We start from the raw sequence: 143,501 nt of genomic DNA, 5'->3' as shown, positions 1-143,501 counted from the left end.
AGTTACGTATATAGTGTACATTGGAGCATAACGTATGAGTTGGTTTGAATTCCGTTTGAGAATGAAAGTCTCCAGTATGGCGATATAACGTGAGTGTGTGTTTTAGTGGTTAAGTCGAACATGAAGTTCATGGGCAAGAGATTCATTGGACCGATTAAATTGACATGTAGCATTTCGTAAGGTTTTGGATTTCGGGTAATAAAACGTTTTAAAGTATGGTTAAGAATCTCGTGTATATGAGTTGAGTGAAAATAGGATATAGGATAAGAAGTACGTTTGATAAGACAATGTATTTTAAAATCGGTATAAGTAGGTATTTTGAATAATGATACGTGAATTTAGGTATAAAACATGATCGAGTTTGCATAATAAAATATTCTGAAAGAAAGTTTTGGTAACGATCACCTAGGTAAGGGAATCACCCCTAACCCGATGGTGAGGTCGCTTTACGTAAAGAAGGAGTGGAGGTAATCGTCAAGGTAAGGAAATCACTCCTATCTGGATGATATGTCTCCATTTTGGTTAGAAGAAATATGAATAGAATTATATGAAATCATGCATATATATATAAATGTATGAAAAAAATTAATATGTTGTGTGTGTGAAAAGAAAATATCGAAAGTAAATTTGAATTTGAAAGGTTGCATCGTATAAGATAAATAATAGAAACACATGCTTGATTAAAAGTTGGATGGTTCCAAAACGGAACTTTGACTAACCAAAGTGGTCGAAAAGTCTTTTGAATTTGAGGAGCATGCTTTGGCCTAATAGGTGGAATACTCTCGCCGACAAGTCGGTTAACGGTATTTACCCTTCCAGTTACTACATGTCCCAAATCAATCGAAATTTCGAGACTTGGCGGGATTTATAAAAATTCAAGGAGTGGAACTAGTCGACAAGGTGCGGGTTTCACCCCTAACTTGGCGGTTTCGTATCCTAAGTGTGGTTGGTACTCGTTGGGTCAAAAATTTAATTTCAACACTTTGACGAGGGTCCACTAGAATTTTGAAATTTGAATTTCTCCGTCAAGGTGAGGATTTCACTCCTAACTTGATGGTGAATTTCATGTAAAAAGGAAAAGTAGATGGATTGAGAGTTGTTCACCAAATTGTGGGTTTCACGCCTATTTTGGTGAAGTCGTCTCATTTGTGTGTTACAAGTGGTTTCGATTTTGGTATAAATGAGTAAAAAGGCGTATGATCAAAATAATAATAAGTATAAGCACAATAAGCATCTCAAGAAAATAACACGTAAAAGACATTTCAGGAATCGCACTTAAAGAATGGGACAATACAACAAGTATTAACAAATAATAAGGCAAGTATTAACAAAAAAATGACATATATGTTTAAAAAGATCAAAAGAAAACAATTAAAGAGCAAATAAAGTATAATGCAAGTGGTTTAAGCAAAACATAAAAATAAAGCTCTAGAACTATAGACTAGGTAAAAAGCATGGCAACTTTTCCTAATTCCCTATAGTTATGGCTCTGATACCAATCTGTCACACCCCAACCGATGGCGGAAACATCGGAGTGAGACGAAGAAAGATTGCTCATCACACATAACGCTAAATGTGACAATAGAATTAAAGATAAATTGATTTCATTCATAAATAAATGTTACAATACATGAAAAATACAAGAAAACAATACAACAACAAATATGGAATTTATACGACGTATTTGACCTAAGACGTCTAAATGTGTATCTAAGCATCAACACTACTTCATTTCATAGCAATCGTCATCCTCAACCTGTAACATGTTTAAAATAAAGTTCAATGCAAAAGCAAAGGCGAGTATACAGGTTTTTCATACGTAGCATAAAAAGATATGTTTCAAACAATTCCATGTGGCAAGCTCTTGATACAAGATAAACAATAAAATCGGCATGTGTTCAACATATCAAACCAATGATGAAACGCAATATGCTCATGACATAACCACAAGTCTACGGGCGGTGCGTTAATCCTATAGCGCTATATATGTCACGGATAGGCTCGTACGAAGTTAATGATAAGTCTAACACAAGATGTCCTCAACCCAAGTTTAAAGTACCAAGTAATCAAATAAGCATGCGTGTAATAGGAATGTTTATGTATTATGATAAAGTTTTGTGTGTAAGTTATAAATAACATGTTACACCCCAAAAAGTGGTAAACGAAAAAGGGGTTCAAGTATACTCACCGTGATTACGTATGGAGATTCCTTGAAATAACGCGCGAGTAAAGATTGGAGAATTTCCAAAATAACGAAACGGTTACCCTATATTTTGGGATATCACATAACGATCTCGTTAAAATTTGTAGATTAAATATAATCCCTAATGCTTAAGATCTACAATTTATTTAATTAATTATTATAATTTATCTCATTAATTAAAAGAAATTAATTATTAAGTCATTATGTTGTTAATAAATTTAGAGGTTTGATTGTATAGAGAATGAACTAAAAAAAATGAAAATTTATAATTATCTATTTTATTAGTAGGTTTTATTATGTAAAAGAAAGGGGTAAAACTAAATAAAATCTATGGATTTAAGGGATTTGAAAACTGTTTAAAATAAAAAAAACTGATGTTTTCCTTATAACAAGGAAAATGAATTAATATGTATATATATAGAAAATATCCCAAAATTTTTATGTGTAGTGACTTTGTAGGGGACACGGGTCGAACCCGTAACCACTGTTATATGCAAACCAACTTCAACAAAGGAAGAAACACATGGATCCACTATTATGTTTTAAAAGTATGAACGTAAATAAGAACAAATGAAATCTGTATATCAATTTCTTCATTTAAAACCAACAATAGTGGCTTATATACATATTATTTTCTTTCAACTATCAATCCTTGTGCTATTAAGTAGATGTTTAAATAACAAGGACAAAAGGACGATAAGATTTATACCGAAAGTCCGAAATGATGTGGATTCGAGTTCCGTCGCAGAACTCCGACGTGATCTTCGTTTCCGGAAAGGTTGCGGTATTCCCCGGTGAACGAGACGTAACGAAAGGAGTCCCGAAGCTTCCGTACGGTTCCGACGAAACTCCGATCACCGGCGAAAGTGTAGTGAACCAGAGAGAGTTGGAGAGTGTGGGTGAAATATCGAGACAGATGTTTTGGGGTTGGGAGAATCGAGTGGGAGTAGAGAGAGGAGTGGTGATCGAGATGTGCGAGATACGTATCGAAACCTAAGTATATATAGGTCGTATGAGCCATGATTATCGATTAAATTTCTTGATTGGTTTCGCAAAAACGGAAATGCGGAATTAATTACGATATATCAGCGTGTAACCGAGATGAAATGATTTGCGGAATGAATAAAATCCGTAAACTCAGCGACGGTTACAAGCTGGAGATGAAGGCCATGATGTTTCTGTTTGGCGGCAAGTTTGAAATGGAATTCAAACGTAGGTTGTCAATAAATATCATACGTTAACAAGGAAATCCGATGTCAAGACTTAGCACAGTTGGTTTATGTATGCGTGTTTGTTCGTTGAACCGGTAGACACCCGAGTTCAAGTCTGGGCATGGCCCATTTTTGTTCTTTTTTTTTTAGTATTTACACTTTCATTATTGGCACCAATAGCCCCTGTTAGTTACTGTTTCTATTAAATACACAAATGGTCCCTGTTTGTTATATATACTAACTAAGTTTTTAACACTAGTTTAAAGTAACATAAAAGAATATTAACTTTGCAAATGTTTAGAATAAATTAGTTAATTAAGTAACCGAAAACCTCTTAATGGTTATTTAATTTGTTTAAACTCTCATTATGTCACCTATAAATTAATTAAATTAATTAAATAACTATGATGATGATTAAATCAAAGAATAAAATTTTTAAACGGTTATTTATTCGCGAAAGATTTTGAGGTTTCAAAGGTTAGGATTCAAGATTCAAAACGGGTAAGATTTTGGATATCCGTTTTTTTACGGATGTTACAGTTAGGATTGGGGTATTTGTTAATTTATGCTTTAAGATCCTAAAGGCTTCTTCTTGTTTAGGTCCTCATTCAAACTTAACTGTTTTACAGGTTAGCTTAGTTAATGATATAGCTATCTTGGAAAAATCCTTAATAAACCGTCTATAGTATCCGGCTAAACCTACAAAACTCCTAATTTCCATTGCGTATTGCGGAACCTTTCATTTGGTAATTGCTGCTATCTTATCAGGATCTACGTGAATACCTTCATGATTCACCATATGACCTAGAAATTGCACTTCTGGCAGCCAAAATTCACATTTTGAGAATTTGGCGAAAAGCTTCTCTTTTCTTAACAAAGTTAAGAGTGCATGCAAGTGCTGATAATGTTTTTCCTGACTTTTGGCATAAATAAGTATATCGTCGATGAAGATAATTACAAATTTATCCAATTATGGTTTACAGATCCTATTCATTTTGTCCATGAATGCTGCAAGTGCATTCGTTAATCCGAAGGGCATGACTGTAAACTTGTAATGACCATACCTAGTTCTGAAAGCAGTTTTAGGTATGTCTTCCACTTGTACTTTCAATTGATGATATCCGGAACATAGGTATATCTTAGAAAAATATCTAGCTCCTTGAAGTTGATCGAAAAGATCATGGGTATCGATTCTTAATTGTAACCTTATTCAATTCTCTATACTCAATACACATTCTCATCGGACCATCCTTTTTCTTAATAAACAACACTGGTGCCCCCTCCCACGGGGATAAACTAGGTTGTATGAAACCTTTACTTAATAATTCATCTAATTGATTCTTCAGTTTTAATATTTCTGTGGGTGCTAACCGATAAGGTGCCTTGGCTATCGGTATAGTTTCTGGAATTAGATGAATCTTAAATTCTACCTCCCTATCTGGTGGTAACCCTGGTAATTCTTCTGGGAATACATCTGGGTATTCTGAAACTACAGAAATTTCCTTAAATTCTTTATATTTGGTATTAATGATTACTGAAATCATTTATACTATTCCTTGCTTTTGTTCATAATTGGCAACTTTTATTACTGATATAAACTTTATGGGTTTACCTGGCTTATCTCCTGTAATCATTATTACTTCTCCAGTGGGTGCACAAATTTCTATGGAATTCTTATCACAGATAATTTAAGCATGTTTGTTTACTAACCAATCCATTCCTAACACATCATCAAATTCAACTAATTTCATAGATAATGGGGTTGCAGAAATTTATGACTTAAAGTTCTATTTCTACGTTTTGCAGAACCTTATTTATTTTAACTGAATTCCCATCTGTCGTTTCTACTGTAGAAATTTGCCTAATGCTGGTTAAAGGTAAGTTAAGAGTTTGGCAGAATGAAATATTTATAAAACTTTGGTTTGCACCAGAGTCAAATAATACTTTTGTGTAAACGTTGTAAACTAAGAACGTACCAGCTATCACATCTGGAATGAGCTCTGCTTCCTGAGCAGTCAGTTGGAAGGCTCTTACATTCCTTTTTGCTTCTTCTGCAGGTTTAGCTTTATTGTTAGATAGTTTGTTCAGTTTTGGACAATCTGGCCTAAGATGTCCAGCTTCTCCACAGTTGTAGCAGACTGAAAATCTCTTCCTCCTGCAGTCTTCTTCTTGATGCCCTGGAATTTTGCAAAAATTGCAATACCCTTTGCATCTTCCAAAATGCTTTCTTTTGCAAGAATTGCAAAATGGGCTAGTGAAAGATTGCCCATTCCCTCCTTTCTTGAAATTGTTATGGTTACCCGGACGGAATCCTTGGGTAATCTTTTGGGCTATTTCCTTCCTTCTATTTTCTTCTCTTGTCCGTACTAGTTCGTCAGTCAGAGTATTGGCTAAATCCACCGCATCATCAATCGTGCGAGGTTTCGCAGCCTTGACGATATTACGGATTTCAGCAATCAATCCCCAAATATAACGAGAAATAAGTACCGGCTCTGGCGAAGCCAGGGTTGGTACTACTCGAGCATACTCGAAGAATGTCTTAGTATACCTTCGACAATCTACATCCACCATCCGGTGGGTTAAAAACTTATTTGTCATTTGTTCCTTTTCATATTCGGGACATAATTTTCTTTCTACAAAGCTCTTAAATTCTTCCCAGTTCATAGCATACGCCATCCTTCTTCCTTTTTCTTGTAACACCGTATTCCACCATTCTAGCGCCCCTTCTTTGAAAAGGTTTGACGCGTACATGACCTGATCATCCTGAGCACATTTACTTATGGCAATTACTGCCTCGGTTTTCTCTAACCAACGCAGTGCCGCAGTCGCTCCTTCATTGCCTGCAAACTCAGTGGGTTTACAAGCAAAAAATTCTTTGTAAGTGCAACCAGGCGTTGCAGCTTTCATTTTCTTAGGGGGGAGCTTGTCGTGGTTCATTCTCATGATTAGTATGATTATTGCCTCCGTTTACGCTATTACTGAAGTTATCTTCAGAAATACGTTTACTAGGAACGATTTGTTGCGGTTCTATTGGATTTTTAACAGCAGCAACGATTGCTGGAATAGCGTTGGCTATCCCTTGAGCAACTATTGCTGGAATAGCGTTGGCTATCCCTTGAGCAACAATATTTTCTATATCCTGCCTAGTCATATATTGATCCCCCGGTTGTTGCTCAGATTGATTAACCTCATTAACTGGTTCATTATTAGCATTTTCCATCTGATAATATATTTGTTAGTATTAATAATAACAATTAAAAATAATTATACTAATTTCACAGTACGCATATAGCCAAACTTATTGATTTCTTGATTTCCATTTATATTTAATAGTATGCATCAATACACACCATTATCTTACAAAGTTTTATTTTAGGTTATTTTACAGACTAATTTTGACTATTACTATTATACAACCACAGTTCCATAACTCCCCTATCCTTTGTCAGATGATATTCTAGTAATGGCGTTCCCTCTCCTTGTATTTCCAGGAGATCTGTCCCCCAATCTCGTGGATCCTATTCCCAGTATCCATTAGTTCTTTGCCAAAGTGGCGGAGTTCAGCCATATTCTTGTTACTCATTGGTGGATTTGGTAAAGGTTCTGGATTGAACTGAGGAAAAAGCTTATAGGGATTGTCTTGGAACTGTATTTCATTAGTTAACCATTCGCCTATTTGCGAGTGGATCGAAGGATTTGGAATAGCTGGTTCTAAGCTCATTGGTAGTTGTGTTTCAAGAAAGTGAATAAAAACATTTTCATTAACAGGCTTAATAGTATTATAGCTTGTCAATATAAAATCTAGCTCTTCCTGAGATGGTAACCTTTCAATTTGCCTAAAACTTTCCCCAATTTCCATTTTCTTAGGCTTGGGTTTCTTGAGAGGTAAAGCGTTGAATTCTATAGGTTCTTCCATGTCTGGTATATACCTATTGAAATCTCTGGAAACCTCTATTCTTACTGGGTGGAGATTTAAATTCTGAAGGGCGTCAGACAAGTCACTCATGCTGTTTAGAAAAATACACACAATTACTAAGTTAAAATTTATAACAAAATTTTATAGAAAAACTTTTAAATATTATTTCATACTGGGTAACTACCAAAACAACTGAAATTTAAAACACAATAGGTTTTATTTGTAAATTTATTTATTTACTGAATAAGGTTTCTAGATGGTAGATAATAAAGGTGCTAAAACTTGGGTCAAACTATTTAAGGATTTGCATTAATCGCTACCTTGGCTAGCATATAAAGATCTGCCCATACTGTACACAATTAGTCAGATAATAAAACACATAATCACAGAATAGCAATTAATAAAAATTAAGTATTTTCTAAATACTTAATTGGCTTAAATTAGTGGCTTGATCAGTGGCTCTGATACCACCTTTTTCTGTCACGGCCCCCGACCCGGTTTGACCCGTTTCAGGAGCCGCGGGACAGAAATCCCGTGGTATTTAATTTAGGCGACAGAGGAAGTCTTTTAAAACAGGATCTTTCAATATTTAAAACTGCCTGTTTACATAATTTAGGGATAAAACCCCGGTAATTTACAATCATTTGATTTCACTGGGAAATCTTTTATTTTACAAAACATGTTTCTTTATTTTATCATGAGCCACTTTCTTAAGCTTGTAGTGCTTCACGGCACTTTTCCTGGATCATAACAGATCACCTGAAACATGTTTGAAAAAGGTTTTGTCAGCGGGAAATACTGAGTGAGTTCATTCAGGTTTTATAAAATGACCCTTAGTTATAAAATTACAGCATAAGAGCGATTACAATGGTTTATATCTTGTTTTTTTTATCTGGCGTCGTGTCACAATGTGACGATGGTCATACCACTATTAGGTCAATGAACCCAAATAGTGATGATTATCCCTAGTAGGTCAATGAACCTAACTGGGATAAAATTAGTAATGTGCACAATACCCCACTAGCCAGTGATTCAAGATATCCACGACTTAGTCCCTGTAATTATAACTTTTGAAAATAATTTGGAGTATTGTAAAACAGTTGATAAAAAGAGAATGACTCACATTGCAGATTTAACGAGAAGTGTATAAGCCTACTGATTTAGCCTTGTTTAACCTAATTTTAATAACAGTGCACACAAACTGGGTTAGTAACTAATACAGCAGTTATGACAATTCACGAGATTAAACCCTCACAATGATTATCAAAGTGCAATACTTAACAACTCAGCGGATTCACAACGGATGACAGAGTATAGTCCGAGTTCGGACAACACTCAAACATTCAAGTTGAAATCACGACGAATGACAAAGTATAAACTCAATTTGAGCAGCACTCAAACAATCGTTGGATAGTTACAATCGATCGGACGTTGAATCGTAATAGCGATCGAGTTATTACCCTGATTGCGGCAGCGATTCGTGAATCGTGTGTGTTGTTGGACTGTTCCTACGATAACTCAGCGTACGTTTGGAATTTTTACGTCGTTTCAGTGTCAGAATTCAAGTCCCAAGGCCCTATATTTATACCCGAAATTTGCACCTCCCGCGTGTCGCGGAAGAATCCGTGGCACTTGCCGCGTATCGCCTGGGGTGTCCATTTAGGGTAGGTTAGTCACTGGTATAGGCCTGATGAGTCGACAGTTTAAGAATTCTCAATTTAGACAACGTATTCGGAGGATAATTATCAATTAGGGTTTAACCCCCCTTGAGTTTTAGGGGCCCTGATCCTAATTCTGATTATTATGAAAATTTTAGGGTTTATGCAGAATTACTTGGGTTTTTCAATTAGGGTTTCCTTACTAGACAATTAGCATAATAAGTATTGATTTTTAGTGAGAGTTGTTACAGTTTTCTTGTGAAGGATTACAAGACCCGGATCCCTATCCTCCGGTGCAACAGCAGCGGTGATCTCTACCCTCTCACGCTTGGATCCGGGACTACAAGCACACCATCAACCTTTGCAGCTATTTCTTCCCAACTGTGGCACCAACGTCTTGATCATCCAGGACGCCCATCCTTGAATTATCTAAAACATTCTACTTTTATTGATTTTAGTAAACATAATAAAGACATTTGTGAATCTTGTGTGCTTGGTAAAAGTATTCGATTACCTTTTGCTACTTCTTATACTCGTGTTTTTCAACCGTTTGATATTATCCATAGTGACCTTTGGACGTCACCAATTCTTAGTTCACAAGGACATCGGTATTATATTTTATTCCTTGATGATCTGACCGATTTTTTATGGACTTACCCCATATCCAAAAAGTCACAAGTCTTCCCCATTTTTTGTCAATTTCACAAACCGATTGGCACTCAATTTGAAAAACCAATAAAAATGTTTCAATGCGATAATGGCAAAGAATACGTCAACTCGGCCTTCCAACAATATTTTTCTCAACACGGAATGGTTTTCCGTCTTTCATGCCCTTACACCTCTTCCCAAAATGGAAAGGCCGAGCGCAAAATACGAACGATAAACAACATGATTCGCACCCTACTCACCCACGCTTCCCTACCGAACACTTTTTGGCATTACGCCCTTGCCACAGCCACCTACCTTTTAAATATTCTCTCAACCAAAAAACACCATAAAACCCCCACCGAACTTCTTTACTCTCGCACACCCGCATACCACCACTTAAGAGTTTTCGGGTGTTTGTGCTACCCTCTTCTCCCCTCAACCTCCATACATAAACTCGAACCTCGCTCTTTTCCTTGTGTTTTCCTCGGTTACCCATCCAATCATCGAGGTTACACATGTTTCAACCTTCAAACTCGTCAAATCCTCATCTCTCGTCATGTCGCATTTGACGAAACCACCTTTCCGTTTTCACACACTATCAACCCTCCTCCGTCATACGAATTCTTGACGGACCCCTTTCCACCTCACCTTTGGCCACTAGTTGGCACACCCACAGCCAACAGCAACACACCTTCAGCCCAAACCTCCCCACCAGCCCACACCCCTACGGCCCCTACACCTTCAGCCCAAACCTCCTCCTCAGCCCACACACCTACACCACCAGCCCCTTCATCATTCCAAACGACTCCGGCCCAACCATCATCAGCCCACACCTCTCCCTCGGCCCACCCTTCCTCACACCCCTCGGCCCACAACCCTCGGCCCAACCTTCACCACACTTACCCAGCCCTATTGCCGACCCCTCAGATCCACTGTCTTCTACTCAAGCACCACCTAGCCCACCTACCTCGGTTCATACCCCTTCTCCACCCACTCCACCCGCTCGAACTATGCGCACAAGAGCAATGGACGGCATAACTAAGCCGGTTCATAAACTTAATCTCCACGCCTCATCCATCATCCCCATACCTAAACAACCCACTGATGCCTTGTCCATTCCCGAATGGTATGACGCCATGAAAACAGAATTTCACGCTCTTATTAAAAATGAGACCTGGGAATTAGTTCCTAGACATCCGACCATGAATGTTATTCGAAGTATGTGGCTGTTTAAGCACAAGTTTAAATCGGATGGTAGTTTGGAGCGATACAAGGCACGGTTAATATGTGATGGTCGTCTTCAACAAGTGGGTATTGATTGTGGTGATACGTTTAGTCCAGTGGTTAAGCCGGCTACCATCCGTATAGTACTGTCGCTGGCTCTTTCCAACTCATGGTCTGTGCATCAATTAGATGTTACCAATGCGTTTTTACACAGTAACCTTAATGAAACGGTATACATGTATCAACCAATGGGCTTCCGGCATCGGGATTTTCGTAACCATGTTTGTCGTCTCAAAAAGTTGCTATATGGGTTAAGCAAGCACCGCGGGCGTGGTATCAACGTTTTACTGACTATGTTCTCATTGTGGGATTTATTCAAAGCAGGTGTGACGCATCCTTATTTATTTTTCATCACGGGACAGACATTGCCTTCTTACTTCTCTATGTTGATGACATTGTCCTCGTCACCTCTTCTGATCAACTTCGGCAACATCTTATGGCACATCTTGCTAACGAGTTCGCAATGAAAGACCTTGGCCCTCTAAGTTTCTTCCTCGGCATCTCGGTTTCAAGAACCAAAGATTCCATGTTCTTGTCACAACAAGCTTATGCACTTGATATTATCAAACGAGCCAACATGACACAGTGCAATCCGGTATCTACTCCCGTCGACACTAATTCCAAGCTCAGTGCCTCGTCCGGTGATGATTTTTCCGACCCAACTCTTTACCGAAGCTTGGCAGGCGCGTTACAATATCTCACCCTTACACGTCCCGACATCAGTTACGCGGTCCAACAAATATGCATGCATATGCACGCCCCTAAAACGGGCCATTGGCTAGCTTTGAAACGGATCATCCGGTACATTAAAGGTACAACCTCATTCGGCTTAACACTCGGCCCCACTGGCTCCAAGTCCCTCGTTGCCTACACGGACGCTGACTGGGCCGGGTGCCCTGACACTCGTCGGTCGACTAGTGGCTATTGTGTCTATTATGGTGACAACCTTATTTCGTGGTCCTCGAAACGGCAACCGACTATATCTCGCTCGAGTGCTGAAGCCGAATACCGGGCAGTTGCTAACGTAGTATCAGAAATATGTTGGCTTCGTAATCTTCTATTGGAGCTTCGCCGACCACCGTTACTAGCCACTCTCGTCTATTGTGACAACATTAGTGCGATTTATTTAACGGGAAATCCCGTTCAGCATCAACGCACGAAACATATCGAACTTGATATACACTTTGTTCGCGAACAAGTTCAACGCGGACAAGTGCGTGTGTTACATGTTCCATCTAGATACCAGGTTGCTGACATCTTCACCAAAGGACTTCCGCGGATTCTCTTTGAAGATTTTAGGTCCAGTCTCAGCATCCGCTCCCCTCCCGCTTCGACTGCGGGGGTGTAATAGCTCATGTCATTATTATTTGTAAATATAGATATGATAGCAATCGCATGTATTATGGAAATTAGTTATATCACTCCCAAAATAGAGGAGATCTGTAACTTTATAATGGAATGAGAATTGAGGGAAAGGATCATCGATCCTGTTACAAACTATCGTCTCTTACACAAATAAAAAAAATTAAAAATAAAATAGGTTAAACTATATAATTTTCAACAATATTTAGCACTATTATTTATATAAGATTAGAACAAAAGACGCTTTGGGTCCAACCCAATCAGGTCGACTCGTCCATGCCCATTTACTTTACCACAAACTATGAAATTTTAGATAAAATCCAACCCAGATATATAAAGAGACTAACCTACAACAAGAATTGTACTTCTCTTGTCCTCAAATGCAACAAAAACAAAGCCTTTCCAATTTCTCACACTTAACATCATTGTACTTGCATTTATTAACGTTACTTTAGATTAAAACTCCATGATTTTCTTAAAAACAATATTTTTTAGTTACTTAAGTGCATCTGACATGGTATTATCCGCACAAACGTGTCATAAGATCATTGCTTAAAAAGTTATAAACCGAACCTTGGTGAGTTCAATATGGCCTCGAGAATTCTTGTGCAAGCCCAAATATGGAAATGGAATAATGGAACCGCTTACCCATTTCATTATTTTCTTTACATTGACTTCTTTAGTTGGCTCACAAACAATACCAGTCCAAATCTCCAATATTCAACAACTCACACTCTACAACTTGTGTTGAGTCTTCTGCTACGAATTTTGTTTTATGTGGCATGAAGTATAATTAACTGATACATATATGTTGATAGTCATATATAATCACCATATGTTTGATAATATTTTTGACTTTGTATTTTAGAAATGGCCTTTATTGCATGGAGATTAAAGATTTGTTATTTGTATAATTACAAGTAAACAATAAAAATAGAGTAAATTACAAGTTTTGTCCTTTATGTTTACATCAAATTTCAGGCGCTGTTCTTTAGCGCAAAAATTGACAGGCGGTGTCCTTTATGTTGCCAAATCTTGCAAGTTTTGTCCTTTTAGCCAAACCAGGTTAGATTTTTTGGTTAAATCTAGTCATGTGCGGCAAGACACATGAGGGTACTATTGTAATTTTACCATTTAAAGGGCTATTGTGTAAGTATTATATAGATTGGGACTATTTTGTAAAATTAGAAAAGATATTAACTTTCTCTCTCTCTTAACTTCTGCACACTTACTCTCTACGTTTCTTCTCTCTCTCTCTAACACAAGCTCTCGCACTCACTCTCTCTCTCTCTAAAAAAACTACTGCACTCACTCTCTCTCTCTAAAAATCTCTGTACGATGGTGGATTGTGGTGGGGTGTGATGGTGATGGTGGGTTTAGCGGTGGTGGGTGCGATGGTGATGATGGGTGGCGGTGGTGGGAGGTGTATGGTGGCGGGTTTTGGATGGTGAAGATGGATGTGATGGTGGGTTGTGGTATGTGGATGCTGAAGTTGGGTTGTGGTGAAGGTGCGTTTGCGGTGGTGGAGGTGGTTTTAGGGGCGGTTGCAGGTGGTGGCGGCCGGAGTGCTGGTGGCTTGTGGATGGTGACCGATGATGGGGATTGAAGGTAAAAAATTTAATTTTGGAAATGATGGTTCATGATACAGATTTAAACAATTTAATTTTGACGAGAATAATTCAAGTTATAAAGTTGAATTAAATATTTAATTGGGTAAAGTTTGAATTTTGGGAAATGGAATGTAACACATTCAAACACAACAATCCGACTTCGCCCGCAACGTTAATTCTAGAAAAACTCTCGCCATTACCCCTAATTTTGTAGCACATTTTCAAAGCAAGATGATGAGGTGGGAGAAATTGGAGACACGAAATGGAGCACCGGAGAAGAGATGGGGCCACATGTTTACGGTGGTGGAGACAAGAAATGGAGCACAGTAGGTTTTCATTTTCCTCCTTTTTCATATTTATTGTTTATATTTTATGTTTGTTGCAGTGAAAATTAATCACATTTAGTGAGAAACATATTTATATGTTACTAAAGTTCAATTGTTCAATTGTGCTTATAATTGATTTAGTAGCTCATATAATTACAATTGATTCAGTAGCTCATATAATTATTGTTTATTAGTTAATTGTGCTTATAATTGTGCTTACAATGGAGGCGGTGGTGGCTTGGTGTTGGTGACGGTGGTGGGAGATGGGATGTGGTGGTGGTGGGTGTTGGTGGTGGGAGGTGGAGGTGGTGGTGGTAGTTGGTGAAGAGAGAGAGAGAAAAGAGAGGAAATTGTGTTAGAGAGAGAGAGATGAGAGAGGGAGAGAGAGTGAGAGAGAGAGGGATTTCATGTTTTTCAATATTTATATTTTATTTTTTATTTTGTACACAATTAGTCCCTTGAATATCAAGTTATTTACTCAATAGTCCCTACGGAGATAAAATGACAATAATGCCCTCATGTGCAAGGCACATGACCAGATTTAACTAAAAAATTTAACTGAGTTTGGCCTAAAGGATATAACTTGCAAGATTTTGAAACATTAAAGATAAAATTTGTCAACTTTTGCGCTAAAGGACCGCCTGCAATTTGGTGTAAATGTAAATGACAAAACTTGTAATTTACTCATAAAAATATATGGAACCCTAATGCCATTGAGTCAACTGATCTATATATAATATACATTATTATATCTTAGGTGTTTCAGTTTTTTATACGATATCGAATCAAACTTGGTATAAGTTTATTGTAATTTTACGAATAATTATCTTGAGAACTTAAATTACAATAAAAAATTGTGTCCTATCTATTATCTATATTAAAACAAAACACTTTGGTGCCACTTGGCATTATTTTAATCCTATAATTGCCACCTGGCAACTTAATAATCCTCACAATTGTGATTTGAGCGGCAATATACATCGATTGCGTTCCCATATTCCTATTTGGTTGAAACGCTTTTCTCTTTGGTTCACACCGAAACCCTAGCCTCTGTCTTCCTTTCGCTTGAAGCTTCTACCATCTGAGAGGTTCTACAATCTTTTCTTTGCTAAAACCCTAGATATCTCTACTACTGCCTCAGATCATATTGGATATTCACAAAAATTTCAAATCAGTTCTCTCTCGAATCTCTCACTTGGATCTTCACAAAAATCTCCTTTTCTCTCGATTATCGCAGCTTTATCTTCAAATAATCTCATATCATCGGCGATATAAACAAATAATATACCCATTCGATTAAAACTTTCAAGGTATTTAAGTTACAATGATCTGTATTATAATCGATTTTCCTTTTGATTGAAGGTTCTTCCTTAATTTTGTTGTTTTTCATGTAACTTATTCATCTTTGTTAAATCCATGTTTTTCCCCGTTTCGTTTAATAACAAAAATCATGTTATAGATGCGTATAATAGCACCAGATTTACTTTGAATAATAAGTCTGTTATGTTATAATATATAATGATTTATTGTTTTTTTATTTTGATCTTTGTGTTCTTTGTTTCATGATTTCATTAGAACAAGTTATAATTCTGATATTTTGTCCGTTTAGTATCCTTCATTTTTATGGTTTCTAGATTTGAGGCATTCTTTGCGTTTTGATCATTTAGGGTTTTTATACATCTGTTAAATCGTTGATAATTGATCCTATTAAGGAATTGATTTTAGGGTTTTTATGCTTAACAAATTTGTAACGCCCCTAATTTAGTTTCTTTGTTTTTAGCGTTTTTTTAGTTGTTAACAGAATAACATTTTGAGTTGGGTTTTCTGGATCTGAGATTATTATACTGTAAACTTATGTTTGATCTTATTGTGAATGATATGGTCTTGCATGCTGAAATTAGTTTGAATTTCGACTTTCAAGAACGTGTGTTTGATCAATTTCACACTCAGTCACATGATTAGTTTTGTTTTATGTGATGTTGGGGGTTCTATAATTTTAATATGGGATTATGGGTTTGGTTGGGATTGTGTGATTTTGTTGCGAGATTAGTGTAGCCACAGTGTTTGATGAAATGACTCTGTGAAGGAAGACATGTTATTGATGGCAAGGTACAACTCCACTCTTGCTCTCTCTCTATATATTTATTTCTCATAATCTTCTCATTCATTTTCCTTCCATTTTATGTATTCAGGCCGCCGGTGAATACATATGGTTAACTTACAAGCAAGTCTATGACACAGTATTGAAGCTTGGAGATTCCATCTACACTAGAGGAGGAATTAACAAAGTACGCACTTACTTACTTGCCTTTCTTTATTTTTTTGTGGGAAATTTACAACCTCTCGTGTTTAGGGGGCAAGATGTGGAATATATGGGACGAATTGCCCAAAATGGGTTGTAAGCATGCAGGTAACTTTAATTATTTATATCAGATGACGACATTCACTCTTTGTAATAATAATAATCCATCATTTTATTTCTGTAACTGACTGCAATACATCTTCTGTAGGCCTGCAATGCTCACAGTCTTCATTGTGTCCCTTTATATGAGACTCTAGGTATGTATCACCCTTTTGGTGCTTAGATATAACTCCAGATTATGTTTATCAATGGTCTTTCGCACACTGACAATTCTGCTTGTGTGCAGCAGCAACTGACTTGAATCTTTGGTAATGGTTTTTTAAGGTGCTGGTGCAGTGAAATACATTATATGTCACACAGAGATCTCAATTATATTTGCAGAAGAGACTAAAATTTCTGAGGTAGTTGGAAAAAGTCTCAGTTTTGTTTTACATTGTCATTAACAAGATTTATGATTCTTGCCTTTGTAACCTTTTAGGGTTGTCTATACACTATCTTGCTTCTTTGTTTTTTAGTTTCTGAGAAAAAAATCTCATTGAGCTTTAGCACAATCACAAATGAGCAGAAGCAAAAGCAGAAGCAAATGGCTGAAACATGTGGCTTGGAACTTTATTCTTGGGAAACTTTTCTGCATCTTGGAACTTTATTCTAAAGATGAGGAGTGATGTCTGTACAATCATGTACACAAGTGGAACCACTGGGGAACCAAAAGGAGTTATGATCAATGATTGTACGGGAGGCGATGGTGTCATTTTCGTCAAGGACAGTCGTAGCTCCAATAATACTATGTTCACATAACTCATTCTTCATGCTGCATTGTAGATTTCTGCTTTTGATTTATGATATCTTAATGATTTTTTTTTTACGTTTATACCCTTTAGGATGTATTGGAAATTCTCCGCCTGTGCTTGCTAAGGCATAAACTTTCATGCATGCTAGCGGTGAGTCTTACGGTAAGCACACATTTGATAAAAGATTTCTTATTGTTTTTCTTTTTTTTTATATTGTGTAATCTATTGGATTCTTGGTTTCTTTTAAAAAGGTTGGAGCAATTGTTTCATGGTAAAGTCTCTAAAATGTTTTTGCTTTTTAACCTTACCTCTTTGTATACGTTGAAGTCATGAGTCATAATATATCAAATGCAGATTTAGGATGACAGAGATTTGCTTTTTGGACAGTTTCGACTATTGCCAAAAGGTGGGCTTGGGGGCACAATGGGTAAATGTCATGCTGTTATCGCTTGCTTTTCTAGGTAGCGTGTTTTGAATATATCTCATAGTTTTGTAGTATAAATGAGTTCAGAAGCTACAATGTGTTGATTGCTGCTATTGATGCAGTCTGAGTGACAAGAGATTCTGTTGGATGTATTGTTACGTGTATTGAGATAAACCTCCCACGTGTAACCACAACTCTGTTTTACCATATGTGTCTATGACTCTTATGTATGGTCACGTGTGATTAATACTTAGATATCTGCATGATAGGAGCTTGGTTCACCAGCTTTTTACAAACTTGAAGCTGAGTTGGATGAAGCAACTATGTCTTTACCTGCAACCAAGGGATTTGAGTTTGACAGTTGATTTGTATCTGTGTCGGGCGTGTTCTGTAACGGGTTAAATACAGGTAAATTTTGTGATGTTTGAAATATGTAGCTCTTTCTTGGGGTGATATAAGCTGTTTTGTTCTTTTCATTCTTGAATACCCAAAATTGACTAAACCCTAAATTTCCTTTCAACTATTAGGGTATAGCAGGACTTGATTTCAACGTTCGCAGAAAAGAAATGATGGAGGACTAGGCCACTAATACAAATGGAGTAAGTACATTTGGTGCTTGCTTCATCATCCTAATATGATGAATCTTATTGGCCTACCGTTCAAAGAATCATTAGAGGCTATTGGTTATGAGTACATGCCTAAAGGATGCTTGAAGAATCATCTTTTTAGAAGTAAGATTTCAAGCGGTTATATCTTCTTATATATTTATAACTTGGTCTGGAAATAACTGAACATTCGGTGAACTGTTATCGGGGGAAGTTCATTCATGAACACAATTTTTTTTAAGGTTAATGATTCGTAGTCATTGTGTTTTTTAAGTTACTCACGAATGAAGAAACTCAAATCCCATTAATCGACACTAAAGAGGTTCAAGAGTATGATTCAGATAGTCATTCGGGTAAATCTGATCTTGCAAATTTTAACCACATTTATCCAAGTTATAATCAAATTCTATGTTTTCTTTCGACACGTATATATGTTAACAAATGTAGGATATACTGATTTTTAACCACATTTATCCAAGTTATAATGATTTTTGATGTGTTTTTTATTATCTTTGACAATTTCTATTAATTTTACTTGGTTTTTTAGGTGTTTCTTTTGTGACGTGACCAATTGCTTTCTTGATTGATGTTTGGGTTGGATCAGTGCCTTTGCCAGAAGTGTTTCCCAATTTGCTTGCTTTAGAAAAGAAAAAGCTGTGTTTGGTGGCGCCAAGGGTGCGGGTAGTGGTGCAGTAAATTGGAGCTGGAAACGGCCCGAGCGGTGCCTCTATAGGCAGCAGAACTGCAGCATCTAGAAGTGTTGTTGTGCACGATAAACCTGTCTACCGAGCCTAACTGTTGGACTTGGCTATGTGACTCGACGGGCGAATTTTCTGTTAGAAGCGTGAAGAAGATCATCCAAGAGTTCGATCGTGTGGTCCCGAATTGTGTCTTTTAACGGATCACCTGGGTACCGAGTAAAGTCGGCATTGTTGCGTGGCGTGCCGAAGGAGACAGGTTGCCAACTAGAGTTGCTCTTGCGAAAAGAGGTATTCCAGTTTTGAGGACTTGAATGTGTTCTATGTGCGGAATTCAAGGAAACGTGTGAGCATATTTTTGTGTCGTGCCAGTTCTCACATGTGGTATGGCAACTTATTGGTCAATGGTGCAAAACTAATTCACTGTATGTTTTCAGTTTTGGACCTGCACAAATGGGTCCTATTAGGTAAAAGGAGGCAAAACTCTTTTCATGTTATTTCCTTAGTTACGATTTAGAGCATATAGAGGCATAGAAATTAATTGGCCTTTTGACAAAAGCCGGTGTTCGTTTCAAATGTAATTGATGAGATTAATTTAATGAGTTTTCTTTGGGTCAGGAATCGTGCAAAAGAGTGTGATTACGTGGGAGAGGTGGAAGTCATTTGATGTGTTTTGGTTACTTCTATTTATTTATTTATTTTTTTGCTTGGGTGTATCAGCTCTGTTTTGGCTTGCATTTTGTGGACCTTTTATATGTATGTTTTGTCTTGTAAGTGTAGCACTAGCGCCTTGCTAGATATCAATAAAATTTTATGCTGGTCGTTAAAAAATTCATTTATTTCATTTAACATCAATAAAAAGAGTTTTGATTTATTATAGGATGCTAAATTAATCATTTGTTGTTTAGCTCACAGTATACTCATGATTCATGACATTTTATCCCTTTCTTCTGAGTTTTTGAAGTTACATATTTAGGCAATTTCACACGAATCAATTGGTTATGAAGCTCATTATGCATCTTGGCAATAGAAGTTGAAATGAACTATATAAGTTCTCCACTTGAAGCATGTCACAAATAAATCTATCTTTCAGAGTCTTCAAAGTATGAAAAATTATGTTGTCTTACACAACATTTGTTGTCATATTTGTAGGTGTGTATTTTACCTGTGGGTCGGATCAGGTTATATCTAGCGGGTTAGAAAACGAATATGAAATGGGTCAAATTAGTTGGACAGATCAAAACTTGCCCAAATGATGTTTAAAAGCATAAACACTTTTAAAATATCTTAGTAAAATAGTATTATGAGTTCCAAATGATATTACATAATTTGTCTCATTGTAGTTTACTAATTTATTATTACTTGAACGGTTATTTAATTCAAACGATTACTTCAATAAATTAAACTTAATCATTTGTGTTTTAGTCCACCCGCGAACCTCGCGGGTTCTTAAACTAGTACTTACTAAAAGAATTCTAGAAACAAGTGGTTGATAGAACATCAAGTTTTAATTCCCTACCGACCCATCCCGCAATAAAAGGGAGAAACACTACATGCAATGATTAGGAGTTGGAAGTGGCTTTATTGTACCATGTTAACTAGAGGGTTCTATTGGTTCTTCTAAATAACACTTATGGTATGAGATGGAGCCTCTTATTCCTATTCTCTGTCAATGGCACACCCTTTGTTTAAGACATCACACACACATCTCGCTATTGGGATGGCTAGCATTCAATAGCGCCCCCTTTCCCCCAATAGCTAGCATGGTATGGGGGAGGGACGCTATTGTTGGAAAATGCTGAGGTGGATGAACAATCACGCCTCATACGCTGCAACCTTAAGACTGCAGAATATGGTTTGGAGATGGTAGGGGCTCCATTGCGCCACGTCAACTAGGGGGCTCTTGCCTCTTCTAAAAACACCCATAGTATGTGAAGGGGTATGGTCCCAGATCTCGCGTCAGCATCGACCGCGAGTGACCATTACCCTTATCAAAACCCCCACCAGCCAACAACTTGTGCCCATGCGAGAACGCGTCGACACAAGGGTTGAATCCAATCTATCTAGTGATGAAGGAGGACTTACCTGGAACATGAGAACGGTAGAGTGATGCGACATAGCATCACATCTGATGTATGAAAACGGAAGTATTCACAGCGATGCGGCCTCGCACCGCGTCCAGTGAACACTTCTATCAATACAAGGAAGCTGGATAACAGCAACAGTCACCACAGGCGACGATGCGGCCAGCACCGCATCTCGCGTATTTCTTGATCACAAGCAAGAGACGCGATAACATCAGATGTTACCGCAGGCAGCGATGCGGCTCGCACCGCATCCTATACGAGTGGGACTGACACCACAGTGCAAGTGGAACCAATGGCAGTCACCTCTCAGGTCTACGTAAGCGACAGACTGACGTGGCGTCGTCTCCCCGGCCGACATGTCTGACACACCTGCAAAGGTGCAGCATGCCGTCAGTCTATCCATCCACCTCCTCCTTCACTCCTCGGCTATAAATACCAACCCCAAACCAGGTTTGAGGTATCTTTTGACAACTCTCTCACTATTACTACTATCTTACTTTGCTTCCCAAGCAAACTACTGATTCTCACGCCGGAGAGTGGTAACAAGGAGCACCCCCCACCCCATCCTCCTTGTTACGAGTCACGGTTTGTTTCCTTGTGCAGGAGATCAACCCACCGGTGATCCAGCCAGCGATCCTCGAGAGGAAGGGATTAACCCTTCTTGACGAGACCAGTGAGTTAACCCTGCCCGGTTAACCATTGTTTCATCAGTATGGGATGGAGCTCCTTATTCTCCATCAATGACGCCCCCTTTGTTTAAGACCTCACACACACATGACATCTCGCTATTGCTTGCTAATGGGATGGCTAGTATTCAATAACGCCCCCAATAGCTAGCATGGTATAGGGGAGGCGAGCTATTGATGAAAAAAATGTTGAGGTAAATGGACAATCACGCCTCATACCCTACAGCCTAATAGTACTTTCTTAAAATTTGCTGAAATCAATCACATTTGCTACACCTATACCTGAGATTACTCTTGGCGAAGAAGGAAGTGTTAAAGACAATCATATGATTTTTTTACATTGATTTAACAAGAGGTGTCAACAAGCCTCTTAATTTAAGCTTAATTAATTTTGCTTTTAACTCGAATTCGGCTCATAATAAATCATTTAAACCCGAGCTTAACTAGTTTATCATTTATTTATTAACTTATATACATTCTGAATTATACTTTGTATACATAATTATATATGAGTGTGTGTGACTTTTTAATATTTATTATGAAATATGTACTTTCTATATTAAATAAAAATTATTATATTATATGCAGTGGCAGAACTAGCCTATTAAATTAGGGGTATCCTTAAAAATTTTTTTACCGTGCAATCAACAATATTAAAAAAAAAGATAATAAATAAATTATTAAAAAAGAACAATAAATAAATAAAGTAAAATAAGTGCCTAATAAATTTGTCTTTTTTTTTCATAGCTTGAAATCGTTTAATCACATCGTCGTCTTTTATTTTAAAAAACAAATACCTAAGCAGGGGCGGAACGACCGGAACCAATGTTATCATAGCAGCAAACAACAGGATTGTGGATTCTTTTATCGAACCAGTGTTATTGGCAGCAGCAAAACAGGAGACCAGTGCGTAAAGGATGACCAGCGACGTTTGGTTTTCTTCCAGAACCTAAGCGACGATAAGAAAGAATGTCGCCATACGTATTTTTGTGTTTTTTTGGGCTAATCTAATCAGTTGGGCTTATCTAATCAATTGAGTCATTGTTTCAATCGGGCTCCCTTATTTTATAAGTTTGGATTAGTTAGGGGTATCCTTGTAATATTTTAGGGGTATCTTTTGAATAAAACCAAAAAAATATATATATATAAAATACACTACGCATACGGACTTCAGCCGTAGCCCATGCTACGGCTCACATACCTTTAGTTCCGCCCCTGATTATATGCATGATAGGTTGGTCCTTGCGAAGTAACAAAGTAAGGGGTAGCCGCCCCCTTAAAAAATAATAGTGTTATTTTTACGTAAAATCTCAATCAACTCTTTAAAAGTTTGGTAGTCCCTTGATCACCCTCATAAAAAAAGAATCTTGGGTCCACCAGTGTTTACAAGCATAATCAAACTTGTAAAAACTTTTTAATCAGACAAACTTCAATTTAGGCTCGAGCTCATGCTTAATAAACTCGGTTTGATTTAAACTTTTAACAAGTAAATCTCTACCGGACACAAGCAACTTTTACCTCATAGCTTTTAGGGTTTGGGCCAAATCAAATTACGATTTTGTCAATAGTTTAGAAATACGTCTTTACCTCCATTTCAAAATAAAGTTATGCTTTTGCCCCAGTTAAAAATTACAATTTTGCCCTCGTTTCAAAATTACGATTTTGCCACGTTTAAATTTACAGTTTCGCCATTAGTTTCGTTTTGTTCCACCTAGCTAAATTACGATTTTGCACTCAATTTAAATTTACATTTTTGTCATCATTTTTGTTTGCTTTCCCAATAAAATTACGATTTTGCCCCCAGTGTATAACTACAGACACAAGATGGGGGAATAGTGTCAAGAAGCTGTCTGGCACTCCCCCAATGACCCAACCAATTTACGATTTTATCCTCGCTTTAAAATTACAATTCTGCCATCAATTCAAAATTACGTTTTTACACACAGTTGAAAAAAATTATGCTTTTGCCCCAACTAAAAATTACCATTTTGCCCTTGATTCAAAATTACGATTTTGATCCGTTTAAATTTGCATTTTTGTCATTAGTTGTGGTTTTCCCCCACCCAGCCAAATTACAATTTTGCCCTCCGTCTAAATTTACATTTTTGCCGTCGTTTTCCTTTGCTTTCCCAGTCAAATTACGATTTTGCCCCCAATGTAAAATTACAGTCATGCCATCGTTTTAGTTTTTTTTTGACAAAACTATAGTAGCGATTTGTTTTAATTGTTTGACTCGGTATAATTTTTATTTGTGTTAGGCGCCTGCTTGGCACACGCTCATCTATCCTGAAAAATTACGATTTTCCCCCAGTTTAAAATTATTGTTTTCCTATCGTTTTTGTTTTCCTTAAGCAAAAATATTATAGTGTTTTAATTTAATTGGTTGACTCAATGTAATTTTTTTGTTAGTATGTACAAGTAACTGAAACATATACGTACATGTTATGAGAGAGAAATATTCAACTTAATGTTCCGTTAACGTGTGTGGGGCAAAATCTAGTTTAATAAACAAAAAGCATTGCATTTACCTTCGGTGACGTATACTAATAGAAAAATAAAATAAAATAATAGCCATTAATTCAAGTTTGAAATTTGAGGTATGGTGAGGTGGAGAGAGGTCTTGTCGTGTGGGGCAAGAAGTCATTATTTTTCACTTTTGTGATGTACATGGGTAATTTCGTACTTTTACGTTTTTCTTTAAAGATAAATTTAAATCGCTAACAGATTAGTACACTATCACCGTAGTGAAATCATCTGATTATATTCATCTCTAGTAGTAATCATGTTTATACACAAATTCAGAAAGAAACCCAATAACTTTAAAAAAACCCTGTGAAAATCGAACGCAGGACCTAATCGTAATTTCACTTATTGAAGAGTAAACTGTCAAAATGGTCCATAAGGTTTGATTATTTTTACCACTTTAGTCCAAAACTTAAATTTTTTGAATCTGGATCCCTGTGGTTCAATTTTGTTGTCATTTTCATCCAAACGCAAATTCTGTTAACATTCAGTTTTTTTGTCTTTTTCCTCCGTTTTAATAAAGGGCAAAATGGTCATATTTTTTTAAATTGTTATAATAAAACATTAAAAGACCATTTTGTCCTTCATTCAAAGGAAGAAAAAAGACAAAAAAACTGAATGTTAACTGAAAATCTTATCAAATTTTGATTTTGAATGAAAATGATAACAAAATTTAAACATAAAAACTCATATTCAAAACGTTTGAGTTTTGGAATAAAGTGACAAAAATAACTAAAACTCAGGGACCATTTTTAGCAGGTTACTCTTTATTGAAATATCTTGAATCTAGAAATATGGAGTCGTTACCATCTTCGACACACTTAAAACACCTTTACACACACACTTTCCCTTTATCTTTCACACAGAAACACGCATATACATATACATATACATGTGCTATGTGAGATGGATCATCAGGTTTAATGATACGTATTTGGTATTCAGTGGATACAAGAACCTGATGCTTCATTAAATTTATTATTATCATCATTAAGTTTTCCAGTATTTTCTTCACAGTTTCCCCTTATTTTCCGAATTCACCCGACAACCGTTCGTGTTTTCCGCACCATTTCTTCGATCTGAAGTTTCCTTGAAACTTCGTCGTTTTAATTACTTTCTGGTGGGTGGTTTTTCTTTTTTTTTTTCTTCATATTTATTTTAATTAACGTGACCTCATCTTGCATACTAAATCGCTTATAAAGTTTGAGTTTTGAAGTTTCTGATTTCATAATGAATTTGAAGTGATTTCATTATTTTCAGTATGTGTTTAATCATTACAGTACAAGGCAAGTGGATTTCAAAGGTTTTTTTTTTTTTTTGAATTTTTTTTACTTTCTTCATTGGAACTGTTTCCTTATTTTCATCCACCAAGATTTCCAATTTATATTCAATAAAAGAGTAAAATCTTTATTTTTATATGTTTATATTTGCTAATTAATGAAGCTAATGTTATGTGCTGGAGTTAAATTCTATCTGGTTGCTTAATCTGCCTGCTATGTTTCTTCACTACCCACATAAAATAACACTTGTTGAAGTTATTTTTCATCTTTATTTTCAACTTCTGCTTGTGGGTTTTGTTCTTGGGCAACATTTATGCTTCTTTTCTTGTTAAAAATTGTTTCTTTATGTTTACAAAAATATCATCTTGATCTTTGCTTTTCTCTTGCTATGATAAAACCAAAGTGTATACTTAACTTATTATGAGTTTATGTAATCTTCAACTCAGACAAAGTGTGACTTTACTTTCAACTTGTTAAATCTTTTGTTATATATGTTTCTTCAATACCCACAATCCACTTTCTCTATAAGGCACAATTTTTTTTTTATTAAATAGAATATTTTTGTTTATTGTAGTAGATTATTTTATTTGATTAGGTTAATTGCCTTTGTAGTTAGTTATATACTATATTCATTGTATTGTTATTATTGTATCATTGTATGTGTAGATGATGAATAATACACAATACCTAGGGGTTTTCGTTAGGGCTGCAAACGAACCAAACGTTCGGCGAACCGTTCGTGAACCGTTCAGCGGGAAGTTTGTTTGCGTTTGTTCGTTTATTAAACACACGAATTGAACACGAACAAGAAATTTCGTTCGTTTAGTTAAATGAACAAACATGAACAGAGGCCGTGTTCGTTCGTTTATGTTCGTGAACGTTCGGTAACGTGTTCGTTTGTGATCGATAATTCATTAGTGTTTTTAATTATTGTATTTATTTAAATACTTCAAAATTCCGACAAACTAAATATCTAATAAGTGTCAGTGTATTATATATTCTGTTTATGAACGATTGTTTGTGTTCGTCTATTTCTATTTCTATTTGTGTTCGTTAAAATTATTTTGTGCTCGTTTGTGTTCGTCAACTTCGTTTTTGTCCGTTGTCTAAGATTAACAAACAAACACAAACGAACACGAACAAGTTAATTTCCTTAACAAACGAACACGAACATAAAATATCGTTCGATAAGTGTTTGTGAACAGTTCGCAAACACATATATTTCTTAACAAGCAAACACGAACAAGGTCTTGTTCGTGTTCGTTTAGTTCGTTTGCAGCCCTAGTTTTCGTTATTAAAGAAAAATCATAGCATTTTAGTCAAATTTTGTAGGAGAAAAATGTTGAAATGTAAGCTAATTATAAGCAAGTTTGAATCTTTTGTGTTGTAGAGACTATGCATTCGATTCGCGTAGCAAGAACATCGCTCATAATTGGCCATTTTCGCACAAAACGTTACAAACTTGCTTGCAACACGACGTGAAGAACATGTTACCGCCTTTCCAGTCTCTTGAATCACTTAGAAATAACTCATCTAATGAAGAAATCATCAGCCATTGTAACGGGAATTCGAAGTCAAATCCAGAGCTGACTTTAGAATCCAGAAAGTCAAAGAAATCCCACACACATATTCAACTAGGCTTGGGTCAAACAAAGTCAAAGAAACCGAAACCGACCTGATGAAACAATGGTTAACCGGGCAGGGTTAACACACTGGTCTCGTCAAGAAGGGTTAATCCCTTCCTCTCGAGGATCGCTGGCTGGATCACCGGTGGTTGATCTCCTGCACAAGGAAACAAGCCGTGACTCGTAACAAGGAGGATGGGGTGGGGGGTGCTCCATGTTACCACTCTCCGGCGTGAGAATCAGTAGTTTGCTTGAGAAGCAAAGTAAGATAGTAGTAGTAGTGAGAGAGTTATGAAGAGATACCTCAAACCTGGTTTGGGGTTGGTATTTATAACCGAGGAGTGAAGGAGGATGATGATGGATGGACTGACGACGTGCTGCACCTTTGCAGGTGTGTCAGGCTTGTCGGTTGTGGAGGTTACGCCACGTCAGTCCATTGCTTACGTAGCTCTGACAGGTAACTGCCATTGGTGCCACTTGCACTGTGGTGTCAGTCCCACTTGTTGAGTGCATAGGACGCGGTGCAAGCCGCATCGCTACATGCGGTAACGTCTGAAGTTACCGCATCTCCTACTTGCGATCAAGGAATACGCGAGATGCGGTGCTAGCCGCATCGTCGTCCGCGGAGACTATTTGCCTGCATCCCTTGTCTTGACGAAAATGCCCATATGGTGCGGTGCCAGCCGCATCGTTATGTTCATCTTCTTCTATGCCCAAGGTAAGGCTTTCTTGTATTGATAGAAGTGTTCACTGGATGCGGTGCGAGGCCGCATCGCTGTGAATACTTCCGTTTTCATACACCAGATGTGATGCTATGTCGCATCACTCTACCGTTCTTATGTTCCATGTAAGTCCTCCTTCGTTACTAGATAGATTGGATTCAACCTTTGTGCCGACGCGTACTCGCATGGGCACAAGCAGGTTGCTAGCTAGTGGGGGTTTTGATAAGGGTAATGGTCACTCGCGGTCGATGCTGACGCGAGATCTGGGACCATACCCCTTCAAGTCCCCCCAGTCTAGTGTTGCTGCCACATACAAGTTGTATGTGGGAGGAGTAATGGACTATGGTGTTTGGAAGGTAGTTTGGAGTCTGGAGAAGATCCTAGACCATGTGTGGTCTTTTCTGTATGTAAATCAAGCTGGAGGTCTGGAAGGGTCATCTGACGCCTCTTCCGTATCGGTGAAGGAATTTCGTCTGATGCGAAATTCTCAGCCGATTTATGTCACCAGGTGGCTTGCCACCTGTTGTTGTGCCGAAGGTCTCTTGGAGACTTTGTTAGTAATGCTGCACAAACTTCGAACCAACCTCTGAGATGGTGGTTTGAAGGTGTGCACAGGCTTTCAACCTCTGAGAGGTGGTCTTGTCTTCAAACCAATTGTTGAATTGGTGCATGAAGAAGAAAAGAAACTTTTGGATCAATCTCTGAGATTGGGATCAAAAGTAGTTGATGCTTGTAAGTGCTTTGCTCAAGCTCTATGTTCAGCATCTAGTCACGAGATGACGATCCCTTTTTTGTTGGGTTTTCGTGTTCGTCGTCATAGCTCTCTAGTAACCGCACGTCCTTTGCGGTTACCTCGTTGCGTCATTGTTGGCCATGTTTGGTCGAACAATGTAGATTTGTACTATGGGTAAATAAACATGGTCATAGGCAAGGGTATGCCCACCATTGTTTATTCTATGCGGCCCATAGGCGGGCAAACAAAGTCATAAGCAGACTTGTTACCGCTGTTCGGACGCTTGTTGTTCGACAAGGGCTCGTTTAGAGCGCTTATCTGCGTTCGTTTTGGAGCCACTTACCTTCCCGCTCCAATACCGAGTTTGCCTTGAAGTTGCTTTGCTCGGTGATGTGGAGTGAGCTTTGCTCTTCCATAGCAACCACTCTGCGGAAGCTATGGTTATGTCCGTAGCTCCTCGTGAGTGTCTGTGGTTTTGCATTACCATATTCGCTCGAAGCGGGTGTGTTGCTCGGATGTAGCTCTTGAAGGTTCAGGAGACAGGGTTGCTGATGTGCGTTCGGGTACATTCCCTTCCTTCTTTATGTTAAAGAAGGTGTTCATGTACCCTCTGCGGTTGTGAACCGGACAGAAGGGATTTGAAGCTTGAAGAGAATGAAGGCGATGCGGTTTACCTGTGTCTGAGATGCGGTTCAGTCCAACGAACAACGTTGGTTCTGAGCATCTGACACACCTGAACGGGCTCGTGTGTGTCATGTCCGCATATTCCACGTGTGCTCGTGGGTAGTGCGGATAGGTATTATACCCCCTTATAGTGTAGAGATATATTTTTACCTATTTTTAGGGGTATGTTAAAAAACGACATGCGGTATGGGTTATGGTGCGGTATACCAGAGAAACCGCATGCCGCTTATAATTGGATAATGTAGTCGCTTTTGTTTGCCTACGTGGCTGATCTCACGTGTGAGTTGGTGGAAGTTGGTGAGATCTTCCTGGCATGTGCTGAAATGAAAGGACGTTTGCACTGCCCGAGGCATTAAATGCACTGTAGCAAAGAGTGTAAGCGTCTCTTATGTCAGGCGCGTGGGCGGCCACGCGCGCGTGATAACCGTCAGCGAAAACGGCGCTTGACACGTGGTGTCACGCGATTCGCTCTTTTTGAACGTGATGATTCGTTTTCTCCCTCCGCATTAATTGCGATGGGTATATAAGGGGAAACCGTTCGTGGTTTCCCCTCACTTGTTCAAAATTTCAAAAATTTGCCGGTGAGAGAAAACTGTTTCTTTGTCTTCTCCGACGATATTTCTTGAAGTTCCGGTGAGGTTTTTGGTTGTTCCACTCACTGTCTTCTGTTTCTTCGATATTTTCTGATGGCTGAACCATCAAATCCACACAATGTGGAGGGTGAAAACCCAGAGCCATCCTCGCCGGTGGCGGCGGAGGAGGAGGAGGGAGCCGCCGGTGGTGGTTTACCGGCGTTAAAGTGGACCAGGAAAAGCTTTGATCGTCTAATGCTTGACGTTCAAATGCCCTCTGAATATGGGGCAGTCTACCCATCGGAAGGTGACACCGGTGCCGATGCTCCGGCCGGTTACGTGACCATGTGGTCAGACTTTTTTGGTGACTGCAATCTCCGGTTACCTTTGACCGTTTTTGTTGTCGAGGTGTTGGAGTGGTACAAGGTCCACATTTCTCAAATGAGTCCGTTTGGTATGATTCGGATTCGAAATTTCGAGTTCACCTTTCGTGCTCTTGGCATAGAGCCCACCGTTGGAGATTTCCGACGGTTTTATCAAATGACGGTGTCCTTGGGGTTCTTTTCTTTCCGTCAGCGAGATGGTAGTCCCAAGCTGATGACTCCTCCCAAGGGGATGACGATGTGGAAGAAGAAGTTCTTTTACATCAAGGCTGCTGCCATTGTTGCAAAGATGACGTTTCGGAATGTGACCGAGACGATCATAGCAGAGACTATTGCGGTCCCAAGTGTGAAGACGGTGGAGTGGTTTCCGCAGTTGCAGACCATTGAGTCTGTGAAGTTGACCAACACCCAGTTGTGGGTGTTGCGCATGATGTTGACAAGGAGGAACAAGAAGTCGAAGCCCGTGGTGCGGGAGAAAAGTGGTGGTACGTACTTTTCATTTGTTTAACTTTCTTATCCTCGTATGCGTTACTGACTTGTGCGTTTGTTATCAGAGGACGCTCCCGTATGGAGGATGTTTGCCCCGGATTTCCAGGGTCAGGTGGAAAAAGTTGTTTGTGCGGATGGCGAGGAGGAGTTTAATGTTATCATTCGAGATAACTTCCGGTTGCCTACTGAAGCCGCATTAGCAGTTGAGTTGCCGCGGGCCAAAGGTATGTTTAGGAATCCTTTATTTTTGTGATAACAATAAGGGTTGCACTGACTCACGTCTTGCATGGTTTTCATGCAGGTGATCTTGGGTCCTTAGGGGACCCTGATGCAAAGGGTGTGCCTAAGAGGCAGACGGTGAAAGGCGTGCGCTTTCGCCAAAAGAAAATATCGGAGGTCCCTGTTGTGCCTCATTTGGTACCGCAGGCGGCAGGTATCTCTCACTCTTCTTTTCGTAGATACTTGGATTATGTGATAGTATCTGATACCCTTGAGGGTTTGGGTACAGCTGCGGGCCCGCAGTCTGGTGCGGGGAAAAGGCAAGTAGAAGAGACGGCTGCTGGTGCCGGTGGACCGAAACGTCGGAGGCTGCAGTCTAAGAGGACTGTTCCGACATCGAAGAAACCTGCGGTTACTGTTGGTAAGTGTTGCATAGCTTGTCTGAAATGTTATGTATAACTTGTTTTGACAGCTATTTGACTTTGTTTTTGCAGAGCCTCAAGATGAAGATTTTTCTATCTTTGATGCTCCGGAGTCACCCCCGCGTGCCACGGGTGCGGGTGCAACGGAGGTGTCACGGCCCCCGACCCGGTTTGACCCGTTTCGGGAGCCGCGGGACAGAAAATCCCGTGGTATTTATTTTTATAGCGGAAGTCTTAGCAGGATCATTTTAAACTTAGAAAATTTGCCCGAGTATTATTTATTTACATTTCGGGATAATCCCGTAAATATCATAATTTCATTATTTTACAAACATGTTTATTTATTTTAGTTGAGCCACCACTTCAAGCTTGATAGTGCTCCGTAGCACATGTACTTAATTCAGTAGGTCACCTGAAACATGTTGTAAAAAGGTTTTGTCAGCGGGGAAATACTGAGTGAATCATTCATTTTGATAAAAATGACACATAGTTATAAATTACAGCATAAGAGCGATTACTATGGCAGTATCTTAATTAATATCTGGTCTTGCCACCCGTGTGACGATGGTCATACTACTATTGGGTCCAGTCACCCAATTAGTGACGTTTTGTCACTGTTAGGTCTTATTAGCCTAACCCAAGTCAGGGCTTATTGCCTGTAACAACCCGCACCTTCGTGCGTTGTTACTACTCGACACACTCGTTACGCCTAGCACCGGAGATTCGGATCATAATGTAATCATACCAATTTTATCGCTAAATCGAAGTATAATCGAATAATTACGCATATTCTATCGCTATTACAAACCTATTTTTTGCATAACACTCACGATGATGTCGAATATGGGCCTAAACTACCCTTCTCGATGAGCGTGAGGTGTCAAAATGTGAGTAATCAACGCTAACGAGGGTTATCGGGTGAGTACTATGACTCTAACCGTCATGACGATGATGGCAATATGAGTAAGTGGTGCCCCGATAATCATTGTGGCACATCACATCGAAGAACGCACTCGAAGGCACGCGTAACTCGATCACCGCACTGAGAATTGGATACATAAATACGTATATACGGCCCTTTTGTGATTAATAATAATAAATAATTTAATAATTATATAAATATATGAAAATATGGCTCAAACCGTCGAAATCGCACCAAAAACGGGATCAAAAGGCTTCCGAACGGATCAATTCGATCAGGCTAGTCAAATCAATCATCGAACTCAAGTGTGGAGATTCTAGTACTTTTATACGTGTGTGTGTGCCTTATGTGTTACTTGTGCATGTTTACTTTTATGTTAAAGTGTGTGGTGAATCAATCAAATCAATCAAGACTCAAAGGTGAATCAAACTCAATGGAAATCGAACCCGAAATGGTTGTAAGGATGCTCGTATGTTAGATATAGTATTTGGGACTAAAAGTAATTTGATTAGGAAATCCTACCATCCTCAAATCATCGTTCTAAGTCGAAATATCAAAAATCATCGCGAAACACTCAAAACCAGGCAAGCCGATCGAACAGGGCAACCTGATCGAACAGGCTAGCCGATCGAACAGGGCAACCTGATCGAACAGGCTAGCCGATCGAACAGGGCAACCTGATCGAACAGGCTAGCCGATCGAACAGGCTGTTCGATCGGGCAGCTGCTCGATCAGGGATGCTGTTCGATCAGCTGACCCTCTCCTCTTTTGGAAGCCTATAAATAGGGCTGTCTTTGTCAAACTTTCCACTTTTGGAAAAGCTCTGACCGACCAGCCTCTTCTTCTCACTAAATCTCAGATTTCTCTCAAACCGGTAAGTATTTCGCTCTAATCCTTGTACGTTTTTGTTCATTAATCGATTCTACATCTTTCTATCTTTCAAAACTTGGATTTCATCCATGAAATCACCAAGATCTAGGTGTTCTTGGGTGATGTCATCATGTGTTCTTCAAGAACACTAAGTTTTGGCATCATTCCACCATGAATAGCTTAGATCTAACCGATTTCCACATAAATAACCTAAAATCTACCAAAGATCTTAACATTTCACGGTGGGAAAGGATTGGAAGATGGGTTTTCATCTATCTTTCAACTCTTTTACACTCAAACCGGTGAAAACGAAGCTTGAACCGATTTATAAACCATTCTAAACAAACACATGGTTCAAGATTCGGGTTCTACCGAGAGATATACCGATTTCGGGTTAAACGTTAAACTTAGGTTCCAAACCGTCTCTGACCGAGTTTGGGTGATTCCTGCTCGAGTCAGTGGGCTAAGTGGGGACTTCAGTTTTGTGGTTCAACTCGTAGTCAAAATATCTCTAAAACATCAACAATTAACGGGAATAACCAAGTGTTAAGTGATAGGTTAACCAAATCGAGAAGCTGGCCGAACGGCTAGGCTGTTCGATCGAACAGCCCAACCGAACGACTACGCCAGCCGATCGGCTAGGCTAACCGATCGACTAGCACCTGGGCCCTCAAACTCAAAGGTGTGGTATTGACGAGGTACTGTTCGATCGACTACGCCACTCGATTGTGATCATTACTACTCGAATCATGAGATACTACACTTCAAAACACTTAGACTTTTCAAAACATTGGAATGTCACCCGATCGAGCATGCCAACCGATCGAGTGACATATTTGAAAACAATAAAGTGCTAGCCGATCGGTTGGGCTAACCGATCGAACAGCTGTTCGATCGGCCGACTTGAAAGGTAGTACAAATCATCATACACAAACACATCCTTCTCATCAAAGAAAGAAACAATCCACTTGAAGGAACCAGCCGATCGAGCCAGCCAGCCGATCGAATGGATGTTCGAACGAACTTTCGAACCAATCGAACAGCCCACTCGATCGAACTGCTGTCCGATCGAATGGCCTACTCGATCCAAGTACATTGTTTACTTTTTCCGCATTACTCATCGTTGTGTTATCGAACTATTCAGGCTAACCTATTCTCAGTGTTCCTTTCAATCCACAACCAACCACTGTGAGTATACTTGACCCCTTTTATCGAATTTTGGGTGTAACATACGTTCCATAAAAACCAAACTTATCAAACGAATGATTTAATTGGACTATTTATCACTTGCGAATAACTGTTTGCATAGATATACGTGATGCTAGTACATGTATGCTAGGACTTATACTCGTGACGTCCCACCAAGACTAGTATAGTACTATTTCGCCCGACGGGGTCTAGTTATGCCATCAAGAGTCGAGCATCGAGGACTTAGCTGGTAGTATCAGTTTTGTGAGTATATATGTCGTGTATTACGTTTATGCATGTGGAAATTCGCAGCACTTTCAATCTATCACACTACACATATCAAACCTGTATACTCGCCAATACTTTTGTATTGACAAAGTTTTAACGTATGTTGCAGGTTTAGCCGAAGTTTACATCAAATCAAGCTAGGAAGTCTAGATACTCATCTAAATTATAGGTTGTCGGATTTGAATTGTTCGAGAGGACAAGAAATCTGTGATAACTTATGTGATTGTATTGTTTGTTAGTATGGGATGACAAATGTAATAAATATTATCGCAATATAGTCGTTATGGATTCTCTTGAGCAATCTGATTCGCCTAGTGCCGCGCCCCGATGATTCCGCCATCGGTTGGGGTGTGACAGATTGGTATCAGAGCCATAACTATAGGGAATTAGGCAAAGTTTGAGACTCGACCTAGTCCGGGTCGATGTCTTATGAAAGTGACCTAGTCTATAGTCTAAGTACCAACAGGCCGACTCTTACGAACTCGTTAGGGTTTGTTTGGGCCAACTTGCTACTCTCGATCGAATTTGTTGAAAAGTTACAACTATTGTGTGAACACCGCATACTACAGCTTCACACAAAGAGCCTTTCCTAAGGCTAGAAGGTTACTTAGCCTTTCCTAAGGCTGACACAATACACATGTTTTCAAAACTACTCGCATAACAAAACCGAGTGATCTAGTCGAGACCAGGTGTGAAAACCAATAACTCTCGATAGGATCACTCACTCAGCGTATTTTTCTAGCACGAGAACTCTTTGTTGAGCTAGGAGTGACATCCACATCTCGACAAAAGGTCTCCATTTCGAAATTCTGATGGAACTCTCGGATTTATTCGATGAGCACAACCACAAATGGGAACGAAGTTGTTAAGCCAGGGGTGAAACCCATACCTTAATCAACTGTTCCACTCTATAAAATGGTTTACAAAAGCTCTCACCAAGGACACGACCATAACAACGACTCAGGCTGCACGAAGACTAGAGAGACGAATGTTAGGAGCTGCATCCCAGTGGAAGCGTGAGTCCTCTAGGTCAACGCGTATGCCCGAACCTGTTGGTTATAGTCGGGTTACTTGGGTAGTCAACGCCTAAACACCCAAGGCATTCCATCTAAATTTTACGTGTATGGTTTACGTCTATGAGTTTTCAAATTTAAGCTTTATGATTTACCGATTTCTCGATTTATCGAACCTCGATTTACAAAGCGCACAACTTGCACAGCCATCGCAATCTAAAACAAAGACCGAATGATCGCAACAAAACAAACGCCTAAGTACTCGAATTCGCTTACGCTACTTCTCTTATCGCGTCCTCGCGAATTCTGGACCAATATCTATGTGTAACCTACAACTATATCTATACGTATTAAATACAAAACAAATCAATTATGTGAGAGTTTAGGAACCTAGAAATTTCCTATGTGGCTCCTATGTGTTTAATTAAATTCTATAACAAGTTTTGATCGAATCAAATCGCATCAAAAGCTCAAAAATCATTATGATCGAATCTCATTCCGAATCCTTCTGTCTAGATGCCTTCCAACAACTCGATCTCGAGACGAGTAGCTAGGAGAAGAGCCCAACGACGCGCCGATGAGAGGATTGCCTCAATTGTGACCAAGGAAGTGGTCAGGCTCATTCCTCAAATTGTCGCGCAAGTGCACTCTCAAAGCCACTCTCGAGCCCCGGAAGACGTCAAGACGGAATCTGCATTCCTCTACAAACACTTCAAAGCCTGTGATCCAATACCTTTCACGGGTGAAGGAGATGTTTCTCAATTACTCCAGTGGTTCGATGCCATCGAGGTTACCCTACGTCAGAGTGGGTGCCCCGAGGACCTTCAAACTACTTGCGCCACCGGAGTATTTCAATCACGAGCACTCGATTGGTGGACCGCCGAACGCAACAAACGTGGGATCTCCGCAGCTTACGCCCTCTCATGGGACGAGCTGAAGGAAATCATGAAGGAAGAATATTGTCCTCCTCACGAAGTCCAGAAGCTAGAGAACGAATTTTGGGAAATCAAGCAAACCGAAGGTGACAATGCGAGCTATACAGCAAGGTTCAAACAGCTTAGCATAATCTGCCCAAGTCAAGTCGACACTTCAAGGAAAGCTATCGCGAAGTATATTCGTGGCTTGCCAGAGTGTGTGGGTGATTTTGTCAAAGCTGCAAAACCTACTACCATCGAAGAAGCCTACCGCCTAGCCGCAGAGCTCAACAGCAAACGAGTCGTGGACGGATTCTTCTCCAAGAAGCCTGTCACACGAGCTCATCAAGCAATCATCATCAACTCATCCGACGATTCCTTTGGAGAATCGGTCGATGGTTCATCTGACCGCGCCTCGGAGGATTCTTCCAAGAATCGCTCCGACAATGCCTCCGTTAAATCGTCAGGCGAATCCGAAGACGACACTGCATCAACTCAAGAAGCTCAACCAAGCCGCAAACGAAAGACCGTAAGCCCAGACTCTTCAACAACTGGACTGCCGCAACCCGAACCTCTCCGATCAGTCCCAGTTCAGTCACAACGTGCTTACAATGGATCTCATCCCCTGTGTTTCACATGCACGTATCATCACCCGCTAGAAGCAAGATGCCGCTATTGCGCAAATTGCAACTGGTATGGGCATTATACGTCGCAGTGCCGTACAAGACCGTAACCTGGAAGGAAGTCATCAGCAACCGCCGTCTCCGCAAGTATCCACAACAACGTTATTTTGATCCTAATGTTGTTGTAATAAATCCGACTTATCGCTATCATTTCTGGAACTTATTTCATATATCATCGTGTGTGGATTCTCTATCTCTTACAATCGAGCACTATCTAGACGCTAGCACTATGTACTATATTACGTATTTTATCCCTATAACACTCTTAGAACGAGGTACGGTATACGTGCAAGGGACAACTAATCACGGGTGCACACGGGATTATCTTGGTCAGTGCACGGAGATCGTAGTGAAGTTCTAATGGTGCCATAACGTTTAAAAGCACGGTCAAGGCCGTGTCAACAAAGTGTGACACCAAAGCACGGGGCATAAGTAGTAGGGGTGACGCGGGGGTACGCTTTACCATACTACCGAAACTTCGTGAAGAAAGTGCCATGTGGAGTTGGACGTTATTAGACCTATTATACTATTATGGTTAATTTGACACTCTACCATCAATCACAAGGCGTAACAAAACTAAACCGCATTACTGCGAGGCTTTTCGTAAGTCCGCGTACACAAATTGCCACATCGATGAACTTGGGTAAGTTCACCCCGAAGAGCAATTGGAGCAACGCGAGACTGGTCGTAAAGTCTAGAACGCAACTTAATCGCAGTTTTGCCGGATCAATCTCGCAATCAAATCATTCGATAAGTGGCTCGAAATCGCAATCGCATCATGTGTTGTCTAGAAATCTCTAACGCTAGTTGTTGTCAATTGTGTGAACTTCTATCAGCTGGTGTGGATCGTCTATTGTGGATTCGCTAGACGAGTATCGAGAATCACTCGCCGCCTTCCACTCTTAACGCGCCTCGCACCTAATCCACCAACTCGATACTCTTATCATGGTTCGCTATTACTTATCAATGCACGCATTCTACGTGTCATGTTAGCGCACAAGACCTCGCTTCACGAGACGAAACTAACAAGGTTGAAACATGGTGATGTTTTGACCATATTAGTTGACCTAGTGGAAAAAGGCCGTGTGGGCTAGCCTTAGTACTATTCGTGGTGTAATCAGTTCAATCAATCGTCTATCACTCGCAACGCAACAATCGTCGCTTATCAATCTGTTGAAATCTATTGTCTATCGATGTTCGAATGTTACTTGGAAGTCATCACAGGTGGTGTAATGTTAGGGTGCATGACATTGCTTCACAAGATAAAACTAATATGGAAACATGGTGTTTGTCATATTAGCAAGTCTTGTGGAAACGTGCCATGCGAACTTCGTGTGGAATCAAATCGAAATCTCATTTACCCGAATCAAAATCGTGTCATTCGTTGCCCAACCAAGCATACCATATCAGCGTTGTGCGACCGGACTACTCGCACCCGCTGCCTACGCTTGGTTTGCATCCAACTTATTTCTATTCAAAACTCGGTCTAGCACCTCATCGCTAGGATCAAGGGAATCGAAATTCTATCTGTGTCTTATCGGCACGCATGACACTGCCTCATGAAACAGAGTTAATATGGGTAAAGCATGGTGGATACGCCGCTGGTACTTCCTATATATAAGTGTTTTAACCATATTAACGAACTTTTGTGGGAAGGTGCCACGTGGGGCCCGATGTAAGTTATTTTTCCATAGTATTAAGGAAAACCTATTTTTATAAAATTTTTACTAAAACCGTTGGACAAATGAAATTCCTTACAACATGGAGAAAACATTGAATCAGTTTGGCTCCGCGCCCAATGAAAATTTCATAAGTCCAATTCTTTTCTTAAAAACCTTTGCAATGACCGACAGGAATCTTCCCGAGAACGAGGGTTCGGCAGTCGAGTTCCGCTCGAACCCACGTTGTAGGAAAGTTTTCTTAAAACTTATTTTGCCACCTGATTCTTTTAAAAATGTAAAAAAAACTCAAAACCTATTATCAACTAACAAAAACCCTCCCCATAGCGCTGGGGTGGACATCGATACAGTCAACGCCGCGCCATGAGGAGATTTTCCTAAATAACTTCGAAGATTAATCGAGTATTGGTAAGTTTAAAACGCTATGGAATTACTTTTGTGTGTGTTATCACTTTTAACTAATCGAATCGTATCTTCTCTCCGTTCTCACTCGTCAAATCGTAATCAATCGCTCGTTGTCTAGACGCTATTAATCCCTTCCATCAATCGCATCAACTCTTACGACCCTACTATTGGATTAATTTCGGGACGAAATTTCCTAAAGGAGGGGATACTGTAACAACCCGCACCTTCGTGCGTTGTTACTACTCGACACACTCGTTACGCCTAGCACCGGAGATTCGGATCATAATGTAATCATACCAATTTTATCGCTAAATCGAAGTATAATCGAATAATTACGCATATTCTATCGCTATTACAAACCTATTTTTTGCATAACACTCACGATGATGTCGAATATGGGCCTAAACTACCCTTCTCGATGAGCGTGAGGTGTCAAAATGTGAGTAATCAACGCTAACGAGGGTTATCGGGTGAGTACTATGACTCTAACCGTCATGACGATGATGGCAATATGAGTAAGTGGTGCCCCGATAATCATTGTGGCACATCACATCGAAGAACGCACTCGAAGGCACGCGTAACTCGATCACCGCACTGAGAATTGGATACATAAATACGTATATACGGCCCTTTTGTGATTAATAATAATAAATAATTTAATAATTATATAAATATATGAAAATATGGCTCAAACCGTCGAAATCGCACCAAAAACGGGATCAAAAGGCTTCCGAACGGATCAATTCGATCAGGCTAGTCAAATCAATCATCGAACTCAAGTGTGGAGATTCTAGTACTTTTATACGTGTGTGTGTGCCTTATGTGTTACTTGTTGATGTGCGTGAAGTGTGTTATATTTTTAGATATATTTTTAAGCCCTTTTTACACTTTTAGCCAAGTTTTAAATTTATAAAACACGATATTTACTAACACTAAACACACATATGGGCAAGTGCACCCATCGTGGACGTAGTATAGTGTTGGTAAGATACCGAGGTCGTCCAAGGACACAAGAGCTTTTAATACCGGTTTATCCTCAACGTCTAATCAAATCAAAAAGTTAGAAAAATGTTTTAAACTAAAAAAAATAAAAACTAACTAAATGCTGAAAAATAAAATAAAATAAAAACAGATAGACAAGATGAATCACTTGGATCCGACACGTGTATTAGTATAACCTTTGATTATTTTCGCACTTTTGCACTTGTTTAAGAGATTATCTTAGTTATTGTAGTAGGCCCCTTTTTCGGAGGTGACGTTACCCTCAACCCAGTAGTTTGAGTCAGCAAGGATACAATCCTAAAGGGTTGGATTATTGAAAGATAATGAATTAAGTTATTAATGCAAATTATGGTAGGCCCCGCTTTTGGCGGTGACGTTACCCTCGGCTAAGTAGTCTGAGTCAGCAGGGATACAGTCCTAAATAGCCGGGTTATAGTATTAATAGTAGTTAGCTTATGAGGGGGTCAAAGAGTTTGGATCCCCGCCATCCAATACCTATGGGCATTGAAGGAGATCCTACTAAATTTGACCCAGGTCCCAAGCAGGACCTCTAAACGCTGAACAAGGGCAAGACCCTTACCAAACCGTTCCCTTAACCCCCGACCAGGTAGCCAACATACCTCCATATAGACCGTGGAGATATGAATGGTGAAAATCTTTTATTTTATATAGACAGTAAAATAATGCCAAGACACCACGGACAAACGATAAGGAAAGATCACCTTCAACATAAGTAACTAGTTATTAAAGTCATTAATACAAAACCAAATAAAAAGTGCAAAAGATTAAAAATAAAAAGTATTATACTAAACACTTGTCTTCACCAAGTGATGTAAGAGACTTAGGCAAACATGGCCTTGATTGTCAAGAACTCTTACGATCAATCTTGGATCCCGAGACGACTCACACACTCTATGATGGACAATGGATGATGGTGGTGGATGATGGTGTTATGGTGGTGGTGGGTGGTGGATGAAGTGTGAGAGAGGTGGTGTGCCAAGGGATGAGAGAGAATGAAGCCAAGCTCCTCTATTTATAGGCTGAACAGAACGCTGGACACGGCCCCGTGTTCGCTGAACACGGCCCCGTGCCCGTCTGACATTCTCTCTCTTCATTAATTGTAATTGCGAATTACAATTAATGCGCCTGCTGTACTTTCAACACGCCCCCGTGTCCGCTGGGCACGGCCCCGTGGTGAGCAATGGAAGCTTCTACTGGTTTGTCTTTTCTGCTGCTTCCTGGGCACGCCCCCGTGTTCACTGGACACGGGGCGTGTTCAGGCTCTGTTCTCTTCTCTTTGTCTTGGGAGGTGCCGTTGAGGGTCGGGGCAGTTCACTTTTGTTCCTTTTCTTGTATTTATGGTAGATTTAGTAGTCTTTTTGCTTCTTTTGTGATTTTGAGCTCATTTCATCCTGAAAATACAAAAGGAAGACAAAAACACTCTTTTTCCAACATTAGTACTTAAAAAGGGTTAGTTTTATGCCTTAATTGATGTGTTTTATATGTTGCATTTTACACACATCACTTGTGCATGTTTACTTTTATGTTAAAGTGTGTGGTGAATCAATCAAATCAATCAAGACTCAAAGGTGAATCAAACTCAATGGAAATCGAACCCGAAATGGTTGTAAGGATGCTCGTATGTTAGATATAGTATTTGGGACTAAAAGTAATTTGATTAGGAAATCCTACCATCCTCAAATCATCGTTCTAAGTCGAAATATCAAAAATCATCGCGAAACACTCAAAACCAGGCAAGCCGATCGAACAGGGCAACCTGATCGAACAGGCTAGCCGATCGAACAGGGCAACCTGATCGAACAGGCTAGCCGATCGAACAGGGCAACCTGATCGAACAGGCTAGCCGATCGAACAGGCTGTTCGATCGGGCAGCTGCTCGATCAGGGATGCTGTTCGATCAGCTGACCCTCTCCTCTTTTGGAAGCCTATAAATAGGGTTGTCTTTGTCAAACTTTCCACTTTTGGAAAAGCTCTGACCGACCAGCCTCTTCTTCTCACTAAATCTCAGATTTCTCTCAAACCGGTAAGTATTTCGCTCTAATCCTTGTACGTTTTTGTTCATTAATCGATTCTACATCTTTCTATCTTTCAAAACTTGGATTTCATCCATGAAATCACCAAGATCTAGGTGTTCTTGGGTGATGTCATCATGTGTTCTTCAAGAACACTAAGTTTTGGCATCATTCCACCATGAATAGCTTAGATCTAACCGATTTCCACATAAATAACCTAAAATCTACCAAAGATCTTAACATTTCACGGTGGGAAAGGATTGGAAGATGGGTTTTCATCTATCTTTCAACTCTTTTACACTCAAACCGGTGAAAACGAAGCTTGAACCGATTTATAAACCATTCTAAACAAACACATGGTTCAAGATTCGGGTTCTACCGAGAGATATACCGATTTCGGGTTAAACGTTAAACTTAGGTTCCAAACCGTCTCTGACCGAGTTTGGGTGATTCCTGCTCGAGTCAGTGGGCTAAGTGGGGACTTCAGTTTTGTGGTTCAACTCGTAGTCAAAATATCTCTAAAACATCAACAATTAACGGGAATAACCAAGTGTTAAGTGATAGGTTAACCAAATCGAGAAGCTGGCCGAACGGCTAGGCTGTTCGATCGAACAGCCCAACCGAACGACTACGCCAGCCGATCGGCTAGGCTAACCGATCGACTAGCACCTGGGCCCTCAAACTCAAAGGTGTGGTATTGACGAGGTACTGTTCGATCGACTACGCCACTCGATTGTGATCATTACTACTCGAATCATGAGATACTACACTTCAAAACACTTAGACTTTTCAAAACATTGGAATGTCACCCGATCGAGCATGCCAACCGATCGAGTGACATATTTGAAAACAATAAAGTGCTAGCCGATCGGTTGGGCTAACCGATCGAACAGCTGTTCGATCGGCCGACTTGAAAGGTAGTACAAATCATCATACACAAACACATCCTTCTCATCAAAGAAAGAAACAATCCACTTGAAGGAACCAGCCGATCGAGCCAGCCAGCCGATCGAATGGATGTTCGAACGAACTTTCGAACCAATCGAACAGCCCACTCGATCGAACTGCTGTCCGATCGAATGGCCTACTCGATCCAAGTACATTGTTTACTTTTTCCGCATTACTCATCGTTGTGTTATCGAACTATTCAGGCTAACCTATTCTCAGTGTTCCTTTCAATCCACAACCAACCACTGTGAGTATACTTGACCCCTTTTATCGAATTTTGGGTGTAACATACGTTCCATAAAAACCAAACTTATCAAACGAATGATTTAATTGGAATATTTATCACTTGCGAATAACTGTTTGCATAGATATACGTGATGCTAGTACATGTATGCTAGGACTTATACTCGTGACGTCCCACCAAGACTAGTATAGTACTATTTCGCCCGACGGGGTCTAGTTATGCCATCAAGAGTCGAGCAACGAGGACTTAGCTGGTAGTATCAGTTTTGTGAGTATATATGTCGTGTATTACGTTTATGCATGTGGAAATTCGCAGCACTTTCAATCTATCACACTACACATATCAAACCTGTATACTCGCCAATACTTTTGTATTGACAAAGTTTTAACGTATGTTGCAGGTTTAGCCGAAGTTTACATCAAATCAAGCTAGGAAGTCTAGATACTCATCTAAATTATAGGTTGTCGGATTTGAATTGTTCGAGAGGACAAGAAATCTGTGATAACTTATGTGATTGTATTGTTTGTTAGTATGGGATGACAAATGTAATAAATATTATCGCAATATAGTTGTTATGGATTCTCTTGAGCAATCTGATTCGCCTAGTGCCGCGCCCCGATGATTCCGCCATCGGTTGGGGTGTGACATTGCCTAACGGTGAGAAATTAGTAATGTGCACAATACCCCACTAACCAGCGGTTAAGATAACCACGACTTAATCCCTGTAATTATAACACTTTGAAAATAATTTGAAGTATTGTAAAACAGTTGGCTCACAAACTGTGAGAAAAGAGTTTATAAAAGAGGAATGACTCACATTGCAGATTTAACGGGCAAGGTATAAGCCTACTGATTAGCCTTGATTATCCTAATTCAAATAATAATGCATACACGCAAACGGGTTAGTGATCAATACAGCAGTTACGATAACTTCCGAGATCAATTTCTCACAATGAATGACCAAGTGCAATACTTCAACTCATTTATCAAAATGACAAACGACAAAGTATAGTACTTCAACTCATTTATCGAATTATCGACAAACGACAAAGTACAATGCTTCAACTCATTTATCGGATTACCGATAAACGACAAAGCATAGCCCAATGTGGGCGGCACTTAGACATTCTTTGAATGTATTGATTCCGGAAACTGAATCGTAATAGCGATCGAGTAATTACCCTGTTCCGCGGCAGCGATTCGATATTAGTGTGTGTTTTTGTAGTAAATAGTGTATAACTTCGTCTACGAAGTGAATTTCTTCGTCGAATTAACACCAGAATGCAAGTGCCAGACCCCTCTATTTATACCCAAAATTTGACCCTGTCGCGTAGCGCGAGGGGTACCCTTATAGGCGTCGCGCTACGCGAGTGGTAACCTATGTTCATAGGGTAGCTACGTGTGTAACTAGGCTTGCTGTGTCGACAGTTCCTTCAATTTCGAATTTGACAGATAGTTATGAGGATAATCGTAACTAGGGTTTTGCCCCCCCTGAGTTTTAGGGGCCCTGATCCTGATTCTGAAAATTCTGAAAATTTTAGGGTTTGTGTAGAATCACTTGGGTGTCTTAATTAGGATTTCCTTAATAGCTAATTACCATCCTAATTATGGATTTTAGTGATAGTTGTTACAGGAGGTGCCGTCGACACCTCCAGTCAAGGTGGTGCCTGAGTCAACCGTGCGGAAGGAGGGTACCGCAGAGAATGTTGCGACCCAGATATTTGATACCGTTGACTCGTCCAACAATCTGATCTCTCCCAATGAGGGAGATAATTTGAGTGTGCGGTTTGCTGATACTGGGAAGCAACAGTTTGATGCCGAACCGCAAAAAACTGGTGCTGAAGCGCGGCAGCATGATGCTGAGCCGCAGAAGTCTCCTGCTGGTGAGAAGGGTACCGGTTCTTCTGCCGGTGGTGTGGGTTATGATGGGCCTCCAATTCAGCCTGGGGAGTCTAAATTGGAGTATTACTACCGCACTTATACCCAGGGTCGAAGCACTGTGTATCACCGACCCCCCTGGACTGTTATGCAGGGGGATGATATTTCTAACGACCCTTCGGCATGTAAGGAGATTCTGGGTGGTCTGGGCACCTCGTTCGAAGTTGAACGTGCCCGTGCTGCACCTCGTGAGCTGCGTATAAACCAGCTCTCAACAATGTTAATAGGATCTTCCATTGTGGCGAATGCCATTTTGGAAGATTACAAGGTGTTGGGCCGCCGCGAGGAAGAAGCTGCTCGCATGCGGGCTGAAGCGGAGAAGTTGGTCGAGGCTGCTCGTGCGGGTGCGGAGCAGCTTGAGAAAGATAGGGCTGCTTTTGAGAAGCAGAAACAGACCGCGGAGTGGGCTGCCGCTGCTCAGCTTAAACAGGTTCGTACTCTTGCCAAACTCCTTTCTGATGAACGCAAGACTTGAAATGAAAAGTTGTCCAATGAGCGTAAGAAGTGGAACGAATCTTGGGCTAAGCAGAATGACACTCTGTTTCGTGCTCGGCAGGAGTTGACGAACGCCAAGGCAGCGAACGTTGCCTTGGGTAAAGAAAAAGCTGCAGCAGAGGCCATCGTTGTGAAAGCGCAGCAGGCGAGGGCCGAGGCCCTAAAGGCGCTTGAAGAGGCCAAGGAAGCCGGGGCGCGTGCTGCGAAGGCCCTTGAAGAGGCCGAAGAGAAGGAGAGCCGTTCGTCTAAGGCTCTTGAAGAGGCGAATGCGGAGCGCATTCGTTTGGATAAAGTTGTTGCCAGCCTTCAGGTATGTTTCGTGACCTCTGTTGTATATTTCCTTCATTGTTTTGAAAATGTTTATCGAGTGAACTGTTTGCTGTTTTTGTAACAGGCTGAGGTTCAGGCCCGGGAGGCCGCGGTTACAGACCTTACTGCCCGCATGTCGGTTGCGGAGGAGCGGGCTGATGCCGCTGTTGAGGCCAAGGATGCCTTGGTGTCCTCTTTTGACCAGTTGAAAGCTGACCGTGAGTGGTTGCGGACTCACGGTATCGCGCGTGTAAGTATCTGTTGCCTTTATATTTGCTTGGATTATTATCCGAGACTTATTATCTTTTTATTGCAGATTGTTGATGCTATCATGGATGCCCCTGAGACCGCAGCTGGCTTGGACTTGGTCAAGCAGCGTGCTCGTGACGCTGGTTTTAAAGCTGGTTATAACCGCTGTATTTCCCATATGAACGTCATGTCTATAGGCGGTGAGATCGAAGAGCGGTCCGGCTTCCGGGATGTGGATACCGAGTCGCTTCTTAACGCGGCCGAAGTCTCCTTTTATGATACGTCCCTTGCCTGTGTAGAGGAACTGGACAACTGTTTGGAGGCTGCGGACTTTGTTGATCGACTGCGGATGCTGTATCCGGATGCGGAAGAGGAAGATCCCGCTGGTGGTGCCGGAGGAGATGCGGGAACCAGCGGTACAAAATAGGGTTTAGGTTGGCTAGTGTGCCTCCTTTTTGTTTTCCTCTTGTATAGAATAGGAACTTTATGTAAATCCATTAAGCATCCCGTGGGTGCTTGAATTTTTTGAATATAAAGTTTTTTGTTCAGTTTGTACAAGTGTTTTTAATTCTTGCATGTCTGAGCGTATGTATGCGTAACTTTACCCATTTATGAACGGGGTCAAGTATACTCCATACTTTTGTTGTATGAGTACGCGTCAATTCTGTTATTTACCGCGTTAGGGTTTTAGAATTGTGTAAGCTTTGTAAAAGCTTATATATCCGGAACTCTACCCATTTGTGAATGGGGTCAAGTGTACTCCATACCTTTGTTGCATGAGTACGCGTCAATTACATTGTTTGCCTTTTTGGGCTCAGGAATTGTGTTCAGTGTTATCAAAAAACTTGTTTATCCGTCCGGATAAATATGCAAGTCTTTTTGCCTTCTGCTGGCCTATTACAATATTTGTGTGTGGGTACCACTTTGTATGGGTATCGCGAATGAAGATTTTGCCAATCTGTTTTTGGGATACCGCAAAGTGGAACACGCATTTGTAATAGAGTAACAAAAAATAATGTATAAAATTGCTTATTTATTTATTTGCAAATGGCCTGCGGCCCGATAGGTTACATAGAGAAATGTAAGAACATGGCTTACATATAACAGCGTCGAAGCTGTTGTGCATTCCATGTGCGTGCGATAGGTTCGCCTGCTAGCGTTTGCAATTTGTACGCGCCTTTCCCTAAGACCTCTTTGATGAGGTAGGGTCCTTCCCACTTGGGGGCAAGTTTGCCTGGGCGCTTGGCATTAGATGCCTCATTGTCACGTAGGACGTAATCTCCTGGGTTGAAAGTACAAACGCGGACGCGCGTGTTGTAGTACTTTTCAAGTTTGGATTTATATTTGGCCTCGTTGATGGCAGCGTTTTCGCGCCTTTCTTCCAAGAGGTCCAAATCGATCATGCGTTCCGTGTTGTTGTCTAGTTTTTCAATAGCCAACATTCTAGGAGATGGGAGACCTACTTCCGCGGGGATCACCGCTTCTGAACCGTAGACTAGGCTGAAGGGTGTTTCCCCGTTGCTTGTTTTTGGGCTTGTTCGGTGAGCCCATAAGATACTTGGGAGTTCATCGACCCAGCCACGCCTGGCCGTTCCCAATCGTGCCTTGATCCCTTCGACTAGGCTTTTATTGATACTCTCAACTTGGCCGTTCCCTTGCGGGTGTGCGACTGATGAGAATATGTGCTCAATATGTAGTTCTTTTAGCCATTTTTGGAATTCGTCGGCAGCGAAGTTGGTGCCGTTATCGGTGACAATGTACATTGGTAAACCGAAACGGCAGATGATGTGTTCCCAAATGAACTTTCTCGTTATCATAGCAGTGGTTGAGGTGAGCGGTTTTGCTTCTACCCACTTTGTGAAGTAATCGACCGCTACTATGATAAATTTAACCGCACCAGGAGCGTCAGGGAAAGGTCCCACAACGTCAATTGCCCATTTCTGAAAGGGCCATGCGGTTGTGACGGGGACTAAGTTGTTCTTTGGCCGCAAGGTTTTTGGAGCATGACGTTGGCAGTCAATGCATTTGCGCAACTCTTTGACGGCGTCCAGGTGCATGCCGGGCCAGTAATACCCGGCATTCATGATTTTGGCCACTACCATGCGTGGTCCAGCATGTATGCCACATATGCCCTCGTGTATCTCTCGGATGAGGTATGTGGCATCCTGTGGGTTGACACACCGCAGGAGTGGCCCGAGGTATGACTTTCGGTATAAGATACCGTCTCCCATTTGATAATGGCACGCTTTGTATTGTAGCTTGCGTGCCTCTGATTTGCTTTCGGGAGTCACACCTGATTGTAGATATGCGATAATAGGTGTCATCCATGATGTTGAACCGTATTGAATGACGTTGACTTGGCGCAGGGGTACCGAAGGATTTTGCAGAATTTCGATGCGTATCTCCTTTGCCAAGTGTTGGAAGCTGGTAGATGCAAGTTTTGATAGTGCATCTGCGGACTTGTTTTCGCTTCGATTAATATGGCGAATATTGAACGAAGCGAATTTGGATATTAGTTGCAGGGCTTGCTCGAGGTAGAGGATCATGATATCCCCTTTTGCGGCATAGTCGCCGCGTATTTGGCCTGCAACTAACAAGGAATCGACGTGTGCTTCCAGATGTTGCACGCCGATTTTGACTGCTAAACGTAGTCCCGCTAACAGGGCCTCATATTCTGCCTCGTTGTTTGTGCTTTTGAAATCGAGGCGGATTGCATATGTAAGCTCTTGGCCGTCAGGGCTGACGAGTCGCAGACCTGCACCCGCACCTTCCTCGTTGGAGGCACCATCTGTGAATAGTGTCCATGTCTCTGAGGAGGATGGAGTTGGTGCAGGAGTTTGTGTTTCTTCGCATTCTTGGATGCGATTCACCGGTACTTCGGCGGCGAAATCAGCTAAGATCTGGCCTTTAATCGCGGGGCGCGGTTTATAGTGTATCGTGTGCGCGCCCAGCTCGATTGCCCATTTTGCTAATCTCCCAGAGATGTCGGGTTTGGATAGGATCGGCCCGATTCTGTAATTGGTTAGCACTGTGATGACGTGGTTTACGAAGTAGCGTCGTAATCGTCTTGAAGCGTGCATTAATGCTAGCACCAATTTTTCCATTATGGAGTATCTCGTCTCTGGGTCGTTGAGCATCTTGCTGATGTAATAGATGGGTGTTTGAACCCCCTTTCGCTCCACTATTAATAACGCACCCACCGCGTTATCCGCGGCGGATAGGTATAATATGAGTGGCTCATCCTTGCGTGGTGCGGTTAGAGTTGGGAGTTGTATCAAACACTCCTTCATTTCCCGGAAGGCCTGTTCAGCCTCTGCGGTCCACTGGAATTGTTCTTTCTTTGAGCAGCTCCGCAGGGTCTTGATGAACGGATAAGACTTAGCTGCATGGTTGGCTAAGAATCTGTTGAGTGCCGCTAGCCTGCCGGCTAGCCGTTGCATATCCTTCATCGATGAAGGCGATGGCATGCGCTCGATCGCCTGGACTTTCTCCGGGTTTACCTTGAATCCATCTTTAGTCACGATGAACCCAAGGAATTTGCCTTCTTCCATTCCAAACGAGCATTTCCCTGGATTGAGCTTTATGTTAACGCTTCGCAGAGTTTGGAATGTTCTTTCAATATCCGTGAGCATGGTATCCTCTTCCATGCTCATGACGACCAGGTCGTCCATGTAGATTTCGACACTTTTGCTTATTTGCCCGCGGAAAGTGTCATTCATCAATTTTTGATAGGTTGAGCCCGCGTTGCGCAACCCAAACGGCATCTTTGTATAACAGTAATTTCCGGTGGGAGTCCGGAATGCCGTTTTGTCTTCATCCTCGATTACCATTTGTACTTGATGGTACCCTTTGTAGCAATCGAGGAAACACTTCCACCTGAATGGTGCGAGATTATCGACTTTTTCGTCGATTTCTGGAAGCGCGTAACAATCCTTGGGGCAGGCTTTGTTAAGGTCTTTGTAATCGACGCACATGCGCCAGCCCCCGGACGGTTTTTCTACCATGACTGGGTTGGATAACCAAGTCTGGTATTTAACTTCCCGCAGGATGCCTGCGGAGAGCAGTTCTTCGATCTGCTCCTGCATCGCCTGATTTTTAGCTGACCCAAGGTGGCGTTGGCCTTGGATCACTGGCTTAATACCTGGCAAGGTATTCAAGTGATGTTGCGCAATATCACGTGGGACCCCGGTCATGTCCGCGGGTGTCCACGCGAAGATGTCTTGGTTCCTGAAGAGAAGCTGCTTCAGGTGCGCTTTGGTGGTCGGGGATAAGGCGTGACCCAATGTGACCTTTTGTTCTGGGTATCTCGCGTTGAGAACCCATTTTTCTGGTTGGTCGTTGGGAGTGGGCCTTGCGACCTTGGTCGGACGTACTTCGTCCGACATCATGACGTCCCTGCGGGCATAGATTATCGCGATCCCCGATTCGGTTGGGAAACCAACCGCAGAGTGGGGGACGGACGTGATCATATTGAAATTTCCTTGGGATTCTCTCCCGAGGAGTACGTCATATCTGGAGGTGTGAGGTAAAACCATGAAGTTTACCTCTTATGTCCTTGTGCGATTTCCGCTGGAAAGACGCACAGGGAAAGTAATCTGGCCCAGGGGAAAGACAGTTTCCCCTGCGAACCCGGTTAACGGGTAATCTACTGCTTGCAACCGATCTTTGTCCTCCTGGTCGAACTGGTTGAAGCATTGTTCGTAGATTATATCAGATGTACTGCCCGGGTCGATGAATAGACGTTCGGTGCAGTAATGTGCCAGTTGGCCTGAAATGACGACGGCGCGCCTATCGCGCGGTCCGCCTCGGACTTTTGGAAAGACGACTTGCTCGTCTTTCCAGTCACATTCCGGTCTTCTCGCCGCTTTGCGCGGCCTGCTCTTGCCTCCGTGGATCATGTGGGTGGAAGCCACGTGCATGGTTCTCTTCCCGGAGGAGGTACCTTCGCCATGAGGGGTGATGCGCTTGGTGGGTTTTTGCCCACCTGGCAAAAGGTGTTGGAGTTTCCCCTCCTTTAAGGCCCGCTCAATCTCCAGTCGGAGACTGATGCAGTTGTTGGTGGTGTGGCCCGAGTCCTTGTGGTACTCACAGTAGAGTGTGAGGTCCTGATTTTTCTTGAACTTCATCGGTTGGGCCGGTCGCAAGAACTGTGGGTCTGCAAGAAGGACCTCACTTGGCGACATGGTGATCTCGGTCCAGTTGCGGTCCCGAGAATCTTTTTTTGACGCCCGACTGTCTCGGGCGGGGTTGTAGTTCCTTGGGTCGAACGTGTTGGTTCGCGGGAAATACGGTTTGGAAATATCACGATTTCCAACATCCCGGTTGCGTTTATTGTTACGCTTGGACCCTTGGTGGGATGTTTCGGCTTGGGGCTTTGCCTTTGCCACATGCGGTTCAAGTGACCGCTGTGTCTGGGCGTATGTCTTGACCGCAGTCATGACATCCTCCCATTTTTTGGGCAAGCCCTCCTTCCCAGAGATGGTCATGATCATCTCTCTGTCTTTGATGGCCCGGATGAAGTGGTTTCGTGCCATCTAGTCTGCCACATCACCTATTTCCAGGCACTCTTTATTATATCGGACGACGAATGCCTCGAGAGATTCGTCGTCCCTTCGCCAGATTTTCATGACGTCCAACGAATCACGTTCGTGGCGTCGCTGCTGGCTAAAATGGGCGAGGAACTTGGTACGCAAGTCCTCGAATGAATCCAGTGATCCCACTGGCAAAGAATCGAACCATGCCCTGGCCAGGCCCGTAAGGGTCTGGGGGAAAAAATTACACCAAGTGGGTTCATCCCACTGGCCGTTGATGCCCGCGCCCATGAAGATGTTCATGTGGTCGTCCGGGTCGGTCGAACCACTGTATTTCCCAACGTTAAATGGGAACTTTGTTGTGGTGACATGGGCGTTGGCAATCCGCGTGCCGAACTTGGAATTTTCGGCCGCTGCCTTTGGCCTGTATGGCTCGTTCGCAGGGTGCTTTGCCGCCCTGAGGTATGTGTTGCGGGGGTGACTGGGAGGAACATAGTTGCGTCCTCCCGGTCTGCTGCTGGTGTCATGTGAATCCCCGCGGTAGGTACAGTCGTCAGGGTCGGTATGACCGTACCCTTCGGTGTATGGTTGTGGGCCCAATCGGCTCTGAATGCCTGGGCCGCGTCGGGAGGTTGATCGCCTCCTGTCCTCGCCATGGGGGCCAAGGCGTGTATGCACTGGTCCTCTGGTGTGGGACCCGTATGAGGAATCGTCCTCATTGAGGGTGTGGACCGAACAGTAGGACGATCCGCGGTCTTCACGTCGGCTTCTTGAAGCCGGGCGTGAATGTATCCTGCCGTCGTATTGTAAAATACGCTCGGCAGGGGTGTGCGGTGCTGGGGTAGGCCCAGCTTGTATATTCGCTTCCGTACAAGCGCGGTTGTATGCTGCGGTCAGCAGGGCTGCCTGCTGCTCGTACCAGGTATGAACGGTCATGCATGGTGGGATCACAGATGCGAACTGTGATAAGTCATGTCCAAACATAAAGGAGGGACTCCTTTGTGTGGACGTGCCGATGTGTCCGGTTGGGAGGTCGAGGCATTGACCCCTACCGGAGGTGGGAATGGAGGATTTTGGTTATCCGCAGTGTTGTTTTGGTGATCAGTCATGATCGTGAGAGAGGGAAAATGATGGTTTAGAAAATGCTAAGAGTAGCGGTGGGCGCCAATGATGAAACAATGGTTAACCGGGCAAGGTTAACACACTGGTCTCGTCAAGAAGGGTTAATCCCTTCCTCTCGAGGATCGCTGGCTGGATCACCGGTGGTTGATCTCCTGCACAAGGAAACAAGCCGTGACTCGTAACAAGGAGGATGGGGTGGGGGGTGCTCCTTGTTACCACTCTCCGGCGTGAGAATCAGTAGTTTGCTTGAGAAGCAAAATAAAAAAAAACAACTCAAATTTAAAACTAGAATGAAATTAAATCTACTCGAAATCAAGAAAGTGAAGATCTAAAGCACTAGCTTGTTTCGTTAGATCATATAATAGACGGAAGTGGGTGTTTTCATTCCACAACTCCAAAACAATATCATCGGGAACGACTATCTGGGTCAGAGGGTCCATCACGTGGTCTGACGATATTGTGTTTCTGCGTCCCTTAAGATCATATTGTGCAATATGATACACTCGTACACCAAGCTCCTTATTGTCGATTGTTTCATTGTGCGTACTGGTCTATTCATTATACTCCATTGACCTTTCAAAATATTAAACGCTCACTGAACATCTTTTATCGTCGATTCCTGCAACTTCTTGAACAATTTCTCTTTCTCCTCGGTTAGATATGAATAAGCTTTTACAAAGGAAGGTAATTTAGAAGAAAAATGTATAATTTCATTTCGTTTTTCCGAGTTTGAAGGTAAAGAAAAGAAAGTAAAGGTTTTGTGTGTTCCCAAGTTGAAAGGAAGAGAAAAAGAAATATATAATTTTACGATTATATTCTCGTTGGGTTTTATAAAACCTTATTATACCTTTAGCTAAACGGGTATTGTTTACCTGATATTTAACGTTTTACGTCAACCATCTTTAGTTTACTATCAGTCACTATTAGTTATGATACGTTGTAATACTCAACTAGCCTAGATGCCTTGTTTGAGGTTGATTATTCATATGTTTGCCACAAGGATTCCATCACTATTAGGACCATTATGGGTTCCCACTCACCTTTATTAAAGGCATAGTTGTAATTTACAATAGGATGTTGACTTACATATAACTTTGTATTAAAGGCATGGTTGTAATTTGCAATAGGATGTTGACTTACATATAGCAAGAGAGGGATAATATAAAGGGGGAAATTTAAACCTATGTATGCGTAAATGGTCAATTTAATTATGATTTAATATTAACGGGTCAAACAACAAAATAAAATTTCAGAAGCGTAGAAAAACTACAATATTTTTTGAAAGGTATATTTTATTACAACTACATCATCCCACGCGACAGCTAGCCGCTATTCTTTATATCGGGTTTTAAATTGATGGATAACAAGTAAAAAAACTCAAAAATAAAATAGGTTAAATAAGTCAAAAGTCCACCGTTTATTTTTAATTACATAAAATCTCCTATATCATGATATTCCAAAATTCCAAAAAACATATAATTGTTAAACTATATATTTTTTCAACAATATTTAGCACTATTATTTATATATAAGATTAGAACAAAAGACGCTTTGGGTCAACCCAATGTTCGACTCGTCCATGCCCATCTACTTTACCACAAACTATGAAATTTTATATAAGATCCAACCCAGATATATAAAGAGACTAACCTACAACAAGAATTGTACTTCTCTTGTCCTCAAGTGCAACAAAAACAAAGCCTTTCGAATTTCTCATGCGTTTATCTCTAACTAGGTTAACAACTTAACATCAAAAGTCTCGTTGTACCTACATTTATTTTAGATTAAAATCCCATGATTTTCTTATAAAAAAATATTTTTTAGTTACTTAACTGCATCTAACATGGTATTATTCGCACAAACGTGTCATAAGATCATTGCTTAAATAGTTATAAACCGAACCTTGGTGAGTTCAATATGGCCTCGAGAATTCTTGTGCAAGCCCAAATATGGAAATGGAATAATGGAACCGCTTAGCCATTTCATTATTTTTCTCTACATTGACTTCTTTAGTTGGCTCACAAACAATACCGGTCCAAATCTCCAATATTCAACACAACTCACACTCTACAACTTGTGTTGAGTCTTCTGCTACGAATTTTGTTTTATGTGGCATGAAGTATATTAACTGATACATATATGTTGATAGTCATATGGATTAGGATCAAATACAAAGGCTTATTATTATAAGAAGGGTACAAATGCTTCTAAAAAAACCCCACTAAACTAAACACCCACCATCACCCAAAAACCTAACCCCCCCCCCCCCACCCACCAAAAAAAAAATTATTTTTTTTATTTTTTGTCGAGAGGAGGTGTGGTGGGGGGGGGTGAGGTTTGTTTTTTTTTTTTTTTTTTTTTTTTTTTTTTTTTTTTTTTGAGGGGAAGGGGGGTTGGGTTTTTTGGGGGTTTTTTGGTGAGGTATAGTTTTTTTTTTTTTTTTTTTTTTTTTTTTTTTGGGGGGGGGGTTAGGTTTTTGGGTGGTGGTGGGGTGGGGGTGGGTGTTAGGTTTTGGGTGATGGTGTAGTGGGTTTAGGTTTTAGGTTATTGGACATTTGTCACTCTATAAATCTGTGACACCCCAGGAAAATCAGTGAACGATGTAACTCACCTAGCTTCCTCAGTGAGTGCGTACCAAATTTCGGGACGAAATTTCTTTCAAGTTGGGGATAATGTGACAACTCGAGTTTCTGACTTTCACTTTCGCATTAAATGCGCGTTGACTTTGACTGTTTAGTAGTTGACTTGTTGGACTTGAAATTGTACGCGTTGTATCTTAATGAAACGTATTGTCATGTTGCCTGTATGTGATTACTTGCTGTAATAGAAAATAATATTATAAATATTATTAGAAACACTTAGTCTAGATCACGAAACGTGACATACAGTTCGAAGGATTCGAAGGAACACGAAAGATAACTTTCGATTCGAAGGATCAACCTTCGGTTTAAAGGTTCTCGAAACATATCCTTCGAGCTCGAAACGTATCCTTCGACCAAGGATTTTATCCTTCGATATCTTTCGGCCCAGTCCTTCTAGTGGGCTTGGCCCACTTCGGTGATATGATTTAAATACGTGAATACATGTAAACAGGGGGTTATTTTCTGAAAAACCCTAGTTCCCTTGCGTGTGTGCGTGACGGCATAGCAAACCTATTCTCTGTTCGAAGGATTTCCGTTCCGTAATCCAGATTTCCGGTTAGTATGTGATGTTATTATGTTAATAGATGATGCTTTGAGTATACATAACTTCATGATTTATCGATTGTCTTGCAATATATTGTTTGTATATTAACCGAATATGTATGTTAATCGGACATGAATGCTAATCGAATATGTATGCTAATCAATATGGTTGTTGATCGGATGTGTATGTTAATCGGATCTGTGTGATGATGTTTAATGATAATGTTTGATGGATCGGCTGTGATAATATGCGATTCGGGGTTATTATTGTTCATGGAACCGGATAATATGATTAAGTGCAAGTATTGTTCATGTGGTTAGATTAGGGTTCATTAGGCTTAATATGAAACTCCCTGTTTGATCGATTCTGAAGTAATTGAATGCTGAATTTGTGTTAATTGATAATTGGATAAAACTTGGAAACTTGTAACGTAACTGATATCTAGCGAAAGATATCAGTTACTCGAAACATAGTTGTAACCGAAAGATGCTAGTTGTTCGAAACATAGCTTGGACCGAAGGATAACATTGACCGAAAGATAGTAGTTAGTCGAAACATAGTGACAACCGAAAGATAGGTTGACTGAAGGATAACATTGGTTCGAAACATAACTTTGGTCCGAAAGATAACTGTGTATCGAAAGACGTGTCGAAACATAATTGTGACAATTGTGATAACTGTTAGACCGAAGGATGAGCAATGAATCGAAGGATGGGTGGTGTGAATCGAATGATAGCTTATGATTTAATGTGAAATACTACGTGTTGTGCCGTTATGCAAACTGACTGTTCTGTGAACATTTAACTTGCATGCGTATCGTTGTGAACATGAACTGATTTGTTATACGTGCATACAATAGGACGTGATTAATTACTTGTGAGTGCATAACCTAGCATACCGAGCAAACCAAGGTGAGTTCACACTCCTACTAAGGCATGGGATTCCCGGGTCGTGGGAATGGGTTAAAGGTTTCAATTGACATAAACGTACAAACGCTTTTCCTAGACTATCACCTATCATAGTCCTCGGATGTCAGGACGGTTCCGTAGGTTGGGATAACACCTACGTGGTCATATACTAATTCCGTAGGTTGGGATAACACCTACGTGGTTCCGTAGGTTGGATAACACCTACGTGGTCATATGCCATTACTGCCTCGGATGTCAGGCACGCACGTAAAACCTACGTGTACGCATTACTTACTTCTTCCGTAGGTTGGGATAACACCTACGTGGTCATATACTAATTACTATCCTCGATGCAAAGGATACGTGCTACGCACACCTCATACGCGCTACTGTTCTCGGACGAAGAACAGGGATAATACGAATAGTCTAGTGGTCACATAACATGGGAAGCCCCCACCTATATAACTTACTATCGGCCCAGTAGAGCCAACCTGTACTTACTGTTACGTACTTATTTACTGTGAACTCGCTCAACTATTTTGTTGATCCTTTCTTTTACATGCCTTGCAGATCGTTAGGTACTGGGAGCTTGCACTGGAGGCGCGGACGTTGTGGACTTGGATCGTGAACGTCATATGAAACCCATATGATACTTGATACACATTTACATTGGATATTTTTATATATACGCTTCCGCTAAACATTGATAACTGACTTATGTTTTGGAAACACCTTTCATATGGATTTGTTTTGAATTATATTGCAATTACTTCTACTTTATACAGTGTTCTATATGATTGGTGGCTTGATCCTGGTCAGTCACGCTCCCAAGCGGTGATACTCCGCGTGTGGATTTTTGGGGGTGTGACAAAATCCTTTTTACACTTCTTACAAATAGGAGTCTTTGTAAAATAACTTAACCCTCATATATAATCACCATATGGTTTGGAGGTGGAAGAGGCTTTATTGCGTCATGTTAACCAGATGGTTCAATTGGTTCTTCTAAATAACACCTATGGTATGAGATGGAGCCTCTTATTCCTATTCTCGGTCAATAGCACCCCTTTGTTTAAGACATCACACACACAACATCTCGATATTGCTCGCTATTGGGATGGCTATAACGCCCCCTCCCCCAATAGCTAGGATGATATGGGGAGGGATACTATTGATGGAAAAAATGCTTTGGTGGATGGACAATCACACCTCATACTCTGCAACCTTAAGGCTGTAGAGTATGGTTTGCAGATGGTAGGGGCTTTATTGCGCCACATCAACTAGGGGGCTCTATAGCCTCTTCTAAGAAACACGCATAGTATGGGATGGAGCTCCTTATTCTCCATCAATGGCACCCCCTTTGTTTAAGACCTCACCCACACACGACATCTCGCTATTGCTTGCTATTGGGATGGCTAGCATTCAATAACGCTCACAATAGCTAGCATGGTACAGGGGAGGGGCGTTATTGATAAAAAAATGCTAAGGTAGATGGGCAATCACACCCATACCCTGCAGCCTAATAGTGCTTTCTTAAAATTTGCTGAAATCAATCACATTTGCTACACCAATACCTGAGATTACTCTTGGCGAAGGAGGAAGTGTTAAAGACAATCATATGATTTTTTTACATTGATTTAACAAGAGGTGTCAACAAGCCTCTTAATTTAAGCTTAATTCATTTTGATTTTTATATTTGAAACTCGAATTCGGCTCATAATAAATCATTCAACCCCGAGCTTTACTAGCTTATCATTTATTTATTAACTTATATACATTCTGAATTATACTTTGGTCCGTTAAGCTTGCGAAGTAACAAAGTAAGGGGTAGCCGCCCCCTTGAAAAAAGAATAGTGTTATTTTTACTTAAAATCTCAATCAACTTTTTAAAAAAATCTCAATCAACTCCTTAAAAGTTTGATTAATCCCCCTTATTTTACCCCCATAAAAAAAGAATCTTGGATCCATCACTATTTATAAGCATTATCAAACTTATAAAAACTTGTTAATCAGACAAACTTCAATGGAGGCTCGTGCTCATGCTCGATAAACTCGGTTTAATTCTAACTTTTAACAAATAAATCTCTATCAGACATGAGCAACTCGACATGTCATAAACAAATAATTTGATTCAATATTTTGTCAAGCCGATCTCAAAACCCTGAATTTTTCAGGCTGTTTAACATGTCAACAAAACTTTATTCTAGTTTTATTCGAGGCATCTCAAAATAACTCATGACTACACGAAACCATATAACAAATTTTTCAAACCAAAAATATTTTCTAACTACAACAAAACACAATGTCGGCGGGAATAGACATTCTCATTCATTGGAGGAAAGGGGTGACAAGGTGAATAGTGCCAGGCATCTGCCTGGCACTCTCTTATTAGCTCAATAAATTTACGATTTTATCCCGCTTTAAAATTACGATTTTACCATCAGTTCAAAATTACGTATTTGCCCTCAGTTAAAAATAAATTTACGCTTTTGCTCCCTGCTAAATATTTCCATTTTGCCCCCGGTTCAAAATTAAGATTTTGCCCCATTTCAATTTACAGTTTTGCCATTAGTTTTTTCCCTTAAAAATATGATTTTGCCATCAGTTCAAAATTATGTTTTTACCCCCACTTAAAAATAAATTTACGCTTTTACTCCCAGCTAAAAATTTCAATTTTGCCCTCAGTTCAAAATTACGATTTTACTCCGTATAAATTTATAGTTTTGCTATTATTTTTTTCCTCACAGCCAAGTTACGATTTTGCCCTCAACTTAAATTTACATTTTGTCCACCGTTTTTGTTTGTTTTCCTGGTGAATTACAATTTTGCCTCCAGTGTAAAATTACAGTCATGCCGACAGCTTCCTGGCACTCCCCCATTGGTCCATTTAATTTACGATTTTATCCCTGAATTAAAATTATGATTTCGCCCTCAGTTAAAAATTACGTTTTTCCCGTCGTTTTAGTTTTTCTAGCAAACTTATAAAGGTTTTTTGTTTTAATTTATTTACACGATTTAATTTTTTTTCATGTGAAGGAGCTGCCTAACACTGGCTCATTAGTTCTAAAAAATTACAGTTTTGCTCTGAGCCCAAAATTATGATCTTATCATCATTTTTGTTTTTTTTTCTAACAAAATTATAGTAATGTTTTTTAATTAATTGATAATTATTCAACGATCGCCCCGCAACGCGAGCGGGGCATCAACTACTTTAATTAACAAAAAAACATTGCATTTACTTTCGGTGACGTATACTAATAGAAAAATAAAATAAAATAATAGCCATTAATTCAAGTTTGAAATTTGAGGTATGGTGAGGTGGAGAGAGGTCTTGTCGTGTGGGGCAAGAAGTCATATTTTTCACTTTTGTGATGCAGATGGGCAATTTCGTACTTTTACGTTTTTCTTTAACGGTAAATTTAGATCGCTAACCCTGTGAAAAAACTGAAAGTCGAACACGGACCTAATCGTAATTTCACTTATTAAAAAGTAAAGTGCTAAAATGGTTCCTGAGGTTTGGTCATTTTTGCCACTTTAGTCCAAAACTCAAATCTTTTGAATCTGAGTCCCTGTGGTTTCAATTTTGTTGTCATTTTCATCCAAAAGCAAATTCTGATCATATTTTTCAGTTAATATTAAGTTTTTTTTTTTTTGTCTTTTTTTCCATTTTAATAAAGGGCAAAATGATCATATGTTTTTAAATTGTTATAACAAAACATTAAAAGACTATTTTGCCCTTCATTAAAAGGGAAAAAAAGACTAAAAAACTGAATATTAACTAAAAAATCTGACAAAAAATTTTGAATAAAAATAACAACAAAATTTAAACCACAAGAACTCGAATTCAAAATGTTTGAGTGAATAAAGTAAGAAAAGTAACTAAACCATTTTGATAGTTTAATCTAGAAATATGGAGTCGTTACCATCTTCGACACACTTAAAACACCTTTACACAGACACTTTCCCTTTATCTTTCACACAGAAACACGCATATACATGTGTTATGTGAGATGGATCATCGGGTTTAAACTACGAATATGGTATTCAGTGGATGCAAGAACCTGATGCTTCATTAAATTTATTATTATCATCATTAAGTTTTCCAGTATTTTCTTCACAGTTTCCCCTTTTTTTCCGAATTCACCCGACAATTGTTCGTGTTTTCCGCACCATTTCTTCGATCTCAAGTTTCCTTCAAACTTCCTCGTTTTAATTACTTTCTGGTGGGTGGTTTTTCTTCTTTTTTTTTCCATATTTTTAATTAATGGGCCTCATCTTGCATACTAAATCGCTTATAAAGTTTGAGTTTTGAAGTTTCTAATTTCATGATGAATTTGAAGTGATTTCATTATTTTCAGTATGTGTTTCAAAACATAAAAGTCAAATCTTGGGGTATGCTAGATATATCATGATGAATTTGAAGTGATTTCAACGTAGACAGATCTTGTCTTAACTGGGTCCGCGCTGGGTTGTTCAGACTTGGTTACGGCGTTCTCCGGAAACCGTACTGCCTCTAGGGATGGCAATGGGTCGGGTTTGGGACGGGTTTAGGTAATCCTAAACCCAAACCCGATTAGATAAGCTTGTCCCAAACCCGTCCCAAAACCTGTCGGGTTTCTAGCGGGTAAATACCCATCGGGTTTCGGGTATACCCGCGGGTTTCGGGTAAACCCGTTAATTTAAAAAGATTACTCGTTGGGTATACTTATCTCAAAACTCATTGGGTATCTATCGGGTAATTACTAATCTGTTACATTTTGTATTGTTATTATAAAAATATATATCAAATAACTACAATGTACACGGAATAGAATACCTATATGTGTAAAAAATGGATGTATCATATATATACATATTAATAATATAAAAGAAATTATATCGGGTAAACGGGTACGCTTTATCGGGTAATTGGGTCGGGTAAACGGGTATATCACTAAATCCCAAACCCGTCCCAAACCCGCGAAAAAAATAAAAACTACTCCCAAACCCGTCCCAAACCCGATTAACTGACCCCAAACCCGTCCCAAATGTGTCGGGTTTCGGGTTTACCCATCAGGTTCGGGTTTGATTGCCATCCCTAACTGCCTCCACACGAGTTGCCTCGCTGAAGGACTACGTTGTCTTAACCGGGCCCGCGCTGGGTTGGTCAGATTTGGTTACGGCGTTCTCCAGAAACCGTACTGCCTCCACACGAGTTGTCTCGCTGAAGTAACAGCCGGATGAGTAAAATCTTTATTTTTGTATGTTTATATTTGCTAATTAATGATGGTAATGTTATGTCATCATCATACTCAGTAAATCTCACCAATAGCAAAGCTAAGATAGGGTCTTAGAGCATTCACATCCTAACCATCAAATTATGTGAGGAGGGGTTTTTATATTATAAAGGGTATAAAAAGTGGTTGTGAGTAGAGGAGAGAGAAAATGTTACTGTTCATCTGTATATTTGGGGGGACACTGTTCACCCGTTATAATTTTTTAATATATTTTGAAAGTGGTTGTGAGTGGAAGTGAGAGAAAAATGTAATGATAATATTATTTAATTGAAAGGAGAGAGAAAAAGTATTTGTTTTTAATGGAAATATATTGATATAGAAGTTGTTTTTTAGTGAAATGTATGTATAATTTGATGGATTGGATGTGAATGCTCTTAGGAGGGTAAGATGTAGACAGCCTTACCTCTACCCCGTAGGAATAGAGAGGCTGCTTCCAGTGAGACCCCCGGCTCGATAGTAGTTTTGCATCAAGCCTTGGACATAAGGCACATAACACTCAACAATTGAGACAACTACCGATTAGTGCATGTACCCCTTGTCTTTCGGCTATCAACGCCACCACATGATGCATGATTAACCATCCCCTCTTTTAACGTTATTTTCACGAAATTAGTAAAATAACGTTAAAATTCTATCTTGGTTGCTTAATCTACCTGCTATGTTTCTTCACTACCCACATAAAATAACACTTGTTGAAGTTATTTTTCATCTTTATTTTCAACTTCTGCTTGTGGGTTTTGTTCTTGGGCTACATTTATGCTTCTTTTCTTGTTAAAAATTGTTTCTTAATTATGTTTACAAAAATATCATCTTGATCTTTGCTTTTCTCTTCTCTTGCAGGATGATAAAACCAAAGTGTATACTTAACTTATTATGAGTTATGTAATCTTCAACTCAGACAAAGTGTGACTTTACTTTCAACTTGTTAAATCTTTTGTTATATATGTTTCTTCAATACCCACAATTAGGGCTGGCAATTTTACACGAATACATGAATACACGACACGAACCTACACGAAGTTAACAGGTATCGTGTATGGTCTTAACAGGTATCGTGTACCAAACAGGTAGACACGAGATTACCTGTTAATTTTTCGTGTATAAACAGGTTAAATACCTGTTTACCTGTTAATACCCGTTAGTACACGATAAGAAATTAAATTAAATAAAACTCATCAGCCATGTGCGCGTGAGTTCCTTAATTCCTTTCTATTTTCATTCCTCATTCAATTAAAAAAAAAACCCTAAACTCCCTTTGTAACTCTCCGATAGCATGTCATGTTTGTGTTTTTGTTTATGTTAACAGGTATTAACAGGTAATTTTCATGTATAACAGTCGAACAGTCGTGTTAACAGGTATTAACAGGTAATTTTCGTGTATATCGTGCTGTGTTCGTGTTCGTGTTTGAAAAAAAGGACACGATAAGTTATCGTGTCGTGTTCGTGTTCGTGTATGGGATTTCGTGTATCGTGTCTTATCGTGTCGTGTCTTATCGTGTACGGGTATACATGATATGCCAGCCCTACCCACAATCCAGTTTCTCTATAAGGTACAATTTTTTTTTATTAAATAGAATATTTTTGTTTATTGTAGTAGATTATTTTATTTGATTAGGTTAATTGCCTTTGTAGTTAGTTATATACTATATTCATTGTATTATTATTATTGTATCATTGTATGTGTAGATGATGAATAATACACAATACCTAGGGGTTTTCGTTAGGGCTGCAAACGAACCAAACGTTCGGTGAACCGTTCGTGAACCGTTCGGCGGGAAGTTTGTTTGTGTTTGTTCGTTTATTAAACAAACGAGCACGGACAAGAAATTTCGTTCGTTTAGTTAAATGCACAAACATGAACAGAGGTCGTGTTCTTTCGTTTATGTTCGTGAACGTGTTCGTTTGTGATCGATAATTCATTAGTGTTTTTAATTATTGTATTTATTTAAATAAATACTTCAAAATTCCGACAAACTAAATATCTAATAAGTGTCAGTGTATTATATATTCTGTTTATGAACGATTGTTTGTGTTCGTCTATTTCTATTTGTGTTCATTAAAATTATTTTGTGCTCGTTTGTGTTCGTCAACTTCGTTTTTGTCCGTTGTCTAAGATTAACAAACAAACACAAACGAACACGAACAAGTTAATTTCCTTAACAAACGAACACGAACATAAAATATCGTTCGATAAGTGTTTGTGAACAGTTCGCAAACACATATATTTCTTAACAAACAAACACGAACAAGGTCTTGTTCGTGTTCGTTTGGTTCGTTTGCAGCCCTAGTTTTCGTTATTAAAAAAAAATCATAGCATTTTAGTCAAATTTTGTAGGATAAAAATGTTGAAATGTAAGCTTATTATAAGCAAGTTTGAATCTTTTGTGTTGTAGAGACTATGTATTCGATTCGCGTAGCAAGAACATCGCTCAAAATTGGCCATTTTCGCACAAAACGTTACAAACTTGCTTGCAACACGACGTGAAGAACATGTTACCGCCTTTCCAGTCTCTTGAATCGCTTAGAAATAACTCATCTAATGAAGAAATCATCAGCCATTGTAACGGGAATTCGAAGTCGAATCCAGAGTTGACTTTAGAATCCAGAAAGTCAAAGAAATCCCACACACATATTCAACTAGGCTTGGGTCAAACAAAGTCAAAGAAACCGAAACCGAAACCTGTTCTTGGTTCATCTAGAAAGACCGAAACTGAAACTGAAACGACCATGGGTAGTTCTAAGATCTGTCCAGTTTGCAAGGTGTTTTCATCGTCTTCAAACACGACACTAAACGCTCACATTGACCGGTGCCTATCTGGGGAGTCAACTACTATGAAGTGGACCGCGGATCGTGAAGTAGTTATCAAACATAGGATTAAACCTAGGAAGATGAGGCTGATGGCGGATATATACAAAAGCGCCGCTCATTGTACCGTGGAAGAGCTCGATGCAAGAAATGGTACATGTTGGGCTAATAATTCAGGTTTTCCGGATCATGAAATCGAGTTTCAAGGCGAACAAGAGAAAGAAGAGGCAGTGGATAAAGATGATTCAACGATTGTAAGGCCACCATGGGCGTGCTCTAAACGAACTGGCGCTGCGAAGAAGAATCCGAGTGTTGCAGGTGAAAAATCGTTTACAAAATCTCGGTTTGACCCGCCATCAAACTCACCAAATAAAAAAAGAATCTTGTCACGACAAAATAGCCGAAAAACGGGAACTTTGACACAAAAGAAGGCGCACGTTGCAAAGGGGAGGTCTTTACTGTCAACAAAACCAAGTTCCGAACGCTTGAAGGGTTGTGAAGATCCTTCAGATTCATGTCGGGTCAAAGGGTCAGATGTAAGGTCAAAGGGTAGCCGTAGCACGTTATCCTCATCACGGGAAAATTTGTTGTCAGCAAGTATAAAAACAGTATCCAAGATTTATCAAAAAAGAAAATTTTCAGCTCTCGAAAGCGCTTGTGAGAGTATGAATGTTTCGGAAGTAAAAACGAACGAAAAGAATGAGATTTGCGGACCAGAAAATTCGGTTTCTTTTGATGACATGTTCGACTCCAGGGAGCGTGTTATTGACGTCACAAATGATATTGAGAGACAACAACAGCATTATCATGATATGTCTGATTCTCCGGTTTCAACCGTTTCTAATCCGAGTTTGACAAGATCAGAGTCGGACAAGTTTTCTGCAAGATCTACTACTCGAAACGATGAAAAAGATGCCCTTGTTGCCTTAACAAGCTCTGGTGATTGGAGATCGAAGGGTCAAAGTCAAAGTCAAAGTCAAATTACTAGTTTCAAGACTGATCATCAGCCATGCTGTTGTTCGAAATCCGTCATCAGGCTAATGGGGAAGAATTTGACTGTGGTCAACACAGATGAAAATAAAGTCAACTGTGGTCAGAGTCCTAATGGCTTCATATCTCAACATCCTACCTTTAATCCACCTAATAGTTTGAATAACAATGCATTAGACGCGACGTTTCAAACAGGGCCGGCCATAAGCATGTGCGGGGTGGGCGACGGCTCAGGGCCAAAAACGTAGAAGGGCCCGTACGTTTTTTAGAAGCATAAATATAAAAGATCTACAGGGAACCCATAAATATAATTAGAGATGAAGACACTTGCAAAAAATAATTACAGCCTAGTGGAAATGTCCCTTGTTTCTAAACATATGGTGGCCGGTTCGAGTCCCTTTAGTGTATCTTTTTTTAAGATTAATGTCTAGTTTGTTCATGAAAGTTCCAATGAACTTGGTGTATTTAATGAACTTGGTGTATTAGGAATTAATTGTAACATGGAAGTTCCAATGAAATTGGTGTATTTAATGAACTTGGTGTATTAGGAATTAATTGTAACAGATTATACTCCACTTATGCCTTTCTTATTAGGAATTAACTATAACAACTCATGTATCAATGTTTTTGTTTTCTTATTTTTTGTTTATCATTGCTTTTAATTAATAATTATATTTTAGATCAAATAAAGAATTGTATAAGTTCAAGCAAGATCGTATTTGTAAAGCAGATAAGTGTGAATTAAAGGCTATGTCGCCACCAACCATAGTTGAACCGGTTGCCGACTCCCCTTCTAAAGTTCAGGTGTTGGGTTCGAGTGTACGTGCTAGGCGTTTTTTCTGTTCAGTGGGCTTACTTTGTTTCTCGCTATTTCCTTATTTACTGCAAAAGGTTAGGTCAGGCCCGGTTTTTTTAATCTCGCTCAGGGCCCAAAATCTTTTTAGCATTTTCGGAGACGGCCCTGGTTTCAAAACAGTACATATGCGGATTATTACGTTCGTGGAAGTCCTAACGCGGGCCCTATGCTTTCTGCGAATAAGGATCCGAAGAATTCACTAGCAGTTAACGACGACAGCTTTCGAGCTTGTTCGCCTTTCATAAAGATTACTCCTTTTGCTATGGGGTGATTGACAATAGCTTCTTGTTTCACAAGTTACTGTCGGTTATAAATGATCTTTGAATAACTGTGTATGGGAAGCTTTAGAACTACATGGAAATTAACTGTTTTATGAATGATCTTTGAATAACTGTTTTTGTTTAGTGGTTCATTCTATGGTTTTTCATGCATGTTTATGGTTCGGTTTGTCGGTTCGGGCCGATCATGGAATGCCATAGCTAAATGAAGAAGCATAATTTTATGTAGGGGTGTGAATTTCTGACACGACCCGAAAACACGACACGAACCTAACACGAAATTCGCGGGTTTGGGTTTACTCTAAACGGGTTCGGGTCAGGTTCGGGTCAACCCGGTCGAGTTGGCGGGTTGACCCGTTTAACCCATTTCTATAATATTATATTTTTTACAATGTGTTTTATGTTATAAATTAAATTTGGTGTGTATTTTATGCTATACTTGATAAAATTTTATGATTTTAATGTAATTTTATTATCTGATTGTGTTTTTTTAGTAGATGTTATTTTTAATATATTAATTTGCTGAAAAAAATAAAAAATTCGAGTTGAACGGGTCGGGTTCGGGTCAGTCTGCGAATATTCGGGTCAGGTTCAGGTTCATATGTATGAAACGATATTCGGGTTCGGGTCGGGTTGAACCCGTCAACCCACGAACACGACCCGTTTAGCACCCCTAATTTTATGTGTTTTCTGATGAACATGCAATGCTTCAGATTGATTAGTCAGTAGCTTCATTGGCATTGTGTCATCATGTGTATTTTTCAGTTGACATCATAAGTATCTTTTAGTTTTGATTTTTGAAATAGGGGTTGATAACTTCATTTAAGAACAAAATTATTTTTTTGACCTTTTTTTAACCATGAGTGCATGTTATTGGGAAATTTGATGGAACCAACAAATACCCTACTAATCAACGAGATCAAGTAAATTGTGGCTTCTGCGGGACAAGTGATCTTCAAGAGGTTACGACTTACAGTAGAAAGCGAGTGGAAGCAAGATTTAAACTTAAAAAGTGTGCTAGATGAGAATCAATGCTTACCAAAGTTAAACCACATAATCATCTAATTATGTGGTTGATGCAACTTCTCAATTTTCATGCAATAATCACTAACCTATGGTTAGTAAATAATCAATTTAAATTAACTTGGATACACTTTCTATTTATGTATATATAGAGGCCGGTTAACGTACAAAATGCTTTAACGTACGACGCGTACGCGATGCATTATCAACATGCGAATACTTGTAACTAACATGCGAATTTGGGTTTCCTTAAAAACATGCGAAATTGTATAACATGCGAACAACATGCGAAACTGTATAACATGCAACGTTATAAACATGCGAAATTGTATTTCATGCTTTTTTTTAACGTGCGAACTTTCGTCGCGCATCCTACGTTAAGGCACTTTGTTAGTAATATGACTTTGAATATTATCTGTTTAAGTTGCAATATTTGTTAGTAATATGACTTTATTAGTAATATATTGTATCCGTTTAAGTTGCAATATTTGTTAGTAATATGACTTTGTTATGCAATTTTTTTCTATCCGTTTGATGAAGGGGGTGGTGTGGATGTTGGTTTGTATGAATATGTTATATGTGTTACAGTTTGCTTAGTTTGCTTAGTTTTCACTGCACGTTAAAACGTGACCACCACATCACCTAGGGTTTTAACTTACTTATTTTTACTATAGTCTATAATGATTTCACTATCCAATAGCCATTAAAATATTACTTAAAATTTAACGGATGAAAATAGATTTAGAGAAAAGAAACCATGTGATTGGTTGATCAACCATGGCCCGCACCAACCTTCCCTTAGGGCCGTTCAAATCGCTCGCCGCTCGTCGCTCGCTCGACGCTCGCCCGAAAATTGCTCGAAAAATGCTCGTTCGATTTGACGCTCGGTTGTAAACGAGCCGCTCTGCTCGGTTCGGTTTGTAAACGAGCCAAGCATGAGCAAAGGTTCGCTCGGCTCGGTTCGGCTCGAATTATTATTTTTAATTAATAATTAGTATATATATATACATACATACACATATACACATACATATATAAACATGTATGTACACATATATATACACAAATATAAATTATACTTATATATACACACACACATTACACATACATAATACATATATACTTAAATATAAATTAATTTATAGTTTTATATATGCCACTCTTAGATTTTGGTCTACTATATACAAATTTACAACTATATCTATACGTACTAGCCCAACCACGCCAATAAAAAAATTAATATCAACTGAAAGTTAAATCCTAAACCGATAAACGACAAGCTGCTCATCGCCTCAATGTTTCATGTCGTTACCCTAAATCGATCGTCTCCTGCTCTCAACGTAATTGTTCGTACAATATAATCATCGTCTTATCAGCCACAACATTGTTATTCATAAGAAAAATATTATGTCATGAAACGTGCATGCTTTTAAAGACATAAAAACTTGAGACCAAAAATTGTCACTAGCTCTCTTAGCGAATTTCAATCGGGCGACATAGTTGTCCAAGTCGCTCAAACTTCGCTCGATGCTCGCTCGGAATATTTACTGCTCGAAAAATGCTCGCTTGATTTGAGGCTCGGTTTTAAATGAGCCGCTCCGCTCGGTTCGGTTTGTAAACGAGCCAAGCATGAGCAAAGGTCTGCTCGGTTCGGCTCGGCTCGTGAACACCCCTACCTTCCCTCCTCACTGCATTAGCCCCAACCATGCCTCCCCTTTCATGTCAGTCGGCAAGACGGCAACATCCCTTATGACATGTTAAGTTCCACGCTGTCACGCCCGTGATCGGCTAGCTCTTCAGGTGCGTTGCCCCATAACACACTAACACAGGGCCTAACCATGTTTAGGTTGATTCGTTAGTTATATCTCACAATTAATAAACAACCAACTAACCATCACTAGTGCTCTAGTGGTGGTCACGAGTATTTAAGTTTCACTTATGGTGGACTCGGGTGAGTTTTCCTCTCCAGGTCTCAATTTTAAGTCTGGGTGATAGGAGTTTCTCATTGAGAAGTTTAAATTGGGAATCTATTGTACGAGGTGGCTTTCTAGGAGTCAACCTTAGTTAACCGTGGTAACCGGTAAGGTAAATGTGAAGGGGATGATTGAATTTGTTTAATGCAATAACAACCTTAGTTAACCGTGGTAAGGTAAATTTAAGTATTTAACACTGTTAAAGTTAATATATACCACAAGTTTTTTTCTTTTTTTTTCTTTTTTTTCTTTTTTTTTTGTCATGGAGTGCATTTGTACATCATGCAACTTTACTTGTTCCATCAAATGCTTCTGTTTATTCTATCACTACAATTGTTTTACAAAAGCTATGCTTAAGTGAAATGACTAGATAAGTGATTCCGTTGTTACAAATTATAAACATGAAAATGGTTTGATCATTTACAATAATAATAACCACAACTATTTCCACCATCAAGGTCATTCTATCTAATTCTGCATCATGGCCGGCCCGGGGTGGGCGGGGAGGACCACCGGACAGGGCCCGATATTTCGAGGGGCACGTTTTTTTATAAAAAAAACTCAATATGTATATGTAAAAAAAAATTTAATAGGGTACACCTATACAAACACCAACATATAGCCCGCTTTACAAAACTATTCTTATGGTTTACATTAGTTATTAACCCATTTGGCGTTATGTTTAGACCTTTAGTGAGCTCAATACCCAATTTCGTTAAGGCCTGATGACACATTTTTTCGAGCTCGAATAGGGTACACGAATTTTCAGGTTCGGCCCTGATCGGCCTACACATTGTGATTCTACTTTGATTCTTTATAAATCACATTATTCTAACCTTATATTTAGGGTTCAAAAGAACAAATTAAGAACAAGAAATACATTACCAAAAACCAAAAACTGAACAACATCAACATCATCATAAGTCTTATCACTTTTCAAGTCCCATTTGCCCAAATCAAATCTCACTAGCATTCAATATCATATCATAGCGCTTAATATATATATTTGCAACAAACTTCAAACCATATTAAAAACATCCCTAAATTATAAATAATAATACTTAAGACCTAAACACTTTCATACCCAAGATAACCCTTTTTAGAAGCTCAACATAAACCATGAGTACCATGGGCAAGAACAGAACCAAAGCCATTCCAGAGATCATCACTTCCCACATCGGCGCCAATCGCTCACCAACGTTCCTAATCAACGGCGACATAACCATTACATTTACCAAAAACCCATTCACTACCTTCCAACTTATTGCTTCTAAAGCTGTCTCTACCTCCACCAGATCCCTTGATTTAATCATAGCAAACAACTGCCGAACAAAGAGCAAGTACGACAATCCCAAAAGATACACGGTTATAATCACACACCACACTACAAAAAAAGCCATCACAATGGTGTCCATAAGGCAAAGAACCGCAACCATCAAGTTGTACCCGAAGAAGTTTAGGAAGTAGACGAACATGAAAGTGGCGATGAGTCGTAGAAAGTGGTTTAGTGCGAGTTTCATGAATTTGACTTCACTAAGGGTGGTATCATATTCGGTGAGATAGGTGATGGAGTGGTAGAAGAAGATGGTGATAGCGAATGTCGGGTCGTAAAAGGAGTGAGTAAATGTGAGTTTGAACATGTCGTGTGGATTGTTTTGGATGTTGGGTATGAATGTGTGACCGGCAAAGGTTACAACAAGGGGAAGAATTACGCTTAGCGTGATTTGGGTGAAGATTTTCTTCCATGTGAAGATGGTTTCGAACAAGTGAGTGATAATGTTGATGAGCTTTATGGCTTCCATTGTTATGTTCATGGTTTGGAGAGTGAGTAATAATGTTGATGATCAATGAAATTTGTTCAACATATATTAACAAGCTTAACCATGGTTTGGTGAAATTAACTCAGTCAAAGTAACAACACACATGTTTGCCATTTTGGTTTTGAGATGGTTAACCGGATGAAGTCATATTCTATTCATGCAAGTAGAAAGGCGATTGAGACTTGATCATGTGTAAGCGATTTTATTTGATTTGTTATAGAATCATACTCAATGATATTGTAGGACTAGTAATTGACTAACTTTACTATGTTATTTGATTATTAAATGAGTAAATACAATATTTAAATTTTGGGGTATTGGATTTTAATAATCCCAAGTTTCACTAATTGGCCGGTAATAATCCCAACTTCAAAAATTGCCTATAACAGTCCCAACTTGTAAGATTTTGGCCACCAATGATCCTTGTCTAACTGGGTTATAACCTTGTTGGGCTGGTGACCTGCAACTTATTCCGGCGACTCGTTTTACCCCTGAAACCACCAAACGAGACCACCACCAATCATCTCCGACCTCCTGTAATCTTCTCCACTTCTCAAAAGTTTAAAATTTCCACCATCTACGCAATTCCGGTGACCTGCAACTTATTCCGACGACCTTCTTTACCCCTGAAACCGCCAAAGGAGACCACCACTTGTCATCTCCAACCTCTAGTGACCTTCTCCGCTGCTCAAAACTTCAAAAAACTAACTGGGTTATAACCCAGTTAGACAAGGATCATTGGTGGCTAAAATCTTACAAGTTGGGACTGTTGTAGGCAATTTTTGAAGTTGAGATTATTACCGGCCAATTAGTGAAACTTGGGATTATTAAAATCCAATACCCCTTAAATTTTCACAATGAAGAAATTTTATCACCTTATAAAATAAATAAAAGAATTTCTTAACATTATATACGTATATTTTTATAAACAGTATATTAAGTATAATAATGAAAACAGGAGATATATTTCTAGTTATCATATATAAGGGGCTGTTTGGTAGCCTCTTAATGATCATTCAGATGCTACCTCTTAATGGTTTAAAACCTCTGAATGAATAAGAGGTAACCTCAAGTCTGAATGGTTAATAGATAATCTCTGAATGGTAAATCATCACATGTCACATTCTTCGACCTTCTCATTGGAAAAATTCTTAATGGTTTCATTAAGATGTAGCCTCTAAATGACCATTCAGAGGCTACCAAACAGCCCCTAAGAAATAAAACAAGTTTATATATTTTGTACAAGGTTAATTAAACTTAATAAATGTACGATATGTGTCTAGCATGGTGAATCGGTTCATTGTAAAATGTTACTTAAGCATGTTAACTTTCGAAACACGTCTCGTTTGTTTGGTATTTATACAGTTATTACTATAATTTTTCTTTTTCATTTCTCTAACTCACGAAAGCATAGTAGAGATCCAGAAAATACTTGTAATTATTTATAACCTTTAGTTGGTATTAACAATTGCTTTATTTGTTTTTATTTCCTATTGATTGGAGATTGGAGATAACTTGCTAATTATCTGTTTGACTTGTTAACCGTCCATATTTTAACAAAATAAATTATATTGGACATTTGGACTAATGGTACACTAAAAGATTGGGTTAAAGGGTGAAAGATTGACATGTGGTAAATATTTTGAAATATATTTGTAACCGAGTCAGAGGCGCAACATAGTGGGGGCGGGAGGGGACGTCCGTCACCCGGATTTAGTAGGAATCATGAATATTCTCTTTTATATGGAAGATATCTCCATTTATAGTTATAGACCAAATTACTTTTTGAGTCCCTGTGTCCGGTCCGGTTTTCAAAACGTTTCTCAGAGTGTTAAACCTTTTGATTTTGGACTCAAATAGTTAAAACCACTAAAACACAAGGATTCAAAAAGTAATTTACTCATAATTATATGTGTTCCAATTATTATCACAAATAGCTTCTTGTGTTTTTTATATATGATCTTACATTTTACACGTGAGATGTGTTTGGAGCTTAAAGATCACTCGGGTATCGAGTATCGGTTGCTTATATTAGGGAATGAGTCAGCTTTGACAATATGGGCATATGGCCAAGGGAAAAACGACTTGGATGTTGCTTTGTGAGCATTTATGATAATGATCTTTCAAGATAAGAGTCGTTATAGCTTTTATCAAACTACACTCAGACCACCCGTAGTCGCCGTGTTTCGGCGTTTTCCCCCCAAACACGCCCGAAAACGCCACCACCTCCGCCCCCGTGGGCGTGTTCTTGCTCCAAATCAGTTCCGGCGTGCTATATTCCACGCCCAGCCCCTTTTCTTGTGTCCAATCACCTTCATTTTCCTTTTCGTAAAACCAATCAGATTTTTTTGAGGTTTTTTTTTTATTTAATTTTATTACAAATATAATGCCCCACAATGCTCACATCCCCACTACAGCCATTTTAGAAAACGCCCCATAATGTGCCATTGCTGACTGGGCTGTCCCACATGACGCAAAACGCCCAAGAATGGAGTGTTAACCACTACACATGTTCTCAAACATCTTTCCTACTTAAAATTACTTGCATTAAGCATCTTATATATAGTACTTGACTTGATCACTTACTTTGAATTAAAAAGGTTTGAAATGTTGATAAAATAAGAAAGTTTTCATCAAACTGAAATCTTTTCTGTATAAATCATAAGTGTTATAATTAAAAAGTTCAAATGATGTAAGTTTATATGTCAAGTGTTGATTTACAAGTCTTAACAAACTCGTTTAATGACCGGACCTTGAATGGCAAAGGATGATAATACTTGATTTTGTTTACAGAAAAACTTTGTAAATAATGACAAAACCAATAGTTTTAGCCAATCATAGAACATAGATTTAGATTTTATGTTTTTTCTTAATCATTTAAAAGGGTCGTTTAAGCTATAGGGTGTGTTCATTACCCTCAAGATCACCATAACCCTCCATGTCAACGTCATGTTACTCCACTCTCATCTACCATCCTATATGGTGTGGTCATGTCCCAAACCGCTATCCCCATTTTGTTTAAATTTATTTTGTGTAAAATATATTTAACTGAAAAGGAGGTACATGGTTGCCATAGTTTAATCCATACCAACTATGGTTGTTCTCTAAGGGGGTGGTGTAGCAATCCATAACCCATCCCATGCACCCCATACCCCTTGTCCTTAGGCCATGGGTTATGGGGCTTGGGTTGGGGCGTGGGTTAGGGGAAAACGCCCAAGGCACCACCCCGGGTGGGCTTGGGTTGGGGCGTGGCCCTTGGGGCTTGGGTTTCAAGCCGGGCGTGGGGCGGGGAAAGGGAGCTGACATGGCGGGCTGTGTTTGGCCAAAAGAAAAAAGCCGTTGGGCTAGCCGTTGGCCACCGGCTATATTAAAAAAAAAATCTTCCATTTTTTCACTATAAAACTCACATTTTTCTTCCATTTTTTACCACATTCAACCACATCTTCTATACATCTTCAAATTCTCCTTCTACAAAACGAAAAAATGCATCCTTATAACCGTGCTTATGACCCGACCAACCCGTATGCACTCCAAGAAAGTAATCCTAGCCCACCACCCAATCGTCCAATTCCTCGTCCATTTTTCATACACTCTTCTATGCCCCATGAAGCGAGTTATGCATCGCTTCTTGGGAATCGTTTGCTTACTAACTTCCCACACTCCGATGATTCGATACCTACCCCGTTTACACAATCGCCCATCAACCTTTCACCAACCTCCATCGACCTTTCACAAAATGAAACTGTTCCCAAAACTTAACCACCCAATGATGGTCCTTCCGCATCGAAACCCATCAAAAAGAGAAGTCATGAGAAAAAAACCGAGGCGGATAAAGTAGTTGAAACCGCCAAACGAAAACAACAAAAATGGGTCGTTGCTGAAGAAGTTGCATTGGCGAGGGCTTGGTGTCAACAATCCCAACATTCAACTTTAGGTATTCTTAACCTTTGTTTTTATTAATGGTTATTTTTTATATAACTTTGTAATATATTAATTTTTTTTATTAAAATAGGAAATTCGCAACATCGAACCGCCCTGTGGGAAATCGGTTAGTAGAGTATTCCATGAAGAAATGGGAAGGGAGGCTTATCGTGAAAACGATAGTTTATCCTCAAAGTGGAGCGAGATAAGCACCCAACTTACAAAATTTAGTGGTTTTTTAAATAAAGCAAAGCAAAACCCTAAAAGTGGTGAAACCGAAGCCGACATTTTGACAAATGCAGTGGTCACATTCAAATCAAATGTGCAGACCGACTTCCGTTTCATTAATTGTTGGGAGATTTGTAAGTTCCGTCCAAAGTGGGCGACTATCCCCATTGGTAGCGAAACTAACTCGTCTTCCAAAAGGTCAAGGGCCTCGTCCCAAGCCCAATCTGATGCACGAGATCAAGAGTTTAAGGACCTTTTGGATGATTTACCAAGCCCAAACCGGCCTGAGTATGGAAGAAATGCCTCAAGAAGGCGTGCTCAAAAATCTAGATCTGATACGACATCGCCTTCAGCTGGGAGTTCTAGCTCGCATAGGGGAATATACAGCGAGCAATTGGATGACATTTCATGCAAGTTGGATACATTCAACGTATTCCAACAACAAAGGGCCGAAATACGAATGAGCAAAGAAGCTAGAGATGCCGCCAGAGATGCCCAGAAACAAAAACGGGATGATTTGAAATTTCTATCCCAGCCCATTGATCACCTACAGGGTGACGAGTTAGAACTAGTCTTAGCGTTGAGAGAAGAGATAAAAAACAAATATAAAAGTTAGGATTTTTTTTGTAATTTTCTTTATTTAAAAATATTAAAAAAAATAAATTTGTTGTTTTAAATAATATTCAAATAGCCAGCGGGTCAGCCCAGCGAAACCCACAAACCCACGCCCCAACCCCTGCCCCCACCATACCGTGTTGAATGTGGGTTTAGCCATGTCTGCCACCCAAGCCACGTGTCAACTAATGCCCCAGCCCAAGCCCAACCCCCGCCCCACCATACCCCACAGTCTTATATCAATTCAATATTCATATTCAACTATTTTTGGTATTTTGTTTGAATTATATCCCTTATTTTTTTTCCCTCAAAATTAGGTTTTCATACACACTGTTCACAAATTACAATTCTAGAGTAAATTTTACCATCTATGATCAAGCCATGGACAACAAAGCAAAATTTCTCAACCATTCGAACATCAAGCTTAGTTTAATTTAGCCCAACACTTGTTCTAATATGATTGTTTATAACTCTCATTTTTAACCTTATATCAAAACTTTTTTAGGGCTTGATGAATGAAACGCTCACAATTCATGACATTGGTGCAAACAAGCCCAGCCGAACCGAGTGTGAGCTCTCCTAACCTCGAGCACGCCTTGTTTTAATTTATAAGAGTCCGTGCTTAGCTCGTTTATAATTAAAACTTTTATATAAAACATAATATATATTATTTAGTGTTTTTATAAAAAAAAATTAAATATAATAACTATGATAAGCTTATATTTGGCCTCAAGCTCTCGTCTAAGTTTGACTTGATTTGACCTTTTAACGAGTGTTCAAAGACTGAAAAAATGAAGAATCATCCAAATACCAAATCCTTCAATATCATAACAGGTAATATGTAACTTGCAAAAACAACCATATTAAAAACATCCCCAAATAAAAATATTAAAAAAAGCTCTAATTAAATTTAAACCTTAATATCTTCTTCTTCTTCACCAATTTTGAAAGCTAATTAGCAGCTGGAAATGGTTGACGGATGAATCTTATCACATGAACAATCTGAAACACGAACGTAGGCAAGAACAGAACACCAAACAATCTTCCGAGATCCCACATCGGCGGCATCATTTCCTCATCAACCTTCGTGATTAACGGAGTCATAACCAACGCATTAACCAAATACCCACCCAATACCTTCAGAAACACCGTTTCTACATCTGCCCATGCTTCCACCGGTTTAATCAGAGCTAATTGGATAACAATCAGCAACACGAACACCCCCACAAGATACGTGTGCAGAACAGCATACCACACAACGTAGATAGTCAACACGATGGTGTCCGTAAGCCCAACAACGGCAATCATCAAGTTATCGCCGAAGATGGTTACGAAATACACGAACAGGAAGGTGAGGATGAGTCGTAGAAGGAGGTTTAGTACGAGTTTTGCGAGTGTGACGTCGTGACGGAAGGTGTTATTGTTGTTGTTATCAGATGCGGGAGTGAGGTATGCAGCCCAGATGTGATAAGAGAAGAAGATCATGGTGGAAATGATGAGGTCTGAAGCTGGGTGAGTGAAAGTGAAAGTGAAGATGATCTGGTCATTTGGATTCTTTAGGAGATTGGGTGAGAAAGTGTGAGCGATGAAGATGAATGTGAGAGGGAGGGAGAGAGTGAGGGTGATTTGGGTGAAGAAGATGTTGACCCATGTGAAGAAATGTGTGAAGAGGTTCGTTGATTTCAATGGTATTTCCATGGTGGAATGAATTTGCAGAAGGGGAAGGGGATGATAGGAAATTAGAAGAAATCTGTTTGTTTGTTGAATATATTTATTAACAACCTTAGTTAACCATGGTAAGGTAAAATTAACACAGTTAAAGTTAAAATACCACAAGTTTTTTTGTCGTGGAATGGAACGGTGCATTTGCTTAATTGGATATAATTTATTTATTTTCGAAAAGTTTAAGTATTTTGTGACTTTTAAAATCAATTAAATTCATTCAAAATCTGCATGAGTTTTAAATCCTTGCACACATTTTATCATATGTATTTTGCTAAATATCTTGTTTCATCAACCATTTCCCTTGTTTCATACTTGAATGTTAACGTGATGCTGAGATAGAGGGACATCATCTAAAGACTTGACTACTCCCATACCGAGTAGCTTAATATATGGCTTGCACACACAAAATAAGTAACCAACATTCCCTCCTCAAAATCTAAAACATCAAATTTTTACCAAACATATGTATGCTATGCATGCATGGAAGCATGTGAAAAGCAAACGGATGGAGTATGCACATGTATATGTATGTATGTATGTTATGAACCTCTAGAATAAGTTAAAAACGTGACACCAATTCTTTCACCAAAATAGATACTTTACACACCATTGCAAACCCTTCTTTGACTACCTCATATAGTCATATGGATACCCATTTCCCCACACTCACACCCTCGAACCTAATACCCATTTACCATTTTCAGATTAAAAAGGAAGAGAAAAAATTGTTAGACAAAGTATCAAACATCTTATGTCAACAGCCCTAAAGTCCTAAACCCAAAAATATATATTTTAATAACCAGGCCTCTTAACCTTCACACATAAGAAAAAGATGGAACAATACAACGGGTTGCAAATGAATTTTATGATAGCTTTAGACAAGAGACACATGCACGTGAAAAAAACAACAACAACTAAAAGCAAAATAATAGACCCACCAAAAAAAATAGCCCAGCAGATTCGAACCAGGGCATATATAACATGAATAAAAAGTACCTTAACCACCGGACCAAAACGGCTGATGCTAAACAAGAGTTAAGTTCTTGTAAAATAAAGTAAATGTACGAAACGTACGAATTGGGGGAAAAAGCAAAAAGTGGCGGTGTCATTTTGGTAATTATCAGCAACTTCAAAATTAATCTACTATTACTCTAGTAGATTAATTTTGAGCTTCTGTAGAGTAATTTTGTAAATGTTCATGTAGAGTAATTTTGGTCGTGTAGGGTAATTATCAAAATTGTAGTGTAATTATCAAAATTACACCCCCCCCCCACCCTCCAAAAACCCAAAAAAAACCTAAACCATTGTAAATGTTCATGTAGAGTAATTTTGGTTGTGTAGGGTAATTATCAAAACTGTAGGGTAATTATCAAAATTACACTAACCCCCCCCCCCCAACTAAAAGCTAAAAACTAAACCATAAAGCTAAACCACATAACTAAATGCTAACAAAATTACTCTACAAGACATTTTCCAAAATTACTCTACATAAGTCAAAATTACTCTACTAGAGTAATTTGATAATTACCCTACATTTCCCAAAATTACTCTACAGATACTCAAAATTACTCTACAAATGCTCAAAATTACTCTACAAGACACTTTTTGCTTTTTCCCCAGTAATATTGAAGTTGCTGATAATTACCAAAATGACACCGCCACTTTTTTGCTTTTTCCCCTAATTTGTACGTTTCGTACGTTAATTTTATTTCCATTTGATCCTTTACCTGCTAAACAAATCCCACACAAATACCATATATACTCGGATTAAAATGGCAAGTGCACCGCTGTCCACCCACTCTTTATTGGGTTCATCTATTGATAGAATGCACAAAAGTTGTTGATACATTGGCAAACATGACTCATATCTTTTTGACCCGTAAAAAAATCACCTGTTTTGACATGAACCCTTTTACAACCTAAAAAGAAGGATAAATAAGATTCAAACACTTCTCATTAAAAAAGAAACAAAAATCCTATTACAAATATGTGATTGACCTGAGTAATTCATAATAATTATCTTGAGCATAAATTATTGTGAAATACAAGAATAAGTCAGAAACCACAAGTAATATTTGGAATATGAAAATTATAAATTATTTGAAAATACTTAAACATAATTATTCATTTTAAAAAGTATTAAAATCATAGGTTTTAAAATTATTGATAACTGTTGTTAAAAAAACGTTTAAGTATTTTTTTTATTCATCAATCTTGAATTTTAGTTAATATTAATATTAATATTAATATTAATAGTATAATATTATTAATAATAATTATTAATTAGAATTAGATATTAATTAAATATATTATTAATGATTTGAGGAAGAAAATGTGATGGAGCTTTTTTATTAGAATTATATTTTGTTATAGAATATTCAAATAAGTATTATTATTATTATTATTATTATTATTATTATTATTATTATTATATAAAAAAAAGAAAAAGGTTGACAGCACATGTTTATGAACATCCATGTGGCGCCTGTGCATCTCTCCACGTTGAATTCACCCCACAGTCATGAAACTATCTCAGATTTTCTTCATCCTATTATTATGTGTTCTTCTGGGGTTTCCGATTTCATTTTTAAAAATCACCATGAATACTACTTCAATGCTCCTTGTTTATTATATGTTCATCCTCACTACTCAATTCTAACTCTCATTCCGCAATGGAAATCGAACATGATGATGACGATGAAAACCTGATCAGCGAAAACGAACAAGATCTTTTGACGGTTTCTATGATGAAACTTCATTCTGCACAGGATGCCTTTAAGATTGGTAACATAACATCTCCATCCATCACCGGTTTCGTTTATATGGTTAATCGAATCCAATAATTTTATTATCTAACTTTTTCAAACTTATAAATCCGATTGGATTAATAAGCATAAATTTTGGATTTGGTCCACAACTTTCATAAACTACATGGTAGTTTGCATTTTGTAACACATTTAGTACTTAACTTTACCAAAAGTCACATGGATGGTCCCTGTTGTTTGCACTGCACTTTGTAACGCATTTAGTCTCTAACTTAGACATGCTGAAACTTAAGATTTGTTGGTCGTGGACTAAATGTGTTAATACGTGCAAGCTTTAAGGACAGTACTTTTGGAAAGCTGGGGACAAAATCCAAAGTACTTTTGGAAAGCTGGGGACAAAATCCAAAGTTTTGGTAAACCACACGACCATTGCTCGGATTAATAGTTATAATTTTCAAATACTTCAAAGATTTTGACCAATTTTGATTGATTTTTTTTACTGCCTTTGACTGATCACCGATCATGGATTTTAGGTCCGATTAGGTTAGAAATATAGGCAAATGATCAAATACAAATAATCTTAACATACTAAACATACAAATTGAAGGAAAACTCAAAAAGACAAGGTGGCATTTTTGTAATTACCACCAACTATCAAAGTTACTATACAAATGTGAACTCAACCAAAAATATCTAAAAAAATATAATTTTTTTTTAACATTTTTTATTAAAAAATCGCTACATTTTGTTAGCAATTTTTTATTTTTTTTTTTGCTGCTACGAAAAGTAGCGATTTTTTAATAAAAAATGTTAAAAAAAAATTATATTTTTTTAGATATTTTTGGTTGAGTTCACATTTGTATAGTAACTTTGATAGTTGGTGGTAATTACAAAAATGCCACCTTGTCTTTTTGAGTTTTCCTTCAATTTGTATGTTTAGTATGTTAAGATTATTTGTACAAGAACTTTACCCTAGAAATATAATAAAAATAAATTAGTAGACAATTAATCTCGATTTTTACAACACTGTGTTTAAGTAATGATACCTTTTCAAGCAACAATTTGGTGCTTAATGATCCGCAAATAAAACCTGATCTGCAGAAGTGCAAAAACTAAAGAATGTTGGAAAAGATGATCACAATAATTCAGCTGATCATAGCATCGAAACGGGATCGAAACAAAACAGGGACTTGAAAACCGAACTCGACGAACTGATGAAGCAAAAGATAGAGGTTGAAGTGCAGCATGTAGCAATATCGAAAGCAATCGAACACTGGAATGTAGAATATGAAGTGATGGTGGAGGAACAAAAGAAGGTGTTATTAGAACAAGTGGAGATGATGAAGAAGCTTGAAGATGCAGAAGAAAAAGCTATGGAGTTAAAGATGCAAGCTGAAAAGTTGCAGGTGACATGTGAAGAAATTTTGGAAAAGGAACAAGTGTGGGAAGCAAGGAATATGGTATGGATATTTTGTGTTAAGTTGATGTTATTGTTTGTTTTACTTGTGTTTTTCTTCTTTTTTGGTGTCTAGATGTTGCATTCTTTTATGTTTTGCTTTAGTTTTGTTGTAGGGTTGAATCAGTTTTAGTGTTTCCATTATATAAAAAAAGTTTTTTTTTTTTTTTTTTATTTTTTTTTTTAAGTCTTTTAGCAAAAGCATATCTAATGGGGTTGCATTGACCAATCAAATAGTGTCAAATGTCATTCATCAACCAAATATGTAAAGTGTAGGATTAGCCATCTCAACCATTTAACCGTCTCAGCCGCCTCGCAAAAAGTGTAGGCTTAGCCGTCTCTGGCATTCAGTTGTTTCGGCCACCTCGAAAAATGTAGGCTTCGCTATCTTAGTCTTAAGCCGTTTTTAACTTGTATGATATGTGATTATCGAATACTCGAGGGATTATATCGGATAGCGCATAAATGAGTATTTGGTCAGGCGGAGACTTAAGGGTAAAGGACGGATGCAACGAAAAAAGCTACAACTATGACGCAACCGAAGAGATAGGCCAACAAGACTTAAATAACAAGAAAACTATCGTCAAAAAATAGTACTCGCGACAAATCTAAGGCCATGATCACTAGGCACGACAGCAGACTTGTGACGACTAGACTTATGACTTTCATAGTTCGAGGACGCCAAGAGGATAAAAAACAAAACACAACCTTTATATATGTATATACAACACATCTAGGATATAGGAAGAAATTCACAATTGAGTGAACTTCCGTTTTGTTCCCTGTGGTTTGGTCACTTTAACGGTTTTGCCCCAAACCTTTAAAAATAGCCATTTTACTCCCTGATGTTTTGGTTTTGTTGCCAGTTTGCTCCCTGCGGGGAGCAAAATGGAAAAACAAACAATTTGGATGGAGTTAGAGGCGGGGAGCAAACTGGCAAAAAAACCGAAACATCAAGGAGTAAAATGGCTATTTTTAAAGGTTTGGAGCAAAACCGTTAAAGTGAGCAAACCACAGGGAGCAAAACGGAAGTTTACTCTTCACAATTTGAAGCAAAGTAACAAACTGTAAAAGTTGTATGACAAGTCTTTGGTTAAAGATTAGTTTATTGATATTTCACACTTTCATTAATATTGGCAAATCTCATTAGAAATCATATAAGATATATTTCATAACCATAAACACATAATGTCAAAAACATATATATGGTCCAATATACATCAAATCCAAAACCACATAACCAAACTTAATTAAAAAAGTTAGGATCATAACCATTGCTAGAGGTAGCCAAAATATAGTAAGCCACAATATGTCCAATGGAACCCCATGCAAGAACATCAACAATATTAAACCCGACCGGATCATTCGACTTCAAAAGACTAACATACTCCTTAGCCCTTGTATCTCCAGCCTCAAAATGAGTGACACCATTTTGCTCAGGCAATCCTTGCTTAGCCACATTCTCCCTTTGAAAATTAAAAAACACAAACCGTCCCAAAAAGAGCGATAAACCGGTGCTCAAACTGATCACCAAAGAAGTGTTGAGCTCTGACTTGATGATCTTGCAGTTGAAGTTTCTCTTTGGGGATATGGTCAAGGTGGGCTTGGTGGGCTTGTTAAGTGGCCTTAGACCTTGGAAAGTTGGTGCAGATAACAAGGTGGAGGCCATAGTGGTGAACTTGTTCAAGAATGAAGATGAAGATGAGGTTTGAGGGGATGATGTATTGGAGGAGAATAATATTATTGTGAGGAGGGAAATGATGTGGGAAGGATTTTTGGGTGATTATGTGGTGATGTTTTATTGGATGTTTTTGGATCAGAATCTAGTTTTGTAGATAAAGGTTGTGTATAAATTATATAAATAATGGAAAGTTATCAGCAAGGATCCTTGGCGCAATGGTAGCGCGTCTGACTCCAGATCAGAAGGTTGCGTGTTCGATTCACGTAGGGTTCAATTCCCTTTAATTTTTTCCATTTTCTCCATTTCTAGGTAATAATTCTTTTATTTATATACAGGAGATAAGGAAGAATAAAAAAAAACAGTATTTTTATTTGCATTTGTAATTATTTTCTTTTATTGAAATTATCACACAATCAAGTTTTCTCAAGTGTGTAGTGAATTCACTTTCATCTAAATGGTATTAACTTTCATCGGTGTTCCAATTTTATGTAAATTTTTATAGAATTTTAGTATTTTTTTAGTTTAAGTGAGAAAAGAAACATACATGAATCTTACTTACACTCATAATCATTTTTCAGATGGTTGCAACTTGCAAGTATAATGAAGCTTCATAACTTTTAGATACAAGTCATATTGGAAAAATAATAATTATTAAATTATCTGGATTTCATATATGTTCCATTTGACTCACTTAATTCTGAATTTGTTTTAACACATATATATAAAATAATTACATAAGTAGGGCTGCAAACGAACCAAACGTTCGGCGAACAGTTTGTGAACCGTTCGGCAGAAAGTTCGTTCGTGTTCGTTCCTTTATTAAACAAATTAACACGAACAAGAAATTCCGTTTGTTTAGTTAAATGAACAAACATAAACAGAGGTCACGTTCGCTCATTTATGTTCGTGAACGTTTGCTAACGTGTTCGATAGTTCATTATTTTTTCTTAGTTTTTATATTTTATTTAAATTAAATAATTTAAAATTTTTACAAATAAAATATGTAATAATTGTCAGTGTATTATATCTTCAGCTCATAAACTCTTGTTTGTGTTTGTTTGTTTCCATTTGTGTTCATCAACGTTCATTTTCGTTCGTTGCCTAAAATTAACAAACACAAACGAACACGAAAAAGTTCATTTCCTTCTCAAACGAACACGAACTAATATCTCGTCCGGTAAGTGTTCATGAACACTTCATGAACACATATATTTCTTAACAAACGAACACGAACATGGTCTTGTTTGTGTTCGTTTGGTTCGTCTGCATCCCTATGCATAGGAATGAAATAAAGTTGAGTGACAAAAAAATGTTGACTTTAATGAAACACTTGAGAAACTTGGTCACTGTTCTATTAAAGTTACCCCTATTCTTTTATTAAAAAAAAATACATTAGAAAAGATTAAAAAAGCCGTATAATTGGGACTTGACGAGGTTTGTCACAGGACTGCGAGTGGCACCCGAGTTGCTCAACAACAATATTGTAACGCCTCCGACAAGACCATAGCACTGTCCGTTTTCACCACTTGGTCACAACTTTGTTTGATGACTAATGAGTATAATAAGGGTGCCACAAAATTACCCCTGCCTAAGCACACTATCACATATCTCGCTAAAATACAAGAGCGGCATTGGGTTTAAACATAAACTCCACAGTTAGCGCGATAGATTGATGGTATTATCAGAACGAGCGACATATTATGAAATTCTCGTATGAAAGAGCCCGACCATGTAAATGTGTTGTAACATATAACCCCTAACAATGATTTCATGGCCAGTTTCTTTGCTAGCTTCTGTACATCTTTCCATTCTACATATGTTACACAACTTCTATGGTATAATCGAAAACCATGTCAAATTAGAGAATCCAAGTAAAAATGTTTGCGCCTCCGTCCCAACTCCAGTAGGCTGCCATACGTACGGTCCCAAACACCAATAAAAAGCGATTCTGTATCAGGACTAAAAGACGTACCCGATATCTCACCAAAGAAATCGATTTCTTGCTCCTTTTCATAACCACTATTAACATCAAACACATGTACAAAGTCAGCCGGTTCAGCCATGGCCATGAACCGACCGTCGGATGAGTAACGGATAGATCTAATGGCTCCTATGTTTCCCTTGAGAGCTGTTACTGATTTTGACAGGTTTCGTATGTCCCAAACTCTGCAGGTTTTGTCTTGGTTCCCTGTTGCGAAAGTTTGACCATCGGGATGCCATGCTGATGCAAATGAGAAATCCAAGTGTCCGAATAATGACGCGACTGTCTGCAAACATTCCGCAAAGTTCATAACTTATATTTTAGAAAAAGGGTGAAAAAGATTTCCACCCGTAAAAAGCAACCCCCGATTCAAAATGTTTCATCGTAAATTTTAGAGTAATATGCCATTTTCGTCGCTGAGGTTTGGCCAGTTTTGCGACTTTCGTCCAAAAGTTTGTTTTTCGCATCTAGATCCAAAAGATTTGAAATCTTGTCATTTTCACCGGCTCGTTAACTCCATCCAATTTTCTCTGTTAAGTCAGGGGTATTTCCGTCTTTATTGTTAACTTAAAGGGCACTTCAGTCCTTTTCTGGGGTATTCGGTCTTTTTACATAACGTGTAAAACACCGAATTGCCCTTTAAGTTAACAAAAAGACGTAAATACCCCTGACTTAACGAAGAAAAAATGGATGGAGTTAACGAGCCGGATGAAAATGGCAAGATTTCAAACCTTTTGGATCCATATGCGAAAAAACAAATCTTTGGACGAAAGTCGCAAAATTGGCCAAACCTCAGGGACGAAAATGGCATTTTAATCTAAATTTTAATCAGAGTTATTGGCACGTCACTTTCTATGACTTGATAACCTATTAAATCAAAATCTTTTGAAGTTGGAAGGTTTTTATCAAATATTTTGATGTCTAATGGTTTTTGTTGCAGAATTTATTTACAAGTCATCATAGTAAAAGTTATCAAACGGTAAATATAATTTACCTTTCCTGAACGAGAGTCCACCAACAGTCCCACCGGGTTATCTCCCACGACAATAAGAAGCTTACCATCGGGGCTAATAGAAGTATGCTGCATATGTAAACAATAAATCAAGTTACATTACGTGTATATGTGAATGTGTCTGTGTGCGTGTGTGTGTGTGTGTGTGTGTGAGAAAGAGAGAGAGAGAGAGAGTACGTTTACTGGCCAAGGAAAACGGAAGTGCTTAGTCATTTGAAAATTTTCCATATCGAATTCTCTGACGCCGCAATCATTGTTTGAAGCTGTGAAATGCATTGCACCACTGCACCACAACAATTAAAAAATAAAACAAAAAAATACAGAGTAAAATCAAAAATGCCATTTTCGTCCCTGAGGTTTGGCCAGTTTTGCGACTTTCATCCAAAGGTTTGTTTTTTCGCACCTTTTGGATCCAGATGCGAAAAAAGAAACCTTTGGACGTAAGTCGCAAAACTGGCTAAACCTCAGGGACGAAAATGGCATTTATTAAAGACAGTTTACAATCATAAACTTAATTTCACCTCAAGAAACCAGAACCAGATACCTTGGAGTAGTATAAATGTCAAGAGCATTAGTAATAGCATTTTCATCGTAAGTTGTCCTAGAGCAGTAGCAAACTCCAGGTCTATCTAAATACTGCACTTAATAACAAAAAAAAAAAAAAATCATGTTTCAATCACCTCAATATAACATATAAAGAACCCCGTGGTTTACCAAACTTTTGGATTTGGTCCCAAGCTTTCCAAAAATACACAGATGGTCCCTGTGGTTTGCATTTTGTAACACATTTAGTAACTTTTTCCAAAAGTACAAAGATGGTCCCTGTGGTTTGCACTTCGTAATGCATTTAGTCCCAATCCCTAACCCTAACCTGAACATGCTAAAACCTTCAGATTTGTTGGTTGGGGACTAAATGTGTTACAAAGTGCAAACCACATGGACCATCTGCGTACTTTTGGAAAGCTAGGGACCAAATCAATTTTTTTAGTAAACGAGAGGGACCATCTGTTTACTTTACTCTATGAAGAATAAGTAAACGCTGAACATCAAGAGATTGGTGTTTTTTTTTCCAAAAAGGATCTCTCTATATAATATAAGAAACCAAGCATACGACTACAAAATTTTATAAAATCATAATTACGAAAATATTACCTTGCATATAAGTTCTCCTTGAAATCCACCAGCAACAAGCAAATTATCTTTTATTGCCATTGTGCTAACTTGCGTCTGAGTAAATCCCTCTAGCAGACTTCCAGGGTGCTTCTGCATACCAAATTTTTTAACGCGATCTGTTAATATTCAAATGACATGAAGACGTTACAAAAAAGAAGAAAAAGCTTGAAACACTCACCTCACATGGTGCCACGTGTCCTGAGACGTTAAGGACTTCAGTCTTGACGCTTTTTAAGGAAGACCAATGGAAGACAGAGAAATGTGACATTAAGTAGACATCATGTTTTGATGTAGCCCATACTAGGTTTCTCAACTAAATCAAGAAACACAATTATCAAACAGTCGATAACAAATGACACGTATAATGATATAAACCTAAGTATGTGTAAAACATGCAAAAATCAAACCTGAAAATGAAGAATCGTTGATCTAGCAGATCTTGAATTCTGTCTAAAGTCATAAAACAAGCCCGTTTTGTTCGTAACTTTGCATGCCTGTTCAATATAACTATGTTCAATACGGCTGATAACCATAATAGATACAGATAACTTAAAGCAAATAACTGATTACAAATAACTAACCTTCTCTGAACCCTCTCCAGAGTGAGGGATATTTTCGTAATTCTTGTACTGTTCTAGTCTAGTTTGCCGATATTTTTCCCTAGTGATGCTGAGCCGTTCCCATTGAATACCTTGAATGTCCTTGCCTCTTCTTGCTTGAGCAGCGGAAGTATCTTGCAGCTTATTACTCTAGAGTATAGTCGAAGTTATTAGTCGGTATAATAAAGATCTGGAATAAAATCACAAATAGTAACCAAGTTTCTTCACTGTTTAATAATAAAGCCATTCAAACTTTTTTCTAACTAGAAAACTACTCATGTTTAAATATTGTTCCATTATTATTTAAATTGAATGACCTAAATGGCACAATTGTGAAACTTGATTATTGATTAACGTACTTTCTTCGCAGTTACCTCCTACTTCATGTTAAACTTGAAAAAAAATAATCACTATATATTAACCAAGTTTCTTATTTGCTTGGTTTTAAAAAGCGAGAAGCGCACAAAAGCGACAAGGTCTAAAACCGAGACGCGAAGCGCAAAAGCGCACCGTATTTTTTACCCGAGGCGCAAATAATAATTGAAAATTTATATATTTCCTATAGGTTTCTAGCATCATTTACCCAGTATTTTGAGAAAAGTGAGCTTTATATATGTTTTAATATGGAAATTACATACATATACAACTTGAAAAGAATGTTGTACAACAATTTGCTGCACAAAAATATGGGAAATACATGAGGCGCGCGCCTCAGGGTCACTTTTTGGCCAAGAAGTCGCGCCTCATGTGCACTTTTTTAAACCAGGCGTATTTGTTCAATTTAGGTCACATAACTTTAACATTTTTAAAATAAATGACAATGGAACGATATCAAAACTTGAATAGTTTTCGTGGTTAGAAAAAAGTTTGACTGACTTTAGTGGAACACTGAAACACTTGGTTACCGTAATAGCCATTAGGCGGCATATTCCGCTTATTGTATCTCAACTTCAAATCATTAACAAAACTTCAATAAAAGGACTTAGAGTTAAATGCCGTTTTAGTCCCTGTAGTTTGGGCCATTTTGCCAGTTTAGTCCAAAGGTTTCATTTTTAACCTGTGGGTCCAAAAAGGTTTCACAATTGCCATTTTAGTCCACTGGGTTAACTTCATCCATTTTTTCTGTTAACGAGAAGGCCAATTCGGTCATTTTGTACGTAATTCTGTTAACTAAAAGGGCAATTCAGCCATATAAAATGACCGAATTGGCCTTCTCGTTAACAGAAAAAATGGATGAAGTTAACCCGGTGGACTAAAATGGCAACTGTGAAACCTTTTTGGACCCACAGGTTAAAAATGAAACCTTTGGACTAAACTGGCAAAATGGCCCAAACCACAGGGACTAAAATGGCATTTAACTCAAGGACTTGAAACAAACCATGTAATCGTATTCATCGACATCAGAGTCCGAGCCAGCGCCTCTGCCATGAAGCTCATAATCCATGTTATCATCATCATCATCTATATCTTCCATTTCATATTCATCAGCCATATATTCATCATCTACCTGGTAATTTGACATAATCTACACAACAACAACAACACAAATTCAGAATCTCTTATATTAACACATAATCAAACCCTAGGGGTAAACTTGTAATTTCAAATCCATCAACAACAATCAGCTTCAAACAAACAATCTCAAATTCATCATTTCAACACATAATCAAAAGTTCAAAACCCTAGGGGTAAACTAGTAATTTTGATCCATCAACAACAACCAGTTTCAAACAAACAATCTCAAATTCAACAGAAAATTACAGCAAAAGCAAGCGATTTGAGCCTGTCAACTCGAATTATGATTTTTAAAAGATTAGACGTCGAGGAAACCCTAATTTCAGAACCTATACGTACATATATCAATATATTCATGTGATAACAGATAATTACAGCAAATTTCAGCACAAATGAAGGATGATGATGCAAAACATGCGAGAAATAAAGGTGAAAGAAGACGAACCTTGGTGAAATTGGAGGATGAAAGCGTTGATGAGAGTCTGCATAAACGGAATTAAGGTATCTGCGTGAGAAATATGAATATAATTATGATGAGCAGCAGAAGTAATCTGAAAACATATAGAGACAGAATATATGTATGTATGTATATTAAAAGAAAAGTGGTTGGGGAACCCGACATAAAAGAAAAGGGGGATTGAGGAGGAGGGAGGGGAGGAAAGGGACGTGACCTTCATTCATGATTTGTTTATCTACCATTCACCAAACCCGCCTGAATATAACCCTCCACCCCCACCACACCAACAACCGTTCCTTCACCTCCCTTATTTTATTATATAAAAAAATATGCATTTTGGTTTAGATTTTTTTAGCGTGATATATATATATATAGGGGAAGGTTCATTGGGAACACTTAAAAATTGGGGAACAGCGGGGAACCGGCTCAAACGAACTCCGATTGGACTCATTCCAGCGGCGTTGGAACCGGCTCGTCGAACCCTAACTAAGATCTTTTAACCCTAAACCCTAAATCCTAACTCCTAAACTCTAAACCCTAAAGCTAAAAAATAAGGCTAAAACCTAAGATAAACCGTACAATCTAAACTATAAACCCTAAAAACTAAACCCTAAAGGCTAAACCCTAAGCTAAACCCTAAAGCTAAACCCTAAAGCTAAACCCTAAACCCTAAAGCTAAACCCTAAACACTAAATCTAAACCCTAAAGCTAAACCCTAAAGCTAAACCCTAAAGAAAAACCCTAAAAGCCAAACCCTAATATATTTAGGGTTTAGGGGTTATGATTTAGGGTTCAGGGTTAAAAGATCCTAGTTAGGGTTCGACGAGCCGGTTCCAACGCAACTGAAATGAGTCCAATCGGAGTTCGTTTGAGTCGGTTCCCCGCTGTTCCCCACTTTTTAAGTGTTCCCCAATGAACCTCACACTATATATATATATATATATATATATATATATATATATGTGAAGGTAGAGGATTCTGTAAAAAGTGAGACTTGTGTGAGAATGTGAGAAATAATTTGGGAATGACAAGTGTCCTTTATCGTAATTAATTTAAAAGGGTATATTAGTAATTTGACATTTTTATCATTTAATTGATTTCCAAGAATAACTGCCAAAAAAAAAACTGGCGATTAGTTTTTTTAGGATTTGAATCGAATTTTGAATTAGGACAAATTTTAGGAAACATTATACATCTGATTGTTTTATATTCTTCATCATCTTTTAATCGCAACATCTTTTAATCATACATCGTTCATGGCGTGGTGTTTTAAACATCTGGATACATTGTTTATGGCGTGGTGTTTTAAAAATCTGGAGACATTGACTATGATTCAAGTCATGGTGTTTTATCTGGAGACATTGTTCATGGCGTGGTGTTTTAAACATCTGGAGACATTGACTATGATTCAAGTCATGGTGTTGGTGTTTTAAAATTTGGGAATGTTTTGTATTGATTGTCCAGATAAAACACCATGACTTGAATCATAGTCATGGTGTTTTAAAATCTGGGAATGTTTTGTATTGAATCATAGTCATGTTTTGTATTGAACAATGTCTCCAGATAAAACACTATGATTCAAGTCATGGTGTTTTCTGGATTCCAGATAAAACACCATGACTTGAATCATAGTCAACTTATCCAGATGTTTTAAAATATCACGCCATGAATCTGATTACAGTTCTTCTAAACGTAAAACACCACGCCTTGAATCTTATATAAAACACAGAGGCTTCCAATTTAGATATTAATTCCGATTTTTAAGGAAAAAGGAGTGAATGTAGGTGTTTTTGGTTGTGTAGGATACGGTTACCATATTTTAAACATTGAAAAAGACACTATTGCCCTTCAATTTTACATAAGGTCCCTCTAATTAAAACACAATTTACATTTTTATACCCTATTGATCTCAACCATTAGATCAAATATCCAATGGTTTAAAACACTTCTTACCCTTCTTACATTTTAGACACTTTTTACCATATCCCTACCCTATATGTGAAAGGAATTATATATTTTAATTATTCAAAGTGTTGTATGTTAGCTAACAGCGTCCCAATTTAAAAATTCTCACGGGTGGTCTTACGTTATAGGCTACCAACGGACATTTTTTAACTGAGTTCTAACTCAGTTAATTTTTGTTGATGTGGACGTTGATGTGGCACAAACATATATATCAGATCAAGTGGTTGCTTATGTGGCAGTATTATCACCACCTTACCACCACCACCAGTGCCATAAGCCATCAGCCATCACCACCACTCGCTACCACCTCACCCCCACCACCACTACCACCACTCGCCGCCACCTACCACCATCGCCATCATCACCATCTCACCTCCTCCATCAGCACCACCATATGGTGACGACCCAGACGACGATGAGGCCTGCGGTGAGCATCAAGTCTCGATTCGGATGGTAGTGTATTTGAGCTCGGACAAATCGATGGAATGTGGGTGGACGGCGTGGTTGTGGCTAATGGTGGTGGAGGTGGCAGTTGATGGTTGTGATGGCTGATGGCAATGGATGTGGGTGTGGCAGTTGAAGGTGGTAGTGGTGGAGGCTGATGACGGTGGTGGTGGAGGCTGATGGCGGTGGAGATGGTGGCGGCTGATGGTGGTGGTGGTGGGGTGAGGTGGTGCCACATAAGCAGCCACCACATCAGATAACAAATGTCTATGCCACATCAGCGTCCACGTCACCAAAAGCCTAATTGGGTTAGATCTTAATTATGATGCACCCCTTCACCCTTCGGTTGTCTGTAGTGGGGCGGTATAAGGCTGGATTTTTGCCCCATAGCGCCGGTAACACGACGACGGAGGGCGTTTTGGGCCACAAAAAAAGAACCAACGCCATCAGCATAACGGCGGGATGGTTGTTTAAAGTTTTTGGTTTATACATGTTTGGTCCATGCAAATCGGAGAAGAAGACAGAGGAGGCAGTATTGGTCCTTGCAAATCGGAGAAGAAGACCGAGAAGAAGACGGAATTTCAGCCGGAAAGTCGGCCGGAGAAGAAGACAGAGAAGAAGACAGGAGGCGGCTATTTTATTTTTAAAGTTTTACATATTTGGCCCCTGTATTTTCTCAAATATCTAAAATTGGTTTTAAACTTGTTTTTCTCTTATTTTTAACATTAAAAATCTGGCAATTTTTTATTTAATTTTAATTTAAAAAGTTAGAAATTAATTAAAAAAATTGAAAATTAATTAATTGAGTAATGATGAGGTAGGGGCTTTATGATTACGGGCTCTAGTAACATAACGCTTCATAAAGCCTCTGTGTGACGTGCCACGACACGTGTCGCATAACGCCCACAAAGAGGCTTTATGACTACGGATGACCTAATTAAGCTAAATGAGGTCGATAGCTTGGCTTCTTTACACTTTAACTTAATACTAGATTGTTGCCATAGCCGCGCGTTGCGGCGGTGGCATCTTAGTTGCTTATAGATGGTGACATGTTATGACTACGGATGACCTAATTAAGCTAAATGAGGTCGATAGCTTGGCTTCTTTACACTTTAACTTAATACTAGATTGTTGCCATAGCCGCGCGTTGCGGCGGTGGCATCTTAGTTGCTTATAGATGGTGACATGTTATGCGATGCATTAACCATATAAGGCGTTTCGATGTTTCCTATCTAACTAAGTGTAACCTATATAAGCATTGCGGGCATTTGCGGCTACGGTGTACGATGATGACATTAATGTGTGGTGTCTACACGTGACATTACGCGTTTTTGACTTTGTTACCCTCGTTACTTTTGTGACTTTAACGTGATTAGACATAGATAAAAAAGAGTATGTTTCGTTTGTTGCGGTGTAGAGTCGTGAAAGTAATTTAAATAGCGATGTAAAGTCTTAAAAGTAATTTAGACATTAATGTGGTTAGACATAAATAAAAAAAAGGATAATAATCCGTCGGACATTGTAGTGTCAAGTTAAAGATGATGTAACTTACCTAAAGAATAAGGGGTGTAGGTTTCAATTTAGAAAATGTAGAGACCAACCTTTATTTTTATGATATATTAAATAAATAAATTTATTTATAATTATGTGTAACTAATTAGTTTTAGCAAGTCAAATATGAGTATTATCTCGAGAAAAAGATTATAGTTAAAGGAAAGTATCATCACATGAATTAAAACACTGTTTATAACAGTGAAGGGGTCATGTATCGAACTACTGACCTCATCTTTATAATGCGACACACAAACCACCAAAGCACATTGCCATTTAGTTTTTATTTACACAAAAATCAATTATATATAAGCAAAGGCGGTGGTTGTGGCCACCGACCTTTTGTTTTAATATTATACAAGTGTTAAAAATTGGACTTAAAACGTTATAAAATGAGCGGTTAGAGACTCAGGTCGTTAAACTTTTTGATTTTGGATTCAAGTGGTTAAAATTAAAACATAGGGACTTAAAAAGTAATTTACTCTAATTAAAATAAGAAAAATATCAAAATAACCAACATATGCTATTTTAGTATTAGTACTTGTTAGCTAATTAAAATAAGAAAAATATCAAAATAACTAACATATGTTAGTTTAGTATTAGTACTTATCAGCAATAAAAAAGAAATGACTCAACTACATGTTTTTAAAATGGAAGCTAGAGATTTGAACCGGCTGTAAAGCATAGTGCTTGTGTAAAACAAAAAAGAAGTTGATAGTAAAGACCGAAAAAAAGGGAGGGGCATATATGAAAAAAAAAGGAGGGGTATATATGAAAAATTCACCGACCTTTAAGTTTAAGATTTTATAAATTTCCTTAGACTAATAAATATAAACAGGGGCGGACTCAAGTTATGGGGTGGGTGGGCGGCCGCACCCCTTGAAAAAAAAAATTAGTGGTATTTTTCGCGAAAAATCCAGACCATACCCCTTGGAAATTTTCGTCCGCACCCCTTGAAAAATTCCGACTGCACCCCTTGGAAAATTCCGACCGCACCCCTTGAAAATTTTTGTCCGCACCCCTTAGAAAAATGTTAGGAATTTATATAAAAAGATTTGTGCACACGGATTGAAACCCGATCAAATTATGTAAACAAGTTAGCCAACTAACCCCTTTAATAAAAACTTAAATTCAATCCATCAAGCCCAATAACTTAATACCATTCAAGCCCAACCCAACTACTAGTTTTGTTACACAAAACCAGTCCACATAATTAAAAAAAAAAAAAACCCAAATCGCTGCCACTTGCCAGCGACTTCCGCCCTCCCTCTGCCTCACTTCAGCACCCAGCGACAGCATAATTCCGGCCGGCGACTGCAAAATTCCGGCTGCAAGCTGGTTAATTCAGGCTGCCCCTAACAGGTACATGTTTTGTTTTTGTTTTTGTTTTTTTGTTTTTTTTTTTTTGTTATTTTGATGTTTATGCGATTTTGTTCAAGAGTAACGAGATAATAGGATTTTAGGATGGGTTAAAAAAGTTTAAACTTTTATGTGTTTGGGTTATTAGATTTTATCACCCTCGACTATTGTCTTTTGGCCGTTGCCACCCCCAACTATCACTTTGACGCACGTCACCCCCAACTTAACACTTAGTGTGTTCTGTCACCACGTCGTTAACCGATCCCTAACTTTTGAACCTGTTACTACACTTTTTGGGGTGTCATAGGGATCTTGGGAAGGTTTTAGGGATCTTAGAACACCCCAAAAGTATAATAACAGGATCAAAAGTTATGGTGACGCCCCACCAAGCCACATCAGCAAACAAACTTCTTGCACTGTTGTTTGGACGTGTTTTATGAAATACTACCACACCACAAAACCATGGAAATAGCGTGTTGTTGAACGTGTTTTTATAAAATTCTATGATATCCTATGTTTGAAATAAGCTTCTACTGAGTATGGCTCAGGCAAATTTTTATCAAAATTATAGCTATAATTTCTAATTAGGTATCGGGGGTGACAAACTAAACAAGCCAAGTCAGGTGCATCAAGCCGGATGGTTTACTGGTTTGGCGTTTTAATTTTTTTTTTGAACGGCCAACAAACTCAATCCCGAGCACTCTCGGAGCACCCACTGGACAAACGGAGTACTCCAAGAGTAATCCGAGTCCACCACCAATTCCGGGAAAAACCCGGTAACCCACCCGCCCGTAGGCACGACAGTGAAATTACCGGTAAAACCCGTTTGGCTCAAGGATCCAACCCAGGTTTCCCTGGGTCTCCTATCATTGCCCACCAGTGCCTCACTCTGCACCAAGTGGGAGTCGAACCTGCATCTCTCAAGAGAAATGCAAGCTCTCCACCACTTGATCCAGAGATCATTGGCGGTTTGGCGTTTTAATACTTGATTGTTTGGGAATATGCCGTCCAAACAGATTTTTTCAAAATCATTACTTTGTTTTATAATTTTTAAAAGATAAAAATGTTTACGTATATAAACAACAAAAGTTCAAGTTATATATATATAAACAACAAAAGTTCAACATTAAACTAGCAAACAGTAAAACATGAATTGTTTGAAACTCAAAACAGGCCAAGTTGCTTTCATTTTAGGCGCTTTGGCCGATTTTAACGGTTTATAAACACCGCTATTCATAATTTCTAAAAACTCATCAAAACCCTGAAAAAAAGCTTGCGTTTTAAACTCAAATTTTAATCATATCTCGATCACAAAAAAGATGAAAAAAGAGTAAAACAAAAAGCAGAAAAAAGTGATATCAAAAGTAAGCATTTTTCTTTTTTAAAATTAAAGTTAGGAGACAATCAACACATGATCGTTCTAAATACTCGCCTCTCATTTAAGGGGGGGTAATCTGTGTATGGATGCAGTTTCTCCATATATATGTGCTACTAATATCACTTCTTCCTATTTAAGCTGTACATTCACTTTCAGCATATCCTTCGCCTCTGCACCCAAAATAAAATGAAAAAAAATAAATAACAATTTATATAAGTTTATGTTTCAAGTCAACAGGACTCAACTCGTTTCAACCTAAACCCATTTTGACTTCACACAAGGAATGAAGTAAAGTTATACACATAAAACCTCCTGAATCGTTTATTTTTGAGTGAATTTCAAGGATTGTCCTTTATCTTTATACATATTTTCAGGCGTTGTCCTTTATATTCAAAATTGACGAGTTTTGTCCTTTATGTTTTCATATCATACACATTTTGTCCTTTAGGCCTAACTCAGTTAGTTTTTTCAGTTAAATTTGGTAATGTGCTTTGCACATGAGGGCATTTTTGTCAATTCAAAGGTTGCAGAAGCTTTGAGCTGTAAATCTGCCGTTGAACTTACCTTTGAATTGACAAAAATGCTCTCATGTACAAAACATATGACCAAATTTAACTGAAAAAACTAACTGGGTTAGGCCTAAAGGACAAAACGTGTATGATATGAAAACATAAAGGACAAAACTCGTCAAAATTGAACATAAAGGACAGCGCCTGAAAATGGGTATAAAGATAAAGGATAATTCTTGAAATTCACTCTTTATTTTTTGTGATTATATTTGACCCGCTACTACCAAACACAAGGGAAAGTAGTTTACATGGAATTTGGATTGCTGCAAATTCTCCATCAAGGCTGCTATCTCAAGCTGCTTCACCACAGTAGCATGTAATACCTGTAAAATAATAATAATAATAAATAATATAAATAATAATAGTAATAATAATGATACAGTAAAAGGAACATAACCTCTTAGTTTTATTTAGGTCAAATTCTACTGATTTAATCCGGTCCAACGAATTGTTCAGCATATGCTCCTTTTCAACAGGAATTTGAGCAGGCCGTTTCTTAATTTCTTCTAGAATTTCTTCGAGTTTTTGCAGGCGTTCGACACACGGAAGTATTTGATTTTCTCTGACAGCTTCTGTTTGGACATGTGTTTGGCTCTCATATCTGTGTTCCACAGCATTGTTTGGATATACGTTGTTCTGTTTTCTCCAATAATATTCAATCGGTAAACTGAACATACGTTCGATTAATTTTACCATCAATGAGAGCACCGGTCTTGCTATGCAACTGAAACCTCTCTTCACAACCTTCTCAAGAATATTATCCAAATAACGGATAATTAAAGAAGCACCTAAACAAGAACAAAGCATTGTTTGATTTAGGCCTGTTTTATGGTCTGGTTTGTTACGTATACTTCTATAGGCAAAAGATCAAATACAAATAATCTTAACATACTAAACATAGAAATTGAAGGAAAACTCAAAAAGACAAAGTGGCATTTTTGTAATTACCACCAACTATCAAAGTTACTATACAAATGTGAACTCAACCAAAAATACCTAAAAACACAAATTTTTTTAACATTTTTTATTAAAAAATCGCTACATTTCGTTAGCAAAAAAAATAAATAAATAAATAAAAGTAGCGATTTTTTTAATAGAAAATGTTAAAATAATAAAATAAAATAATTTGTGTGTTTTTTTTATTTTTTAGATTTTTGGGGGTTTAGTTTTTAGCATTTTAGTTTTTTTTTTTTTTTTTTGGGGGGGGGGGGGGGTTAGGTTTTTTTTAGGTATATTTGTAGAGTAACTTTGATAGTTATTGATAATTACAAAAATGCCACCTTGTCATTTTGAGTTTTCCTTCAATTTGTATGTTTTGTATGTTAAGATTATTTGTACAAGAACTTTACCCTACTTCTATATGTCCATAACTCATCCATGATAATGGTGTGACAACGGGCTAGTAAGCTAGTTTGATAATTGCATATACCTTCTGAATCGTGTAGGGTTATACCGAAAGTAGGAGATTGACTCGGAGATGTATCTTGCCTCTGGTCAAATGAAGTAAAATGATCGTTGCAACTGTAGTATGCAGGTGAATCGGATGTTGTCGCCTGCAGAATAAAACTTGAATTAAGAAATTTATTTATAAAAAACAAACCCTCTATTGCAATATATTCAAGGCCAGTAGGAATTTTACTGGGTATGTTTGTCTGTCTGTTTGTTTGTTATTTATATACTAGTATTTTGCACGCCACGCGTTGCGACGGCGCACGGCAGGTGGAAACGTGTAGTAAAAAAAAAGGGTAGGTGCACGGTACCCCTGACCGCGGAGGGGATCCCCCTCCCAGTTCACCACCCGACAAGGATCCTTGGCGGCAAATACCCTCCCAACACTTGGGGTTTGAGAGAGGTGGGGTTGCCACGTCTCGAACCCGAGACCCCAACGATCCAAGTGTTGGAATATGGGTGTCGGTGGCCAACTGAGCTACCCCAGTTGGTTGGAAACGTGTAGTAAGACAGCACACAATTCGAAAAACGCAATGTTGTCTAAGCCAACTACAAAAAAGTGTAAAGCACAATGCGTAAAAGACAATTACAAAAAAGTGTAGAACATAAAGGTAGACACGAAGTGTAAAACACAACGCCTAACACATTTCGTAAAACACAATGCAATGGCATTTGCAAAAGTAGGAGTAACAGTCTAGGGGTTACAATTGCAATTTTTTAAAGTTGAGCGGGTGTAAAAATGGCCTAATATTGCAAAGGGTAAAAATGCAAATTCTAAAAAAGGCAAAGTGTAAAAGTAGAGGGGTGGTGGCGGAAATATGTAAAAGTAGAGGGGTGGATCCATAAATACGTAAAATCAGAGGGGGTGATGGTGGAAAAGCAAAGTAGAGGAGTGGTGGTGAATTTTGAAAGATGAGGGTGTTGGTGTGGAAATTCAAAGTAAAGGGAGTGGTTGTGAGTCTTATGACAAAGGTTGAAAGTTGGGGTGTCTCCGACTTTATTTTTTAAGATAGTTTAAATATGCGTGTGGGTGTGAGTTTATGATTCTGACTTTTCATGTCAATAAAAGTTTGGGAATCATTTTCGGGTTGTTCGATTCAAGTAAATATCGTCTAAAGTAGCTATAGCATAACGAACACCACAAGTTATTGATGGGCGATTTGTACTAGTGTAATGATGATAATTACAAGAGAAACTTAAGATCGTGGGGTATGGTGGGCTTGGGTTGGGGCTTTGGTTGACACGTGCAATTTCAAAACTCAAGCCTCAAACCCACTTTGGATGTGGTATGGTGGACGTGGCTTGGCTGGCGTGGCCAAGCCACATCAGTTTTTTTTTAATATATATATATATATATATATATATATATAATTATTAAAATAAACATACAAAACAATTATCAAAATAAAAAATTATCATTCTTCGTCGTCTTCGTCGGTTTCGAGCCCAGGAATCGTTGAAACATGATCCACCAAATCAGATCGAAGGTTGTGATGTATATCCCTTGACTTTATCAAAAATTCATTTGCCGCTCTATCTTCGTCTGTTACGTTATCTGGTTGGGGGTCATCGTCATCATAGTAGGTAACGACCGCTCTACCTTCATCCTCCAAAATCATGTTGTGAAAAATGATACATGTGTACATCACGTTTCCAGTCTGATCCTTGTCCCATAATCGACAAGGCATTGCCAATATTCGCCACCTTTTCTTCAAAACACCGAATGCTCGCTCGACGTCTTACGTGCAGCCATCTGGACCCTGTTAAACTTTAATCTCTTTGGATCTGTGGTACCGTGTCTTGTGAACGATTTTACGAAAACCCCCCACTCTGGGTAAATCCCATCAACTAGGTAGTACTCGTACACGTACTCAACCCCGTTTACAAAGAAAGTTCCTTTGGGTCCTATACCATTTACCCGATCATTGAAAAGGGGCGAGTGGTGATAGGTCAAAGTTTTATGCTCATCTTTATTATGTTCTAATATGTTTGTTTGGATTAGGTCTTGGGCTTGGGCTTGGCCATGTGGGCCAATGGGGTAGAGGCTCCTATAGATAGTCTTATTAGATTGTTAGTGGTAGAGCTCTCCCACATTTTGTGTAATCATGTAGCCCCAAATAGGAGAACCTTGTACCTGACAATCCTAGAGATTGTGTGCAAGGTTCTCGAAGATCGTACCAGACAGTCCTTGAGACTGTGTGCGATCTAAGCAGCGGCACTGAGTTCGTTAATAAATATTTCTTTTTGTTCTTGGCGGTTTGATCTTATATTCCGCGTTCGATCGAACCGTTGAGTGATATCTCGGGTTTTTCGGGACTAAGAAGTGGTATCAGAGCCATTGAAGTCTTTAAAAGGCTCGGTTTTTGATATCGCTCGAAGAACGAGAAGAAGTTTTGCAGTGTCGGGGGATGTGTGTTCGTTAACAAAAGATCTCCGGTTTATAAAATCTGATGTTCATTTACAGATCTGGAAATATAAGATCTGGTGAGGTTATCGATGGCGGCTGAAGTCGGTGGCGGTGCTCCGATAGAAGATGACGAAGAGATTCGGAGATGGTGAATCTGGTTATGGTTGTTCTGGGCGGAGGCAGAAGGAGATAATGATGGGATATGATGATGGTCTCAGACTATGATTTATGTCGATGAAGAAGGTGGTCGTCGGAAATGTTTATCGGTATGAAGAAGATGGCGTACACATGGTGGTAACCGGAGGTCGATGAATGTAACACCCTAGTTATTTTATATGTAAATACCACAATTAGATGTGTGGTTAAGACCACACCTATTATATAAATGCGGGTTTATTTAAAACTTTTACAAATTATAATTTATTCTACATAACGTGATCGAAGTTCGTTGTTTAAAATTTACAACGTGGCGAAGTGCGGAAGCATGTAACTGTATCGTGTTCGGTTCTTCGTTGAGCTTGATCGTCTTCCGGCTTCCACAAAGTACCTACATTTCATAAAAACATGAAATGCTTTAGTCATACGGGGTTTAAAACGTATCTAAACAAGTCCGGGAAACAAAACTGATCAAAATACATTTTGTACAGGGTCCACCGTAAATTACGGTGGACACCGTAATTTACGGTAGTCCTTGTTTCGATTTGTTTCCATCGTAAATCAGGAGTGTTTCACCGTAAACCAATTCAGGTCCACCGTAAATTACGGTGGCACCGTAATTTACGGTGGCACCTGCATCCCACCTTTCCATTTTGCCGTAATTTGACACGAAATCTTTCGTATCTTTCAAACCGCTTATCCGTTTGACCTACCGTTTCTTCCTACATGTTTGTAATTTAATTCTCCATTATATGGAGTTAAGATCTGACATCCGGATTAAATAAAATTGAGACTTTTAAGCCTTCGGCTTATTATCTTTTCAACAATATTCGACCCGACTATGTGATTATCAAACAAACATGTTTGTTTGACCACCATTCATCATGAACCCTTAAATTCTAATATTGTCAATCATATTAAGTACTGAACACGGGTTTCTACACAATTATTTACCCGTTTTCGTTTAAAATCTTATTTTGACCCGTTAAGGGCATTTACGACCATTTTAGCACGGACGGTGCTCATATCTCATGTATCTCATAGTTCCACCAATTTGTTATTAGCTAGTCTTCCACCACAACTAAGGATGTGGTGGATTTAACGAAATGGACTATTTATTCCGAGTTTAATCCCACGGATGTGTTATTTTTGCGGCAACACACAATTTAAGCATTTAACTCTTGAAAGTTTATGTCTACAACTTTCATGCGCGTCTAAAGGTTACAAGATCGAAAGATAAGTTCCTAAACAACCTTTATAAGTTGTTTGCTCAATTTACCCTTCAAGGGCATTTTAGTCGACATTAGCCCCTCATTTACTACGAGGGGCTTTCACTACCTATTAGACCAAGTTGGTATGTTAACTATAATCGTATGCATACGTACCTGGCTAGGGTCAACATATAGACCCAATTTATACCTTGCTTTTATCATCACACTTAGTGTGGGCGAAATTAACTGAATTGCTAATCGCTCCTGTTAACACAAGACTTGACAATCGCATTAGTCGATATTGTCAAATAGTGTTATCACCACCATTTGACCCGTTCGGCCTATATGCCCAACGTTGCCTATTAAATCAAAAACATGGTTTTTGACTTCTAATTCATACATCCATCCCGTCCCGGATTCATTTACCGAATCCCCTTTTTGCCATAAACATGGTTTTATCATCTTTATATGTTCCGACTCGTATCAATCACGTCGGAAATCCATATTTTCGATATTAGCATTATTGCATCTATAACGTATAGAATGAACAAGTATTCTACACAATTATGTAAGTTTCACTTACCTTGCATCCGAGCTACGCTTTTCTTCCATGCTTGACTTGTTTGACCCGCTTTCACTCCAAGCTTCCACCTAGCTTGTTACGCGTCAAACTATCATCATCGTTTTCAAGGTGGTTAGTTTAATCATATTCTAATACGATTATTCCACCTTATGCATTTCATATCAAAATTGCTATTTATCGTATTATAGGTCAGTTTGACCTTTTTAATAGTCAAATGCCCAATAGTATACTAATTTGCATTTTCGAGTTATCAACTAGTTTTAGCATTCTTTAACTACTCGGTAGGCGTTATCTTTAGACCTCCGTTTTAACCAAAGTTCTAATCGCGTTTAACACATTTAGAACTCTCTTTAATCACTTTTTGCATAATAGTCGAAACATCGCAACTAGATGTTTTAACTACAAAATTCTAGTTTCGAGCCTTCTTTGAGGCATTTCAACGAACACCTTAAGGGCAGAATTTTACATGTTTATTTATCATGTCTCTAGCTTATCTCTTACCCCAAATTTCACATAAATTAACCATCTTACAAAGTGGTTAACTTCTATAATTTCTGAATTCACTTCAAAATCGTCAATTTACACTAGATCAACAATCTATTTCCTAGTGTTCATCATATTAACATAAAACCCACTTAGCTTATCAATGGATCATCATAAATCTCATAGTTTTTCCAACAATCTAACATGTTATTGACTAGGGTTTACTCCTAGACATCATATTACTTCAAGATTCACTCATGCATGACATAATCAAGCTCAATTTCAGTTTCTTACAAATAACCTAGAATTTTGAGATGGATCAAAACGTCACAATTTTACATACCTTGTGATCCTTTCAACTTGGTGTTCATGAATACGAGCTTGGATTTCGATTTGGGACTGATTTGAACCCTCAATTTGATCAAGTTTGACATGCACAAGGGTTTGGTGGGGAGCCTGTGTCGCCCCCTGTGTTCTTGTACGACCAGACATCCCAAATGGGGTGTTTGGTTTGTTTTTTATTTGTTTTATCAAATTAAGTTTCATCTTTAACAACTTAGGCCCTTCCACTTTGTTCAACTTATAGTTTAGTTGCTTTTAACCTTATTATAAGCTATTTCTAGGCTTGTAACTAACTAGGTTAAATTTCCTAGTTGGTAAATTCTCATTTATTTATACTTTATAATCCTAATATAAAGTTTTATATTTTCGGGGTGTTACAAGTCTACCCCCCTTAAAGAGGTTTCGTCCTCGAAACCTTTTCTTACCTAATTTATTGAGTTTAACTCAATGTATTCGATCCGAGAAATCTTTTAAACATTACTTATACTTTTATCCTATAGTTTGTATTACCAGAAAGGTATGGTAACGCCTTTTTGGTTACTTATTGTCTACATAACTCATACGACATAGTGCAACTTGAAATATCGTAATCTCGTTATTTCCACTAGTTTAGTTAACTTAGCGATATCCATCGCTTTCATATACTATCGAATTCTTTATGAATCCGTTACTTTGAACCGTTTAAAGGTCTTTAGTGAAATCTTTCACTTTTAGCAAAAATTTTCTTTTGTTTTCAAATTCATTTATTCGGTTCAGTTATACCGAATCCACCGCTTACAAGCAACCAAATTACTTAAATGACCTTAACCGGTCTCGCTAACTAGACTTATTAGTCCAGTTACTTTTTACCGCTTGCTTAGTTATAATGCGATTCTACTTCACATTACATTTCTTGACCATGATTGTATTATATCATGTTTAATTTATATCAGAATTTCATTTTCGAAAATATCACTTTTGGAATACATCGTCTTGCGTCTATCAGTGTCAAGACTGGTATCTTTCATGCTTACTATTTGAATTCCTATCAGAATTTATGTTTATAAGAACATTATTTCTTACTAAAACCGAAGTTTTAGTTTTAGGATCTTTTCTTTATCTTGTGTCAATCATCCATACCGGGATATTGACAGCCCATAATTTAATCCTTTACAGTCTTAGTTTTCATGCGGGGATTCTTAACTGATTTCCTTGCTTTATTCCATCTAACCCGTAGGTTTATCACTTAGCCTCATGGGCTATTTTCGATTAGACATTCACCTCTTTAAGGCGAAGTCCTTATAACTTCTTTCTAATCATGACCCGTGGGTCGTTTTGGCCCTGTAGACCTTTTGCTCTAATTAATACCTCGTAGGTTATGATGATCCCGTAGATCATCTTTTATTCGAGTCTTCCTTCAAATGTGTATACATTTATATACGCATACGGCGTTAAGGCACCATGTTTAACATCATTTATTATCGTTTTGATATTATCCTTGACCTTGACCGTAGTCTAAGGCTACATTCGTTTCTTTTCGGGCACATTTTCCGACTTTATGATTCCTCACGTCATTTATGCGTCGGTTTATCTTATGCTCACCATTATCCAGTTTACATACATTCGTGTTTGATTATGTCCCATTGCCGGGCTCATTATTCTCTTGCATTTAACACTACCTTTATCTGGCTAGTGTTCATTTGTGCCATTCGGCGTTATATTGTATTCAACATGTTTGACCTATTAATGTGAAATCCATCACTTATAAATAATCAATTTTATTCTTTATTCGACCCATTCGACTTCGAGTAGTCGAACATATTTACTCACAATTTCTATATACGAGATTTTATAGTCATAACTCGTAATCCAAGTTACTTTGATCTTTCAACCCGCGTTCACGTCTCTTGGTTTACGCATGTGTTTAATTCTTACCCATCCACCGGGTGTTTTACCGAAGTTGTTATTATTGCAACCCTCCCGGTATGCATTAAGACCTCGCTTCGATTTTTATATTCTGACTTTATCTTTAAGTTCGACGTTTTACAAAAATGACCCATTAAGGGACATATTTGCATTTTCCGGGTTAGAGTGTAAGTACACCCCCTCCCAATGCATATCTAAATCATTTTACATGTTTACATTCTCCGGGTTCGAGTGTAAGTATCACTCCCTCCCATTATTTGTCTAAATCATTTTACATGCTTGATGTTTTCTGGGTTCGAGTGTAAGTACACTCCTCCCCAAAACTTGTCTAAATCATTTTACATGCTTGATGCTTTCTGGGTGAGAGTGTAAATACACTCCTTCCCAATACTCGTCTAAATCATTTTACATGCTTGATGTTTTCTGGGTTCGAGTGTAAGTACACTCCTTCCCAATACTTGTCTAAATCATTTTACATGCTTGATGTTTTCTGGGTTCGAGTGTAAGTACACTCCTTCCCAATACTTGTCTAAATCATTTTACATGCTTGATGTTTTCTGGGTTCGAGTGTAAGTACACTCCCTCCCAAAACTTGTCTAAATCGTTTTACATGCTTGTTTGTCTCTTCACTCGGGCTCATTATCCTAATGTAATACGCTCCTGTCACTTGGTTGTGCGTTTACATTATTATCAAGTATTTTGCTTATCTGATTCATTTGGGCACTTTTTAATTAGTCCCATTCACCCTGCCCTTACTACATCGGATGTAAACGTGTCCGCCATAAGAAGTTCATGGTAACATATGCCGCTACTTACTTGGCCAGAGTAAGCGATTAACACATGACACGCATGACCTTTTTACAGTTTTCACATCACGCCCTATGTAAGTAATACCTCTATCTGTTTTTCTTGGAAACAATATCCCGGATAGGTTTTCTATTCAGGTCTTTCCAAGTTTTTAATTTTACATATGCAACTTTTAAGTTCCTACTTATCGTTGCATATTACTATTTATGCTATTATTTAAAATGTGCACCTGGTAATGTTTTCCCCGACGGGCGTTCTTTGCCATTAACCTTGTTCGCGGTCATTACGCGATTTAGTCCTCGGTGAGTATGCTCCTCTTGTCATACTTCGGACCGTTCCATCATCATATCCACAATTCGTTTGACTCTCGTCGTCTTCAAACGCGAGTGTCCTTCAATTAAAACATTCACAAAAGTTAGTAACGTCAACCTCAATAATCGCCCGTATTATAGTACAAGGCTTTTTCTACTATACGCGTCAACGCGCGTATTTTCGTCAACTATTTCAATCATTTTAATTGGGGTAACGCGTATCACACGATAGCCCTATGTGTTGTTTACAACACTTTAGCATACTAACTATTCACGTACTTGTACTTACCGGATTTGCGATCAAGCCTCGAACCGAACACTATTCTTTGTCAAGAGCATAAGGTTTAAGTCCAAGCATGGTTCCTCCCCACCATACTCGAATCTCTTAAACCAAGGCTCTGATACCAACTTGTAACACCCTAGTTATTTTATATGTAAATACCACAATTAGGTGTGTGGTTAAGACCACGCCTATTATATAAATGCGGGTTTATTTAAAACTTTTACAAATTATAATTTATTCTACATAACGTGATCGAAGTTCGTTGTTTAAAATTTACAACGTGGCGAAGTGCGGAAGCATGTAACTGTATCGTGTTCGGTTCTTCGTTGAGCTTGATCGTCTTCCGGCTTCCACAAAGTACCTACATTTCATAAAAACATGAAATGCTTTAGTCATACGGGGTTTAAAACGTATCTAAACAAGTCCGGGAAACAAAACTGATCAAAATACATTTTGTACAGGGTCCACCGTAAATTACGGTGGACACCGTAATTTACGGTAGTCCTTGTTTCGATTTGTTTCCATCGTAAATCAGGAGTGTTTCACCGTAAACCAATTCAGGTCCACCGTAAATTACGGTGGCACCGTAATTTACGGTGGCACCTGCATCCCACCTTTCCATTTTGCCGTAATTTGACACGAAATCTTTCGTATCTTTCAAACCGCTTATCCGTTTGACCTACCGTTTCTTCCTACATGTTTGTAATTTAATTCTCCATTATATGGAGTTAAGATCTGACATCCGGATTAAATAAAATTGAGACTTTTAAGCCTTCGGCTTATTATCTTTTCAACAATATTCGACCCGACTATGTGATTATCAAACAAACATGTTTGTTTGACCACCATTCATCATGAACCCTTAAATTCTAATATTGTCAATCATATTAAGTACTGAACACGGGTTTCTACACAATTATTTACCCGTTTTCGTTTAAAATCTTATTTTGACCCGTTAAGGGCATTTACGACCATTTTAGCACGGACGGTGCTCATATCTCATGTATCTCATAGTTCCACCAATTTGTTATTAGCTAGTCTTCCACCACAACTAAGGATGTGGTGGATTTAACGAAATGGACTATTTATTCCGAGTTTAATCCCACGGATGTGTTATTTTTGCGGCAACACACAATTTAAGCATTTAACTCTTGAAAGTTTATGTCTACAACTTTCATGCGCGTCTAAAGGTTACAAGATCGAAAGATAAGTTCCTAAACAACCTTTATAAGTTGTTTGCTCAATTTACCCTTCAAGGGCATTTTAGTCGACATTAGCCCCTCATTTACTACGAGGGGCTTTCACTACCTATTAGACCAAGTTGGTATGTTAACTATAATCGTATGCATACGTACCTGGCTAGGGTCAACATATAGACCCAATTTATACCTTGCTTTTATCATCACACTTAGTGTGGGCGAAATTAACTGAATTGCTAATCGCTCCTGTTAACACAAGACTTGACAATCGCATTAGTCGATATTGTCAAATAGTGTTATCACCACCATTTGACCCGTTCGGCCTATATGCCCAACGTTGCCTATTAAATCAAAAACATGGTTTTTGACTTCTAATTCATACATCCATCCCGTCCCGGATTCATTTACCGAATCCCCTTTTTGCCATAAACATGGTTTTATCATCTTTATATGTTCCGACTCGTATCAATCACGTCGGAAATCCATATTTTCGATATTAGCATTATTGCATCTATAACGTATAGAATGAACAAGTATTCTACACAATTATGTAAGTTTCACTTACCTTGCATCCGAGCTACGCTTTTCTTCCATGCTTGACTTGTTTGACCCGCTTTCACTCCAAGCTTCCACCTAGCTTGTTACGCGTCAAACTATCATCATCGTTTTCAAGGTGGTTAGTTTAATCATATTCTAATACGATTATTCCACCTTATGCATTTCATATCAAAATTGCTATTTATCGTATTATAGGTCAGTTTGACCTTTTTAATAGTCAAATGCCCAATAGTATACTAATTTGCATTTTCGAGTTATCAACTAGTTTTAGCATTCTTTAACTACTCGGTAGGCGTTATCTTTAGACCTCCGTTTTAACCAAAGTTCTAATCGCGTTTAACACATTTAGAACTCTCTTTAATCACTTTTTGCATAATAGTCGAAACATCGCAACTAGATGTTTTAACTACAAAATTCTAGTTTCGAGCCTTCTTTGAGGCATTTCAACGAACACCTTAAGGGCAGAATTTTACATGTTTATTTATCATGTCTCTAGCTTATCTCTTACCCCAAATTTCACATAAATTAACCATCTTACAAAGTGGTTAACTTCTATAATTTCTGAATTCACTTCAAAATCGTCAATTTACACTAGATCAACAATCTATTTCCTAGTGTTCATCATATTAACATAAAACCCACTTAGCTTATCAATGGATCATCATAAATCTCATAGTTTTTCCAACAATCTAACATGTTATTGACTAGGGTTTACTCCTAGACATCATATTACTTCAAGATTCACTCATGCATGACATAATCAAGCTCAATTTCAGTTTCTTACAAATAACCTAGAATTTTGAGATGGATCAAAACGTCACAATTTTACATACCTTGTGATCCTTTCAACTTGGTGTTCATGAATACGAGCTTGGATTTCGATTTGGGACTGATTTGAACCCTCAATTTGATCAAGTTTGACATGCACAAGGGTTTGGTGGGGAGCCTGTGTCGCCCCCTGTGTTCTTGTACGACCAGACATCCCAAATGGGGTGTTTGGTTTGTTTTTTATTTGTTTTATCAAATTAAGTTTCATCTTTAACAACTTAGGCCCTTCCACTTTGTTCAACTTATAGTTTAGTTGCTTTTAACCTTATTATAAGCTATTTCTAGGCTTGTAACTAACTAGGTTAAATTTCCTAGTTGGTAAATTCTCATTTATTTATACTTTATAATCCTAATATAAAGTTTTATATTTTCGGGGTGTTACAAGTCTACCCCCCTTAAAGAGGTTTCGTCCTCGAAACCTTTTCTTACCTAATTTATTGAGTTTAACTCAATGTATTCGATCCGAGAAATCTTTTAAACATTACTTATACTTTTATCCTATAGTTTGTATTACCAGAAAGGTATGGTAACGCCTTTTTGGTTACTTATTGTCTACATAACTCATACGACATAGTGCAACTTGAAATATCGTAATCTCGTTATTTCCACTAGTTTAGTTAACTTAGCGATATCCATCGCTTTCATATACTATCGAATTCTTTATGAATCCGTTACTTTGAACCGTTTAAAGGTCTTTAGTGAAATCTTTCACTTTTAGCAAAAATTTTCTTTTGTTTTCAAATTCATTTATTCGGTTCAGTTATACCGAATCCACCGCTTACAAGCAACCAAATTACTTAAATGACCTTAACCGGTCTCGCTAACTAGACTTATTAGTCCAGTTACTTTTTACCGCTTGCTTAGTTATAATGCGATTCTACTTCACATTACATTTCTTGACCATGATTGTATTATATCATGTTTAATTTATATCAGAATTTCATTTTCGAAAATATCACTTTTGGAATACATCGTCTTGCGTCTATCAGTGTCAAGACTGGTATCTTTCATGCTTACTATTTGAATTCCTATCAGAATTTATGTTTATAAGAACATTATTTCTTACTAAAACCGAAGTTTTAGTTTTAGGATCTTTTCTTTATCTTGTGTCAATCATCCATACCGGGATATTGACAGCCCATAATTTAATCCTTTACAGTCTTAGTTTTCATGCGGGGATTCTTAACTGATTTCCTTGCTTTATTCCATCTAACCCGTAGGTTTATCACTTAGCCTCATGGGCTATTTTCGATTAGACATTCACCTCTTTAAGGCGAAGTCCTTATAACTTCTTTCTAATCATGACCCGTGGGTCGTTTTGGCCCTGTAGACCTTTTGCTCTAATTAATACCTCGTAGGTTATGATGATCCCGTAGATCATCTTTTATTCGAGTCTTCCTTCAAATGTGTATACATTTATATACGCATACGGCGTTAAGGCACCATGTTTAACATCATTTATTATCGTTTTGATATTATCCTTGACCTTGACCGTAGTCTAAGGCTACATTCGTTTCTTTTCGGGCACATTTTCCGACTTTATGATTCCTCACGTCATTTATGCGTCGGTTTATCTTATGCTCACCATTATCCAGTTTACATACATTCGTGTTTGATTATGTCCCATTGCCGGGCTCATTATTCTCTTGCATTTAACACTACCTTTATCTGGCTAGTGTTCATTTGTGCCATTCGGCGTTATATTGTATTCAACATGTTTGACCTATTAATGTGAAATCCATCACTTATAAATAATCAATTTTATTCTTTATTCGACCCATTCGACTTCGAGTAGTCGAACATATTTACTCACAATTTCTATATACGAGATTTTATAGTCATAACTCGTAATCCAAGTTACTTTGATCTTTCAACCCGCGTTCACGTCTCTTGGTTTACGCATGTGTTTAATTCTTACCCATCCACCGGGTGTTTTACCGAAGTTGTTATTATTGCAACCCTCCCGGTATGCATTAAGACCTCGCTTCGATTTTTATATTCTGACTTTATCTTTAAGTTCGACGTTTTACAAAAATGACCCATTAAGGGACATATTTGCATTTTCCGGGTTAGAGTGTAAGTACACCCCCTCCCAATGCATATCTAAATCATTTTACATGTTTACATTCTCCGGGTTCGAGTGTAAGTATCACTCCCTCCCATTATTTGTCTAAATCATTTTACATGCTTGATGTTTTCTGGGTTCGAGTGTAAGTACACTCCTCCCCAAAACTTGTCTAAATCATTTTACATGCTTGATGCTTTCTGGGTGAGAGTGTAAATACACTCCTTCCCAATACTCGTCTAAATCATTTTACATGCTTGATGTTTTCTGGGTTCGAGTGTAAGTACACTCCTTCCCAATACTTGTCTAAATCATTTTACATGCTTGATGTTTTCTGGGTTCGAGTGTAAGTACACTCCTTCCCAATACTTGTCTAAATCATTTTACATGCTTGATGTTTTCTGGGTTCGAGTGTAAGTACACTCCCTCCCAAAACTTGTCTAAATCGTTTTACATGCTTGTTTGTCTCTTCACTCGGGCTCATTATCCTAATGTAATACGCTCCTGTCACTTGGTTGTGCGTTTACATTATTATCAAGTATTTTGCTTATCTGATTCATTTGGGCACTTTTTAATTAGTCCCATTCACCCTGCCCTTACTACATCGGATGTAAACGTGTCCGCCATAAGAAGTTCATGGTAACATATGCCGCTACTTACTTGGCCAGAGTAAGCGATTAACACATGACACGCATGACCTTTTTACAGTTTTCACATCACGCCCTATGTAAGTAATACCTCTATCTGTTTTTCTTGGAAACAATATCCCGGATAGGTTTTCTATTCAGGTCTTTCCAAGTTTTTAATTTTACATATGCAACTTTTAAGTTCCTACTTATCGTTGCATATTACTATTTATGCTATTATTTAAAATGTGCACCTGGTAATGTTTTCCCCGACGGGCGTTCTTTGCCATTAACCTTGTTCGCGGTCATTACGCGATTTAGTCCTCGGTGAGTATGCTCCTCTTGTCATACTTCGGACCGTTCCATCATCATATCCACAATTCGTTTGACTCTCGTCGTCTTCAAACGCGAGTGTCCTTCAATTAAAACATTCACAAAAGTTAGTAACGTCAACCTCAATAATCGCCCGTATTATAGTACAAGGCTTTTTCTACTATACGCGTCAACGCGCGTATTTTCGTCAACTATTTCAATCATTTTAATTGGGGTAACGCGTATCACACGATAGCCCTATGTGTTGTTTACAACACTTTAGCATACTAACTATTCACGTACTTGTACTTACCGGATTTGCGATCAAGCCTCGAACCGAACACTATTCTTTGTCAAGAGCATAAGGTTTAAGTCCAAGCATGGTTCCTCCCCACCATACTCGAATCTCTTAAACCAAGGCTCTGATACCAACTTGTAACACCCTAGTTATTTTATATGTAAATACCACAATTAGGTGTGTGGTTAAGACCACGCCTATTATATAAATGCGGGTTTATTTAAAACTTTTACAAATTATAATTTATTCTACATAACGTGATCGAAGTTCGTTGTTTAAAATTTACAACGTGGCGAAGTGCGGAAGCATGTAACTGTATCGTGTTCGGTTCTTCGTTGAGCTTGATCGTCTTCCGGCTTCCACAAAGTACCTACATTTCATAAAAACATGAAATGCTTTAGTCATACGGGGTTTAAAACGTATCTAAACAAGTCCGGGAAACAAAACTGATCAAAATACATTTTGTACAGGGTCCACCGTAAATTACGGTGGACACCGTAATTTACGGTAGTCCTTGTTTCGATTTGTTTCCATCGTAAATCAGGAGTGTTTCACCGTAAACCAATTCAGGTCCACCGTAAATTACGGTGGCACCGTAATTTACGGTGGCACCTGCATCCCACCTTTCCATTTTGCCGTAATTTGACACGAAATCTTTCGTATCTTTCAAACCGCTTATCCGTTTGACCTACCGTTTCTTCCTACATGTTTGTAATTTAATTCTCCATTATATGGAGTTAAGATCTGACATCCGGATTAAATAAAATTGAGACTTTTAAGCCTTCGGCTTATTATCTTTTCAACAATATTCGACCCGACTATGTGATTATCAAACAAACATGTTTGTTTGACCACCATTCATCATGAACCCTTAAATTCTAATATTGTCAATCATATTAAGTACTGAACACGGGTTTCTACACAATTATTTACCCGTTTTCGTTTAAAATCTTATTTTGACCCGTTAAGGGCATTTACGACCATTTTAGCACGGACGGTGCTCATATCTCATGTATCTCATAGTTCCACCAATTTGTTATTAGCTAGTCTTCCACCACAACTAAGGATGTGGTGGATTTAACGAAATGGACTATTTATTCCGAGTTTAATCCCACGGATGTGTTATTTTTGCGGCAACACACAATTTAAGCATTTAACTCTTGAAAGTTTATGTCTACAACTTTCATGCGCGTCTAAAGGTTACAAGATCGAAAGATAAGTTCCTAAACAACCTTTATAAGTTGTTTGCTCAATTTACCCTTCAAGGGCATTTTAGTCGACATTAGCCCCTCATTTACTACGAGGGGCTTTCACTACCTATTAGACCAAGTTGGTATGTTAACTATAATCGTATGCATACGTACCTGGCTAGGGTCAACATATAGACCCAATTTATACCTTGCTTTTATCATCACACTTAGTGTGGGCGAAATTAACTGAATTGCTAATCGCTCCTGTTAACACAAGACTTGACAATCGCATTAGTCGATATTGTCAAATAGTGTTATCACCACCATTTGACCCGTTCGGCCTATATGCCCAACGTTGCCTATTAAATCAAAAACATGGTTTTTGACTTCTAATTCATACATCCATCCCGTCCCGGATTCATTTACCGAATCCCCTTTTTGCCATAAACATGGTTTTATCATCTTTATATGTTCCGACTCGTATCAATCACGTCGGAAATCCATATTTTCGATATTAGCATTATTGCATCTATAACGTATAGAATGAACAAGTATTCTACACAATTATGTAAGTTTCACTTACCTTGCATCCGAGCTACGCTTTTCTTCCATGCTTGACTTGTTTGACCCGCTTTCACTCCAAGCTTCCACCTAGCTTGTTACGCGTCAAACTATCATCATCGTTTTCAAGGTGGTTAGTTTAATCATATTCTAATACGATTATTCCACCTTATGCATTTCATATCAAAATTGCTATTTATCGTATTATAGGTCAGTTTGACCTTTTTAATAGTCAAATGCCCAATAGTATACTAATTTGCATTTTCGAGTTATCAACTAGTTTTAGCATTCTTTAACTACTCGGTAGGCGTTATCTTTAGACCTCCGTTTTAACCAAAGTTCTAATCGCGTTTAACACATTTAGAACTCTCTTTAATCACTTTTTGCATAATAGTCGAAACATCGCAACTAGATGTTTTAACTACAAAATTCTAGTTTCGAGCCTTCTTTGAGGCATTTCAACGAACACCTTAAGGGCAGAATTTTACATGTTTATTTATCATGTCTCTAGCTTATCTCTTACCCCAAATTTCACATAAATTAACCATCTTACAAAGTGGTTAACTTCTATAATTTCTGAATTCACTTCAAAATCGTCAATTTACACTAGATCAACAATCTATTTCCTAGTGTTCATCATATTAACATAAAACCCACTTAGCTTATCAATGGATCATCATAAATCTCATAGTTTTTCCAACAATCTAACATGTTATTGACTAGGGTTTACTCCTAGACATCATATTACTTCAAGATTCACTCATGCATGACATAATCAAGCTCAATTTCAGTTTCTTACAAATAACCTAGAATTTTGAGATGGATCAAAACGTCACAATTTTACATACCTTGTGATCCTTTCAACTTGGTGTTCATGAATACGAGCTTGGATTTCGATTTGGGACTGATTTGAACCCTCAATTTGATCAAGTTTGACATGCACAAGGGTTTGGTGGGGAGCCTGTGTCGCCCCCTGTGTTCTTGTACGACCAGACATCCCAAATGGGGTGTTTGGTTTGTTTTTTATTTGTTTTATCAAATTAAGTTTCATCTTTAACAACTTAGGCCCTTCCACTTTGTTCAACTTATAGTTTAGTTGCTTTTAACCTTATTATAAGCTATTTCTAGGCTTGTAACTAACTAGGTTAAATTTCCTAGTTGGTAAATTCTCATTTATTTATACTTTATAATCCTAATATAAAGTTTTATATTTTCGGGGTGTTACAATGAAGACTGCGGTGGTTGGAGTGGTGGTGTAGGAGATGACGAAGGTGATATGCAGGTTGGTTGGAGACGGTGAATGGCAGTGTACGTCGCTGAAAAGAAGATGATTAAGTGTGTGGTAATCGGAGATGATAAAGGCTGTCGGAAACCGGAGATCAAATGATAGCCGGAGGCGAGATGTCGAAGATGGAGAAGATGACTATCGGAATGATGGAGATATTCTGTGTTACACAGTGGAGGTCAGAGAACGGAGAAGATGAACTCGTGCAACAGAAGGTTGTCTGTTATACGGTTCTATGGAACGGTGTGATTAAAAATGATACGATGTAATAGTGAAATCGGATGGATTGCAAGTTGAAAACTGAAAGATGAAACGATGATGATGATGACTAATGAAGAATGAGGATGATAGTTGTGGACCGGAGATAGTTGCAGGTAATCGGAGATGAAGATGAAAGTCGGAGGTGACGACATTGTTAGGTGTACGGTGTCGAACACAGACAGAGATGATAAGTGGACGGCGGAGAAGATTGAACGGAAATTGTCCGGTGACTGAACGACAGTTGCAGGTTCCGATGTTCGGTGGCTTGTCGTGATGAACGGTAACGGAGAAGTTATCGGAGCTGAAAATGCAAGTGAACGTTGGATTTTGTGATGCTGATGTCATGGAACATTCTTGGCGGCTGCATAGGTTATCAAATCAAGGAATTAAAAAACCCTAACAAATGGGGGCCGTTGGATAATGGGGATGATCAATGGTCAGATTGTTGGGACACTTTTTAAAATTTTGGTGTAACATTCTGTGGGGCCAAGTAGTGCAGCCGAGAAGCTTCTAAAGTTGATGAGTATTTTGGGCCAGCCCAGGTACGTAATATTGAAGCCCAGATGATGTTGATCCAAGTAATGAAAGCCCAACAGTTTTTAGCCCAGGTTTTTAAAATTGGTTTTATTTTATTATTTGACGTCATCGTACATCACTGTTGACATTTGACTTCATTCGAGATTCAACCAGCAACATCATCCTCTACTATATCATTTCATTCGACATCATCATTACCTCATCCGACATCACAAAATTTCATCCGACATACAACTTCATCTGCTTTTATTATCAGAGACAGCCATGAATTTCATCCGAAGTTGATTCGAGATTCATCCGACATTGTTCAGTTTTTATCCAAGATCAAGCCTCATATTATCCGGGATACGTTGATGGGCTCGTTCACTGCTGGGCCACTAAAAAGGAGAAGACCCAAGACTAGAGTTCGTCTTGATCATAATAAAGAGAGCATAAAACTAGGGGGAGATTGTTAGGTCAAAGTTTTATGCTCATCTTTATTATGTTCTAATATGTTTGTTTGGATTAGGTCTTGGGCTTGGGCTAGGCCATGTGGGCCAATGGGGTAGAGGCTCCTATAGATAGTCTTATTAGATTGTTAGTGGTAGAGCTCTCCCACATTTTGTGTAATCATGTAGCCCCAAATAGGAGAACCTTGTACCTGACAATCCTAGAGATTGTGTGCAAGGTTCTCGAAGATCGTACCAGACAGTCCTTGAGACTGTGTGCGATCTAAGCAGTGGCACTGAGTTCGTTAATAAATATTTCTTTTTGTTCTTGGCGGTTTGATCTTATATTCCGCGTTCGATCGAACCGTTGAGTGATATCTCGGGTTTTTCGGGACTAACAAGTGGTTTATGATGGTAATATCATTATGTGAACCTGACATACCGAAGAACGCATGCCATATCCAAAGATCTTGGGACGCAACCGCTTCAAGCATGATGGCTGCAGGGGCGTACCTACTTTAGCCCGTGGGTGGGCGGCCGCACCCCTTGAAAAAAAAAATTAGTGTTATTTTTCGCGAAAAATCACGACCGCACCCCTTAGAAAATTTCGACCGCACCCCTTGGAAAATTCTGACCGCACCCCTTAGAAAAAAAAATGTTAGGAATTTATATAAAAAAAAATTGTGAACACGGATTTAAACCCGACCCAATTATGTAAACAATTTAGCCCACTAATCTCTTTAAATAAAACTTGTATTCCTATAACCCAACATCAAGCCCAATTGAACAAGTTTATGGTAAAACCCAACCCAAATAACTAAATCAATTAAAGAAAACATAACCCAAATAAACCCAACCGACCTTTCATCTCTTCTGCCCTCCCCTCTCTGTTGCAGGCTTGCAGCGACCAAGAATTACTCAGACCAGGCTTCGATAAGGTCCTCTGTTGCAGGCTTGCAGCGACCAACCGACCTTTCATCTCGCCGTTGACAGATTGCAGACCAGGTACCAGTCCTTGATTTCACTCTTCAAGAGTTTTGATAAGGTCCTCTTTTGAGTTTTGATAAAGTTGTTGTTGTATATGTTACGGCAGTCGGCAAGGCAAATGGCAATTATAGCCTATAAGAATTGTTGATTTCATTAAAAAAAGTGACTGTATTCTCTGTTTCATTATTAAATGATAAAGCTGTGTTGCACTATTGTTGATTCTATTATTTGTTATTTATTTTTGATTTCATTAAATATTAAAGTTGTGTATGTGATTAAAGAATATTATTTATTTTATATGTGATAGGCACAATGAGTAAGGATGTTATGGCGCGATTTCTCAACAAGAGGAAAACGATTGAAATTGGATCATCTTCCGATTTTGTTGATGTGAATGATCTTCCCTCGGATCCTCATGATCGCAAGGCGATAGCATCATACAACGTGAATCAACGAGATGATGTTAGAAGGGCATACCTACTAAGAGGACCATGTCAACCAACGGGAATTAAATTTAAGTTTGATGTTCTTTTTTTTACATGACCCGACCCGACCCGAACCGGTTTTTTTATGTATATATCTAGACACCAAAAATTTAAAAAAAATCCGCACCCCCATGAAAAAATTCCTGGGTCCGCCACTGGATGGCTGGCATCCCGTGAAATCCACTAGTGTGAGCGCCTTGCCATTGATATGAAAACGATCACCATAATTGATACGAGAGGACGGACGAAGACAACATACGACGTTAATTCATAACATAACTGAGCAACAGTGTCTACAGTAGCTTATTAACTGACGGCGTTAGTATCCTTCTCTTAGTTTATCCCCTTCTCTTTCTGCTTCTCTGGGTTCCCCCTCTCTCTCTGCTTCTTTGGGTTGAACAAGGAAGATGAAGACGACATCGTTGAAGACATCGCTCTCACCATCGCACTTCGCGTTCGTTAAGTCCCATCTCTTTGTCTCATTTGGTTTCTCTCTGTAGAACCCCCTGTTTCTCTCTCTACGAGAGGACGGACGAAGACAACGATCATCATCTTCTGAACAGAATCATCTTCTGAACAGAATCATGTTTATTGATTCGTTATTGGATTGATTTCGGTTTGTAGGTCGAAAATGGAGGTGAATCGGAGAAATCGACGGCGGAGGAGCGGTTACAGCCGGCGGCTGTGGAGAATTCGAAGGAATTGAGCTCGCCGACGGCGGCGGATCCGCCGGAGAATGTCGATGTGAGCTGCCGGAAGGACGGCGAGGTCGTTACTCCGGCTGCATCTGTTGTTACTCCGATTGCTCAAGGTTAGTTGTGAATCTGTTGCATGTTTGTTAGTGGAAGTATTTGTTGTTGTTATGTGTTTGTTGATTTCCCAGAATAACCAAAAATCAAGGCTGGGACACCAACCATCAATTTGATCAAATTTTAAATTTTGTAGAACATGTTGTGAGGAATTTAGCTATAGGTTATCTTAAGTGAAACTGTTTTGCTTTATTAGGGCTGGACTTGTTTTCGATAATTGTCAAGACTCAAGAATCAAGATGAATATTGATTTCAATTCTTTGCTTTGTAAACAACCAGTGGTAAGATTGAAATTACTTACTAAAACTACTCACTGTATGTTTATTTTATTGTTATTTTTTTTATGAACCATGAGAGAACATCAGGGAAAACTAACATCAACTAACCAATGGGAACAACTTATTGTTTTTTGATACAAGCATAACTCAATAAGTAGTTTTGAGATCGCTAATTTTGATTAGCGATTTATTTAAATTGTATTTTTATAAGAACCATGGTTAGGTAGCAATAAACACAGGAACACGCTATATTAGGGTGTCTTTTATCAAACTATTGGATGTTCGTTGACGCGGGGTTGTATAATACCAACTTTTCTCGAGCAAGAATAACGTTTGTGAGTTCTAATGTTAGTTTTTATTTCAATGTTAAGTTTGTGTTTCTTATGTTATGTTAATTAGATTTTATTTGTTGTTTATGTTGTGTTTTTCAGTCAGTATTTGCCTGAATTATTGACAGAGCATGAAAAGCTCCAGACTTTTCTTCAAGTTCTTCTCATATGCACCAGACTCTTGAATCAAGGTTTGTACACAGAGAGAGAGAGAGAGAGAGAGAGGCAGACTTGGTAAGTTTTTTCCATATTAAACATCAAAGAGAGATTCAAATATGGAGACTAAATTCAATGGTGGTAGGTAGTGCTAGCTGAAGAACACCGGCAATCCAAGGACTTGCGATACAGATGTCATGTGCAGTGGCGGTGGTGTGCGCGTGGTCACCCAAGTATAAGGATGGCTGAAGCAGCCCTACTCACACTCATAGTAGGGCTATCAATGTCCAAGATTTGCCCTTCTTACCGTATAGCTGATGGCCTCTACTTTTGGAGCGCAAACCTTTGCGTTAATGAATGAGGCGCATTTGCTTCTTGGCTCACTAGCTGGTAAGTACTTTCATCCTTTTTACTTTCATCCTTTTTACTTTCATCCTTAAAAATAAATTTCTACTCATACGAAAACGACGCCTAAACATTTTTTCATCATACTTAGGTTCCGCTGAGAAGTAATCGCTTACCAACAAATTGTTACTGGTGTGCCGTTCACGAGCGATGTACCTTCTCCTCCGTTTAGGTTGTTGAGTCTTTTCCTCATCGTCTTCGTCTTCCAGGATAGCTTTCACCACCGTCGCGATCGTTTGTATAAATATTTTCGCCCCATCGTCAGATGATGATGACGATTCACTATAACTTGAAGAACTCATGGCAAGATTGTGTTTTATGTGTTTGATATTGTGTGAGAAAAATGTTAAATATGGTAAGGTATTTATAAAGGAAATTTTTTTTTAACTAGCCCCCAACGGCTAGGCCAACGGCTAGTTTGAATTGACCATTCACAGCCCGCCATGCCAGCTTGCTCCCCCGCCCCACGCCCGGCTTGAAACCCAAGCCCCAAGGGCCACGCCCTAACCCAAGCCCACCCGGGGTGGTTGCTTGGGTGTTTTCCCCCCAACCCAAGCCCCATACCCCATAGCCTAAACGAATTAGATCTTATAATTATTATGGTGAAGATAATTACAATACACCATAACTAATATATTCTATTTGACTAGTAAGGTGCTCGTGTGATACGTCACAAAACATAGACATTGCTAAGCAGGGCTGGCTCAACTCTTTTGGAGGCCTAAAACGAAGTCAAAAACTAGGGCCCTTTTTATTAAAAAAAAAAAAGAAAACTATAATTTATAGTGAGTAGGGCAAACATATAATATGCAAAATAGACGAAGCGGGTCGGTCACCAAAGTAACGATCCATAAAAATGTCATAACAAACTTTTGATGCATGTACAAGCAATTACTCACCTTCATTATCCAAAAATGCAGTGCCCTATTGAAGACCTCTCACCCGCAAGAAATAAAGGGGTCTAATGGGTTTATCAGTTAGGAGTAAAATGAAGAAACAATTAATAGCCACCTGAACTAAAAGGAAAACATTTTTTTCCTACCATTGTAACTGTATTATGACAGGTTTGATACATGTGATACTACAATATAACAAACTATTTGCAAATCTCAATTACAATCCACAAGAACCCTAAAATTGATAACATATTAGGTTTATAAACAGAAAATCATCATATCATGACTAAGGCTAAAGGGTATTGGGAGCATGAGTTGGGTCATTAATGCCACATAGGATCATTAATGGATTGTTATACCATCCCCTTCCTTCATCCACCATGGTTGACAAGGATTAAACCATGACAACCATGAGCCTACTTTCCTTTTTCAATGATTTGTTTTCCTTTTCTACAAAAATAAATTAAAATAGGAAGATAGTGGTTTGGGTCATGACCACACCTTTATGATAGTGGTTTTGAATGATGGATTAGAAGTGAATGACATGGCGCCGATGTGGAGGATCATGGTGACCATGAGGGTCATGACCACACACAATCATCAAAATATGATAAAAATATACACAATCACGACTAGTTTTGTGTGATACCTGAGAATTATCGATTGTGGACGGTTGCTAAGGGTGTCCACGGTTCGATTCATTTTTTTAATTATTAACCTCAACCAAAATCGAAATAGAAGTCATCGGTTAATTTTTTTATTAACAATCGTTTTATGGGTTAATTGATTCGGTTTATTCAGTTATGTTGTTGGTTTTCGGTTCGTTTTATAACCAAACCAAACTAGGGTTATGAATTTTCCTTATAAGTATATGAAATAGATGTATAAATACATAAAATGTAAGAATATAACATGAAATACATGTAATGGACATATAACACTTAAAAATGTATGAAAATTTGAATGGTTTTGGTAGTTTTTCAAGGGTACAAAAAAAACGGATTTTTGTTAATTTTGTTTTCGGTTAGTAGATGATTTCAGTTCGGTTTTGTCTACTTTCGCTTAGAGTTCGGTTATTACTCACCTCTATATATTGTTAATCACTTAACATATCATCTTTTTAATTAAAAAAACTATAGCAATATATTACTCAAATTAAAGAGAATAAAATGCTCGTTTTTATGGTGTAGCTTTTATAAAATATATAACGTGTGAAAAATTATGGTCATATAAAAATCGCCGGGGTAATCGGTTTAAAATAAGGGGACAAAAGTGTAACTAGTATTTAATTAAAGAGAATTTGGTTAAAGAGGGGAACTAAAGAGTAATTAAGATGGGTAATTAAAATAATTTACCCACATTTTAAGGTTATATCTTATGCACTAAATTAAAAAAAAAAAACTTATCTTTTTTGTATGTTAAATTGCTCTACTCAAATACATCATAATATATAGATATTTATTCATTCTGACAAAGACAAAACCTTTAAATACCTTGAAAGGGGAGATCTTGAGTTAAAGTCTCACAAAAAGCAGAAATTAAACATGTTTTTTTACAATAATTGGCAAAGTAGGGGTCTATAGACTATCGACTTAGTTTTGACCAATAAGATGTATTTTTTATTTGTTTCAACAATCAGGGTCGTTTCTATGTTTTTGGAGACCCTAAGCGAACTATGAACTGGAGGCCATTTTGTAAAATTATCATTTTTAATATATTTAGTAAAAAAACCGTCCTTTACCCGCCTTGATACAGACAATTATAAACTAAAAATTTTATAGTTGGCGTAGTTAAATTCATTTTTTTAAAGTTACATGTTTTCTATAGATATAGTATATGTTTAAATCCTAATTCCCTAAACAACAACTTGAAATCATCAAATAATGAAACAAGTATAAGCCTAAACAACAAATTCAAATATGCAATTATACAAATACACCCTAAACAATAAATGAGAATATCTAACCTAAGTCAGTGCCATTGTCTTCCAAGTTCGAAGCCATCCACAAGATTAAATCGCAACACTGAGTGCCACTGTTTCAAGTTTCAAATAATCAATTCGAAAAATCGCAAAATTGATTCAAGCTTATGTTTGAGGGTTTGAGCAATATAAAACTATGCATACTAATTTCTATGTTTTTGGAGACCCTAAGCGAACTACGAACTGGAGGCCATTTTGTAAAATTATCATTTTTAATATATTTAGTAAAAAAACCCTCCTTTACCCGCCTTGATACAGACAATTATAAACTAAAAATTTTATAATTGGCGTAGTTAAATTCATTTTTTAAAGTTATATGTTTTCTATAGATATAGTATATGTTTAAATCCTAATTCCCTAAACAACAACTTGAAATCATCAAATAATGAAACAAGTATAAGCCTAAACAACAAATTCAAATATGCAATTATACAAATACACCCTAATCAATAAATGAGAATATCTAACCTAAGTCAGTGCCATTGTCTTCCAAGTTCGAAGCCATCCACAAGATTAAATCGCAACACTGAGTGCCATTGTTTCAAGTTTCAAATAATCAATTCGACAAATCGCAAAATTGATTCAAGCTTATGTTTGAGGGTTTGAGCAATATAAAACTATGCATACTAATTTCTCCCATGATTAGTATATAAAAAAATTAAAAAGTAGCCATTGTTTATTGTAACCTGTGTGTTCTTCAATTGAGATGATTATCCCCAAATCTGAAATCCCTAAAGATGGCTCTACCGCCCTAATCGACGATGATTCGATATAGGTAACCAAAAGAAGCCACAACTTACGATAATCATCATTTCATTCGCACGTCTGAACTCGAACTCTATAATTCGCTGCCCTTTCAGTCTTTCCATGTTTCACCGTTCACGTTTCTCTTTTTCCTGGATCTTGTTTAGCGCCTTAAGGTTATCGCATATGTGATATTGGGCCTAGCATATTTCATGTATTAGTGTCTACGTATATGGGCCTATTATATATAAAACATACCGAAAATTTGTGGCTCTTCAATATTGATGGCCCTAGGCTTGGGCCAAGGGTCTTATGCTTGTTGGGCTGGTTGGGCCGGCCCTCTCAGCAATGATATTATAAAGAGTTAATTACCGTTTTCGTCCCTGTGGTTTGTCAAAAATCAGTATTTCAGTCCATTAGATTAAAAATTGTGAATTCAGTCCTTGTGGTTTCACTTTCGTAACCATTTCAGTCCCTGTGGTTTCACTTTCGTAACCATTTCAATCCATTATTCTGTTAAGTACAGGGACTGAAATGGTTATGAGGTGGACTAAAATGGTTACGAAAGTGAAACCACAGGGACTGAAATCGCGATTTTTAAACTAATGGACTGAAATAGTGATTTTTGACAAACCACGGAGACGAAAATAGTAATTAACTCTATTATAAAAGGAGTCATACGATGGATGTATTTCATCATTTCCTAGTGTTATTAGCTTTATTTACTTTTAATAAGGTAACTTTTGGTCAAAACTCAAAATACTACTACGTTACAATGGAACTAGTTTTATTTACTTTTAAGAGCATTTGTTATGGTGACGCCCCACCAAGCCATATCAGCAAACAAACTTCTTGCACTGTTGTTTGGACGTGTTTTATGAAATACCACCACACCACAAAATCATGGAAATAGCCTGTTGTTTGAACGTGTTTTTATAAAATTCTATGATATCCTATGTTTGAAATAAGCTTCAACTGAGTTTGGCTCAGGCAACTTTTATCAAAATCATAGCTATAATTTCTAATTAGGTATCGGGGATGACAAATTAAACAAGCCAAGTCGGGTGTGTTAGTCTAATCTTGTGTAAGTTCGGGTAAAAAGTGACCAACTTACAAAGCTCGGGTAAAAAGTGACCGAGTCACAAACTTAGGGGTTTTTTTGAGTTAGTTTTTTTAATCCTAATTTGAGTCAAAATAGGTTTCTTGTTTAGGTTGTATATAAGGTTTCTTGTTTAGCTTGTTTAGGAACCGGAACAAAAACAACAAAAAGATCGTTCTAAATTGAAGTGTTTTCGAGGTCGAGGGCGTGGTAAATCTGGGGGGTGGGGAAAGGGCAAGGAACCGGAACAAAAACAACAAAAAGATCGTTCTAAATTGAAGTGTTTTCGTTGTGACGGTTTAGGTCACTTCTCTTCAGATTGTCCCACACGTAAGAAAACCGAAGAAAGCAACCTTGCACAACAAGATGGTCCTGTACTCTACATGGCAACTCACGAGAAGGAAGTCGTGTTATTGAATGAAGAACGGGTCGATCCGAGGAAGTTTGCATCAATTCCACATGAAGATGATACATGGTTCTTGGATAATGGGGCCAGTAATCATATGTCGGGTAACCTCGAGTGGTTTACTAACCTCGACCGTCACACGGTTGGCAAAGTAAAGTTTGGGGATGGTTCGTGCGTTGAAATAAAAGGCCGAGGAATGATCATCTTGGAAGGAAAATCTGGGGAACAAAGGGCGTTGCACGATGTTTATTATATTCCATCACTAAAAAAATAATATAATAAGCATCGGTCAACTTGACGAGATTGGGTACAAAATCACGATTCAACATGGCGTACTTTGGATGTTCGAAGAGGATGGAACATTATTGATGAAGGTACATCGTTCACCGAATCGTATTTATAAAATTAATTTAAAAGTTGTGTCCCCAATGTGTTTACAGGTTAAGCTAGACGACGAGGCTTGGATTTGGCATGCTCGTCTTGGGCACCTTAACTTTGAAGCACTCAAATCTTTATCCAAGCATGCAATCGGGTTGCCTACAATATCACATCCCATGCAAATATGTGATTCTTGCATAATGGGGAAGCAAACACGAGCCGCCTTCCAAAAGAAGAGTCTTTACCGTGCGACCGACTCGTTGCAACTATTATACGCGGATGTTTGTGGTCCAATCACCCCGAAGACGAATGCGGGAAATCAATACATACTTCTTGTAGTCGATGATTTTAGTCGCTACATGTGGGTAACATTGATAAAAACAAAGGATCAAGTGCCGGGTGTTCTAATCGAGTTGATTACAAGGATTGAGAACGATTTTAGCAAGAAAGTTAAAGCATTACGAACCGACAACGGGGGTGAGTTTACGTCACATGTCTTGGGTGATTTTTGCAAACATAAAGGAATTACGCGTCAGTTTACCGCTCCTTACACCCCGCAACAAAACGGGGTGGTCGAAAGGAGAAATCGGACGATTTTGGGCACCACACGAAGTATGTTGAAGGCGAAGGGGGTGCCACAAATTTTTTGGGGTGAAGCGGTACATCACTCGATTTATCTTTTGAACCTATCACCGACGAAGGCTTTAGAAAACTCGATTACTCCGTATGAAAAGTTGAAGGGTAGAAAACCGGACCTCTCCTACTTAAAGGTATTTGGTTGTTTGGGTTTTGTGAAAGACTTAACTATCGGGCTGAAAAAGTTGGATGATAGAGGAGTGTTAATGGTGCATTTGGGGTCTCAACCGGGGAAGAAGTACCGTATGTTCGACCCGATTAAAGGACGGGTACATGTAGCTAGAAGTGGAGATATAAAGTTTGATGAAACGAAGAGTTACAAGTGGGAAAAGTACTTAAAGGGCTTTGATACAAGTAAACCGGGATGGAAAGAATTTATTATTCATGCTGAAAATAGCGACCAAACAGATCAGTCAGCAACAACAATTAGCGACCAGCCTGATCAGTTAGCGACAGATCAGACTTTTAGCGACCAGTCTGATCAGTTAGCGACACAATCTGACCAGTCAGCGACAGATCAGACTTTTAGCGACCAGTCTGTGACAAACCAGTTTTTCAGCACATCGACAGGTTCAGAAGGCTCGTATCAGGTCCAGAACAGTCCAGAACAGGTTCCAAATGCAGCAAATGATTCAAATGAGTTGCGAAGGTCGATGAGACAGACCGTAGTGCCTAAAAGGTTCGATGATTTTATCGTAGAAGGGTTACCAGGTTCTTCAAGTCAAAGTTCAAGTTTGGAAGAAGGAAATTTGTTACTTTCAATTGATGACGAACCAATGAACTTTCAGGAAGCAATAAAAGAAGATCATTGGAAAAAGGCGATGGATTGCGAGATAGCTTCAATTGAAAAAAATAAAACTTGGAAGTTGGTTAACCCTCCACCGAATGTAAAACCCATTGGGGTGAAGTGGGTATACAAAGTAAAAAAGGATGCAAAAGGGTCGATAATAAAGTATAAGGCACGACTTGTGGCTAAGGGATATGTCCAAAGGTTTGGGATTGATTACGAGGAGGTTTTTGCACCGGTCGCACGTATTGAAACCGTAAGGCTTGTGCTTGCTTTGGCGGCTAACCGGGGTTGGGAAGTACACCACTTAGATGTTAAGTCGGCCTTCCTTCACGGTGAGCTAAAGGAGGATGTTTATGTTCATCAACCAGAGGGCTATGTGAAACGGGGTCAAGAACACCAAGTTTATAAGTTGATAAAGGCTTTGTATGGGCTTCGTCAAGCACCGAGAGCATGGAATACACGACTCGACTCGGCGTTAAAGGAACTCGGTTTTACTAGGTGCAAACACGAGCAGGCGATTTATAGACGGGAAAGGAACCAACGTTTGTTGTTAGTTGGTACCTATGTTGATGACTTAATTGTGATCGGAGCAACAAATCAAGACATAGCTGATTTCAAGAAACAAATGGAAGCTCGCTTTGAAATGAGTGATCTTGGTTTACTCCATTATTATCTCGGGATCGAAGTTAATCAAGGTGTTCGGGGAATTAGCATCAAGCAATCCGGGTATGCAACTAAAGTTCTAAAACAATTTGGTTTATGGGAAAGTAACTCAACCCAGTTCCCACTTGATCCTGGATTAAAGTTGACGAAAAAGGATGAAGCCAAGAAGACTGATCCAACCGAGTATCGGAAGGTTGTTGGATGCCTACGCTACTTAACCCACACACGACCGGGCTTGTGTTATTCGGTCGGTTATGTTAGTCGTTTTATGCAAGAGCCAACACAGACTCATGCTCAAGCCGTGAAGCAAATCTTGAGGTACTTAAAGGGGAGTATCGACCTCGGTATTTTCTATCTAAAAGGTGGAACCAAGACGTTACATGGGTTTAGTGATAGTAGTCACTCAGTGGATGACGACGATGGGCGAAGCACAACAGGAGTAGTCTTTTATTATGGTGATGCACCTATTACGTGGAGTTCTCAAAAACAAAGCACTGTTGCATTATCATCTTGCGAGGCGGAGTTCATGGCGGCTACCTCAGCCGCGTGTCAAGCGTTGTGGCTTCGAGGATTGCTATCGGAGATAACCGGTGAAACGAAGAAGGTGGTGACACTAAGGGTGGATAATTTATCGGCTATTGCCTTGATGAAAAATCCGGTATTTCACGGAAGGAGTAAGCACATACGCGTTACCACTTTATACGGGAATGCGTTGAACGGGAGCAAATTAAAGTGGAACACGTGAGCGGGGATTTACAACGGGCCGACATCCTTACTAAAGCCTTGGCACGGTTGAAGTTCATCGAGATGAGAGGGCTCATTGGTGTCACAAGATTAGGGGGGTGATTGTTAGTCTAATCTTGTGTAAGTTCGGGTAAAAAGTGACCGACTTACAAAGCTCGGGTAAAAAGTGACCGAGTCACAAACTTAGGGGTTTTTTTGAGTTAGTTTTTTTAATCCTAATTCGAGTCAAAATAGGTTTCTTGTTTAGGTTGTATATAAGGGAATTTATGTAACCAGATGGGTACGATCATTAATAATAAGAACGAGTTTTTGATTCAATACCTACTGTACCAATTTCTATCAGGGTGCACTAAGCCGGATGGTTTACTCATTTGGCGTTTATAGTTTGGGAATATGCCGTCCGAACAGATTTTTCATAATCATTACTTTGTTTTACAAATTTTAAATGATAAAAATGTTTACGTATATAAACAACAAAAGTTCAACATTAAAATAGCAAACAGTAAAACATGAATTGTTGAAACTCAAACAGGCCAACTTGCTTTCATTTTAAGCGGTTTGGCCGATTTTAACGGTTTATAAACACCGCTATTCATAATTTCTAAAAACTCGAAACCAAAACCCTGATAAAAGCTTGCGTTTTAAACTCAAATTTTAATCATATCTCGATCACAAAAAAGATAAAAAAAAAAAGGAGCAAAACAAAAAGCAGAAAAAAGTGATATCAAAAGTAAGCATTTTTCTTTTTTAAAATTAAAGTTAGGAGACAATCAACACATGATCGTTCTAAATACTCGCCTCTCATTTAAGGGGGGGTAATCTGTGTATGGATGCGGTTTCTCCATATATATGTGCTACTAATATCACTTCTTCCTATTTAAGCTGTACATTCACTTTCAGCATATCCTTCGCCTCTGCACCCAAAATAAAATGAAAAAAAATAAATAACAATTTATATAAGTTTATGTTTCAAGTCAACAGGACTCAACTCGTTTCAACCTAAACCCATTTTGACTTCACACAAGGAATGAAGTAAAGTTATATACATAAAGCCTCCTGAATCGTTTATCTTTATACATATTTTCAGGCGCTGTCCTTTATATTCAAAATTGACGAGTTTTGTCCTTTATGTTTTCATATCATACACGTTTTGTCCTTTAGGCCTAACTCAGTTAGTTTTTTCAGTTAAATTTGGTAATGTGCTTTGCACATGAGGGCATTTTTGTCAATTCAAAGGTTGCAGAAGCCAGTGGCGGATCTAGGATTCCGACCAAGCAGGAACGTTTTATAAATAGGCGGTAACGAAATCGAAAAAACGTCAAATTTTTCCAAAATTTACACTAAAAACGTCAAAAATTTTCCGACCAAGCGGTAGCGGAGGCTACCCCTTGATACTAGGTACATCCGCCCCTGGCAGAAGCTTTGAGCTGTAAATCTGCCGTTGAACTTACCTTTGAATTGACAAAAATGCTCTCATGTACAAAACATATGACCAAATTTAACTGAAAAAACTAACTGGGTTAGGCCTAAAGGACAAAACGTGTATGATATGAAAACATAAAGGACAAAACTCGTCAAATTTGAACATAAAGGACAGCGCCTGAAAATGGGTATAAAGATAAAGGACAATTCTTGAAATTCACTCTTTATTTTTTGTGATTATATTTGACCCGCTACTACCAAACACAAGGTAAAGTAGTTTACATGGAATTTGGATTGCTGCAAATTCTCCATCAAGGCTGCTATCTCAAGCTGCTTCACCACAGTAGCATGTAATACCTGTAAAATAATAATAATAATAATAATAATAATAATAATAATAATAATAATAATAATAATAATAAATAATATAAATAATAATAGTAATAATAATGATACAGTAAAAGGAACATACCCTCTTAGTTTTATTTAGGTCAAATTCTACTGATTTAATCCGGTCCAACGAATTGTTCAGCATATGCTCCTTTTCAACAGGAATTTGAGCAGGCCGTTTCTTAATTTCTTCTAGAATTTCTTCGAGTTTTTGCAGGCGTTCGACACACGGAAGTATTTGATTTTCTCTGACAGCTTCTGTTTGGACATGTGTTTGGCTCTCATATCTGTGTTCCACAGCATTGTTTGGATATACGTTGTTCTGTTTTCTCCAATAATATTCAATTGGTAAACTGAACATACGTTCGATTAATTTTACCACCAATGAAAGCACTGGTCTTGCTATGCAACTGAAACCTCTCTTCACAACCTTCTCAAGAATATTATCCAAATAACGGATAATTAAAGAAGCACCTAAACAAGAACAAAGCATTGTTTGATTTAGGCCTGTTTTATGGTCTGGTTTGTTACGTATACTTCTATATGTCCATAGCTCATCCATGATAATGGTGTGACAACGGGCTAGTAAGCTAGTTTGATAATTGCATATACCTTCTGAATCTTGTAGGGTTATACCGGAAGTAGGAGATTGACTCGGAGATGTATCTTGCCTCTGGTCAAATGAAGTAAAATGATCGTTACAACTGTAGTATGCAGGTGAATCGGATGTTGTCGCCTGCAGAATAAAACTTGAATTAAGAAATTTACTTATCAAAAACACACCCTCTATTGCAATACATTCAAGGCCAGTAGGAATTTTACTCGGTATGTTTGTCTGTTAGTTTGTTATTTATATACTAGTATTTTGCATGCCGCGCGTTGCGGCGGCGCGCGGCAGGTGGAAACGTGTAGTAAGACAACACACAATTCGAAAAACGCAATGTTGTCTAAGACAACTACAAAAAAAGTGTAAAGCACGAAGTGTAAAACACAACGCCTAACACATTTCGTAAAACACAATGCAATGGCATTTGCAAAAGTAGGAGTAACAGTCTAGGGGTTACAATTGCAATTTTTTAAAGTTGAGCGGGTGTAAAAATGGACTAATATTGAAAAGGGTAAAAATGTAAAGTCTAAAAAAGGCAAAGTGTAAAAGTAGAGGGGTGGTGGCGGAAATATGTAAAAGTAGAGGGGTGGATCCATAAATACGTAAAATCAGAGGGGGTGATGGTGGAAAAGCAAAGTATGTTGGGTTCGTAGGCTTTAGGGTAGCCGGCCCTAATTAGGGTTAGCCGGCCCTAGTTAGGGTTAGTCGGCCCTAGTTATTAGGCCCACTTAGTTAACTTGTTGACCAAGTAGGAAACCCTAATCTTGTTCTATAAATACCTATGATGTAATTGTAATCTGTATCATTCTGAAAACAGTTCTGAGCATCTAATAAAAGTAAAACCCTAGTTGCAACCCGTGGACGTAGGTCACCTTGACAGAACCACGTAAATTCTCGTGTTCTTTATTTTCTGCTAGTGTGTGTGTGTGTGTGTTTGTTCCGCTTCCGCTCGAGCCTCCTCTGATCCGATACCCCTAACAAAGTAGAGGAGTGGTGGTGGTGAATTTTGAAAGATGAGGGTGTTGGTGTGGAAATTCAAAGTAAAGGGAGTGGTTGTGAGTCTTGTGACAAAGGTTGAAAGTTGGGGTGTCGGTGGCGTAAAAGCCACCGACTTTGTTTTTTAAGATAGTTTAAATATGCGTGTGGGTGTGAGTGTTCATTTTTTAAGTTACGGAACTAGTTTTTAAAATCGGTCTGGTAACAATGCGTAATACTATACATACAAACATAAAAAAGAGGAATATGTGTTTTAAAGTAAGCGGTGGGATGACATTATCGCTACTTACTTCTTCACAAACCGACGCTAATTTTGAGATCCTAGGATCATTTACGGTAGATAAAAAGCAAGGGTCATCAACATCTGATCCAGATTCTATGTTTGACATGTCACTTCTTCCCTAAAAAAATACAAAGGATAATTAGAGGAAACCATCTACATTTGAATGTCAATGTTGTCAATGTTTTAGTTATTTGATTTCAATATATACCTTCACGGGGTAATACTGGATATAAGAGTCGACTTTTTGTTGATCACTAGATAGACTGGTGATTTGCCTTACAAATCTGGCTTCTGCGTTATTAACAACCTGCAAAAAAACAGATTTTTGTTAATTATGTCAATTTTCGTTCAGTTAAGTTGAAACTTTAACAATCTTTCAAAAAAGAGTTAAATGCCATTTTAGTCCCTGTGGTTTGGACCATTTTGCCAGTTTAGTCCAAAGGTTTCATTTTTAACATGTGGGTCCAAAAAGGTTTCACGGTTGCCATTTTAGTCCACTGGGTTAAATTCATCCATTTTTTCTGTTAACGAGAAGGCCAATTCGGTCATTTTATATGGCTGAATTGCCCTTTTAGTTAACAAAATTACATACAAAATGACCGAATTGGCCTTCTCGTTAACAGAAAAAATGGATGAAGTTATCCAAATGGACTAAAATGGCAACTGTGAAACCTTTTTGGACCCACAGGTTAAAAATGAAACCTTTGGACTAAACTGACAAAATGGCCAAAACCACAGGGACTAAAATGGCATTTAACTCTTTAAAAAAAGTGGCATGTTATTTGATGCTTCAAGGAGAATCATATGTAGATGAGAAAAAATAGATAATGCTTCGTCAAGACAAAAATAATATTAATGAATAAAGGTTTAAACATTCAATAATTTTATGAACTTCTATCAAAATTTTATATCTATTGAACTTTGACAATTTAAGGTATTCACTCAAGTACTGTAAATTTTATTTATGTGATTTTGAATATGTAATATTTGAAATTGAATGTAAAACATTAAGGTTTATAATTATTTTAGGATTTCAATTTTTTTTATCAAACTTACTAAACTTCATAACTATTTAGGACGTATAATAGACTTAAGCCGACTATCAAAAATACTTTAGATAATATACATTTATATGAACTGATAAAACAAGTGGACACAAATGCTCAAAATAAATTCACACCTTCATTATTTCAGGGTCATTCCATGGACCCTTATTCGACCTTAGGCAGCCACCCTCAACAGGACACACGCATGAACCACCAAGAAAGTCGGGCAGTTGACTACAACAATACAAAGAATCAGAAAACTCATGTAATTGAATACTTGGCAGGTCAAAATCAGGTCAACAAACAAACCTTGGGTCAATCACCTCTTGTAGTTTACTCAACGACTTCGGTTCCAAAACCTTCAATGTAAAAACATAACTGATACTTTGCAGACAGTTCAGGCGTTCAAGCAGTTGAAAGTTAGAAACAAAAGCACAATTACTTACCTGAATTTTCGCAATTGTCTTTGCATCAAGAAACTTTTGAGCAGCAGGCCATAGACAGTTCTTGAAGGTAGGGCCCGCGTTGACAACGAACATGCGGTGTAGTGTCTGGCAGTAAATATTATAGTACATTATTTACAAAAAGTCAAAAACAAAGGGCAATTTTGGAAAAGAAAGTTTGCTGAAAGAGTTAACTACCTCTGGGTAGTAGTTACTGTCAACCTTTGACATTGCCCCAAGCATACTTGCTGCAGTTGGAGTGAAATTCTTCAAGCCCTGCACATCAAATTATTATTATTTTATAATTATTACTTATTAGGGATATATAGAAACGTTATTATGACATTAACATCATCCCATACTATTATATAAAACAAAAGGTTAACTAACATACCAAGCCTTGTACATCCAAAATTGTGGTAGTTGAACAAATATGTCTTTTTGCTGCAATTGAACACGCGGGGAACTTTTCACTAAAAGCCCTTTCAAACTCTTGAACGTGATATTTTAGGTAACGCTCGATTGAAGTGATGCGCATTAGCCTACTAGGGTGCGCTTTCCCGAGCCTTTCGATATAAACGGGCCTGCCTTCGCGATCAACTCCATGGTACCCGTGTGGGTAATGCTGCAAGACTTCTTCCAGCTCATCATAATGAAAATCCTGTGTTTTCCCATCATCAATTTATAATAGAGTAAATTCGCTCCACTATTGAAAGTGAATAGTTATAATTTACTAATTGTCCCGCTATTGAAAGTGAATAGTTATAATTTACTGATTGTCCCATTTTACCATTGCAAGTTGATATCTTAAATGCATAAGGGTGGCATTCTGCTAATTAAAGTCTGCAATAACAGTAATATTTCTAAAATTGTGTTCTATTTGTTTTACGCAGATATATGTAGTTAAGAATATCATGTTGTGTGAAGTTTTGAATATCATTTTAATTACCTCCAGTATTGTATCTGTTCCGTACTCTTTCCGCCAATTTAGCATTTCTTCCCACATGCGAGCTGTTCTTTCAATGTTAAAGTCACGCGCCTTCAAGAACCTAAATGAAAGCAAATAAAGAGGTTGAGCTCTAGCTTGTGTTATATAACTAATTCATAAAACTGATCAGCTACCAACGATACGTAAAAAACAAGCTATTAGTTGTAAAATGTGCTTTCCATATTAGTGTTTATATAGTATGTATGCCCCTTTCTAATTTCAATTAATAACCAAATAACCAAATTCTATCATGTTCATTTTTAGAAAATTCCCATGATCCCATATTACTCATCATGTTTCTTGGCATGCCAAATCTAACAGCAAAGATTTGAAACACTGAAAGAATATAATTACTAGCCTCAGCAATGTGTGATAGTCATCATGTCTAGGTGGCAGTAAGTCCTTATCAAGAAGCTTTTGCCTCAATTCATGGACTGCTTTCTCCTCGTTTGCATTGCGTACGTCTTCTATTGAAACCGAAGGAACCCTGTAATCAATTTTCCTTTTTCCCCTTTTCTTTAGTGAGTGAGTGAACTTGTTTGAAGCATTTATTGCCTTCTTTTTTAGGGCTCCAATTTTGGATTGCCGTCTTTCGTCTTCAGAAATCTCGATATCTGACCTCCTTTCTCTTGTTTCATCAAAAGCCTCAATTCCTTCTAGCCAAACAGTCCACATGAGAAGTAAAGTCAAACAGTCAAACAAAATTACATCTACAACAAAACTCTGTTTATTTAAAATGCATATAAGTCAAACTAACTTACCTGACATTTTAGCCAAGTGCAGAAGGGTAGAGACTGAAAACTAATAACCTTCAGCACAGACAAGTATGTCTGTGAGCAAAACCATAAAAAACCATGGTGTTTTTTAATCTGTAACAGAACAAGTCCTCTTCATTATCAAACAAACCACAAAAACAGAAACCTACAGTACACTGCAGTGTAAAAAGACATGCAAGTACAGATTACAGAAGCATTAAATAAAAAATAATAAGACTATCGTTTTCCCATTTCCCCATGAAATTCATTCATCAATGAAATTTCAGATATTACACATAACAAGACAAAACATCCAACCTTCAAATTTTGCTGTCCAGCTTCATGTCTACCATTGATAGCATCCATGAAATTAAAAGCAGATCTAGAATCTCTTTAAAATGTCAAATCATTTTTCCACAAATAAAACCTAACTATAATCTAAATCTGATACTCTTAATAATTTTACCTCCATAACCGTAAATAAATAACAATATATCAACTCGAGTGAGCTCTCAAACTTAGCATAGTTAGCCTAACATGTATAGATATAAACAAATGCAACAAAAGTGATGCATAATCATTAACACATCCAATTGAGCAACAAAAACACATAAGTTTTGCAGTTTAACTTCATGTTTACCATTCATAGCATCTATGAAATTTTAAGAAGAACTAGAATCTAACCTAACTAATAATAATCTAAATCTGATACCATTGAGATTTATCTCCATAACCGTAAATAAACAACAATTTATCAACTCGAGTGAGCTCTTAAATTTATCGTAGTTAACATAACATGTACAAATATAAACAAATGCAACAAAAGTGATAGTTAATCAATCATTAACACATTCAATTGCAGAACAAAACCACATATATTTCTACCAGCGATAGCATCTATGAAATTAAAAGCAGATCTAGAATCTCTTACATGTCAAATCACTTTTCCACAAATAAAACCTAACTAAGAGTAACAATAATAATCTAAATCTGATACTCTTAGTATATACCTCCATAAACACACATAAATAACAATTAATCACCACTAGTGAGCTCTCAAACTTATCATAGTTAACCTAACCTGTACAGAGATAAACATAAACATAATAACAATAATCTAAATCTATTACTCTTGAGATTTATTAACACTAGTGAGCTCTCAAACTTATCATAGTTATCATAACACGTACATATACAAACAAACGCAACAAAATCGATACCTAATCATTCACACATCCAATTAAACAACATATACACATAAATTTCAACAATGCCAGTATAGAACCAAATCAGATCTCGAATTAGCCCTATCGATAAACAGCTAATCTGCATTTTGTTAAACAAAATTGTTAACAAAAAACATTTGATTCGAGAGATAAAACTATATGAAATCATACCGAAAACCGTAGAACTGAAGCGTGAGGATCACAAATTCACAATCTGCTAACCGATTCAATTTGTTCGAGCAGGTTAAACTTATTTTCGATTTGGAAACAGCGATCGATGTGTTGAGAAGAATCAAATTAATCGGATGAGAGTTCTCGAATTGAACAGAAGATGCTGGAGAATGAAAACAGAGAGGATCTGATGCGTATATTGTGTATATTTTGTATGTATAGGTCTCTCTCTCTATCTCTCTCTTCTTCTTTCTCTCTCTACTTTCTCTCTCTTTCTCTTTCAACTATTCCTATTTTGTTCTTCTCAAGGTTTCCAGCTGAGCTTTTTTGCGTTTTTTTTTTGTATTTATTGTCCGTATTACGTTTTACTTATTTACTTTTATTTCAGTTTAGCCCTTCTATTAAAATATTCATGCATATTACCCCCCTTTTATTTTGTATCGTTATAATATTATCACCATTTTGTATAAGTTGATACACTTTGACCACACATGTGACAAAAAAGGGTATTTAACATGTTAACAAAGAGTGAGTGATATACTGATATTCCATTTTTTGCAGTTTGTAAGACTTTGAAGCATTAATGGGGTATGATAATTACGAAACAATATAGGTTTTAGGGGTGAGTAATAACCGAAGTGTTAATTTAAAACTGAACTGAAAATTGATAAAGCTTAACTGAAATTAACCGAAACTGGATTAACTGAAAATCGGTTAATAAATATTTTTTGTACCAACGGTTAACCGAAATTAAACGAACCGAATCATTTAAGCCTTCGTATATTTCTAGCTTTTATACATATATGTCATGTTTTATACTTCCATTTCATGTGTTTTACCTCCATTTTAATTATTCATACATCCAACTCATGTATTTATATATCTGTTTCATGTATTTATAACTCCATTAGATGTATTTCTAAACAAAAATTTTAGCCAATGTTTGGTTTGGTTATTAACCGGAATTAACTGAACTGAACCGAAAACCAACAAATTAACCGAATAAACCCCCAACCGATTAACCGATGACTTCGATTACCGTTATGAATAATGCTAATATTCGAACCAGACCGAACTGACCCTAATAGGTTTTAAATAGTTTGTTTTTAAAACATCTTTTGATGGCATGAAAATACATGTTTAATCATAGATGTATAAGTTTTTAACGTTAATAATTTAAAAAAAATATATAAAAATAGAATCCCATCAACTCAGCTGACACATGTCAAACCATCTTATACTCATTACGTGAGAGCTAAATCAAGCTCACCGAATAACTGGCCAGCTGATGGTATAATCAAACTAGTCCAACATCCCACAATTTTATTTTACTTTTTGATAAGCAAAGTTACTCACTATCAGTGCAAGATATTGAACTCGAAACACTTCTTAAATATCATGTCTTTATGACCCGCTCAACTACACATATAAGACAACAATAACAATTACATGTGTGTGAAATAATTATATTTAACTTAAAAGTATGTTTATAGTATATATGCTCATATTATGTAATAAATTGCATGATAGGGTAATTAAGCAAGTAGATGTCGCTCTCTCCTTCCGATTTACGAGTTGTGGTCTTGTTAGTGTCTAAATGCTATGCTATAATCAATTATCATAGGTTTCATGTGACGAGTCAGCCGCATCTAGTGGCTCTATGGACGGAACGAGATCGTACTCTATAACAATAAAACATTCAAATTAAATTAATATGTTCTTACGCGTGTTAGAAATGATAACGGCGTTCCAATGGAAGGTAGTATATTGATAAAAGAAACATATAAGGGGGTTAAGTGGGAAATGTTGACATTATACAAGGGTGTAAGATGCAATAAAATGTGATTCATACTTTCATTTAAGTCATATCATGTATCCTAGAGTGACGGTGCGGTGGAAACCAATACACGATTATCCCCTCGGATTCCTATTTGCTACAATTAATTCAAGAATTAAATTAAATTATTTACAATATTATATGAAGAAGTATATCTTAAATAAAACCATATAAAACTTTTTTTATAAAATTTAATTGGATATAAATAGTAAAATATTGTTTGTAGAATCTATATCTATACTATATAATAAAAGAAATCTGTTTTGAGACACTTGTCATTCTCTCATTTAATTGATTAAAATTATTAATAATACTAATAATAATAATATTTAATATAATCTAATACAAATAATAATAATATTTAACCTAATCTAATACAAATTCTTATTATTAATTCAATAACCTATTGTTAAACTAAAACTTCAATAGAATCTTAAATCCTAACTAAACAAGTTTCGAAATTCATAATAATATTAATATGTTAGACTAAATATATTATTGATATATATATATATATATATATATATATCAGTGTTGTAAGAATCGCTATGCGCTAGTCGGGCGGTGGGGTACCGACTAGCGATTAATCGGGATTAATAGGGATTAATCTGAATTAATCGGATCGAGATTTTTATATGTAATTTTTAGTTATATATATACACATATATTTTTATATGTAGTTTTCTAAAGCAGATATTTTTTAACCACTTATTGACACATTTATTTAAGTAATTGGAAGGAATTTATAAGGTTTGGTCGAAATTTGGCCGGCGTCTGGCCAGAATAGGACCGCCATTGACCGCCTAGTGATTAATCGGCCATTAATCGGTGCACCTTTTATTAGTGATTAATCGGCGACTAATCGAAGACTAGTCGGGATTTTTACAACCATGATATATATATAATATATTATTGATATATATAACTAAAATTATTATCAATAATATTAATAGTAGGTTTAGAATCAAATACAAAGATTCAAAAAATAAGAAGTCGTACAAAGGGTATCAAATAGACTCTGATTGACCTCATTCAACCGACATTAGAGCCATCTTATCGAACTCTACGACATTAATTAATATGTACGAGTTGATGGGTTACATTTATATTAACTCATTTATGTCAATATGGTATGTAAATGTCTCTGTCTTTGTTTTGCATTTACAGGAAAAATATATACTATATAGTTTAAATTGTTCAACCCGTGTAATACACGGGGAACTAACCTAGTATATGTATATAATCAATTAATTAATAATTTGGTATGAGAGTGAGCTGAGTATGTGTGAATATGCATCTTGCACTGTCATGCAAAGAAATTAGGAAATTTAATTAGAAAATTAGGAATAGTAATCTTTGTAGAGACAAGGAGTTTTCCAAATTAATAGATAAATCAATCAATCTTTTATCTCTAGTATAATATAGAGGGAAAATGCAAAATACAATATCCTTTAACATCAATACGTACGAGATAAAATTATAACATGTGTAATTACTTTTATAACATGCGTGATTATGATTTTCTACATGCGTGATTTATGATTTTTCAACATGTGTGATTAAAGTTTTGAGTTTTATAACATGCGTAATTTCATCTCGTACGTATCGTACGTTAACTCACCTCAGAATATGTGTCTTCCATTGCAGCGCAGTGGTTGTACACACTCGGTGAGGGCTTGGCCCGGGGTTTTACCCGGGTTCGAGTCCGAGGGGGGCGCGGTTTTACCTATTCCACGGGGTTTCCGCGCATCTGGGGTGTGCTACGCTTTCTAGCGGTGGTCGAGTAGTCGGCCTTTGGACATAGCTCCGAAAGGGTGGGTTTACACGTAAAAAGCAGCTAGCCGTTAAAAAAAAAAAAAAAAAAAAAAAAAAACCCTCATAATATATAATATAACTAGGTTATAACCCCGTGTATTACACGGGGTTGAATAAATAAATTTTATATACTAAATAATAAAACAATATATCTTTAAAACCTTATTTATTGTACGGGTTTAATAAATATAATTTTATATATTAAATAATAAAAAGTTATATCTATAAGAATCATATTGTACGGGTTGAATAAATGTAATTTTATATAACAAATAAAAAAGTTATATCTTTAAAACCACGTGTATTACACGGGTTAAATAAATACAATATTGTTTACCAAATAATAAAATAATACATCTTTAAAAAACCTCATTTATTATACGGGTTGAATAAATGTAATTTTATATACCAAACAATAAAAAAATTACATCTTTAAAAATATGCGCATTACATGGTTTGAATAAATGTAATTTTCTGTACTAAATAATAAAAAAATATATATCCTTAAAAAACCACGTGTATTGTACGAATTGAATAAATATAATTTTATATATCAAATAAAAAAATTATATCTTAAAAAACCTCATGTGTTACATGGGTCGAATAAATGTAATTTTGTATAGTGAAAATAAAAATATTTAATATATTAATACAAAGTTTGGTTTTCGTGATAAAAATAGATTATTCTGTTGTTGCAAAATTTGTTAACGAAGTATCAATAAATTTAATCCTTTATTTAAAACTCCGTAAATGTATAAATGATAAATAATATTAGTCCATTTTGCTCC

At 38.0% G+C, this 143,501-nt stretch overlaps 5 protein-coding genes, 1 long non-coding RNA gene and 2 other non-coding genes across 38 annotated transcripts; 5 read left to right on the top strand and 3 right to left on the bottom strand.

Moving 5' to 3' along the window:
- Positions 1 to 13,631: 13,631 nt before the first annotated feature.
- LOC110942190 lies at positions 13,632 to 19,814 on the top strand. 23 transcript variants are annotated; one of them, XR_004893626.1, is made up of 13 exons: positions 15,106 to 15,528; positions 16,269 to 16,327; positions 16,411 to 16,506; positions 16,572 to 16,628; positions 16,729 to 16,777; positions 16,905 to 16,981; positions 17,462 to 17,533; positions 17,623 to 17,642; positions 17,726 to 17,832; positions 17,918 to 17,979; positions 18,065 to 18,203; positions 18,323 to 18,526; positions 18,948 to 19,814. It is a non-coding gene; the product is annotated as an uncharacterized LOC110942190 (transcript). The 23 variants fall into 23 exon arrangements; XR_004893615.1 differs by lacking the exons at positions 15,106 to 15,528; positions 17,623 to 17,642 and adding exons at positions 13,632 to 13,890; positions 14,107 to 14,218 and having other exon boundaries at positions 16,905 to 17,533; XR_004893619.1 differs by having other exon boundaries at positions 15,093 to 15,528; positions 16,905 to 17,533.
- A 45,162-nt stretch (positions 19,815 to 64,976) lies between these two features.
- Positions 64,977 to 67,766, top strand: LOC110942164. The gene is made up of 2 exons (XM_022183903.2): positions 64,977 to 66,621; positions 67,496 to 67,766. The coding sequence occupies exons 1-2, from the start codon at positions 65,214 to 65,216 to the stop codon at positions 67,576 to 67,578; spliced, it is 1,491 nt and encodes a 496-aa protein (XP_022039595.1). The 5' UTR covers positions 64,977 to 65,213; the 3' UTR covers positions 67,579 to 67,766.
- A 13,781-nt stretch (positions 67,767 to 81,547) lies between these two features.
- LOC110939465 lies at positions 81,548 to 83,686 on the top strand. Its single transcript, XM_022181063.2, has 2 exons — positions 81,548 to 81,742; positions 82,825 to 83,686. Exons 1-2 carry the CDS (start codon positions 81,631 to 81,633, stop codon positions 83,253 to 83,255), a joined length of 543 nt encoding a protein of 180 aa, XP_022036755.1. The 5' UTR covers positions 81,548 to 81,630; the 3' UTR covers positions 83,256 to 83,686.
- A 624-nt stretch (positions 83,687 to 84,310) lies between these two features.
- LOC110942165 (photosystem I reaction center subunit V, chloroplastic) lies at positions 84,311 to 84,967 on the bottom strand. The gene has a single exon (XM_022183904.2). It carries the CDS (start codon positions 84,846 to 84,848, stop codon positions 84,426 to 84,428), a length of 423 nt encoding a protein of 140 aa, XP_022039596.1. The 5' UTR covers positions 84,849 to 84,967; the 3' UTR covers positions 84,311 to 84,425.
- A 94-nt stretch (positions 84,968 to 85,061) lies between these two features.
- TRNAW-CCA lies at positions 85,062 to 85,133 on the top strand. The gene has a single exon. It is a non-coding gene; the product is annotated as a tRNA-Trp (tRNA).
- A 1,383-nt stretch (positions 85,134 to 86,516) lies between these two features.
- Positions 86,517 to 91,890, bottom strand: LOC110942166 (uncharacterized WD repeat-containing protein C2A9.03). 6 transcript variants are annotated; one of them, XM_035990420.1, is made up of 12 exons: positions 91,812 to 91,878; positions 91,586 to 91,622; positions 91,133 to 91,150; positions 91,004 to 91,046; positions 89,608 to 89,775; positions 89,434 to 89,520; positions 89,205 to 89,339; positions 89,006 to 89,116; positions 88,398 to 88,489; positions 88,031 to 88,136; positions 87,836 to 87,922; positions 86,517 to 87,127 (listed from the first exon to the last, which is right to left on the bottom strand). In XM_035990420.1, the coding sequence occupies exons 1-12, from the start codon at positions 91,837 to 91,839 to the stop codon at positions 86,714 to 86,716; spliced, it is 1,326 nt and encodes a 441-aa protein (XP_035846313.1). In that variant the 5' UTR covers positions 91,840 to 91,878; the 3' UTR covers positions 86,517 to 86,713. The 6 variants fall into 6 exon arrangements, with proteins under 6 accessions (XP_035846313.1, XP_022039597.1, XP_035846311.1 ...); XM_022183905.2 differs by having other exon boundaries at positions 91,004 to 91,150; positions 91,812 to 91,890; XM_035990418.1 differs by having other exon boundaries at positions 91,004 to 91,150; positions 91,586 to 91,645; positions 91,812 to 91,876.
- A 6,366-nt stretch (positions 91,891 to 98,256) lies between these two features.
- Positions 98,257 to 139,386, bottom strand: LOC110942168 (phosphatidylinositol/phosphatidylcholine transfer protein SFH13). Of its 3 annotated transcripts, none has more exons than XM_022183908.2 (15): positions 139,062 to 139,367; positions 137,671 to 137,778; positions 137,268 to 137,565; positions 136,871 to 136,970; positions 136,316 to 136,582; positions 136,120 to 136,197; positions 135,925 to 136,029; positions 135,788 to 135,837; positions 135,613 to 135,712; positions 134,641 to 134,739; positions 134,440 to 134,550; positions 100,293 to 100,416; positions 99,260 to 99,651; positions 99,112 to 99,186; positions 98,257 to 98,464 (listed from the first exon to the last, which is right to left on the bottom strand). In XM_022183908.2, the coding sequence occupies exons 2-15, from the start codon at positions 137,675 to 137,677 to the stop codon at positions 98,447 to 98,449; spliced, it is 1,824 nt and encodes a 607-aa protein (XP_022039600.1). In that variant the 5' UTR covers positions 137,678 to 137,778; positions 139,062 to 139,367; the 3' UTR covers positions 98,257 to 98,446. The 3 variants fall into 3 exon arrangements, with proteins under 3 accessions (XP_022039600.1, XP_022039598.1, XP_022039601.1); XM_022183906.1 differs by lacking the exons at positions 98,257 to 98,464; positions 99,112 to 99,186; positions 99,260 to 99,651; positions 100,293 to 100,416 and adding exons at positions 131,441 to 131,648; positions 132,439 to 132,513; positions 132,629 to 133,020; positions 133,159 to 133,282 and having other exon boundaries at positions 139,062 to 139,386; XM_022183909.2 differs by lacking the exons at positions 98,257 to 98,464; positions 99,112 to 99,186; positions 99,260 to 99,651; positions 100,293 to 100,416 and adding exons at positions 131,441 to 131,648; positions 132,439 to 132,513; positions 132,629 to 133,020; positions 133,159 to 133,282 and having other exon boundaries at positions 137,268 to 137,562; positions 139,062 to 139,373.
- On the top strand, positions 119,803 to 122,814 carry LOC110942169. 2 transcript variants are annotated; one of them, XR_002594634.2, is made up of 5 exons: positions 119,803 to 119,953; positions 120,243 to 121,231; positions 121,939 to 122,070; positions 122,138 to 122,382; positions 122,489 to 122,814. It is a non-coding gene; the product is annotated as an uncharacterized LOC110942169 (long non-coding RNA). The 2 variants fall into 2 exon arrangements; XR_004893612.1 differs by lacking the exons at positions 121,939 to 122,070; positions 122,138 to 122,382; positions 122,489 to 122,814 and adding an exon at positions 121,426 to 121,612.
- Positions 139,387 to 143,501: the final 4,115 nt, after the last annotated feature.

The sequence above is a fragment of the Helianthus annuus genome, chromosome 5 (assembly GCF_002127325.2).
Source record: "Helianthus annuus cultivar XRQ/B chromosome 5, HanXRQr2.0-SUNRISE, whole genome shotgun sequence".
NCBI classification, from domain to species: domain Eukaryota; kingdom Viridiplantae; phylum Streptophyta; class Magnoliopsida; order Asterales; family Asteraceae; genus Helianthus; species Helianthus annuus.
Note: the sequence above shows the minus strand (reverse complement) of the source record. Positions and strands in the feature narration are given on the sequence as shown.

Bases quoted from the DNA above. Each gene is read 5' to 3' on its own strand.
- LOC110942166 (XM_022183905.2), bottom strand. From the start codon at position 91,147: ATGTCAAATTACCAGGTAGATGATGAATATATGGCTGATGAATATGAA. The intron at 89,117-89,204 runs GTGAGTGTTTCA...TTTGGTATGCAG, and splicing joins GACACGTGGCACCATGTGAG to AAGCACCCTGGAAGTCTGCT. The intron at 88,137-88,397 runs GTATCTGGTTCT...GTTGTGGTGCAG, and splicing joins GACATTTATACTACTCCAAG to TGGTGCAATGCATTTCACAG.
- LOC110942165 (XM_022183904.2), bottom strand. From the start codon at position 84,848: ATGGCCTCCACCTTGTTATCTGCACCAACTTTCCAAGGTCTAAGGCCA.
- LOC110942164 (XM_022183903.2), top strand. From the start codon at position 65,214: ATGTTACCGCCTTTCCAGTCTCTTGAATCGCTTAGAAATAACTCATCT. The intron at 66,622-67,495 runs GTCAGAGTCCTA...GTTTCAAAACAG, and splicing joins TGAAAATAAAGTCAACTGTG to TACATATGCGGATTATTACG.
- LOC110942168 (XM_022183906.1), bottom strand. The intron at 136,971-137,267 runs GCTAGTAATTAT...GCTTTCATTTAG, and splicing joins GACTATCACACATTGCTGAG to GTTCTTGAAGGCGCGTGACT. The intron at 135,713-135,787 runs GTTTGTTTGTTG...GTATTGTTGTAG, and splicing joins CAAGAGGTGATTGACCCAAG to TCAACTGCCCGACTTTCTTG.
- LOC110939465 (XM_022181063.2), top strand. From the start codon at position 81,631: ATGGAAATCGAACATGATGATGACGATGAAAACCTGATCAGCGAAAAC. The intron at 81,743-82,824 runs GTAACATAACAT...CCTGATCTGCAG, and splicing joins ACAGGATGCCTTTAAGATTG to AAGTGCAAAAACTAAAGAAT.